The sequence below is a fragment of the Tripterygium wilfordii genome, chromosome 13 (genome assembly GCF_013401445.1).
Source record: "Tripterygium wilfordii isolate XIE 37 chromosome 13, ASM1340144v1, whole genome shotgun sequence".
NCBI lineage: Eukaryota > Viridiplantae > Streptophyta > Magnoliopsida > Celastrales > Celastraceae > Tripterygium > Tripterygium wilfordii.
Window position 1 is genome coordinate 5,077,024 of NC_052244.1, and position 144,179 is coordinate 5,221,202.

A 144,179-nucleotide genomic window follows, 5' to 3' on the forward strand; every position below is an offset into this window, starting at 1 on the left:
TTCTGCTATAAATCCATTCTTCAAAAATGATGCCACCTAGATTCGAATTTTACCAAACATTTCTGTAATTTTAGCATAATCTTTGTATTCTGACTCATCATTTATGTCTTCCCTTTCAAATATGTTTATAAGTCTTTTCGGCATCCAGTTTGCATATTCAATCACTTAAACCCAATTCGGATCAATGTTTTGCGGTAGAAATAATTCGCAGCTATTCAAGATTGCCCCAATGTGATTATTGTCATAATGATATGTGTATAGCTCTCTCATTGCAAGAATAACACATCCACAACTTCCACAATTTGAACAGCTTTGCATTATTGATACCTACATCAAAGAATTCCAATACTTGCATATCATTTGCTTTCTCCAAATAGAGGCAAATATCTTGTATCTTGCCATCATTCTTCTTATCGACAATTAACTTTTCATAACAACGAGCAATACACTGAAGTTTATTTAGAACTTTTGCATTCACCATTATAACTGGAGAACTATGTTCTTCTTTAATTTTTGACAGTCAGGGTATATTTTATTTTAGATCTTTGGGTATCATCCTCAATTATAGAAGCAATAACTAACTTCTTTTCTTCCTCCTCTATCAATGCATGTAAGTTCCGTTTCAAGTCTCAATTATGACTTCAAGATTCTGATTTTCTTATTCGAAGGCCACATTATGGAGTACCTAAACTCCGCCTTTTTCATTCTAGGAAACTGTTGGGTTTCTTTAGTGGCTAATGCCGTAGACATAAAGAATATCTAATGTCAAAGGCATTTGACATGTATCCATCTTGTGTAAGGAATATCTTGTTCATGGCACCATGCCCGCTCCATGTTGATATGTATCGTGCTGAAAATCACATCTATTATTTATGACGCCACGTCCGCTCCTTGTTGACATATATCTATAATATGTCCATTCTTTTCTTGGTTAGACTATGATTTTATGTAGTTCTAATAGTATTTTAATTATTTCACAATTTCAAATGTGATTCTTTTCTTGATGAGTGCTCGTTCTGTGCTTAGTATGGGCCTTTGTAAAAGTGTGAAGTTTGGAGTTGATACTAGGATGTGGTTTGATCCTTGGATCCCTTTTGAAGCTGGTTTTAAAACAGTAGTTAGCGTAGGGGTTTCTCAAATTTATGATAAGGCCATGGTGGATTCCTTAATGCTGTAAAATCCAAGACATTGGAATATCCTCTTTTGAACACCATCTTTGAGCCTACTATAGTGCATAATATTTTGCAAATTCATCTGCCCATTACAACTAGGGAAGATAACTTGATTTGGAATCTTAGTAGTTCTAGTGATTTTTCAGTGAAGCTTGCTTATCATACTCTGAATGTAGGGGCAGCTATTGATTCGTCATTTTCTCCCTTGTCTGCTACTTATTGGAATAAGATTTGGAAGTTGAATGTGCATGCTAGATTCCAGTTGCTTTTATGGAAGTATGTGTGAAATTTGTTGCCTACTAGAGATAGATTGTCAAGCTTTTGTAACTTTCTCAGGAGCAGCTTTTGTGCCCAGTTTGCTCTTTGGAGTCGAAAACTTTATTACATCTTTTGTTTGCCTGGTCAATCCCGATGAGGGTGTGGAGCTCCTCTAGGCGGCTTCTTGGTCTTGGGAAGAAATGGTGTCTCAGGTTGGGCCTCTTTGGTTCTTAATCTTAGCTTGTTGGGTATTCCAGTAGACGAGAGACATGAGTTCCAGCTGCTGGCTCTTATGACATTGGATCAAACTTGGAGATACCGCAATGAAATCCTGCATGGAGCTCAGCCTAAGCCTATTTCAGAGTTGTTATGTCATATTAGGCTTCTCCATGTGCACCACTGTCAAGCTTGGAAGCTGCCTGCTTACAACCTAGGTATTTCTACTTTGAGCTGGTTTCTTCCTCCGTTGAATTACGTGCATGTGCAATTTGATATAGCCATGAGGATTAATACTACTAGAACTTCGGCTTTAGCTCGCTCTTCATCAGGTGAAGTGTTGTTTCCTTCGGTTTTTAGTGGTCCGAAGGTGGATTCTGTGGTGGGAGAGGCTATGGCTCTTAGATTGTGTGATCTCAGTTTTTTGGAGTTCCTGTTTCGGGAGGTCCATTTTGAGGGTGATGCATTGATTGTGGTAAATGCGGTTGTTAAGCCCCAATTGGCCTCGAATTGGGTGATTGAAAATCTAGTTGATGATATCCGGTGGAGTTTGCGTGAGATTCCGAAATGGATTATCACCAAGGTTAGCAGGTGTCAAAACACTTGGGCGGATGGTTCGCCAAATGGGTTGTGGCTAGGAATCTCTTCGACAGTATTCCCAATCAGGTCCTTCCACTGTTGCAATTATAGTTAGATACCAAGCATGATTCTCTTGACCACTGTTTTGGTCTTCATTCTTCCGTTTCTTATATTTGTTTGTGCCGTAAAAAAAAATGAATAAGTTTCAAATGAATGGCGAAAACACAGGTACACTTCTTCATATAATGAAACTAGAATTCTAAACTTCCTAAATAATTTTTTTATGACCTAGTTCATGAGCTTCAAATTATGCAAAGTTTCTGATAAAAAAAAAATTATGAAAAATTTCAATACCCAGTCAACCGAAAAACAACGATAACGCGTGGCAAAGCACGTTGAACACCCTTCGCTCAAAACTCTGTTTAGCTGCTTTGTTTCTCGACAACGTAGGAGAAATTAGAGAAAAGTTACTTGCTTTGAACAATGGTGAGAAGATTGAGTCAGTTTAGTCAAAGGGTTTTCTTCGTGGAGTTGCGTTGGAGGTTCCATGCTAGATCAATTTGGGAAAACTCACTTCATACATACATGTGTACTTACAATTGTTGGATGGTTTTCTTCTGGAATAGTTGAGTTAGCCTAGTCCTAGTGCTCCCTTCGAGCCATATTGGGAGTTCCATGGTTCCATGGTAGATGGTTTTCACTAATTTTCTTACATTTGTGCATGGATAAGTTGTACAGGAATTAGATTAGGTCCTATATAGACTATAGTCTGTCCGGGACTCCAAGATTTTTGACTTAAAAAACGTTGAGCATTATTCGCGGTTCAGTTCTGTTAAGATTTTATCTATTTGTGTGTTCAAGAATCACGCTGTGCATTTTATCTGATGAAAATGATTGTTAGGGAAGTGGAGAATCAAGTAATTTTTGGGATCAAAAAATTAAATTTTTAACAAGCAAAGTGGTGGCCTGCTGCTTATACATTGCACTAGATGCAAGGTTTGATTCCCCCCTCTTGCTAAAAATTAACAATATAATCCCACAATTTATCAAAAAGAGCAAATTAAATTTTTGCTGCACCAAAAAATGCAAGAGCTCATAGTCTTAAGTAGTATGGTGATAGCTTCCTAACACAACCACTGTTATTGATGCACACCTACACAGACCATTTGAAGTAGAGAAATAATTGGCTGTAGTACTTGTTTAACGGCTTAAAATGGACACAATTTTTATGAATTGGCCTGATTCAACTCTCAGGGTCTCAGCAGATTCAATTACTAATTTGTTATACTTTTGTAAAATTTTGGAACCCTGGGAAATGGAACCAAGGGCTTGCCAAACTTGAAATATTTGGTTTGTATTAATCTATTATGTAGAAGATAATGATTCACCCAACATAACAACTTAAGCTTTTAGGATGAGTGGTGTATCATGTGCTAAATTGCTAATAACTTGGATGAGTGGTGTGTCCTGTGCTAATAACTTTGATTTTAGTGTTACTGTTGTTTGCAAGTGATGTTAGTATGATTGCTAGGTTCCAAACGAAAACAACTGAATGAAAAATAAATTTTATTGTTCTATCATATTTTATGATGTTACAAAATTTTAACGTGTTTGCTTAACTTGTCATTTTTTACCCAAATGTTATTTTTATTGCTCCAGCTATGGAGGACAGTGCTACTGACACCATTTAAGCTCATCACTGTGTTTTTGCATGAGGCAAGTCATGCAATAGCTTGTAAGCTGACATGTGGTCAGGTAAGAAGCTTTTCCGTCTATTCCTTGATGTCCCTTTTACTTTATACACTTCCTTGTTGTGAGAACTCATATATTTAAAATTTGGAGTTGTATGACACTAATTGCTTCATCATTCAATCTGGTGCATATTACGATCAATAGTTTGTTCATATATATTGTAGATACTGCCAGATTGCCATGAAAATGATGTATTTCAAAATTTAATGGGAACATTTAAGTTTCACCTTACATCTGTGCCTTCTCATGCTGAATATTTCTTAGAATTCTAGTGAGAGATGTTAAATCTTTTTGAGACTGCACTTTTAATCCTTGGGATATGACATGCTTGTACATTGCTAGACTGGTTTTTCAAAGATGCAGTCGAGTATAATGTTGCTTGCTATGTCGAATTTCCCTGTATGGAAATTACATTATATAGACACATGTAGTTATCAAAATAATCATTTTCTGGTATTTTTACTTCTCTGATAGCACTATCAAGCTTGAAACTTTGTAAAAACATCTCTTGTTTATTAGTATTTTATGCAATCATTTGCATCTCACATGTGATTTCCATGAATTTTGAGGGAAAGCACATCTCCAAATGGTAGGATGTAAAAAGGCCCATAACTTGTAAGCCACAGGTCATATCATGTTAGCAGGCCATTCTGGTGGGGTACAATACTTAATTCACCCTGTTTTCTGGGCTAAATCTCATTAAAGCTTATGGAACCACCACAGGCTAGTTGGTCTATTTTTATGGGTTATCCTCGCCCATTTGTTTTTCTATATATTTTGATATGCAGGTGGAGGGGATCCAGGTTCATGCCAATGAAGGTGGGGTGACACAAACACGTGGTGGCGTCTATTGGTTGATCTTGCCTGCGGGATGTAATACACCTTTCTCCTTGTAAATTCCATCTTCTTATTACAGTGCATTGTCAATGTTGACAGTGGATAAAGCATATATTGATATAAATATAGTGTGGCAGGGGCTAAGAACTACCGAAAATAGACATAAAAAAGGCATAGTTTACACCTTATTTTGTATATTGTATTGCTACCTAAGTGCATCCTCATCTCTATTTCCTGTCATTCTATCTTACCATGTAATCAGTTTGTAGACACGGTCCAGCATTTCTCTATGAATTTGTTGTCCAAGAGGATATTAGATATAGAAAGCCAATTCAATAAATGCCATTCTTACTTTTTTTGCTAGGCAATTTCATTATGCATGCAAGGAGGATTGAACCCATGACTTCACACTCTATGAATTTGTTGTCCAAGAAGATATTAGCTATAGAGAAGCCAATTCTTTAAAATGCCATTCTTTCTTTTTTGCTAGGCGATTTCATTATGCATGTAAGGGGGATTGAACCCATGACTTCACACTCTACCCCTTTTTTTATTATTTTTCAAATGTATAATTTTATTAAGAAAGGTGATGATAACAGGCTCCAAGGCCATTATTTAAATTCTTGAAAGCATGGTTGAATAAACCATAAAGAGTTGGTTAATTTTTGTGCAAGTTCAATTTGTGTCATTGACTCAGGATCTTTCATTTGATATGATCGTTTGTTATTGACATTTGTACGATTGCCTTTTGTATCACAGATCTTGGTTCATCATTCTGGGGATTAGCTTTGATACTTGCATCCACGGATCTCGTCGCTGCCAGAGTTGCTGCTGGATGTCTTGTTCTTGCTCTATTTATTGTTCTGTGTATTGCTAAAAATGTAAGATATTAATGAATAAAGATAACATTTATTGTTTATGTAATATAACCATCTTGAGATTTTCACAGTTAGTTGTTTTACTCCTATTTCTCTAGAACTGAGCTTCAATTCTAATTAACTTATTTCCTATATTGCCTTCAAACAGTGGACACTTCGAGGACTTTGTATTGGTGGGTCTTTTTCGTTCTTTCCATGACCTTTTTTATATTGCTGTAAAATCCAAGGCTTTTATTCTGAGTCTTTGTTCACCTTAAATCTCTCAGGATTCATTATATTTCTTGCTATAGTTTGGGTTCTGCAAGAAACCACTACAGTCCGAATTCTCCTATATGTCATTCTCTTCATTGGTATATGCTTTCCCTTTCCCCCCTTTTTGCTAAATGATTTGTGTCCCAAAACTATTTTAATTTACTTCTATTACATGGAAAAGAAAGTTTAACCATGTCTTCTTTGACAAAACTGCAGGTGTTATGAACAGTTTGTTCTCCGTTTATGGTACAGCACATTCTTTTTTGTACTCTTCCCTTTAAGTATAATCATTTTGCTTCTTTCATGATTGCAAATAGTAAATTTTACATGATTGAAATTTAATTGGTGCAGATATCTATGATGATTTGATATCTCGAAGAGTCAACTCTAGTGACGCTGAGAAGTTCGCTGAGATATGCCCTTGTTGTACTGGTGTTGGCTGGGGAGTAATTTGGTGAGCATTTTTAGCTGGGATGTGCCCGCATAATTACGTGTTAGGGTGTTATCTTTCTCACTTTCTGACAATAGTGTTCTTTTTAATGATTCTAACTTAAGTTCTGGTGCCACTTTCTCGTTGTTTTGAATTGTTTTTTCAGGGGAATGATATCGTTTTCATGTCTCTGTGGATCTGTGTACCTTGGACTTGTTATCTTATCTTGAGGTACAAACTTGCTTCTAACAAAGACTGAAATTTTATGTTTGTAGTTTCCCAATGCATTCTGATGTTTCTCATGACAGAAGTGGCCTTATTTATTTTCACTGAAAAATGTTCTTTGGTAGTCTCGCATTTGCATATGGGTAGAAACTAATAAACCTTTATATTTAGAATATTTATGAATGGATGAAATGTGGACTATTACTAAGGTTTGAAACCCATTGAATATCCAAAATGTGAACTGCTTAGTGCTTACAGAAACTGTCAAGCAGAGTGTTTTGTATGTTACTTAAAAGCACCATCGTTATAGTTTTGAGTCCTTAGAAACAAGATGTTCTGATCATTTCTCCATGGAAGATCTAAAGTCCCCTTATTTTCTGATTAAGTTTAGTTTGGTTAAAAAATATAGGTAATGGTTAGATGAAAAGGTCCCAAAGTGTCATAGGTCCTCGACATAATAGGAATATAAGTTATCTGTGTGGGCATTGGATGACAAGTCCTAGCCTGGGCTATGGTAGAACAACCAAATGTCTGGCACCCAAGCTTGGAGCAGCTTGATTCTTTGAACAGCCAATGCATGCTGTTCAGCCCAGAACTTTGTTTCTCGATAGGTAAGATGTTTTATTACTCTTCGTTTAAAAAAGGAGTCGGAGGAGCCAGATGAAGTTTTTTGATGAAATTATCCAATATCAAAGAAGGATAATTTTTTCGTTTTTCTTTTTTTCTTTTGTAGAGCCATATGGTGTTGCTAACTTTGACCCAAATGGTTGTTTTTTTGTATGATGTATTTCAACTTTAGGAATATTCCGGATAAGAAATCTGGGGAAGTTAATAACACAATCTAGTCAGTCTAATGTCAGTGAATTCAGTATTCACTCCAGACCTGAAAAATTCATGATTAGTTCATTCAAATTTATTAACTTCTTACTGGTTTGAAATGAGTTGAGTGCTTGGGGGTCCTCTATGGAGGACTTCTTCCATAAAGTATTGGAAGTTCTTTGTTTGGATCATCCCTAATTCCCTATAACTAGATTGTTTGGATTAGAGATTATTGATGATAGTTGAGTTTACTAGCAATTAAAAAGTTCAATGAGAAAGATGATTAGCATCTGGTATGTCGATGACACTTTCTAATTAAGATGTTAAGACATACAAATATTGAGGAAATGATGACGACGATTAGTGTCAGCTGTTGCTGGCTTTTGGCAATACTTTGTTTGCCCACCTCACACATACAGATGATCCTTTGAGCAGAAATGTGGTGGTTTCGCTGTAAGTAACATGATGGCAAAGCGTATGCAGATGCAATGTTCTGTCTGAAATTTGAAGATTACGTACTTGGGCAATTTCCTATGTGGATACTTTCTTTTTTTGTTCATTTAGATCATTGTTATTCATTTTAATCACCGTGATTAAATGTGTTGGTCTAAATATCTTTTGGCCTTGATGTTGGAGTGTGTATTAGAAGTTGCTTAAACTATCCCCTTTGTCCATATTTTCAGGTTCGGAGATGGTTGTTCATATTCTTGTTGATGCCAACAAAAGCAGCAGCAGTCTTCAGCTTCCACTGTGGGGAAGTATTGTGCCTTTGTTCGACTGATACTAGAAATTAGAATACAGTATCATTCACATCTTCATTCTTTTGACCCTTTTTGGTTGAATTTAAATTTGTCTATAGGATCTGCATGTATAGAAAAAGCTACCCGGCCCAATGTACTCTGATCTCAATTCAGACGTACGTCAATTCATATAAAATCTAGCTGATTTATTTGAATGAATGTTCCATTTGCTGATGTATTCGATTCTACTTTGAATTAAAAGCCGTAGTTCAGTCGTTTAATATCTCAGGCGCAGGGGTTACTGATCATAGCTTGTTATATGTCTCTATTCTGAGGGATTGCTTGTTTAATGAATGCCTTCGCTCTCAATGTCAAGCTGCCAGCAGCCAAGGAACTCTGTTGAACTGAATTATTACAATCAGTGGTTTCTACTTCCATTTAAGTCGATAAAATCTGCCACCCTTTTTATTTGTAACCACCATCAAGCTCACCCCCGATCTCGAAATCTGCTACCTTTTGCTCATGGAGAGTACGAAGCAAATAGGAAAAGATTTGCCCTGGAATCTCACTTGGTCTAGATCAAGCTTCCAGAGCAAAGGAAAATTCACTTCAATTCTAAGTTCTAGCGCACAATTAATTGATGGGGAGATTTTTTTATTTCATTCAACAATGCTTGGGAAGTTTTTACAACTTGCAGTTACCTATCGCATCCGCAATTCATTGAGATTGATTTGCTTCCATAACAATCACGCAAATGCTCAATCATTTATATTTTAACCTCATTGCTTCAGAGTTCAGTCCTACAAAATGCTGATCAAACGCTAATTGTATGTCACATATCTTGCTCAGGTCAAGGTCAGGTCGTTCTCTCGTTTTCAGCAAGCTTTCAGTAAGGCAAAGTTTAAGTTGTTGAGACTCTGACCAAATTTCATCCAAACATTTCAGCAACCGGCCTGCCTTCCCCAACAAATCTGCAGATACATTCAAAAGATAGAAATGACAGTTAATAAGCTTGTGTTTTTCATTGGTACATAAGAGGAGATGAAAATATTAAAATAATTTAAAATCCAGAAGGAATATAGTCAAGTAGGCAACATCCATTCCCAAGGCTGCAATTAAGCTACATAATCAGGCAATATTGTCAATGAAAGCATATAATCCACACTAACTCGGTTATTCAGAGGGCAATCATATTTCAATGATACCATTTATTATAGAGTGAACGTTTCATGATTACAGAAATGAGAAATCTATTTTTATGTGAATGTATGTTGAAACAACTGTTCACGGATGCTAATAAACATTGAAACAACGAATTACCAATTTGAAGCAGTCTCTGATCACTCGACTACCAATAGGGGCAAAGCAACTATATATCCAAATCATCATCTGGATCCTCATCTGAATCTGGCATTTCATCATCTGAATCACGAAAATATATTATCTCCCCCTCACCACTGTTCTTGCTTGTTTGTAATTTCCCATTGAAAGTGGGTGCCGCCTCCTTTTTGTCCTCTGTGAGAGATCTTCGACCATCATAAATTTGTATAGTTTGACCATTTCCTAAAGCAGCAATGGTAAATATAAGTCTGCAGCCTAAAACAGATACAAGAAGCAAGCAACCGCGCCCCCCCCCCCCCCTCCCGCCACCCCAAAAAGGAAAAGGTAAATTTATCCATTATATTCCACACCTTGGTGCTCAAAAGGAAGGACAACATTTGCCCTCTCCATCCGCTCTTTCTCAGACAGCTGTAAACTGAATTGCACCTGTTATAAATAAATCAATCAATCAATCAATCCCATGCAAGATAAGTAACAGTGACAAAATATCATATCTGGAAATTCTACTTTACTCATGCATGTAGGTATGCCAACTGTGTAAGGAATGGTAGATTCCAACCAAAATGGAGTTATACAACCAACCTTTGGCACAAGGCTATGATTAACTACTCCATCTCCAGACGAAACAGATGTAAAGCTGATCCCTTCTTGCTCAATATGGAATTCTTCACACTAATGAAAGGGTAAACATATTATCGGTTCACTTCATAATCAGTATCAAAGATCCACATAGACAATGGGATAGGGAAAGCAGAGAGGAAGGGAGATCACCAATACTCGAACACGTCCATTCCTACGCTTGAAACGGACATTTAACCTTCCTTTCCCAAAATTCTGTTCCAGCAAAGAGAAGTTTTCCAAGTTGCCTCTCTTCCAATTTGCTGATTGATTTAATGGCTCTATACTGGCCACCATAGAAGACATATATTCAAGAATGGATGTGGCCTTGTCTTCATGAATATCCGAATGAAACAACCAAAAGACACAGGATACTTGATCTGCACCAAAGAAACAAAGAATAAACTAGAGCATCTGCATGTCAGCTAGTTTTATTTTGAATGTAAAGAAAGTTGAAAAAACACAAAATCCATATATTTCAGAAAAAAAAAATGAAAAATGCATCATTTTGTATATTCATGGAAACAGTTTGACATAATCATGCACCATGTCACCACCAAGAATATAGTTGTAGTAAAAAGTTAGGGTTAAATAGAAAGGTTTAAAACATTGCCATGGGCTAGTGACCTCATAAGAATACAGTTAGGTGGTATAAATGTAGAATGAACAAACAGCCAGAACAAATAAATCATATACCATGGCTACGGAGGTTACTCAAAAGGCCTGCAACTGATGATGTAGATGAATGTCTTAACAATTCGTCTACCTGGTGAAATTGTCATGAATCAGTTATAATAAACAACGACAACTAAAATAAAGTAATAAAATCTCCATAGGCAGCTTGCCAGCACCACTCCAAAACTTTTCAACACAGTTAACTGACACTGCCAGAATATATGTTAAAACATCTAATGACTTGTCTCCAGTTTACGAAATATTTTTGACATAAGAAGTTTTATTATTAACTGACACTGCCAAAATATATGTTAAAACATCTAATGACTTGTCTCCAGTTTACGAAATATTTTTGACATGAGATGTTCTATTAATCTTACATGCAAACTTCTTGCTTCACAGCTATCGCAATGTAATACATGGTCCATTAAATATTTGCAAATTGCGATGAAGGGAAAAATGGAATTGCACTAGAATCAAATGATACACAAGCAAGGTTCGAATACAGAAAGAGGAACCCTTATCTGAGATTTGTAAAATTAAACGTAGAAATCACTAGGAAGAAGGTCTTGTACAATGCCAGGGAGAGAGGGGGGGGGGGGGGGACTCAGACCATTGATAGCAAACTTCATTTCCACATTCTAGAATAATATTTTCATTCCACTAAACATAGCCCTTTGAATGATGAATTAGATTTCAATTCCCTACAAAATATATCTTATGAATATCCATTAATTTGGTCTTCAGGATGTAAAGAGTATGACAAGCAATCTCGTCTAGTCCAAAATGAGACAATAAACTGTATCAGTGCTAACTTGTGATATGGCCGAATCTTGACTACAAGGTCATGTTAACAAAAACCGTATAAAGCCATTTATGCAAATAATACCATTCAATTTCATATGTGCAACCTACACATTGCCCATATGCAGGAAGTTTCCAAGATGGGAAAAAGATAAATATTATTCACAGAGACGAGTCTCACTGAAAATGATTAGAGGCATGCCAACACCAATAATGCGTTTAGTTTCTCGTGCTCAGTTAACACCCACGAAAATTATAGGCACAGTCATTGCGACCAGGTAGGAAATTTCCTTGCATGCACTAGCGAGGGAAAAGATAAGGTTCTTCTTATAGATGATTCACATCAGAGAACTCTCCACCCAAAAAGGCAACACTGCAACCATAATTACTTAGGCATATTCCCCACAAAAGAAAAATTGAAAGTAGTCAGATACCAAAGCAATATGTAGACACTGTACTCTTCAAGATACAAACACACCCAAACGAGCTTGTAAGAGCACTCACACGAACATCAATTCAATATTTTCTATTAAAAGAGAATATATTCAAAACGATCAACAGTTGCAATTGTAGGAAGCAGGATTACCGAGTCTATGGCAACAGAGAAACGCTGTTTTCCACATCCACTCAATCCTGCAGGTAAAGAAAAATTTTACATAACAATGTAAGAAGAACCCAACTAGTACATTTTTGACAGAACATGGTTATCTTCACTAATAATTATTGGTACATAAAACTGACCCACAGGTTTAAGGATAAAACGTTACCTGTCCCTTGTTCAATAATCAAAGGGTACAACTTATCCAAATCCCGCACATCCTTACAAAGGCAAGCCACTTCTGATGAAGCTTCCAGGGAGGTATCGCAAGTGTTTGTAGAATCCACTATCTGATCCTTCCAGCCCAGAGGATCAGTATAACAATCCAAAATTCGAATCCTGTAGCATTCATCCCCCACCAATCAAGAAATAAAGAAAATCACTGTCAAACTAATCAATCCCAAAGCTAATCAACAAAAAGTTTCCGTTCATTCTACAACCATGTGGTTTCTTTCACCCATTTTCTACCAAAGCATATGCACAAATACAGCAAAGAACATTCACCATTTCTGAGACGAAGCAGCATCGGAACCTCTTCTCTTCAACAGGTCCACATAAAACGACGGACTCCGAGAAAACGCAACAAGCACAACGCCTCTGTAAGCAAAATTCCAAGGAAAAAAAAAAGAAGATAAATTTAACATAAAATAACCGAAGTACCGAATATATTGAAAGTTTGCGCTCCAACCGAGTCGTGCTCCTATAACAGTGGATTACCGTGGCTGGGATTTTCCCGCCAAAATGTTGGAGGACAGTTGGGCGAGCACGTGAGTGAACACATCGAACCCAAACGGCGAAGAAATTGAGTCCTTAATCGTTAGAGCTGGCGCAAACTCGCCTTCTAGAGCGCCGTCTCGAAGAGCTCTGCAAATCGACTCCGCCATCGTAGATAAAGTTGGGATTTGGAGTGAGATACTAATAAAACCCAAAACCCTAATTAAAGAATGATTTGGGATTTGACCAGTTACTTTTTTTTTGTAATCACGACCAGAAAGGTGGAGAATCTCAACCTAAAAACGAAAATATTAAGGGTATGTTTGAAAATGTTTTTTTTTTTCAATAACTCATTTTAAATTTAGATTTTGAAAACAATGTTAAGAAATAATGATGAAAATAAAAATAATTTAGTAGAGAATTTTACACGAGGAAAGAACAAAAAGAAAAGAGGAAAGTAAAAAAGAATTTTAGAAAATATTAAATATTAATTTTAGTTTTTTGATTTTTGAAAACCAAAAATGGTTTTCAATAGAATAATTTTTAAAAATATTCATCCAAACGAATTTTCAATCTCATTTGAATTTTAAAAGCAAAAAACATTTTTGAAAATTGTAACCAAATAGACCCTAAATGTCCCAAATAATTTTATCCCAACAAAGCCCAAGTCTATGTGACGCTAGGTGGATTGATGAATCATCTTGCGAGCTTGGATTGGCATAGGTAAATGAAATCATTACTCCTGGTTTCCCGCTTCTCAAACGTACGACTCCTGTTTATTTCAAGTTTTCACTGTTTTCTTCTTTTTTGCTTTCCCTAACCTAATTTATCTCTCCAAGAAATGGCGACATGAGCAGCTACTCTGTAAAGTTATAGTTCTCTGGCATCGTAACATAGCTAAAGGGGAAAAGAAGCAGTTAGACAACATGGTTATCTTTGACATTGCTGGCGGGACATAATTGTGGACTATCTGGGTCTCGTCGTTGAGGTATGGGTTCGATGTTTATGGGTTAAGTTTATGGATTATTCAATCTACATGCACCATTACTATGTTTATGCATTTGTCCTTCTTGTTTTCATTCAGATTTTTAGTGTGGGATAATGTACAGAGAGTTTGTAGATGTTCTAAATCTATTACATTGTTTTAATGTATTGCATTGTTTATGATAACAATGTAGTCCATTAACAATACATGTTTATTAAATAGATAAAGTTTTTAATTTGTGTGTTGAACAATGTGATTGCAGGGCAAACACTTTGATTTGATAAATAAATGAAAAGGCATGATGAGGCATATCCAGTGTTGAAGGACTTGAAGATTGAGTGATCGAACATATTCATAGAAAATGCTATATCAAGTTCAGATGAGAGTGTTCAAGGTTTCGATGATTGAGATTTTTTTTAAGATGAGAATCAAATGTTTAAACACTATAAGAGATATGGGCAACGAAGGGAATTTCCCGTAAAACGAAGGACTGTTAATAAAGACAAGGATGTGTTGGCTAAATATTTGACCTTCAGTTGTGGTAGATCAAATAAATGCAATAACCGGACGAACAACTTCATAAACCGTCAGTCAAATTCAAAGAATGATTGTAAGGTCAAGCTCAGAACCCATTTATCTAAAGAGGGTAAGTGGGAAATTATAAATTTTATCGATGAGCATAATCATGTAATGAATCCATCCAAGGCAAGGTATTTAGTTGCAATTATGTGATTGACCTCATGTTAAAAGGCAGCTCGAGATAAATGATATAGCTGAGAGTAGAGCGAACAAAAGTCACAATGCTCAGGTGATTGGTGTTAGGGGCATGAGAAGTTATTGTTTTTGGAACAGGATACTAGAAATTTGCTTGCTAAAGCTAGACGAATGAGACTTAGCGAAGGAGATGCCAATGCAATTTAGACTTATTTCATGAAAATGCAATCACAGAATGATGGGTTCTTTTCATTAATTGATTGGGATGAGAAAGGTAGGCTGGAAAATGTGTTATGGGTTGATCCAAGCAATCGGGCAGCTTGTTGTGAATTTGGGGATGTAATTACGTTTGATACGACATATTTGACAAATAAATATGATATGACATTCGTCGCCTTTGTTGGTGTCAATCACCATCGTCAGTAAATCTTACTTGGGTGTGGGCTAATTTCCAATGAAGACACGAAAACTTTCATATGGCTATTTAAGACATGGTTCGCATGTATGCATAATGTTTGTCCAGTAGGGATAATTACTGATCAAGATCGGGCAATGAAGAATGCAATTGAAGTGGTCTTTCTTGAAGCTAGGCATATATTATGTTTGTGGCACATATTGAAGAAAGTGCTTGAGAAGCTTGGTTCGTACAGGAAATATGTGTAAATTACGTTGTGCATATCAGTCATTAGACCAAGTAAACTAAGTCAAAAGATTAATGCAATTCACAAAAAAAAAAAAAAAAAAAAAAAAAACCCTACCCAAACAACCAATGCAATCTCAAAAATATATATAAAAAAGCTCATATAGGTGTGCAATCTCTAAAAAAACCTATCCATACAAAACAATGCAAATCATACAAATGTGGGGCCAAGCTCAAATGGGTCTGCAAGGAGTAAAAGATCCTATCCAAAGGAAACAATGCAAATCACACAAATATATATAATATCTCATCTAGGTGGGCAATCTCTCACAAAATATAACCACAAAACAATGCAAATCACACATATGTGGGGCCAAGCTCAGATGGGTCTGTAATGAGTAAAAGATTATACCCAAGGAAATAATGCAAATCACACAAATGTTATGCGAAGCTCAGATAGGTATGCTGTAACGACTCATCCCACACACCCACCCCGCAGTAATGGGCTGTGCGTACAAGCCGGGCCCATGGGCCGCTACCCCCAACCCCTCACCCCCTCGCAAGGCAGGCAGGTTGTTGCTAGGTTTCGAACCCTCCACCTAGCCTTTAACATAGTGCCTTTGGCAACCTATGTCACCAACTAAGCCAGCAACAACCTGCCTGCCTTGCGAGGGGGTGAGGGGTTGGGGGTAGCGGCCCATGGGCCCGGCTTGTACGCACAACCCATTACTGCGGGGTGGGTGTGTGGGATGGGTCGTTACATATGCAATCTCACAAAAATATGGCTAAATAAATAATGTAATCTCACAAAGACATGCTTATGCAAATCAGTAATCAAACCATAGAAACAAAACCAACCATGCTTCGACAGAAAACAAAGTAATGTCCAAAGTAACACAACAATGCAAAAACAATACTAATGCGAAGACATAACCTTGAAAATTTCTTCTTGTTACGTTGATTTTCAGCTGAGACAACAGCTGCAATCAAATAAAATCAGCTCAATAATCCTCATCACCATTATCGTTGAGAAAGGACTACAAATATGCCAAGGTATTATCCAACGAGAACACATTACCTTGAAATTTGTTTCTTCGTTACGCTAATTTGCATATGAAACAACAACTACATGATCATTATCGATGCTCAAGAATTGTAGCGGCTGGAGCAAAATCTTCGCACAATACAATGAAAGAAGAGGAAATGAGTTTTGGGGTTACATTTTCAATACAAAAAGTAGGTGTGGGCTTTAAATGCTCTCTGATTATCGAGAAACTTTTTAAATTGAATTTTTCAAATTAGCCATGTTGGCATGCTGACTATGCATGTCATGTCGACTTAGGTCTATATTAATTTGGACATTTAGCAGCTCTGATCTAAAAGGTCTGATCCCAACCAATTTACTATTTTATAAAAAATCCTTACCTTCTATCATTTTCTAGAGGTCCAATTTGTCCCTAGGTATGTGTTTTGGTTAGAAAAATCACAATGGTTGTTTTCTATTGGGGACAACAAATATTGTTGAGAGAGGTATTTTCGCTAATGTGGGTAGGAATGAAAATGTAATGTCTTTTGCTTTTGTACAATGATGCAAATTTGTTGGGCTTACTTTTTACGTGTGGGTCCAAAAAAAAAGAGTAGCTGATGTTTGAAAAAAGAAAAAATTAGTATTTTAAAGATATGGGTCACAACAAATGTTAAAAGAGATAGAAAAGTTGGGTCAAAAAAGAGATGTAGGAACCAACTGCCATAAAGTAAGCCAACAAGTGCCCCATCCAATGTCCATGCCCATCAATTTTGACCCATTAATTTTGCTTCCCCCAAAATGACACCATTGTACATGATTTTCTTTCATAACCCGTTAGTTGGGTCAACAATGAGCATCCATTCCCTAACAAACATGCATTGTTGCAATTGCTCTTAGGGAAGGGTATTTGTACCCACTAATTTGTCATTTGCACCCGTTAAAGTGATCATCGAAATATGTGTAATTCTTGTCTCTATTTATTTTTGTAATTCTTTCTCCATTTGTACCACACACAACTAATTTGACTTTTGCACCCACTAAAATGGTCATTGAAATACGTGCAATCATGTCTTCATTTCTATCACAAATTTCAATGTTACAAACTCCCCAAAAAAAAGCTTGATGTCATTCTATCAATTATTTCGAAAGGGGTCTCATTAGAGCATCCATTGTAAGCTCTGTATGGAGCACTCCAAAATACACTTTCTTGATAAATTTGGTGCTAGTGTACCACAATGGGTACAAAATGATACTGGTAATGGACTGATTAATTTGATGACACTTCTTAAATGAAATACAATCTAAAAACAAAATAATACACATAAGTGGGACCCACAAACTCTACATCTCGCTATTTTCTCTTTGTTTTCTACCTTTCTCGTTCCTTTCTCTATTTCTGCCCTATCTTCTACATCTTCTTCGAACCAACGATCATCGATCTCAACCTCAAATTGCCCTATCTTCACTACTTATTATCGTAATAACTAGTGAGTTAACAATATTAAGAATAAGACTTAAGTTGTATGGTGTAAAAGACCAAGTTGATAGATGAGCTGAGGACATTTTGAGTAGAGTATGTTGATCTATTTGATGATATTAGAATATAAAGGTATTGGGCTAAGCCCACTTGAGTTAAATATGAGTCTATTAGGGTTTGTTCAAAATATAAGTAAAGAGCTATCACAATTATGAGAGTAAGCATTCCATTAATCATTCTAACATCTAACATGATATCAGAGTCTTAGCTTTCTTTATCGTGTGTCGCCATCATCACTGTTCATCAAGTGTTTATTGGATATGTCATTGTTCATCGAGTAGTCCTTGTTCATGCATTACTGTTCATCATCAATGTTTACGTCGCGCGTCGACGACTGAAACATAAGTTTCGTAGTAGTTTTTTCAACGCTTATTCTCAACGTTCTTTGGGCTATTTTCAAGTAGTTTTCTAGGCTTTTTCCAGCATTTTTAAAATTTAAATTACCGTGGGTGGTCTTACCTAATTGTGAATTACCTATTTGTTGATTACCTAATTGTGGCCTATGTGAGTGGTTTTATGATCGGAAGAGAGAGACAAATTGACATTGTGGACGGTCTCACCTATTTGTCAATTACTGTGCAATTTATGATAAGAGAGAGAAATTTTCAATTAGCTAATTGTGATCTTACGATAAGAGAGACAAATTGTCAATTGCTTAATTGTTAATTACCTATTTGTCAGACATTCTAAAATTTGTTATACATTGGATTGTCAACTGCCAAGGAAGGCCATATGACGTGAGAAGCAAAAACTCAAACCAACCTTTCACAGAGCCATATGAGGTGATTTTACAAGGTATGTTAATCTCAGGCATGTGGGTCACATGCCATTACATTGAAAAATCGTAAATAATTATTTGTTGTGAATCGCAGGCATATGGGTGACATGTCATTGCATTTGAAATTCATAGAAAATTATTTGTGTTGAGCTTGAAACTCAGGCATGTGGGTGATATGCCATTGCATTTAAAACTTATAAATAATTATCTGTGCTAAATTTTTGTATTATACTAGATATGAAGAAATATTTAACTAAGTGAAAAGCTCAATCATAATCATCATCTGACACAAAGAAGACTCCTTAAAAAGAAGCAACATATTGATACAATTGTTGTTAGGTTATCCGATGAAACTAATAACGACTATAGAGTTCGACTAACTGCCTCACTTGACTGTATTCAATTTCTTTTATGACAAGGGTTTTCATTTCGTGGGCAAGATGAGTCCGAGCACTCTAGCAATAAGGGTAATTTTTTTGAGCTTTTGGAGTGGCTTATAACCCAAAATCAAGATGTAAAGGCTGTTGCGTTAAAAAATGCTTTTGAGAATTTGAAACTTATTGCACCAAATATCCAAAAAGACCTTGTTAATGTTGTTGCAATTGAAACTTGAAATGTTATTATTAGAAAGGTTAGACTTAGTAATGGATTATTCTCTATTCTCATCGATGAAGCTCAAGATGCATCGGTGAAAGAGCAGATGGTCATTGCTTTAAGATATGTGGATAAAAGGGGACGTGTGGTTGAATCATTTTTGAGCATTAGTCATGTTACAAATACTACCGCTCCTTCACTCAAGCAAGCATTAGCTGAAACACTTTCTTCACATGGCCTTAGTATTTTTATTTTACACGGGCAAGGTTACGATAGAGCAAGTAATATGCTAGGTGTTGGGTCTAAATTAACCTTACTAGCAAGTGTACTAGTCGGCGACTACAGCACAATGATAAGCAAGGGTCGAATCCACAGGGACGGTGTTATATCTAATCCAAATGTATATTTGTATGTACGTATGGACAATGCAAACAAAAGTAAAGTTCAACTCAAGATTGTTTGGTTGGGTAATTAAACTAAGACAAGCAAATAGCAAAGTGTTTTTGGTATTTTCGGTATTTTCTTAGAATAAAGATGTAACTAATGCAAATGAGATGAATGAGATGAACACCAAGGCTTTGGAATCCCCCTTGGGAAATGACTTGCAATGACACAAATTCACACACATATTTGCTAATTCGGGCATAACGAATCCGTACCTAAGTCGGTTTTAGCGCACTTAAGCCAAATCTCCCTAAAATCGATTACTAGCCATCTTATTGGTCTAGGTCGGATATTCCTAAATACATTCTAGCCATCTTATTGGTCTAAACATGCATAGGAATTCATGGAGTTCTATGGAGATTAGAATTCATACAAATTGTCACCTAATTAAAGGGAGACACATTCATAATCAAGTGTTTCAAGAAGCATAATCTACTTGACATATTATTGTCTAAGCAAATTCTCCAAACAATTTCATCCAAAAACCTAAAGTGTTGGCCAAACACCACAAGCATGAAGAAATTGCAATCAAACATAGAAACACAAGATTTATACCCAAATCAACTCATATATATGTAAATCAAGTCATAAACAAAGTCATCAAACCCAAGGCTTCAACCTAGCCTTGGCAAAAAGGTTTAGTTACACATAATAAGAGAAAAACACAAAAGGAGAGATGAGAAAATCATGAATAAACACAATTAGTTGAGTAGATCCAAGTTGAGCTGAAGAATCTCTCCTCCTAGCTCCAAGAGTCGCCTTCCCCCTCTGATTTCGCTCTCCAGAAAATCAGTTCTAGGTCTAAAAAGTGTCCTGCGGCTCGGCAAGTTCGCGAATTAAAACATCCCAAAAACTGTCTTGTGCGCCTAGGCGCGTTGTATTCACGCCTAGGCGCACGCCTAGGCGTAATCCTAGGCGTGCACAACTTCAAATTCAAGCCCAACTCACTGGACTGGGCGTGCAGGAGTGATCCTGGGCGTGCACAAATATTGCGCCTAGGCGTGGAATGATTCCAAAATCTCCGTACGACGTCCGATTTGCACGATTTTAGTGTCTACGGAAAGCTTGAGATGTCTAGTTTCCAATGCCTTTTATTTCGCTTGATTCCGATAACGTGACAAAAAGGTATAAGTATTTGAACACATGAAGGTCGGTGGACATTTTCTTCAGTTCAGCCCTTTTTTCATCACTTTTCATCCAAACCGCAATCAACCTATCAAAATACAAATCAAAACATAAATACACTCATTATTTATTTAAAGAAAGCTTAAGAGGGGGAGATTCCTACCAAAAACAATAGGTATTATCATACCTATCAAACACCCCACACTTAAACCTTACTTGTCCTCAAGTAAAACTAGATTAAGTACATGTACCACTAACATCTTAACTCACTAACGCAGGAATCGCGGTTGCATTTAGCATATGCAACAAGCCTTTAAACCCCTAGGTGTCCCTAGTGGAGGAGTTGTGTCTCCTGAGGGCTTACAAGAACGACACCCACAAACGTTTCAGTCTCAAGATATCAAGCACCCCACACTTCATCCGCACGATATACTCATGGAAAATTTTCAGCCTACTCAATTAAATTTTTTTTTTTTTTTTTTAGATGGCATGCAGTGCTAAGAGGAAATGCATAAAAAAAAATGTGGCTTCCAAGAGTTTATACATGCTAAACATAGTCACATTCCAAGACTCCCAAGAACAACCAAACAATGATACCAAGGCACATTTATTTATATACATACTACTCTGTCTAAAGGTTTTCTCTCTTTTTTTATCTAGAACCGTGCAATGCTCACTCCATTAAACTTTCTAGTCAACCCATGAAGCGAGTTCTCAACCAATGACTCCCAACCAGCAGGTTTAGGGCATTAGGTGACAAAGCACCCCTCGGATCAATTTCTCGAGTTGACAAGGTTTCGAAGTTAAGCAGGCCTAGTATGTTCATCATGACTGCCTCACCTTTTTACGCGAAACTCAAGTTGGTTAGACAAGAGCCCCGGTTACTCAGCAAAAACACATGAGCGGAACATGATTTTCATCATTTTCAAGCTTCTTTTTTTTTTTTATTACTATTATTATTATTATTTTTTTAATTGTATACAAATAACTAGTGCCAATGATATTACTGAAATGATGTTCTAGCTCATCTAAGAGAAAATCCACATTCAACACATATATCCAACCAAGTCATACCCCACTACATTTCAATGCAAGTGAATCAATTTCGTAAATAATCAAGTAGGCATCAATGATTCCTCAAGCATATAAGGGGACAAGATGGGTTCGCAACTTAAATATGAAACATAAGGGAGTCCATCCACGTACAGATTAACAGAAAATAAGAGGGCATCATCCATAGTACTTGACCTTAATAACAGCAGCATAAAATAAGACTACCCAACCACCCCACTGTTAGAACAAGCTTTGTCCTCAAAGCATAAGATAGGAAGAATCGGGACAAAATAAAATGGAGGACAAGCGTAGAACAATACAACCTGCAGGGGAAACTACTGAGTGGGTCCACCAGAGGTCTTGTGGCGAACATAAGTGAGATTTTTGTCGCGCCGCATCTCCTGGAGCATGGATAGGACATCAGTAATCTGCTGACCCTGAGTCTGGAACTGCTGCTGGACATACTCAGCATGAGACTGGAAAGTTTGCTCAAGAAGAGTCAGCTGGTCGCTCATCTCCTTAATCCGAGTATCATGATCAGCAGCATCGGCATCACTCGGAGCGGTATCCTCCTCCTTGTCATCCTCGTCCTCCTCCGCAAATTGCTGAACACCCGGAGCATATCGAGCTCTCCCAGCAGGGGCAGAGCGAATACGAGCTATACTAATACGCCAGTTGCTCAAATCATACGCCTCCATGGGAAGAGAGACAGACTGCAGAGTCAGAGGTAGCACCTGGAGATATGTCAGCAAGCGAGTGATGATCCGCGGCAGAAAGAGCCTCTTCACCTTGACTTTGGTGTCCTCCACGCTCCTACGGATAGCCAAAAAGGACTGAATATAATAGTGGCCAAGATCAAACCAAGTACCAGTCCAGATACAATAAAGAATCTCTAATGCCTCCTCCCTCCTCTCACTCTGGTGCCCAGTTGGCCATAAGTTGCCATGCACTAGCCGGTCCACAAGATACATAACCTGCGGAAGAGCAGATTTCCGAACAAATTTTCCCCGCCGACCAGTAAAATGTTGGACCATCCACTCATGATCCTCCAGCTGGGCAGAAGGAATAGGTGGCTGGAAACCACTATCAGGAGGCTGGGAAGTAGGATTTCCAATACTGGCACTAACATCAGCAGCAGAAAAAGTAATCATCCCAGAAGGCAATATAGCTTGGTAGAGGCCAGTCCCTGTTGCTTCCACGGTGCGATAGAATGCACGCACCAGGTTTGGATAGACCGGAACATCAGCAGCAGAAACATCCGGGGTAGCAATGAAAGAACAAAAGTGGCGGAGCCGACCGAAAGGCTCACTTCTTACCCCAACCTTGTTCAACAGATCAGCAGATAAATATACCTCCGACACAAGAGTAGCAATGTCAAAGTAATCAGTGGCAGCTCCAGAAGTAGACCCCTCTGTTGCAGGAGGTGGCTGAGGTGTTGTGAACTGAGAAATGCGCTTCTTGCGCATGGATGCCACTATCTTTTGACGCGGCATAATTACTGCAAAAGCAATGTAAAACAATTAAGAATAGCAGGGATAATCATAAACGCAATACTGCACAGAAAGATGAAAAAGATGGTATGAGGTAAGGTGACGTCACGCCTAGGCGTGCGGGAACCACGCCTAGGCGAAGTCACGCCTAGGCGTGAGGGAACCACGCCTAGGCGTGGCCCCTTCTTCCCCAACACGCACGGGTTGCCAATAAAAATGGAATGATAAAGAAGAAAAGGATACACAAAAGGATATACTGCATTGGGTTGCCTCCCAAATAGCGCTAAGTTTAATGTCTTCAGCCAGACGTGGCGGTACTAAGATCTTCAAAGGGATGGAGGATCTTCCAAGCGTAACTTGTACTTTTCCATATCAAAAGAGGTCTCAAAATAGGGCTCGAGGCGGTGACCATTTACTTGTTGCTCAAAACTTGTGCGAGGGTCCTTGATAAATACAGAGCCATAAGGAAGAACTTTAATCACCTCATACGGACCACTCCACCTTGATCGAAGCTTTCCCGGAAAAAATCGAAGGCGAGCATTATACAGCAAGACTTTTTGACCTGGTTCAAATACCTTCCTTGAGATATGTTTATCATGAAAGAGTTTGGTCTTTTCCTTGTAGATTTTAGCATTCTCATAGGAGTCATTCCGCAGCTCATCAAGCTCATTAAGTTGGAGCTTCCTCATATTGCGAGCTTCCTGGAGATCAAAGTTCAAAACCTTGATTGCCCAGTATGCGCGATGTTGCAGCTCTACCGGTAAATGACAAGGCTTCCCAAAGACTAACCGGTAAGGAGACATGCCAATAGGAGTCTTAAAAGCGGTCCGATAAGCCCAAAGAGCATCATTAAGCTTAATACTCCAGTCCTTTCTACTAGAAGAAACCGTCTTCTCAAGAATATGTTTGATCTCCCGGTTCGATATCTCCACCTGGCCACTCGTTTGCGGGTGGTAAGGTGTAGAAACCTTGTGAGTTACCCCACATTTTTTCATCAACTTCTCAAAGTACTTGTTGCAAAAATGCGATCCACCGTCACTAATAATAGCTCTTGGAGTTCCAAACCTTGCAAAGATCATATTTTTCAAGAAATGCAAAACCACACCATGATCATTGGTTTTGCACGGTAGAGCTTCAACCCATTTACTCACATAATCAACCGCCACCAAAATATATAGATTTCCATGGGAATTAGGGAATGGACCCATGAAGTCAATCCCCCACACATCAAATAGCTCAATAGTCAATATGTTGTTCAATGGCATTTGATCTCTTGCTGAAATATTCCCGGTTCGTTGGCATCGATCACACGTCAAACAGAAAGAATGAGCATCTTTGAACAAAGAGGGCCAATAAAATCCACATTGAAGTACCTTGGCAGAAGTTTTCTTCCCCCCAAAATGCCCTCCACACACATGAGAGTGGCAAAAGTGAAGAACACTTTCTTGCTCATTAACCGGAATACATCGTCTGATAATCTGATCAGGACAACATCTGAATAAATAAGGATCATCCCAATAGTAATATTTGATGGAGGATAGAAACTTGTTTTTCTCATGTGTGGTCATGCCCGGAGGTAACTTCCGGCTTACCAGATAATTAACGATATCTGCATACCAAGGAACCTCCTCGACCTCAAATAAATGCTCATCTGGAAAGGTCTCATTGAAATCCATATCTCTTTCACCGTTTTCCTTGATAGCGAGCCGAGAGAGATGATCAGCAACTACATTCTCACACCCCTTTTTATCCCGAATCTCCAAATCAAACTCTTGGAGAAGCAGTACCCAACGAATGAGCCGTGGCTTGGAGTCTTTCTTTGACAATAAATACCGCAATGCTGCATGGTCAGAGTAGACAATCACTTTAGAGCATGCTAAATATTGACGAAACTTGTCCAAGGCAAAAACAATGGCCAACAACTCTTTCTCGGTGGTGGTATAATTAACTTGAGCATCATTGAGTGTTTGGCTTGAATAATATATAACATGAGACTTCTTGTCAACTCGTTGACAAAGCACTGCTCCAATGGCAAAGTCAGAAGCATCGCACATAATTTCAAATGGCAAAGAAAAATCCGGAGGCATCATAATTGGAGCGGTAGTAAGTTTCTCTTTCAACAAATCGAATGCCCTCATACAAGCTTCATCGAATAGAAAAACTGCATCTTTGGCCAAAAGGTTGCATAAAGGCCTAGCAATTTTAGAAAAATCTTGAATGAACCTCCTATAGAACCCTGCATGTCCCAGAAAAGAACGAATTCCTTTCACATTGATCGGAGGAGGAAGCTTCGATATAAGCTCAATCTTTGCCGGATCAACTTCAATCCCATTTTTGGAGATAATATGCCCCAACACATTTCCTCGTTGCACCATAAAGTGGCATTTTTCCCAATTTAGCACCAAATTGGTTTCTTCACATCTCCTCAACACAATAGACAGATTTTGAAGGCAATTGTCAAAACTTGACCCAAAGACAGAAAAATCATCCATAAATATCTCAATAAAACGCTCCACCATGTCAGAGAAGATGCTTATCATGCAATGCTGAAATGTTGCAGGAGCATTGCATAAGCCGAAAGGCATTCGACGGTAAGCAAATGTTCCAAATGGACAAGTGAAAGTAGTCTTGTCTTGATCTTCGGGAGCAATGGCAATTTGGTTATAACCAGAATAACCATCCAGGAAGCAATAATACTCATGCCCTGCCAGTCTCTCAAGCATCTGATCAACAAAAGGTAATGGGAAGTGATCTTTTCGGGTGGCTAAATTCAGTTTCCGATAATCAATACAAACTCGCCATCCCGTGACCTTTCGAGTAGGAATAAGCACATTGTTCTCATTGGCTTCGACAGTAATCCCAGATTTCTTCGGCACAAGATGGACTGGACTCACCCATTTGGAATCAGAAATAGGATAAATAACGCCAACATCCAAGAGCTTCAAAATCTCACTCCGGACAACTTCTTTCATGTTTGGATTTAATCTTCTTTGTCCCTCTCTAGTGGCTTTAGTTCCGTCCTCCATCAAAATGCGATGCATGCACACAGAGGGGCTAATGCCACGAATATCCGCAATGGTCCACCCAATTGCACTCTTGTATTCCCTGAGAACACGGAGCAATTTCTCTTCTTCCAAGAGAGAAAGATTAGAAGAAATAATAACAGGAAGAGTTTTAGAGTTACCTAAGAATGCATATCGCAAGTGTGCGGGCAAAGGCTTCAACTCTAGCTCTGGCGGACTCACTATAGATGGTATTAGCTTCTCAAGATTTGGAGAGTCCCTCAAATTTTCAAAGGTCGGACGCCACTTGTGTTGATAACTAGGAGAAGCCTCAAACATGTTTACAACTTCTTGAGTATCATTGTCCAGAGTCCTCTCAATATCTCCCACTAGAAAAGCTTCCAAAGCAATGGTTTTATCATTTCTATGCAGCTCCATGTCGACTCTTCTATCCACCACATCCACCCAAAAACAAGTCTTTGAATCATTAGAATGTCTCATGGCCTCAAAGAGCCGAAACTGAATAGTTTTATCAAAAACTGTCATAGTGAGAACTCCCATCTTGACATCAATGATGGTGTTGGTGGTTGCCATAAAACCGCGGCCTAGAATGATTGGTACATCTTTTCCCGGATTAGGTTCACCCTCCATATCAAGCATTAGAAAATCCACCGGAATAACAAACTCTCCCACCTTCACTAGAACATCTTCAACTAGCCCAAAAGGATGCACTAAAGAGCGATCCGCTAATTGGAGAGTGACTGATGTTGGTTTCAACTCACCGATCTTCAATGTAGTGTAAACAGAATAAGGCATGATATTCACACTCGCACCAAGATCCATCAAGGCTTTTTCAATTTCTTTCTCTCCAATAATACAAGGAATGGTAAAGCTACCCGGATCTTTTAATTTGGGTGGGAGCTTCTTTTGTAAAATAGCACTTGTCTCTTCGGAGAGAAATACTTCTTCATGATCACCAATCTTTCTTTTGTTAGTGCACAACTCCTTCAAAAATTTTGCATATGCGGGAATAGACTTAATTGCCTCAATAAGTGGAATATTAATCTCTACTTTCTTCAAAACTTCAAAAATGTCCCGATTATACTTGTTTTTCTTAGCCGGTGCAAGACGAGATGGAAAAGGCACTGTTGGAACAACCTCTTCTTCCGGCTTTTCCTTCTCAACATGAGGTGTGGTGGGAGCACTCGGTTCCACCACTGTAGGTTCATCATGACTCTCACCATCAAGCCCTTTATATTCAATCTTGTTATCCACCTTTTTCCCACTTCGCAAGACAGTAATAGCATTAGCATCTTCATGCTGTTTAGGATTTACCTCAGGTTGACTCGGAAGCTTTCCCGGTTGTCTTTCACTCAAAGCCTGAGCAAGTTGTCCTACTTGCATTTCAAGCTTTACGATGGACTGAGTATTACTGGAAACAGTTTGTTGCAACTGAGTCATTGAATTGCTCATCTCTGCTTGGGAATGCTGCATTGTGACTTGTGATTGAGCAAGTTGGGTGATAAGGTCCTCCATAGCAGACTTCTTTGCATCTTGAGAAGGTGGTCCTTGTCGTGGAGCTTGCCAAGGTCTGGGCCCTTGATTGAAATTCTGGGATGAAGCACAGGAGAAATTTGGGTGATTCTTCCATCCTGGGTTATATGTGTGAGAAAATGGATCATTCTGCTGCCTATGAAAAGGTTGAACTGCATTAACTTCAGCTTCAGGAAATGTCCCACTTCTAGAACATACATGAGTAGGATGATCGGTGCCTCCACAAATGCCACAAGGCTCCAAATTTCTGCTCAGCAAAGTTACTACCGCATCCAATTTCCTAGCCACAGACGCCATCTCTGAATTTGAAGCACTAGCCTCATAAACCATGTGTCTAGGAGCATCAAGATCACGATTATCCCATTGTGAGGAATTTGCTACCACAGTCTCAATAATTTCATTGGCTTCAGTCGGTTCCTTAGCCATAATATTTCCTCCAGCAGCTGCATCTAACCTATGGCGGCATTCATCAGCCAGATGTTGGTAAAAGTATGATATAATCTGTCATGGCAAGAATTGATGATGTGGGCAACCAATCAATAAAGTTTTATATCGCTCCCAAGCCTTAAAAAGTGGTTCTCCCTTGTTCTGCCTGAAATGGAAAATCTGATCCCGAAGCCTCTGTGTCCTTGACTGAGTATAGAACTTCTGAATAAACTTAGCAGAAAGTTGATCCCAAGAAGTGATAGAATTTGGTGGCAAAGTCTTGAACCAGATCTTAGCACTTTCCTTAAGAGAAAAAGGAAATAGCTTCAACCGTATGAACTCTTCAGATATGCCTTGAATTTTTTGAGTGCCACAAATCTCCAGAAAATTATCAATGTGATCACTAGCATCTTGATTTTCCGCTCCTGAGAATGATGGGAGCATGTTAATCACATGACATTTAAGCTCATAAGATAGATTTGGCGGAATGGTTGGTAATATGATGCAAGATTGTCTAGTAGAGAATTGTGGCATAGAGTAGTCCATGATGGTGACAGGAGCATTTGCATTGTTGGCATTATTGCCAACTTCCTCACGATTTTCAGCCATGCTCTCCTGTTCAGAATGTTCTCCCAAAATGTTGTCACTAGATGAACTAGAGCTGGATATAGGAGGAGAGATAGAACGAGTGGAAGATTTCTCCTCAAGAAAATCCTTGTCTCTCTTGTTCCTTCGTGCACGTTCCAAGTCTAGATCAACAGGAAGAATTTCTGTATCTTGAGAACGCCTTCCTTGCATGAACTACAAACAAGAAAGAAAAGTATAAGGATCACTAATTATCAAGTAAGAAAGAGCTAAACTAAGTATGTAAGTATCTATGTATATAAACAAGAATGGATCAAATATAAGCAACCGTCCCCGGCAACGGCGCCATAAACTTGTTGGGTCTAAATTAACCTTACTAGCAAGTGTACTAGTCGGCGACTACAGCACAATGATAAGCAAGGGTCAAATCCACAGGGACGGTGTTATATCTAATCCAAATGTATATTTGTATGTACGTATGGACAATGCAAACAAAAGTAAAGTTCAACTCAAGATTGTTTGGTTGGGTAATTAAACTAAGACAAGCAAATTGCAAAGTGTTTTTGGTATTTTCTTAGAATAAAGATGTAACTAATGCAAATGAGATGAATGAGATGAACACCAAGGCTTTGGAATCCCCCTTGGGAAATGACTTGCAATGACACAAATTCACACACATATTTGCTAATTCGGGCATAACGAATCCGTACCTAAATCGGTTTTAGCGCACTTAAGCCAAATCTCCCTAAAATCGATTACTAGCCATCTTATTGGTCTAGGTCGGATATTCCTAAATACATTCTAGCCATCTTATTGGTCTAAACATGCATAGGAATTCATGGAGTTCTATGGAGATTAGAATTCATACAAATTGTCACCTAATTAAAGGGAGACACATTCATAATCAAGTGTTTCAAGAAGCATAATCTACTTGACATATTATTGTCTAAGCAAATTCTCCAAACAATTTCATCCAAAAACCTAAAGTGTTGGCCAAACACCACAAGCATGAAGAAATTGCAATCAAACATAGAAACACAAGATTTATACCCAAATCAACTCATATATATGTAAATCAAGTCATAAACAAAGTCATCAAACCCAAGGCTTCAACCTAGCTTTGGCAAAAAGGTTTAGTTACACATAATAAGAGAAAAACACAAAAGGAGAGATGAGAAAATCATGAATAAACCCAATTAGTTGAGTAGATCCAAGTTGAGCTGAAGAATCTCTCCTCCTAGCTCCAAGAGTCGCCTTCCCCCTCTGATTTCGCTCTCCAGAAAATCAGTTCTAGGTCTAAAAAGTGTCCTGCGGCTCGGCAAGTTCGCGAATTAAAACATCCCAAAAACTGTCTTGTGCGCCTAGGCGCGTTGTATTCACGCCTAGGCGCACGCCTAGGCGCAATCCTAGGCGTGCACAACTTCAAATTCAAGCCCAACTCACTGGACTGGGCGTGCAGGAGTGATCCTGGGCGTGCACAAATATTGCGCCTAGGCGTGGAATGATTCCAAAATCTCCGTATGACGTCCGATTTGCACTATTTTAGCGTCTACGGAAAGCTTGAGATGTCTAGTTTCCAATGCCTTTTATTTCGCTTGATTCCGATAACGTGACAAAAAGTTATAAGTATTTGAACACACGAAGGTCGGTGGACATTTTCTTCAGTTCAGCCCTTTTTTCATCACTTTTCATCCAAACCGCAATCAACCTATCAAAATACAAATCAAAACATAAATACACTCATTATTTATTTAAAGGAAGCTTAAGAGGGGGAGATTCCTACCAAAAACAATAGGTATTATCATACCTATCACTAGGTCACTTCAATGGCCTAACAAGACACTTATTTTGAGAGAAAATGAAACTGTATAGTATGTTCATTGTTTTTCTCATAAGCTGGAGTTAGTTCTTGTGGCAGTAGCAAGGGAACACCTTCCAATTTCATCACTTTTGGACTCAATCTCTCTTATAGTAAATGTCATTGGGATATCATGCAAGTGTCGTGATATGCTTCGAGAAAGTCAAATAACAAGAATTATTGCTCTAAGTACTGATGAGATTTCTAGTAGGCGAGATCTTCACCAAGAAAGTACTATTGTCAGGGCTAATGACACATGTTGGGGTTCACATTATGATACTTTGTTGAGCTTGATAAGTTTGTTCTCATTTGTGGTGGATGTGCTTGACGCAATATTAGAGGACGGTGCTACATCAGATAAAACAGGCAAAGCCTTTAACTTATTAGAAGTTATACAATCTTTTGAGTTTGTGTTTAACTTGCATCTAATGAGAATTTTATTGAGAATTACAAATGATTTATCACAGACGTTACAGAGGAAAGACAAAGATATAGTCCATGCCATGACATTGGTTAGAATATCCAAAAAATGACTTCAATTAATGAGGAATGAAGGATGGACCTCTTTGATGGATGTAGTATCTTCTTATTATGGTAAAAATAACATTGAAGTTCCTAATATGGATGATGTGTACTTACCTCGAGGAAGATCTAGGCAGAGAGTTCATGAATATACAAATCTTCATCACTACCGAAATGACACATTCAACATGGTAATAGATATACAAATTCAAGAGCTAAATTCTCGATTTAATGAAGTTAACAATGAGTTACTTATGTGTTTTTCATGCCTAAATCCTTTTGAATCATTTGTCACTTTTGAGAAACAAAAGTTGATTCGTCTTGCCCAATTTTACCCAATGGACTTCTCTAATATAGAGTTTTTGGCACTTTCAAATCAACTTGATACTATTCTCTAGCATTGATTTCTCATAACTAAAAGGAATCAGTGATATTGCTCAATAAATGATTGATACTAGAAGACATAATGTATACACAATGGTTTATAAACTTACGAGGTTGGCATTGATTCTACCAGTCGCAACTACAACAATAGAGAGAGCATTTTCTCATTTTTCTACCATAAAGATTGTCAAGAATTGGCTTCGAAATCGAATGAGTGACAGAGGATTAAATAATAGTTTAGTTGTGTACATTGAGAAAAATATTTTTGATGCTATTCCAAATGAGGTCATCATGAAAAGATTTCAAAAACATCAAAAATCATCGAAGACATTTGTAAATTAACTTTCCATTATTACACATCGCTATTATATGAACTCATGATTTTTAGTGTTATTTTTCATACGTTCGCTGTATAATTAATAAAAAATTCAAAAAAAAATTCGGCCCTCTGGACCTCGCTAGGTTTTACCCAACCTCACATAAATTCCTGCGTCCGCCCCTATTGGGAAAGCTTCTCCAACTTCGACTATCAGTTTATCCTCAGTGAATCCCATATCGAAAAGATGTGAGAATCCCACTAAGTTTATAAGATCGAGCCTACCTCCTTACAATCAAATAGACCATTTCCCTTTGGCTCAAGTATCATTAGTGAAACGACCAAGGAAGAAACAAAGCTATGCGAGTCCAACGTATAACAGATGATTATGAGCATGCATGTTCCATTTACAACTCACTAAACTTCTACATATAAGATAGACCAACACCTCCTCAGAACTGGATGACGATGCCAAATATGGATCACTTGATTGCTTCAAAGTATAATGTTATATTACACCTTATTAGTTATGAAAAGTACTTAACATTTTCGCTCCTACGATCAATACCTCTACCACAACATGAACATGTAGTTATCATTATCGGGTTCGTAAATAATAATCAATTTGTTCAATTGGCCTTGACAGAGGGTTATCCGATGCATCCTATTGTGATTTAGTTGTTTAGATAAATGTATGATTTTACAACTGCATGGGTTACAACGTCTATGGAACAACTTGCAACATATGTTCAACATAGTCATTTTATGTTTCCTTCTGAAGTCATTGTCTTATAATTTACATAACATGTAATATTTTATTTTTATAATAAGTATGTATGTGAAAACCCAACCAAAAAAACTGCAAAAAATGGAAAAAATGTTCAAAGTGTCCGGACACTTAGGGAGCCGTCCTGACACTTCGAGCAATTTTTGAGCAGTTTTAACTCTGTCTCGATTTGTTCATAAAGTATCCGGACACTTTTTGAGCCGTCCGGACACTTGACGATAAATATCGTTTTAAAACACATTGGGACAGTTCTGGGTTTATTATTTTCACTGGATTTGACAGAGAGATAGCCGAGAGAGAGAGAATCAAAGAGAGAAGAAGGATTTTGGTGTGAATCAAGGAGAAAGGAGCTTGAATTGAAGCTTTTGGACTTCCTAAAGCTTGGATTGCAATATCTTCATAAGATTGGGGTAAGAATTTCATGGGTTTTGAAACTAGGGTTATGGGTTTGGGTTGATTTCGTGAAATTTGAGGTTGTGAGGGTAAAAGCTTGTTGATTAACCAAAGTTTATGCATATTGTTGTTAGATTTGAGCTTGGATTGAAGTGTGGAGATTGGAGGAGAGGTGGTTGAGCTAGGGTTTGAGGAATTGGGCATGGTGAGTAATTTACCTTGAAACTTTGAGATAAATGCAAGTAATTGGTTTGGAAAATAACAATTTTGGGACGGAGATTGAATTGTACATGTGTGTATGGTTTAGGTTGATTGAGCTTGGAAGAGTTGTGGTGTTTGGCCAAAATGAGGTAGGGATTTTCTTAACCCTTAATCTCAAAACACTATTGGCTACCCGAATTGTGTTAAATTCATTACTTTCCGCCTTTTTGTTCAAGGGGAAACAAACCCTGGTTTGTATGTTATTGTGAAATCAAATTTGCTATATTGTGTGTTTGATGTTAAATGCATTACCCATGGACACTCGATCATCTACCGAGTAGTCGATGCTCTTGATCACATGTTTAAGGAAATTGCGCGCAATAAATTTAGTTGCATAACATTCATGTGTGATGTTACATTTGTTGCATGGTGGAAGTGGGAAATTGGATTTTGGTACGTACGTCAACGTGTACTAGTGGTTCCGGTTATTTGGCTCTAGTGACACGGTTGATGGTACTTGTATGAACATGCACTAGTGGTTCTGGTTAATTGGCTCTAGTGGCATAGTATGGAGTATTTGTGAGAGCATGTGCTAGTGGTTCTGGTTAATTGGCTCTAGCGACATGGCTCAGTTAGATGTACGGATTGCATTTGTTTGACAACATGGCATATTGTTGCATTGTGTTATTTCTTTATAATATTTCAGCCTGTTTTCTTCTTTTAGACTCCTATTCGATATCCCTACTAAGCCTCCTACTCACCGTTTTATTTTTTCCCCCTCCTCAGGTGATATAGGTACTAGCGCTAGTGCTCCGACTACGGATCAGCGAGGAGGAGCGTGATGTGGATGGCCTGGACAAGTGTTGCTGTGATGGTTTGCTTTATTATTTTTGTGTAGTGTTTATGTTTTGGTGTTCGGTTAGTCTTTGGATTAATTGTATATTGGAATATATACGAGTACGTAGTGTGTGGGATGAATGATAATTTTGGATGGTTACGCTTGATGCCTTAGTATGTATGTGCGTATGATGACTTATGATTGGGATGATATGGCCTAAGGCCCGGGATGTTTAGTTTGGTGGTATGTAAATTGTTGGTTTAAATTGTTATATGTTGTGCAGGAGGCATTCTCCGATATACGGGGAGGTGCTGCCGGATTTTTGTTTAAAATTGTGTTGGTATAATGTTATTTGAGTCTTGATTTTTAGGTGGCGACACGTGAGTGCACACACGTGTTGCCAATAAGTCACGTTCCTGGAACGAGACGTGACAATGTACCTCCTTAATTTATTTATGATAATTTTCGTATCATAAAAATAAATTTCTTTTTCTCGTCTCGCGAAAGTGGAATATATACCCAACTTACGACATCTGTCCAGACAATCACTTTGGCCTATCCAGACAGATCCAACTTCTATTTGGAAAGAAATTTCATGGCAAGCGAGCGCCCCTGACCAACATTAATGATCAGTGCTCGTGTGTCTAAATCCAAACTTTTTTATGTCACAAACTCAAAAAAGTGAGACCACATTTTGAATTGAAAGAATAACATCAATTTTTTTTTGGGGTTTGTGACATTGAATTTGTGGTGGAAATAACGACAAGATTACACATATTTCAATGACCACTTTTAATGAGTACAAAAAAAATTAGTGGATTGTGATAAAAATGAAGACAAAGATTGCACCTATTTCAATGACAATTTTAGTGTGGAGCATAAGTCAAAGGGTGCTGCTATTTAAACTCTTATTTTTACTATTTATACTCCCATTGATTAGATAGTTCTCGGTATTGGAGCTTGGTTGGTGGTGGATTGTCTCATCTATGTGTGTATCAACTCGAAATAAAGTAAATGTAATCAATCATGGAGACAGACAAGACTGGAGAATGACAGACAGTGATTAAGAGAGAGATCAAGAGAGAGGGAATTATCACTTAAATCATTGTTTAATATATACATATACATACATATATATATATATATATATGCCCGTGATGGGAAAACGTGAGAAACTTATCACCTCTAAGAAAAGGTGATCCCTCCTAAACCCTTATTAAAACACATTTATCAAAAATAATTTTGTATGAATTCTAAATTAACATATATATCTAATTTTGTATGAAAAGGTTAGCAAAGTGTTGTCATATTACATCTCCTTAGTTCTGAACAGCGCTTGACATTTTTACCACTGCGATCAATGCCTCCCCCGTCGCATGAACATGTTACTATCACTATCGGGTTCGTTAATAGTAATCACTTTGTCCAAATTGCCTTAACAGAGGGTTACCCGATGCCTCCCATTATGATTCAATGGTTTACATATGGGTATGATTGTGCAGCTTCATGGGTTACACCGTATACGGAACAACTTGCATCATACATTCAATGGAGACGTTCTACATTTCCTTCTGAAATCATTGTATTATAATTTACATAATTGTAAGAGTATTGAGATGTTATTTGTTTGTATTTTAGTTGAATATTTGGTAAATATAATTAGCCTATAAGTGATAAAAAAAATTATTATACTGAAAAATACATTAATAATTATAAAAATTTCAACGGTGTATATGCTCTCAATTTTTAGTTAACATTCAAGACCCAAAAAAAGAGAAAAAGTGAATGAAAGAAGTTGCTTGTGTCATCTTTGTCATGATTCTCTACATTATCTTACATTTAGCTATGACCTATACATGATAGGGGTGAAAAAAGTAAAAAAGTGGGTGAATATAGTCCCGCCGTAAGTCAAATTAGTGGGTGCGAATACCCTCCCCTTGATTAGGCTGTAGCAATCCAAATGTTGCAACTTGCACATGTACTACAAGTTTTTAAAAAATAAAAATAAAAATATTAAATATCCTTATAATACCAAAAATACTCTCCACTTAGATGACAACATGTTGTAGGAATTACCGAACTAACACGTCAATCGAGGTGGCTCCTCGGCCATCGATCAAGGTAAAGTCGAGGATTACAATTGAGGAGAAGGCATCCAAAGGTCCATATAGGACATGGTAATCGAGTAGAGAACATCTCAACAAGACCAATATGCCCCCTCATCGTAATACTGAGTATCGCTCCTCAGTAACCTGTAGAGATCATACACCTCAAGGAAATAAAGAGTCTAAAAGGAGACCAACTACACTTGAAAAATGAATCAGGATAAGATTCCCTTTCTTGAAAATCTGCCTAAGATTAGGGAGAGGAGATCTATTCCTACTGATGACGTCAAAAATAGGCCCGACCCTACTAGATGAATCAGTTAGTCAGACCAAGTTCTTCCTTCCTGATCGGTTGCCTTCCTTTCTGCACAATAAGCAAACGTAAGCTTCGGTAGGGCCCCGAGGGTGTGCTCGGGCAGTACGGTACTAAACTTGGGAGTATGACTCACTATTCGGAGCTCTGCCTCTTGCTCAGTAAGTAAATTCGGGTGTAGGAGTTAGGATCTTTATCTGAGGGCAGAGGTTCCCCTTTTATATGAGTTTGAAGTGTTTGAGCTGTAGTGGAAGTCAGACTCTCTCTCATTGGCTTTCTAGAGGGTTTCTCGAAGGGTAAATTTCATCCGTATTACTCTCCCAAAGGGAGTTGGACTCTGTTGAGGGTTGGTGTCCTATTGGGACTCTTCATTGTATGACTTGGTATATTCCTACTTCGGTCATGTAGGGATATTACCAAGGCAATACTTCAGCGTGATAGAAGCAGGGTCGGATTCATTGACTTGAGTATATAATTTTTAGAGGAACCGAAGTGGGTACTTCGGTTATGGCCGAAGTGTACCTTTCGGCTCTTCCTTCATCCGGGCCCAGCTGGCACTTCAGTTGTCACGTGTCCTAGTTTTATTGGTGGGGTAATTTTGATATTATCACCTACCAAAATTAAAACTCCTCCTACTCAAAAAAAAGGGACCTCTCGCTACACGTAAACGATTGTGAACCTGCATTTTACTTGCTCAGAGAAAGAGAGAGCTTCTAGTCCGAGTTTGAGTACGTACTATGTTGGATATTGGTGGTAATGAGCCTACTTGTGAGATTGTTGCATATGGATGGTAATGGGTTTACTTTGGGCACAAATAAATATGGGACCCACACATTTTTTGGGATGGATATGAATTTGAATATGTATATCTCTAAGATCGATGAATGTAGTACATTTACATTGCAAAAGTCAATATATGACGAATGAAAAATTGATCTCAAAAGTGTCCACATGAAATAGACAAAGTTGGTGTTTGTGAAACTCAATCCTACATTGAAAAATTATGGACTCCAAGTGAGTGTATAATACATTTCATTGAGAGTTAAGAACTTGGGCATAAGGGCACCCAAGTTCTATTATGAGAAAGCCTTATATGGTTTGTGTTGGGCCTGTTGGCCAGCAATTTTCCTATTTATGAGTGTCAATTCCTTTCTGCAAACACATTTCATTCAAGTTGTTTTCTTCCTCCCATTGCTAGTGCTAAAGTTTGAGGGATAATTTCTTAATTTTTGGTTTGCTGTATCACTTTCAGTCTGTGCTGCTATTCGTGAGTGACTGAGGTCTGGGAAGCGAAATTGCACTACCTACAAGAACCGAGAGAAAGCAGGCAAATATATTAACAACTTGTTTTATTAGTCACAAAGATCATGTTCTTGGACCTTGGTACATAAAACAGGTTCTTTGCTAGATTCGGATCAACAGAAAAATGGTAGCTATGTGGTGGAAAAATGTTTAAAAGGTTCTCCGGCTATGAATTTCTGTCATTGATCCGCTGAAGAGCGGTTGTCATCATCAACAACTCGCCCGGGATCAATATGGGGACTACGTGATCCAAACAGCATTATAATTCACAAAGGCAAGTCCACGAAATTTAATGTTCTCGAAAGTATTATTCACTTTGAAACATTGTTAACACAAGAGAGAACTTTATTTTCAGGTTGCACAAGGTCCCTTACACAGAAAACTTGAAATGGAGCTGGAGCAACATCAGAATCATCTTCTGGATTCCAGATATGGAAGGAACGTTGTCCACTCTCTAGTCAGTAGTTTTTGTTCCTTCACGATCCAAAATCCAAATAGGTTTCAATTCTTCAAACCATTTAGCCAAGATAGGATAGCTTTTGCACCTTTCTCCCAGGAACAATCCAACATCATGTCATGGGCAACTCCTTCAACACATATTGGCGTAACACCATAAAACCTTCCTGTTTCGTCGAGTCCTTCAGCGTCCTGCCATTGTTTTATATCAATTCAATTGAGAAAATAAAAGTAAAATGATAAGTCAAGAAAAATGACAGGCATCAAGAGAAAAAATGGCAGAGGCAATCGTAGGTGAGCAAATAAAGAGTGGCATGGTGATATATCAATGACGACACATGCCAGCACTATAAAATATGTGCTGAGAAAGAAAAAAATTCAATCCGAGGTGGTGATAAGGTGAAAGAAAATTGTCTAACATGGTATCGACACAAGCGAAGTAGAGATGCAAATACTAGCTATGAAAAGGTGAGAGTCCCAAGTATCACATTTGGAAAAGAAATAATAAAGAAGTCGACAAACAAGGGGTAAAAGTAGTAGACGTTGAAGCATCACTAAGCGGTCGTGATAGAGTTGAGCGACAAAAGAGAGTTGATGTACAGGATCCTAAAGGGTTTTTTTGGTTGATGATTGGAAATAATAAGAGAATATCATCCATTAGTAGCATTCTTTCAGATCATAAATGGTAATGCACATTGGTGTCAGCAGCATGGGCAATAACCGAATAGTCAACTACAAAGTGTACGAATAGGCTGATCTCCTATTAGTTTAGCTTATCTTTCTTGTACGAGAAGCAAGTGTAGCATTCAGACCTATGCTTATGGAAGCTAGGTTTTTGGCGATAGAAAGAGGGCTAATCCCTTATCTAGCCCAACCATTTGATAAAGAATGAGGAAGAAATGAATGAGCATAGCATTACCACAATGAAGTCATTCTTTGCACCCAATACAAGAACTTCAATTGAAGATTTTGGCACTGACGGAACTGGAAGAGAAGAATTTAGCTTCCTCAGATCAAACAATGGCATCGTTGAACTTTCTTTCATTAACTCCTGATAACTGGAGAAAAAAAACACCAGCCTTTCATGTTTGACAATTCAATAATTAGTCATGAGAGAATTAAACATGGCAAAATAAAATTTTGATTGAAAAGAACAAAGAAGTTATATAATTAACAGCATCAGTAATCATTTAAATGCAGGATTTGCTAATGAAAGCTCATAAAAGGTTTCTCAAATGTCACCAAACGAGATCCGTGAATCAGAAAGGAAAAAGGTCACGTCATATCGTCCACTATGTCACTAAAAAATGTAGCTACACCAAATTGGGATTTGATTCTTTCATGGTAAAATATATGTCGTGAAACAAAAAACATTATTGTGGAAGTTCTGTGTAATGCTTTAGTTTATAGGCATCACTAACATTGTTTGCTGAAGGTCACACCAGAGCTGTACGAATTATTTGTAAATATTATACAATTGCCCACAAGTGTCGGGTAAAAGTGAGCCGAAACTTTGACCTTTTCAGTTGTCCCAAGAAAACACAAAGATTACGCTCTTTGGGACATAAAAGAAAGGCTAGTAGACAAACCGGAGAACCAGATCATCCTCCATTGTCGGAGAAAAGAATGTTTCCTTGCAAAGGGAAAGAGAAGTTTGAAATGCTTTGGCTGCCAAGCTGCGCGTCACCTGGTTAAAAGTTGAAACAATCGGTTGCTAGACATTAGAAGTCTGTATGAATATATTGGCTATAAGTCTTTAACACCATTAAGACGTTGACAAACTCTGATATCAGAACATGTAACCACAGCCATACTTTACATTTAAATTTGAAGTGCAAAGCTTCTGGTTCGAGTTTTCTTAATTGGATAAAAGAGGAAAATTGAAGAATGCAAATATTTAAAAAATGGAAAGCAATTACCTTAAAAGCAGCTACAGGTTTGGAAAATAGATACCGCCAAACTAACCCACTGATACAACAAAAAAGAAATTGTCAGGATAGGGTAATTAAGTTTGAGTGCTTGAAGAGCAAATACATCAGATTGATTTGAAAATCACCTATTACCCGATGGAGGTACAGAGCAGACAAGCACAGCACCAGTAAGATTGGGGAATAGTTTTCCCTTTTCTGGAATCACGCATATACAGTAGAACTAAGTCAGCACTCACTACACCAGTTACAACATAGGAATTGTGATTGATGGGGGAGATGAACTGAGATAGATTGCATAATACTCATATCTCAAAGTTCGGCTTGAGGATAACATTCTGCTGAAGGTTGCACTTCAAACATGACCATAGAAATGGCCACTGTGGCTTCTGAAGCGAATTTGAATACAAACAAATAGAGACTTACAATTATGCATACTAAAGCTACGGAATCTTTTTCGATGAGCTTAATTTTTTCCCCCTATGTCCATGTATTTAGCGAAAGGTTCAACATCTAAATCTGGCATTTCATACTAGGTAGACCATAAGACCCAAGGCACATGCCTCAGCTATTGTGAGGACTTTGCTTCTTATATTAAGATAATGGTGGGGTCAGGAGCTTCTTGTGCATCTCAAACATTAGTATGCATCAGCTATAAGTTGAATGTTACCTAACAATTGTTCACTTTTGATACTTGCAATGTAGTACTGAATTATAAGTCCTCCAAATGAGTGTCCAAGTAACACAGGAGGCAGCCCGAGATTTTTGTGGATGAAGTCAGCAATATCACCTGCATGTGTCTACTGCAGAATTTAGAGAATTGAAGATTAAGCAAGGTATTTTAATCTACATAATAGAAGGAAAGCATAAGTAACTGGCCAGTCAACATATTTATGTTACATAAGAGCTACATTACCTGGAGAGAACCGGCAACAGAACCAGCAGGGGCATCACTGTCACCCTAAACATATAAAATGGTATACCAAATAAGCACCAGATTAACAGTTTCTAATCAATACAGCTACTTTTCCAAGTAGACTGCATCTTAGAATAAACTACTACATTACAATCCGTGCATAACAAAAGGATTCCAGTAATTTCTACTCCAACGAGTTTCTTGCTTTTGTAGAAAACTAGAAATGCAACTGAAGGTGATATTTCTCAAATGCAGATGACTAGAAAAAGGTGCTCATGGCGCGTGCATAGTAAGTAGTTTTAAGTACTAAGCAGATTAGGAGCAATCACTCTATAAACTGGAATTGGACCATAAGATTATTATTTTTTAATCAGTAAAAGGGAAAATATTATAATAAATCAAATAAAGGGAGGTAGCCAGCCAGCCAGGGATACCAACCCAAACAAATATACCTAAAAGAAAATGTTAACAAAATTCACCCATCTTGCTTATCGACAATGATTTGGCCACCAAATCACAACTTGACAGTCCCAAAGCAACGAATCAAGAGACCACTCTTCCATTTAAAGCTCTCTAACAATGAATTATTAAGATAGCAAGACAACATCAATTAGGTTCCATAGCAAATTTGAGAAATATACGGGTAGAGTCAGGAAGCCGGTACAGCTTTGCAGTAACTATTCCCTCCCATAACGAATTCCAACTGCATGATAAACAAGAATTAAAACTAAGCTGCGACCAGTATATATAAAAAAGACATAGTCACATGCAATTCAACCTCAGTTTGGCCAAAAAGGGCAAAAAGGAGGTAATAGCTGTACGGTATTGGCAAATGTCAAACCAATTGAGCATTGATAAAGCTGCAAGCTGGCAACTATGCAACCAAATGGAAGACACTGTTTAAATAGCAACATGAGCAAATTCCCCTGAAAAAATTAACCATATGAACCCTAGGAAGAAATTTTGCGAGAGAACGATGTAATGAGACCTGACAAGCTATTAGAGGTCACACGCAAAGGACAAAAAGAAAGTTAATTCAAGGCAAACATAAATGCACCTACAAAGATAGAACATAATCACCTGACCCAACAAACTGACAGCATAGCAGTCATAGCCAAACCCAGAAAAGAAAGGCAGCCAATGCTCAGCCCAACACCAAGCAGCATGATAGCTTCCGTGAACAAAAACCAGAGGCGGGTTTTCACTATTTGTTTCATCGGGGTCCTTATTTCCAGAAGATTTCTGCTCAATGACCTCCATGTTCAGGCCAGAGGGCAGCTGGTGGGAAAGACGGTTCTGCCCCTGCTTCAGTGCATATTGGACCCGCATCTTCTGGGCATTGATGAGAACAGCTACTGGCTTTCTGTAAACTTTTTCAGATGAGAAGTTTGGATGAAGAAGAGAGAGAAGAGTAGCTGCCATAGCTTCGGATTTTCTGAAGCAGAAGCGAAACGAAGGCACAAAACTGGAATTTTTCCTTTAAAAAGTTAAAATGGGCCAAATTTCGAGCCCAATTATGATGGGTCGAGTCACCCAATTGAAAATATCAAAATACCGATAGGCCTGTTATTCGCTTGTCATATTCTTTTGGTTTTATACATAATTACATATATAATGAATCTAATTGGGTAGTTGTCATATTCGAACCCTCGTCATTAGGGTCATATATATAATCTTTACCATTGTAATTAGTGGTTCAGGTGTCTCACGTGTAATTGTTATGCTTTTATGGGGTGTTGTATTTGGCATTGCCATTTCTTTTATTTTTGAAATGATTTTTGTATCTAATTATTTTCCAAGGACTTGAATTTGTTTGAACAGAGAGTTATAGGGTGCTGTTTGGTCCCCAGCAAAATGTTGAATTGATAACATTGTACATGTTTTGAGTCATTTGCTTACATTTTTGCTTTCCATGCATCAATGGAGAAATCAAAAAAAGAAATTGATTCATGTTTAAGTCAATACTCTGGAGGGCCTATTTTCTGGTGTAATAGTTAAATCATGAGCTCTATGCACAAGTACATAGTTTACCAAATATTTATTATTGAAAGATGGAAGCTAAGAGATCTGGACACCATTATTTATTATGAATAAGTAACTATTATGAAGTCATCTTTCATGGATCAAACAGGGTCTTACTATGCCTTCAACTATAATATACATATCCTATATCTCCCAAAGGTTGGCAAAATATAACAATGAAGGAGTTAATCATGTCCAGGACTAAGCCTTGCAATATTGCTGTGAGAGCTCATCAAAAAAAAAAAAAGAAGGTATTGCTGTGAGATAGCCAATGCAATCAATAGTGTCAACATTTTTACAGTGAAAGGTGAATTTCAGGAACTACGGGGAAATGCATCAGTTATGGCTAGAGGTGTACACAAGGTTAGGTTATGGACTATCGGACCATATTGGACCCAACTTGGTATTTTTTAGGGGATGAGAGACCCGAATGATAACCCTAATTAGGGTTATCGGTTCCAGGTCACCCGATTATTGAGTCCCTATTTACACAATAACTCTTAACAGTACTAGGGACCTTGCCCAGTGGAAGGAGACTCCTCTTTTGGCCTAGCATCATTGGCATTAGCACTCCACTGTCCCCCTCTGAAGCAGAGACACTTGCATTGATAGCTAATGCATGTGTTCGACACTTGTTGGACACAACACGTGTCACCATGTCATGCAATTTCTTTTTTTAAATTTTTTTTAAAAATTATGTTGGACACGTAGTGCATGTGTGTACGACACTTCAAAACAAATGATCAACTTTAAAGTTGACAATTCTTAAGTCCTAACCCTATTGAAAATCAAAACAACCATTCCTAACCCTATTGAAAATCGAGAAAGAGAAGATCCTAACTTGTAAACACGGCAACAATATCAAACGAGTAAACGACAAACAAAAGTTTGGGTAATATATATTAGCCAAAAATATTGGCTATCTAGTGTTCTGTAAGTTTGGGTTTTAGATCTTTTGATTGTTTTGATGTTATAGACAATAGACTTATAATATTTTGATTTGTAATTGGATATTTATAAGTATTAAATATAAATATATTTGTTAAATATTTATTTGTCGTGTCTTTAGAATTTTGAGAATTACCGTGTCAGCGTATCCGTGTATGTCGTGTCCGACACCCTTGTCCGTGCTTCATAGCTCTCCACTTATGGCTATTGATCATAGCCCTTCTGAGGCATTTTTTCTGGACCCCTGAAATATGGAAGAAGATGGCAACAAGAGTATCTAGAAAAGGTTTTGATCGATCTGTAGAGTTAAGGTATCTCAAAATAATCTTTTCAAACACATGCATATATGCTGAGCAGTTGTCATTTGCTAACAAAAGGATGATCAATAACACTCCAAATATTTTATACAAAGAAGCGAAAACAAGCAGGCATAATGCATTGATGACACCAATAGCTCAAATTATGATAATCCATTTGAAATTTTGAATACATTTCCATTCAAATCAGTGCTACTTATGAATTCACTGTCAATTTTTTTGAATAAGACGCTATCACATGCCATGCTTAGTATTTCCAACACCCTTTGTGAGTGCCTTAGTGAGAACATGGGTAAGGATTCCAATAGGACAGGAAAGAAGGCAAAGAGAGATTGAATGCCGCGTCTCAATTTCATTTTCCAGTCCGTCATGAAAGACTTGCCTGGATATAGTAGAAACAAAACAATATACAAATCAAAACTAACAGAAAAAAGTACAAATTGAAGGAGAAAGAGAGAGAGAGAGAGAGAGATGTAAAAGAAGGCAATGGAGGGAGAAGACCTTGCAGCAAAGAGATCTACAGCCAATAAGTGAATCCACGCAGAAGCTAATGTCATCTGGCTCGAGAACATCTTTGCAATACCAGGCAGCTTCAATTCACAAGGTGATAGAACACCAGTTATTACAAAGATGTATAAAATAAAGATGGCACATGGCAGCAATTGAGGGGTGCACTTGTTTTAATCTCATTGGTTGCCTTTTCTGTTTTGTGTTGTCTTTGTTGTTATAGAGAGGTGGGGGCAGCAGAGCAGACATTCTGGACTTTTGTGGTTTTCTCTAGAGAGAGATCGGGAAGTTCCTAGTTCCCTCGAAGCAACTAGGGTTTATCCTCTTAGTTGTTCTTGTTTAGCTATTTCCTCTAGTTTGGATTTGTATCTAACTATTGTAACAGATAGTGTGTTGAAGGGAATACAACCAGTAGGCTTTTTATTATCCATGTTCATTATGCTATTTGGGTGATTTTGTGCTTGTTCTTTCATAGTTCTATCATTGGTTTTGGAGCATTCGTTCCTGGCTATGGTCAAATCTAGAATGGGAGGGAGAGCCAACGAGTTAGAAAAGGAGGTGGGAGATCTGAGGAATACTACGGGAGACCTTAAATCTGACATGGATACTCTGAAAACTTACATGACTGAGCAGAGGGATTTATTGAAGCTTCGGGCAACAAAAGACAAAGGCAAGGCGCCAGTTGATGGGAGTCTTCCCACTCACCTGATGAGATCGCTCAAGCCGACGACATCGCTTTGTTTGATGGTGACCCAAATCGACGCAGGCTAGAGCTTCCGTTGTTCAATAGCGAGGACCCTTCGGGGTGGCTTTTTAGAGCTGAAAGTTATTTTTCAGTTAATAGAATGTTGGATAATGAAAGGGTTGCAGCTGCTGTGGTGTGTCTTGAGGGCAAAGCCTTAGGGTGGTTTCAATGGATTGAGGTGCGCTTTCCAGTCTGCACTTGGCCGACGTTCTATTCTGCAGTGCTATGGCGTTTCCAAAATTTGCAGGTGGGTAGCGATCACGAGTTTTTGGTGGCTCAGAAGTAGATTACTACGGTAGCTGAGTTTTGGGAACGATTTGAGCAGATCTCTACTACTTTGCACTATATCAGCGAAGAGATGCTGGCTGGAATTTTCATGAATGGACTCAAGGAGGAGATCCAGGCCGAAGTGAAACTAAGCCCACCTCTTACATTCTCAGGCCTCATGGATTTGGCCCAACGAGTTGAAGAAAGAAATGAAGCCCTGGTGCGAGCCCATAAATTTCTTTCCTCCCCCCACCATGTCTCGGCCCAGCTCACTTTCTGGTTCTCATGTTTTGGCTGTTCCCAATAGCTTAGGCCGCCCTCCCGATTTGGTTCGTTCCCAATCTGATTCTAAGATGCCTTGGCGTGACACCAAATCTTCACCTTCACTCACAACTAGCTCTAAACATACTAATTTCTGTCAATTATCAGATTCAGAAGCTCAACATTGACGGGAGAAAGGACTCTGTTTCCGTTGTGATGAAAAGTTCCACCCGGGTCATGTTTGCAAGAACAAGGTTCTCCAAATGCTCATTGTGGCAGATGACACCACGAGCAGTGACGAGGTTGAGGGTGTTGCTTTAATTGAGCCAGAACAGGGTCAACTTGAAGAGGCAACTGAGAGTAATGTGGAGCTTTCAATGAATTCTATTATTGGGGTGTCTTCCAACAACAGTACCTTGAAGGTCTGCGGGTTGCTTGAGGGTAGGGAGGTTATTGTTTTAATTGACAGCGGTGCGTCACACAATTTTATTTTCACGGATGTTGTTCAATTATTGGGGATGGAGATGGATACTCGGCCAAAGTTTAAGGTGCAGGTTGGTAATGGGGTCTCTGTGCAGGGGGTTGGAGTTTGTTCTGGGGTGGTTTTGCAGATACAAGGGATTCAGTTACGGGAATCATTCCATGTGTTGGATCTGGGGAGTGCTGATTTAGTTTTGGAGGTGGCATGGTTACAGAAATTGGGAGAGATCGCTGCCAATTTTCAGACCTTGACGATGAGATTTAATTTAGATGAGCGGGTGGTTACTTGGAAGGGAGATCCTACCTTGTCGAAGACTGTCATCTCTTTGAAATCTATGTTAAAGTTGTTAAAGAGTGAAGATGTGGGGTTTTTGATTGAGTTCGGGGCTTGTTACCTCCACTCGCAATATGTTGATAGTCATCCAGTGACAACTTCATCATTAACTCTGTCTCCTGCGTTACAAGAGCTCTTAGCCGAGTATACTTTTGTGTTTACCCCACGGGCTGGTCTTCTCATTACGAGGCCACAAGATCATGCCATCCGCCTTCATGAAGGAGCTAATCCCCCACACTTATGGCCTTATAGATACCCGTACTATCAGAAGATTGAAATCGAAAATATTGTCAAGGAGATGTTGGCAGAAGAGATAATTAAGCCCAGTATCAATCCCTATTCTAGCCCTGTGCTATTGGTGAAGAAGAAGGACGAGGGATGGTGAATGTGTGTCGATTATAGGGCATTGAACAAGCTTACCATACCTGAAAAATTTCCCATCCCGGTCATTGACAAGCTTTCGGATGAGCTTAATGGGGCTGTTGTTTTTTTCAAATTGGATCTGAAATCCGGCTATCATCAAATTCATGTCCGGGGTGAAGATATTGAAAAAACAACCTTCCGCACCCATGAAGGGCACTATGAGTTCTTGGTCATGCCTTTTGGCTTGACCAATGCCCCTTCCACCTTCCAGTCATTGATGAATGAGATATTTAAGCCCTTCTAATGCAAATTTATACTGGTATTTTTTGATGATATCTTGGTCTTTAGCAAGGATTTGCCTACTCATATTCAGCACCTTTGAAGCACTTTCTCAGAATGCCTTGGTTTTGAATTAGAAAAAATGTGCTTTTGCACAACACCGAGTGGAGTATTTGGGGCACTTAATTTCTACGAACGGGGTAGAAGCTGAGCCTTCAAAACTCCATAGCATGATCTCTTGGCCGATACCTACCACTCTTAAGCCTCTGGGGTTTTTTGGGGCTGATTGGCTATTATCGTCGTTTAGTTCATAATTATGGGCATTTGGCAGCTCCTTTGACAGCTTTATTGAAGAAGAATTCTTTTCACTGGTCTGAGTCCACGTAATCAACTTTCGAAGCTCTTAAGAAAGCAATGGTAAGTGTTTATGTCCTAGCATTGCCTGATTTTTCTAAACCTTTCGTAGTGGAGACTGATGCTTTAGGTACAGGTGTGGGAGCGGTTCTTGTACAGGAGGGCCATCCTATAGCTTTCTTTAGTCAAGTTTTGTCTCCCCGCGCACGAGCAAAATTAGTCTATGAGCGCGAGTTGATGGCCATTGTTTTTGCAACTCTTAAGTGGCGATATTACCTTTTGGGCCGACGATTCATAGTTCGCACGGATAAAAAAAGCCTAAAATTCTTGCTGGACCAGCAGTTGGTGCATGAAGGGCAGCAGAAATGGATCACTAAATTGATTGGTTTTGATTTTGAGATACAGTATCACCCAGGTTTAGGTAACAAAGTGGCAGATGCACTTGCACGTCGTGATGAAGCCTCTGAATGCAATCCCAAGGAAGTTATGGCTGACGATTCTCATTCCCCTACCTTGGCAGCCCTGTCTGTGACATCTTGCTCTATCTTTCATGACCTGCACGAAGAAGTGTGACAGGATCCCAAGCTGCAAGATATTATAAAATACCTCACTTTGGATCCTGGTAGCAAATTCCCCTACTCATGGAAAGGAGGTTGTCTACTGTGTCATGGGAGGTTGGTAGTTCCTAAGAATTCCCCTCGCATCCCAGCAGTACTACATGAATTCCATGCTACACCTATGGGAGGTCATTCGGGTTCCTTGCGTACATTGAAACGAGTCTCGCATATTTTTTACTGGTTTGGTATGAGTGGTGATGTTCGGCAGTTTGTGGAGCAGTGCGAAGTCTGTCAAAGGCATAAGTACTCAACTCTTCGACCCCAAGGGTTACTTCAACCTCTCCCTATTCCAAAGACTTCCTGGGAGGACTTATCAACAGATTTTGTTGGGGGATTGCCAAGGGTGCAAGGCATTGATACGGTCTTAGTAGTGGGAGATCGTTTCACCAAATACGCCCATTTTTTACTGTTGGGCCATCCATATTTTGTCAAGGAGGCTATTTATGAAAGAGGTGGTTCGTTTACATGGATTTCCTCACACTATTGTATCCGATAGAGATTGTGTTTTTGTGAGTCATTTTTGGACTGAGTTATTCAAACTATCGGGTACTAGTCTCAAAATGAGTATCGCTTATCATCCGGAGACCGATGGGCAAACGGAGGTTTCAATCGAAGTATGGAGGAATACTTGCGCTGTTTTCCCAGCAGTCATCCTCGACAGTGGCCTAAATGGGTGCCTCGGGCAGAGTTTTGGTACAATACAACCTTCCACCGTGCCGCGAGAATGACCCCTTTTCAGGCGCTTTATGGCCATCCTCCTCCCACTCTGGTTAAGGCTGCTCATGAACCTTCTGCAGTAGAGGAAGTAAATGTGCTGTTGCATGACCATGATGCGATGTTTGAACAACTTCACACCAACCTCAGCCATGCTCAAAATAGAATGAAGCAGTACGCTGATGGAAAGCGCTGAGCTGTTACCTTCCAAGTTGGTGAACGAGTTTTCTTAAATTTACAGCCTTATAAATGTCGTTCTCTGGCTCAACATTCCTATCAAAAGCTATGTCCTCAATTTTATGGGCCTTTTACTATTTTGGAGAAGTTGGGTGAGGTGGCTTATTGTCTTGAATTACCTACACATTCAGCTGTGCATCCAGTTTTTCATGTCTCCCAATTACGTCGTGTTTTATCTCCTGGAGTAACAAGTCAACCCCTACCTTCTGCGCTTATTGCTAAGTTGGAGTTACCCTTGGTTCCAGAAGATGTGAAGTAGATTCGTAAGCTCCTTAATGGCCAGTTTGAGGTTCTTATCCAGTGGCAAGGTATGCCAGATTGTGATAGCTCTTGGGAGTCTTGTGATGTTATCTAGTCTCAATTTCCAGCATTCAACCTTGTGGACAAGGTTGCCAATTTGGGGGGAGTATTGATCGAACACCAGTTATTACAAAGATGTATAAAAGAAAGATGGCACGTGGCAGCAATGAGGGGTGCACTTGTTTTAATCTCATTGGTTGCTTTTTCTGTTTTCTGTTGCGTTTGTTGCTATAGGGAGGTGGGGGTAGCAGAGCATGCATTTTGGACTTTTGTGGTTTTCTTTGGAGAGAGATCGGGAGGTTCCTAGTTCCCTCGAAGCAACTAGGGTTTATCCTCTTAGTTGTTCTTGTTTAGCTATTTCCTCTAGTTTGGATTTGTATCAGACTATTGTAACAGATAGTGTGTTGAAGGGAATACAACCAGTAGGCTTTTTATTATCTGTGTTCATTATGCTATTTGGGTGATTTTGTGCTTGTTCTTTCATAGTTCTATCACAAGGTATAGACGAAAGTAAGAAGGTTTTTTCAATTATTTTCTATAAACAAATTGTGGGTAGAGTTGGACATTATACATACCTCTGGCAGCAAGTATTTGCTTGCGAAAATCCACCGTATAGTATCAGGCGTCCAAGAGAGGTATAGAAGATATCCATACATAAGTCCAAGCACAACATACGGTATGGTGCTTTCCATAAACTTTCTGGTCTGTGAATGAAAGATCCAAACAAGTGTAAACATCACTTGATAATATTTTGAAATAATTCAAGATTAAAGACAACAAAAGTATATATAAAAAAAAATAAATAATATGAACAACTCTTGTGCACAAAGCTCCTACAATAGGCAAGGTCGGGGACAAACAAGATATTCGCAGCCTTCTCTCCGCATAATATACGAAGAGGCCATTTCTGAGTTTTGAACTTATGAGTTCGCCTGTAAAAGACAACAAAAGTATGGAGCCCTTTATTTCTTCTTTTTTTTTAATGCATCTGTAATTCTTTAAAAAAAGAGCAAATTATCACTTGATTTTTGTGAGTAAGGTTATAAACAAAATGATTCAAAAAGAATGATCCAAGGACACCAGCTAGAAAATTTAATTTAGCTATACGCATAGTTCAGAAGAAAACACAAATCTATAATGACATGTCCCATTAAGGTTTGTGATTCCAAAGAACCCCAGAGAACTTACAAATTCAGCTTTAGGAGCCACAACCATGAGAGTGTAGAATGGGAGAACAGCAGTTGTTCCAATGGTAAAAGCACTGCTAGCAAGTTGAGAGCTTGAAAACCCTACAGATAATAACCGATATTTGTAGTAGTAGGTCAAACAACATATGGAAGGAGCCTGGAACATTGAATTCATTACATTGAAAAGAAGAAAACTACGCAATATTTAAAACTGCATCACTACTACACTGACATGTCATGAGACATTGCCAACTTCAAACCACTTTTCTCCAATCCCCTATATAACAATTTGAAAAGGATCTAATAACTTCAAGCCACTTGATCATCGAACAAAACTTGCTACTGCAGTAGTAAGAAACCAGAGCTCCTAATTTATGGGGTTATAATGAACAGAAATTTGAGAAGCTAGCAAATGCTGAAATGCATGAAGAGCAAATCATCAAAACAATAACATGCCACTATTGTTTTTCCTTGTACATGGGCACTTAACACAACGCAAATCGATTCCTAAGACTAGAACAAAGCATACGAGTAATCACTAATCACTTGGAAGAGTATATTGTGGCAAGTCATGGCACAGTTAGAACATCAGAGATCATTGTCACTTGTGTAATGGGATCTGCAACTAAGGTAGCCCCAACTTCTTGTTTTATCAAAGCTTTATGAGCATGGCAAGAGAAAGGCAACCTACTTTTCTGGATGAAATCATTTTATTCTAAATTGAGATCTGGAATTACTCATCATTTTATTCCAAATTGAGATCTGGAATTAGTAACTTCTGCGATGATGATAAATTTCAGCATTGAATGCCTCAAATTTGATACAAATTTTGTTTTCTGGCTTATGTGGATTACTGAGACGGATAAGTAAGATAACGTTTTTAAGTGGTGATTTCAAAGATGAACATCTAACTCTATATTGCAGGAAGATAAAAATGACTCAGGGAACTTTGCAAATAAGGTCAATGATAATAAGCAATGTAAGTGACAGGACAAGTTACATGAAGCAATGATTCCAGTGCCCATTCCATGGCGAACAAAGCTTTTAACTCTCGGCTTAATGAGCAGTTTAGATCCTCTGATAAAACTCCAGTCACTGCATGCCTCAGTTCCCACTCTTGCAACTCGACAGCCAAAAAGTTCTTTGGTTATGCCTTTGAAATACAAGCTTTGATTCACTCCAACAATGTGGCAATGACTTATAGCTTGCCTCTTGTGGTCAATCTACAAAAGAAGAAGCCTAGAACATAAGGAAATCCTTCAAGCATAGAAAAGAAACTAAAATGCTAACAACCCAAGCATTTGGAAAGGGGCATACCTCAAGGGGCAATCGAGGACTACCGAAGCAAGAAGCGAAGGCCATTGTTGTTGCAAAACCACAAAAACCAGAACTAATAAATGGGTCTTCAGTCAGTTAATCCAATTAGGAAACTCATATAATGCAAACCAAAGCCAAAAAAAATGCTTAGCTAGGCATTTCCCACTTTTGTAGAAAGAGTACAGACAGATGGCAATCAAAGCTCAATAAGGAAAGAACACAATGAAATAGGTGGCCAACTGGCCACTGCCTCATTGAGCACTGAAAGAGTCAGTTTCCTAACATTGTCTGTCGAGAGAGAACTCTCCAAGTTAAAGAAAAGAAATTTATCTGGACAAGGTCCATGTCCACTTGCTTGCCACCTTTTGTTGCTTTCTGAGCATTCTAACAGGAAAAAAGGTCTGAACTTTGTCTTGGTAGCCATACACATGTTCTTACACATGAGAGTTGATATAGATGATATGACCATCTTGGCATGATTTTCTTAATTTTTCTTTTATTTGCTTTTGTTTTTCTGGTTTGAATGAAAACCATAAACTAAGTCGGGGAACTACTTGACTAATTCATTTGAGGTCTTGTGCCATCAACAAAATGAGTAAATAAAACAAATGAACAAATAAAAAAAATGAGCATCCAATGTATCTTATCACTTCAGTAACAATTGATATCCTCAGGCATTACAGAAAACAAAACCAGACTAGAACACCTTATATTAACGAAAACTGTTTTTATACTTAAAAGCAGAATTATAGACAATTTTAACTGTTTTTTGAATAAGTCTTTGGTCATGAATTCACTTTCAAATACTTGAGATAGGTTGACTGACCTTTGACAATGGAGAAGTGTTCATCAACATAATTGACGAGGCTACCAAAGCTCGGAATATTGCAACGAAGGCCTTCTGAGAGGCCAAACTCCAGATAATCCCTTGTGAAAACTGCATATCCAGATGATCCCAACTTCTTTTCAATTCTTGCAAAACTCAATGCCATTAATCTAGTTCCCATCACCAAATGGGTCAACCGTAAATCCCATGAGAGCTATACATGCCTTCAAATGTAAATGTGCAAGTTTCAGCATATCCATGACAGTAACAGACAACTGCTTTCGAACGAGCAGCCTCAGGAATCCAGCTCTTGGAGAATATTTCTAGACCTCTAGAGTTCACCTCATTTCTGTCACAATAAAATCCAAAACAGGAGAAACTTTGTTTAAAAGTACATGTGTGCTTATAAACAAGGATTTATGCATCATTGAAACTTCTTATAAAACCCACTAAAAGGTTGAGTGACACAATTTGCCTGGGTTTTCCAAAAAAAAAAAAAAAGTGCAAACATACTGCCTCCTGGAGCTACAAGTTTTTCCCTACAACCATTGCTTCAATTACAAGGAAACAAATTTTCTCTTGAAGGGAGTAAATGATTAACTGGTGGTTTTCCAGATCATGAAACATGTCCGAAAGAAAGTATCTGACAATTGCACTTGATTAGCAAAGATTAAAAGTCCTATATTGTGGAGATTGAAGTTTATTTACCTCCTCTATCTTCAGCCTTGTCATCCTCTGTCAATCATTTCCGTTGTAAAAGCCAAATACATAGAAGATCACTGCTAAAAGATCAAGTTATTAGCAAGAAAAATTTTAATTTTTGTTATTGATTGTTGCGGGAATGGAAAGGGAGAAGGATGAACACGTCAGTTTCTGGTTTTTGAGTTTTGACTGGTTTGCAAGCTCCAAAGAAGGACCGAGAAGACGAAGATGAATGCGCTTGTCCAAGGGAGGGGGCCTGCAATCCCCCTGTCTGCAATTTTTGGAATTTTTAAAATCTCAACCATTGATACATGAGGGTTACACGTGTTACCATCCCCAATATTATCTCCTTCTTTATTTTATCTTTTTAAAAAGTTTAGCTTTAAGTTTATCAAAAATAAAATAAAATAAAATTTAACTCCAAATATCAGATCATTCTAGAAGCTCATTGTCGGATTGCTTTCTTAAGAGAGCGAGACAGACTACTTCCCATGCGATAAGGTTCAATACAGACATATGGAAGAAGAGAAATTGGGAAGGGCATTTTCCTCAAAGGCAGTAGCAAGCCGTATTCAAGTTGGAGGCAGAGGACAAAAGCTCAAGAAAAATGAGGAATGAAAATGGGTACAGACGAGCTCACTCGAGTATTGGAAGGAATAGATGAGTACGAAAATGGAAAGGAGAAATGAACATGGGTACGAAAATTGGAAGAAAGAAAGAGGCTAGCAAGAAAAGCAAGAAAGAGGCAAGCTAGAAGGTTTCGTGGAGATTGAATATGTTGGGCAGTGAAGGTGAAGGGGAGAGAGTATGTGGGACAGTTTCTCAGCCATCAGATTAAATGAATGGCTTAGATTTTAAAATTTTTAATACATTGCAGCTAAGGGGATTCCAGGCCCTCCATCCCAGTTCAAGGAGGATATTGTCACAAGGCGGTCATATAACGTTACAATTGTAGGATATACGTGTCCTAGTGTAGCCCACTTAGATTAGGACACATTCACACATCTGCTTTGAGTTGCAAGATCAAATATCGTCATTTAGCATCGCATGGTTAGACTAATGTGGAATGGGAGAGCTTCAATTTATGGCTCCAATTTTGACTCTAATTGTCCTCTAAAAATCATGAATTTCTTTTTTTTTTCAAATGACATTTAAATTTACGACGTAGAAGTTAAAGTTTAGGCTTTAAGTTTAGGAGTTATGGTTTAGAACTTAATTTTTAGTGTTTAGCATTAGACTTTAGGATTTGGAGTTTATAATTTAAAATTTAGAATTTTTTTCCCCAAAATCTACTATACTCTAACATTATGAACACCAAAATACTTAATCACACATTTTAATTCATAATTTAGCATAATTTTAAGGAGAATTGGAATCCCCCAATCCCGAATGACGTAAGAGAATCGGATTAGAAAAGTATTACCGTATTATGTATTTTGGACCCAATTGTACAACTTTTTGTCGTATTATCACTTAATATTTCTGCCTGATTATTTTGCATGGTAAATTCTCACTTTTATAGTTTCAAATAAATAAAAGATGAATTTACATAGCAGGACAAAATGGAAGAGGTTTGTTCCAATAAGAATAAGTCAAACAAAAATTTAGAAATAAGGACAAATGTTACAAATTTATCAAAATGTCCTTGCATTATCAAGAATATTTCATCTTAAGCTTCATTCTCTTCTTCCTTGCACCACCGTAGAGAGTCAGGGACGTAGTTAGGATTTACAATGAGAGGGGGCACTACAAGGGTTTGGGGCAGCGCCTCTGAATTTTTTTTGAGTTATATATATGTCATTTGTTAATATCCAGTCTAGTAAATATTACTTGGTATGCAATATTAGATTCATTTTAATTGAATTACATATTACTAAAAATTGACGGATAACAAGTAAAATAAAAAGAATTTACAATCATGAGTTTATAATTAGCTTTGATTTCCCTACTAAATCCATGGTCAATAACTTTCATTTTATGATGCGTAATAGATGAATAAAATGTTACAAAGAGTTGAAATTCAATGAAAAAAAAATACTATTAGATTTAGTATTTTAGATAAATAAATTGAATAAGAAACAATCTTTGTTAGCGATTGAATTGATCAAGGAACAGTGAGAGAACTACCAAAATGAAGTTGTATGACAACCCAACTAAAACCCAATAATCATCGATCGTCAATGATCACTTAAGTCATCGAAAAAGTTTGGTGAAATCGCGAACCAATATTTGGAAAAAAAGTTCGATCCGGTCAACACCAAAGACCATTAACACCACCAATCAACTCCCTACACCAAGACATATCACCTTTGGACTTGGTTGTGGTAACATGCGTGAACCTTTTTCTGAATTTGTTAATAGTATATTTGTTTTAGATTTGCTGATATTATGTTTTGGATATGTTGATATTGGCTTCGTTTGGTGGATAATTTTGTCAGGTAGCATATATTCTAGCTTATATATTGATAGCAGATAAGTTAAATACTAATTAATAAGGGTAACATATATGCTATCTAAAATGTTGGTAGTGTTTGATTCAACTTTTTTTGGTAACATATATGGTTTGTAATTCCTGTGACAAATTACTTATAGGGATAATATGCATTTTAGTTGTAACATATGCAAAAAAAATAGTCAAATAAATAACAAAATATTTATAAAATAAACATAAATACTTAAATAACTATACATATTTTACCTATTTCTCAATTTTTTTAAATAATAAACATAATTAAGAGCATCAAGAGACAATCCACTTCAATGAAACTATGAAAAGAAATAGAATTCCTCTACCTCAAAAATCCATCTCCACATATGCCTTTAGCTTGTAATTCCATAACACCACATCTCTTTCCAACATCCCATTGAACAAAAGCCAAGCCTCCTTAATTCAAAAATCGATGGCGTGCTATAGACCTACATTTTGAATACATAATGATGATATTATTTGTCAAAAATCGATCTGGGTTTTTGTTGGATCTTATGATTTGTGCATGGATGCATTTTCTAAGAGACGGGTTGGAGGTGGAGATGGTCGTTCACAGAAGAGAAAACCAGTGGGAGGAGGGAGTTGAAGATGATGAAGGATAACACGACATATGCAAAGTGATCTGTCATGAATGAGATAACCAGTTAGAGAACAAAACAAATGAGGGGTACTAGGGGCATTTTAGTATAAACTAATGATATTTTAGGAATGATCTTGGAAATTGTTCATCTAACCATCATTTCCATTTAACCATAATATTGTCCAATTATTGTCTAAAAGTTGGTGCCAGGATATGGTTATTGGGTGCCAAGATATGTACAATTTTCATGTACATTGAATTGCATTAGATGATCAATTCAAATAAATTAGAGTCTACCCACAAAGAATAGGGGTTTTATGGTCAAGGATTAGTTGAGTTAAGTCCACAATATATGTGGGTGGTTGAGCTAGTATATTTGGTCAAATATGAGTCCCAAAAATTAGTCCATATCACTAATTTTGTAGCCCATTTTATTGCAAGGCTCTACTATAAATAGAGAGCTTGGTTGTAGAGTTGAAACACATCTAAAACATTATTCTCCTCTTCTTCATTTGTTCACAATTCTAAAAGAACATTCATTTCTTGGTTCGAAAGAGCTGTGTGGTATTGAAGTGTCACTTACCTGCAGTAAAAGAGCATTGTATATTGGGAGGTGCTTGCCTGAAAACTATGGACACTAAATGGCTGTGGCAAATTCACTTTAAGAAGATTCACATTCGCGTTACTCGCTCTCTTCTTCACGTGTTCGGTAACATTATATAGTTTGGTTTGTTAATTTCACAATCAGTTGTTGCTTAATATTGTTAGTATGATTGATTTAGGTGCATATGTTATACTGATTTCATTATGAGAGTTGATAACTAGTTTGTGACTGCTGTAATTATACTCGGGTTATTGTATTATCTCTATACTTGTTTCTTGATATATATGTTCAGCTATCATTTGTGATTGGTGCATTGATTTCAACAGAACATATTGGTTCATATATCTGATATACATTCGATACATGTTCCCATATGTGTAATACTTAGTCAAATTTCTATATCTATTGTTTTGTCATTATTCTACCTAATTTACTCACTTTATATGATCAAAATTTTTAACACTATACTATGTCAAGGACAAAGATTTGGGGGGGGGGGGGGGCAGTGCACTATCAAATGCAATGATTGTTTCTACCTTCATCTCTGAAAAGGATGGCAGAAAATCAAATGTTTTTTGGCCTTCGTCTTTGTTGAAGTGAAGCTTTTCTGTGTGATTAAACATTTTTTTTAAGTTATTGCACTTAACCCTTATTGTTTCTAGGCTTAAAATCGTTTGATTTGGGACTTTTTTTTAGTTTTCTGAGAGTGTTTATTGCATGAAATAGGTTAGATATGTAATCGACTTTTCTGTTTTGATTATTTGTTTGACTCCAGGTTTTGAATGGGTTTGATTATTTTTGGTATGTTAGACTAATTTTATTATGCTGACTTTTTGGTTGTGTCAAACTCATGATTGAAGCATACGTTTGTGTGTTGCAAAGAGGGTAAAAGAAGGAAAAACAAGATGATGATGACATGATCCGTCACCATTTGTCTACGAAAACTGATTGCAAAGTAAGGTTGAAAGTGGTTTTAGATAAACAGAGAGCGGAATATATAGTGAATGAGTTTGTAAAGTAATATAGCCATGAGTTACAACCTTCGACAATCATTCACATGCTTAGATCACATAGAGACTTTACTACGGCGCATACATTAGCAATTGAATTGACTTCTGATTCAAAGATTTTCAAGTGGTTTTTTGATACTTTTGTAAATGCACATGGTGGTAAGGAGTCTTGTTCAATCTTTATGGATGAAGATGCTACTATGGCAAATGCCTTATTGACTGACACCAAAGTGTGTGTACTTACCCCTGTAGGGTATCGGCAAGTAATAAACCGGTGAGTTTGGTATTGATCCACGAGGAAGCAATGTAAATTTGTTGGTGAATGATACGCAAATGACAAGTTAATACTACTAAACGCAATGAATATCAAAATAAAGACAAGTAATAAAAATGGTCAAATGACTCGGTAGTATGAGCGATTTTGTAATCAAAATAAGCATAAATTAGATTTAAAACAATTAATTAAAAACCTAGTCCCTAATCCGTCCCGATGGCTACTCGGTTCTCATACTCAAGATATCATGGCAAACACACACAACCATACACAATGCATTGTGTGATACTATCAATCATGCATATGCAAAGAGAATTGGGATATAAGACTTCTATTCATATATGGAGGTCATTAGGTTTCTTAGTCTACAATGAACGTAGAGAGATAAACACTTAATATTATGGATTAATGTTCTCCCTTGGGGCTCGACTTAGCCAACACCCTAGTTTCATACTCAAAGACAAATTAACCATAACTCTCCCATATACATTCCTAAATTGACCCAAAACTCCATCATCAATACACATAATTAATAGCTATGCAATGAAATACTCAATTAATTAAGAAAATCATGCATTGGGGTTTAACACTTCTAATTCAAGCATATCAAATTAAATTCCTAGACTAAACAATCTAAGAATAAAATCAATGTCATTCTATTGCATCAAATCATACAACTATCACGAAATTAAAAGAGAGGAATCGAAGCTACGACCCTTTGAATATGCCTTGAGTAATCGAAACCTTGCACCCACCGTTCGGGACTAGAAAGAGAACTTAGCCTGTCATTATAATGAGAATAAACATTAATTTTATAGATAAAAAACCAATGTTTACAACTAAAATCACAAGAACTAAGCAAAACCCTAGAGAGAGAAAGACAAGGAGGCACAATCTTGTAGATTGGAATGAATGAGGTAGAAACCCAAATCTTAGGGTTTTCTCCTCTTTTTATAATGGAAAATACCTAATTACCCTTACAATATCAATCCCCATTGGTTACAATTAAGGAGTACCTGAAAAACCCTTCAAAAATCTATGTTGCAGCTATTGGTTCTCGACGAGATGTTCAGACGACTTCTGAAGGTGTCTGAACACCTGAACTTCATCAAGTCTTCGTCATAGGCTCTATTTCATTTTTCAAAGGATGTGTCCGGACACCTAAGTATGAGGGTGTCCTGACACCCGACACCTCATAGTAAAAATGCCCAAAAAGTGCTCCAACTTGCTCGAATTAGGTCTAATTCCTAAAAAATCAAGGGGAAACATTTGTAAGTGTAAAACTAAGCTAAAATGCAATTAAATACATTAGCTAAGTGCTAGAACATCCTAATTAAAGGACATTGGAACCTCAAAATAGAGGGCCAATCACTTATAGAATGAGTGGCCAAAAGTATATCATGGATGGTGCTCTTGGCACATTAGACAAAATGCATTGAAACAAGTTGGTTGTTACATAAGGAATAAGTCTCCTTTTATGACGGATTTTAATAAGTGCATATACGAATATGAAGATAAGGAGGAATTTGAGAATAAATGTAAGAAAATGCTTGAAGACAACAACTTAATGGAGAATAGTTGGTTGGCACCCATATACGGGAAGAAGGGAAAATGGGCTAAGGCCTACATGAAAAATTCGTTTACATTGGGCATCCGAAGCACACAAATGTCTGAAAGTGTAAACAGTTATTTGAAAGACTATTTGAAAAGCACTTTGAGTGTTGGTGATTTTTTAAAATATTTTGATAGGGTGGTGGAGCAAAAGCAAAATAAGGAGTTAAAGGCCGGGTTTAAATTGAGAGAAAATGCATCTTTGCTAGGAGTTAGAGGCCGAGTTTAAATTGAGAGTGTTTAGCCGACTTAATGTAAAATAAATTCCAGAGAAATACATTTACAGTAGACTTACGAGAGTGGTGAAGAGTCGGATTGTATTAGATGAAGGGAAGCGAAATGAAGAAGAAGATGGTAAAGATTGAACTCGAAGAGTTCAATCACAACTCCTACGGTTAACATATCAAGATTCAATGAACAAAGATTCAAATATTATCATGGAATCAATGATAAATGAGTCAAGTAAGGAACTTGAAGATTTCACAATGTGTAAGGAAGTCGAGATTGGCAAATATCTTCAACATAAGGTTAACAATCGAATGGAAAATATGAAAGGATTGAAGAAGAAGGAAGGTTAAAAGTGGAAAAACAAACATATCACTGAATGCATAAAGATAGTGTACTTACGAGAAAAATCATAACCACCACAAGATCCACACTCCAAACACTTTACCTATAGGCTAGAACAATCAAACTCATCCCTAACTTTCCTACGGATGTGGTATCCTTGCTCCTCATTTCTTCTCTTGAATACTCTCGTTTTGTTCTTGTTTGACAGGTAGAAATGATGACTAGCATAGTATATTTGATAAGGATACTTGATATCTCTTGGCTTGATCTAGGCCTTTGGTATTTGGGCAACTTGGATATCAAAGTATACATTTTATTAATATAAACGAATATTCTATATAATTGTTTTTTAAAAAATAAGGGGTTTGAGCCGGTCCCCATGTGGCTCCGTCGCTTCTGAGGCGCAAAGGCTGAAGGCGCTGGAGGGAGAGATTAGTCACTTACAAGGTTTAGTGGACATGTTTTTTATTGAGTCCTTAAAGTGGCAGGCTATATACACAGACGTGCTTGAGAGGGCGAATGATGTTGATACTCTGTACCACATTACTCTTAATGGCCATATGAAACATGTCGCAAAGCGCGACACCTATTCGTTAAAATGAGAAGAAAGCTGATGTTACTCTCCCCCTTTTTTGCTCAATCAAGGGCGGATTTGGACTACACTAGGCTGTAGTCCTCCAAATGTTTCGTAAGTATGTATATATACACAAACACATATACACACACATATCCACATACAAATACATACATGCATGTGTGCATACATAGATACTTATACATATAGATATAGATACTTATACAATTATCCATAAATAAATAAAAATACAATTATATACAGTTCATATCTAAATATACACTTGACCACCTAAATAAAAACACACTTCGTTCCTACACTCCTTCCCTGGTGCAAGTGTGTAACCGCGTTGCTTCGTAAGTTCGTCTCTAGATTCTCAACTAACGGCAAGCCTAAATGCCTTATCCTCTAATCTCAGTAACATATGTTGTCAATTAAATAGATGTAATGTAAATAGCCTAAAATTGTTTTTCACCCCGTCAACTACTAGTAGTCCCCCAACATGAATTCCTTGACTCCGCCCTTGCTAAATTTACCCTATGAGCTCTTGCGTTTTATAAAATTATTAGAATAAGTCTCATAATTTTAAGAGTTGTTCAATGAAGTTCTATTTCATTATTGTTCAAATGGAGCTCGTGACCATATTTAAAACATAATATTCAATTCAACCACCAATCATTAAAGTCTAAAAAAAACAAAAGAAAAAAAAAAGATTATCACCTATACATGTCCTTATAAAATTTGGGTTTCGAGTGAGATATACCAAAATGATCCCATCAATCATACATAAACACGTGACATTCCCAAACTAGCTAAACAAAGCTAAAGGAGTATCTCGTCGCCGACCAAGGTGCCTTCTCAGTTACCAACCAAGGTACATCATCATTACTCAATCGAGAGAGGTTCCCTTTACCTGACTGAAGTGGATCCAATCCATCCGTCGGAGGTAGGTTACACCTATTTGACTGAGTTGAGCACATTTTTAATGAATTAATATCCCATTAGGATACCAACTCTCAGTAGAGTCCAACTCCCCTAAATGGATGGATCTACCCTCCGAGAAATCCTTAGGAGAACCGATGGGAGAGTTCGACTCCTACTACAACTCAAATACCTCATCTTATATAAAAAGGGACCTCCACCATCATGTAAACATTCTAACTCTTGCACTAAAAAATACTTACTGAGCAAGATGTAAAGATCCAAGCAATGAGCCTTCCTCCCTAGTTATTCAGCACTAACTTGAGCATCAAGGAGGTTCCCCTAGAACATCCTCGGGGCCCTACCGTACCTTACCTTTGTTCCTTATGTAGGAATGAAGGAAATACTCACCAGTAAGGAAGGAATTCAACTACTCTAGCTTGATCTGACCTGGTTGATTCGTCTGATATGACAGTCCTATTTACGACATCATCATAGAGAAACAATTGGGTGAACTAAATTTTTTGTGAAATCTTATTCATTGTAATGCTTGAAAATCCAAAACACTCGTGTTCAGACAACTTAGAGGGACTATCAAGGTTAGTGAAGATGAATTAAAATTGCAACAAAAGGGTTCAACTGAATCAATCACAACAAACTACAGTTTATCAACAATTCTCAACCTTTCCATTCAGCATCCGCAAACCCAGAGTCCGGAAAGAAGATCATTGTCTCAAAAATGATAAAAACAGAGACAGAAACAAAAATACAAAAGCAAAGAGGGGGTTTTTGTTATACATATTGTTTAGACAACCCCAAAGAGAGTCTAAATTTAAATTTAACTTATTTAGAGACCAGGAGGCTTGTAGGCAATGAAACTGATGCACTGCACTTGACGCTTGTTGTCGAAGCCGATGATCCGAATGAAGCCATTCGGGTGAGCAGTCTTGGCCTCCTGGAGCTCCTTGAGCACCTGAGCAGAGTCTGTGCATCCATACATGGGGAGCTTCCACATGGTCCAGTACCTCCCATCATAGTAACCTGGTGAACGGTTGTTCTCACGGTACACAAATCCGTGCTAAACCCGCAAAACAAACCAAGCCAAACCAAGAAACAGACATTTTATCAAACATTTGGTATACTAAATACTCTGTTTTCACAAATTTAATTAAAGATTTTGAAAATTGACCTCCAACTCGAATTCCAGGCAAGGAATCCATCCACTACGAATAAGGTAGTCGATTTCCTTTGCCAATTGTGCTTCTGTGAGTTGTGGAAGGTACGAGAGAGTCTCAAATTTCTTCAAGCCAACTGTTGGCCATACCTACACTCAAACCAATCACAAGATTCAAAACCCAAAATTTATTACCTGAATTCTCACAATTTTATGTTAATTACAGACACAAAAATTGTTTACGTACAAACCTTCATGCACTGGACTCTTCCACCATTGCTGGCTAGGGAAGAGAAGTCATTGTTGGGCTTTCTGGTGACAGGGAAAGCAGCAGAGGACTTGAGGCCAGTGAAGGGTGCAACCATGTTGGCTTGAGCAGGGGTGGTGCGGTTAAGGGTGGCCACAGTGGCCGAGGACATTATAGAGGAAGCCATGACTGCTGCTGCTTCTTTGATTCTACCTCCTCCGACTTTTTTGTTTCAAATGATTAAGAGTGTAGCCTATATATAATGATAATACAATATAGATGATAAGGGATCGTGTGGTTGTAGATTGTTTAGCCTCATTTTGATGGATTTTCAACCGTTGGATGGAACACCACATTATGGCCACAAGAAAGGAGATTGTTTACCTTATCATTAGGAACCACAGTGACAGTGCCACGTGGCAGGTATCTTATCTCATCGAAGGTGAAGGACGTGAATGAGTGATGGTGGTTTGCTTGTTTCTGATCAGTCTTTTCAGTACACTCTCTCTTCTACATATTGTCATCTGTTTGTGTGTTGAATGCTATTGTTTTGGAGATTTATGACCACATCTTGTTTTGAGATTTTATTGTCAAATTCTTGGTGGAGGTTGGTTTTCTCTTTGGGACCATTTATTTGCCAATAATTATTCGATACTTGTCAACAAATTCAAAATCAAATTGGGTAATACAAGCACTACAATTCATAGAAAAACCACCTCATTTTTGCTTTATGCATGGGCACTGAGACATTTTAACAAGCGGTCATAACCAACAAGTTACACCACAACCCCATCGAGTATCAATAACCCCAACGACCTCCACTGCAGAGAATAAGACACTGACATGTGGGTTGGGCCTTAGGCCTGAAGGAGTTGTTATGGGCTTCATTAAGAAGAGTGCTTGGCTGGCCCATGAACTCCTAGTTTTCTCATCCTCTTCCATGCCTTTTGGGTTGGCCCCATTTAAGCATTACACTTTGTGTCAGAGTCCATTTTTGAATTTGATATCAGGCTCCCTTTTTGGATCCATCAGAAATACTTGGGCCGTAAGGTATCCATAAACTATTTAGAATTTGAAATACAGCAAGGTTCATCAATAATGCTACCTACATTTTTTTTTTGTTGTTTTGGGGTTTATTTTAACGAAAAAATTGCCGCTCAATTGTTTCACATTAAACGGTGAGATCCATATGTAAGTTTGTTATTTTGATTAATTAGGGTTTAGACTTTTATTTGGGCCTAGACATGCATGAAAGATCAGTAACTTTCTGTTTGTAAGTCATTGGATGACATGTGGCAGCATGTGATTTACCTTTGGAAGCTCTCATCCAATCTCTAGGAGACACATGGTGAAGGCAGAGAGATTTTTGCACTAACTATTTATTCATTTTGTAGGGAATTTAATTTTATGCAAGTTGAAATCCAGGAAACTGTTGCTGAAAATCAGGGTTGTCTGAAGGAGCTTTGTCCAACATAGCTAAAATGCAGAGATTCATTGTCAATGCCGGTTCTTCTATTTTGAAGTGACTGTTATCAAGTGAGAGATATTTTAGCTGGCTAAGCTCAGAAGTTCAGAAAATTAAGGAGTTTAAAGCTCACACATTCCTAAACTATTTCACACATTCACAGTCGTTGCACGACAACTAGAGACCAGAACTGATTTCTTCATGCACTTTGAAAGTCAATGCCACCTTCCCACGTTTAGCAACCAGAAGTAGTCAAGAATGACAATCGTTAGCCTATTTTCATCAACAACAAGTATGAAACCTACATTCCAATGGAGTCGAACAAGCTACATGTTCTCAGTGCTCTAATAGCCTCCATAAAGGAAGACAACGATCTAGATCCTTCACCATGATCCATACAATTTGAAGATGTGGCGGTTACAAGGGAGTTTGGTCTAGTAATCCAAGCAACAAGAAAGCATGTAATTTTCCATGATTTACCATGACAAGACGTGTCAAGATCATGCCCAGGGAATAGGAGATGATGACCACCATGAAGACCAAGAATACTATAAAGAGAACAAGAAGCAAGACTTGCAGACAACTCGCCTCAAACAAAGACTCCACATCTCTAAATTTTATTTTTTTCATTAGCATGGCTCTGGTCAACGAGTTTTTAGCCTAATTATTTCCTTTTTCAAGCCTTCGTGGCTATTATGTTGATTTAGCTTATAAAGCATGCTTTTTCATACGTTACAAGATGCATTTCCAATGAAAACCATAATGTCTTCCAGCGATGTGTTATTTTCATTCTGTCTAATAGAAGAACTCTCAATCCGGTGTTTATCTTTTGTCTCCTGTTTTTCTCCTTTGACATTAGATAAATTTTAAGTTCTAAACAAGAAAGACACCCTCGAACTAGCACTTTTTGTGTTCTCAAATTGTACACAACTCGTTTGATGACAGGTCAGATTAGTGCGCAAATCCCATATCAGAAATCATTTAGATTGACAGCAAGTCCTAGCATGCTCATAACACACTTAATCATATCACAAATTCAAAGACTCTTGCTCCCAAGTGTCATAATAGGAAGATCCCCTATCCAGTTCAAAAGACGACCAACATATTTTTAGCACACTCGGTGGGATTTTAGTGTCAAGTACTTTGACAAAGAGAACAGGAGAAACAGTGATATGTGAACCAGTAGCTCGAGAGCAATCTCCACCCCTTTCACTTAGGGAGTCACATAATGTTCTTCAACCCACTCATTTTGACGAAGGCGAAAGAGAAAGAAATGCAAGTCCCATTCTTGTCAAACTTTTAAGCTGAGAAATATTTCCGACAAATGATAGTTTGATGTAGACTATGGAGCAAATAGCTAAGAATATGCAACAAGCATGTCAGCAAACTCTTCTGTAGAATCACGAAGCTCCTAGCTATCTGGATAAGGAAGCCAATTCCAAATCCAGGCAGAAGAACATCATTCCAGACAGTCTTATAAACTATCTGGACAGTTGTCGTAATTTTCAGATCCAAAAATACAAGTCCTGAAGAGTTTTTGGGAATGTCATGTTGTAACCAATAGAGTTCCTTTTCGTAAGGGTAGTTAGGTCTTTTAGCTATTAAGAGAGATTGTAAAATCCTAATAAAAGGGTTGTGTTCATTTATTCTCATTCATTCACAGTTTTCCTTATTTTTTAGCATAATTTTATCTAGAGAGCTTTTTTATGTTCCTCTCATTGAGTGATGTGTAAACACTGATTTTGATCAATAAAATTGATGTTTATCACACTGATGATTTGTAGCTAATTTATTTTATCCAGCGGCGGAGCCACACTGTATTCAGGGTGGGCTTGAGCCCACCTTAAACTTTTCAAAAAAAATTATTATACATATTTTTGGAAAAAAATGATTTACTATATAAATGAAGGTCCAAAATGCTGAAATTAAGGGTAAAGCCCACCCTAAATTTGTTGAAAATACTCATTTTTTAATAACTATATAATATCAATATGTATAGTTAATGTAGAAATTATAATTATGGATTGATACATACTCGCACAAGAGACAAATATTGATTGATACACACTCATATATACATGATGATAGATGATATACACTCAATAAAAAATCATGTAGCACAACTTAAATGAATTTTTTAAAAATTATCTAGAACATTTTGTGTTTTAAATTGTGTTGTGTAATTTTATGACTATATATACATTTACTTAATTTAATGACTATATATATATTTACCTAATTTATTGTTTATATAGATATTTGCTTACTCTCGGACACTTCTAAGTAAATAGCCCTAAAAAAAATTTTGGCGGCGCTGCCCTCAAACCCCCTCCAATCTTTGTCTCTCCTCCTTTAAATTCTTAACTCTATTCACTAACCAAGCCCACCCTCAATATAATCCCTAGATCTGCCACTGCTTTTATCTACTTCCTAATCTTTAAGGATAGATGCCAAGTTGGATTTTTCAAGTTATATTTTGTGGATCCAAATCTTTGATTACTTTTGTGTGATTGATTTGAGAGTTTCACCTAAGTAATTTAATATGAGCATGCTAATGTTATGATTAAGGAATTAGGAGTGTGAAACTAGTTTGATAACAAACCCAAGCCTATTTGAAACATTGATTTATGATTCGGTGTATATATATTCTAAGTTTTCATTGTTAATCTTGCTATTTGATGTCTTGACATACTTTATAGAAGTCTTAAAAACTCAAACTCTTATTTTGATTCCATGATACTTGATTGTATGAGTGAAAATTAGAATTTCCTTGGTGAGTACGTAATGTTATGATAAATTGGTTTTTGAGTATGGAATTTGGGTGTTTGCTAAGCCGAATATGTTAACTGAAAATTAGGTGGGCTACCCTTAAGCTTTCATCGTAAATTAATGGACTCGATGTCTTGTCATGTTTGTATAGAGTTTGAAATCCACAATTTCAATTGAAGTTGTATGTTTGCATGTGTACATGAGAACTAAAAATCTATTGAGAAGGATTATGGACTAGGTTGTTTTAATTCACATATTTCTTAAAATTCTTGAGTTTGATACCATTTTACATAGTTACCGAGTCATCAGTTAATTTTACTTTTCTACACAATATTTGTTGTTCTTTGTGATTTGTATTACTTCTAGCATTTGCATTGCATCCACTTCAAATACCCAAATACTACTTTCTTATGTTCGATACCGGATTTACGGATTTATTATTTGACGACCACCCTGCACTTTTTTCCACTACACCCTTTTTCACACTTTCCTTATGAGCTAAAGTTTTGTCTACTACCCACCCACTCCGTAAAGTAGTGATGGATTATGCTTGTTCATGCCCATTCAACCCCTACTTGAAGTCTCACATTGGTTTACTTGTTTTGAAGGATTGGGAAAAGGTTGAGATGAAAAATTTTCTTCTTTCATAGAAGTTAGTGGAATTTGTCTTGTAGTTGATCCAACCGCTCGATCTCCTAGAATTACAATGATGCTCATCCTGCTCAATCGCTCGATCTCTTCTAAGGGTTGATTGTGGGGCTTGGCTTGGTCCCTAGTTCTCCAATGATGCTGCTCTCGATCAGCTCATGAAGGTGATCTATCGGCTCTCTCTCAAGCCTGCATTCTTGTCTTTTTCACCGCAAGTTGATCTTAATTCTTCAAATTCACATATTTGCAAGAATTTAGACAGTATCATTGTCCAATTGCATCAAAGGAGACAAAAACTAAGGAAAAAAAGTGTATAAAAACATGTAAAATCTCCATCGATTAAGCAGCATCCATATGTATACACCAAATTGTGGTTTTCTATTTTTGTACTGAAAAGTACAAAATGTGTTGGCTGTGTAATGTGTTGAGGTCATTTGAAGGGTATTGTTCTCATGTGAAGGTTATTTTAGTATTTTGTTCTTTAAGTTGTGTTCAAGTTAAGCCCTCTAGGGTTTGTGGCCGCAGTTGTAATATTGAAGTAATGAAAATGTAGTATACTCTCTACTACTTTTTTGATGTTCTGTATTCTGTTTTCATTGCTGGTGTATTTCATTAGAGTAAAGCTATTTTGTTATCAAAATGTTTTCAATGTGCGAGAGCATATCACTCCACCTTCCGCACATGCAAATCCTCAAAAGGATAATGTTAGTTCCCAAAATCCCATCACTACCTAGAAGTGTCTCCCAATTTAGAATTCCTTTCCTCTCAAGGTCAATTTATAGGAGGAAGTGGCAATAGCACTACTAGGAAACTTTCAGGAGAAATTGTGGTGGAGCCTTTTAACCCCCCATTTGAGGGGCCTCTAGTTTCGTTGTTGGCCTTATCAAACCCATCTTCAAGCCCATACTACTATCAAAACTCGTCTTTATACAAATTGGGTATGCTATTGCAAGTACTATACATAATATTCATTACATCACCACAGGAAACAACACCACCACCACCACCAATTTGAGGGTGAGTGCCTTCCAATTTATCGTGTGAATCAAAATTTGCTTATCCTTCTTTTATTTGCTGTTTCTGGTGCACTATGTTCCCACTGATGAATGGGTTTTTCCTACTCTTACAATGCGAAAGTACTGTTACTTGAAAGGCTTAGACCATCATGTCAAGGATGGAACAACATTATCGCTTCACACCTTAAAATACATTCAGTGGAATTACCAAAGTTTTGGCTGGTAAAAGCCTCTCCCAAAAGCAGTTGGTTATTTTTACAAGGATGCAGAAAATGCATGCTGAGTGAACTACTTTCACTACATCATTATGTCAATTGGTGAAGTTTGTTGTCAAATTATATGGTTTATGAGGTCCCCGTGCACTATGACAACTATACTAAAACAGTACGTTTCTCTATCTTTCTCACTCTCTCTCTCTCTCTATATATATATATACATATAATGACAACTAGGCATTTTTGTTGCTGCTGATTGTACGTTGGTTTTACTAAGGGGACTTGTAGAAAATATATTGTTTTTTTTCGAAATAATAGGTTTAACAAAGTTTTACGCTGATGGCTGATCTACTATAAGTCTGTAACCTTGCTCCTCTATCTGGGTTTGAGACTGACCACACGCACATGTAGAGTTTTGATGCATGTCTTACACAGAGGCGGATTTGTAATACATTCACTGGGGGGTTGGGCCCAAGTAAAATTGTTTCTACGGTGGTGATAGGTATACATAGATTTGGTATCCATAAGGATACATAATGACATGGCATGCTGATTGGGCTTGCTTTTGAGATGCTGACTATGTATTTTTGAATTTCAAAATTGTATAGATTTAATAATAATTTAAGCTGGTTTTACTCCTCCCAATACGAAACCCTCTAAACCTCGATAAACATTATAGGAGAAGTTTCTAAAATCCTCCCAAATTTCTCTTAGCTTCTCTGCCTGTTGCCACCTCCGACGACTGCTTTCCGACTCCGGCGATCAACAAATCTGCTACAACCGTCATCAGATTATAGTGTATTTAGTATTTCCGACGAAGAAGGAACGATTTGTGGCCTGGTTTTGTTGAGGTTGTCTTAAGATCGACAAACAATCCACACACAAGGTAAAGTTATGAACTTTGAGAGTTTAATTTGTGTTTCCACAATGGATTTGGTGTTTTTATGTTGTTTTTTTAGGTATTCAAGTAATGGAATAAATTCTGGAGTTTTGATGTTGTTTTTTTACTTGGTTATGGTCATATATTTAAATACGCTGCTCCATAAAAAAAAAAAAAATTACGCTGCCAGGTGAACGACATTGTCATGAGTTTTTTCCCTGGGTATGAACAATGATAGAAATACACTACCAATGAAATAATGCATTTGGCTTGATTGTTTTAGTTTATTTGGTTGATGGGTTTAAATTTGTTCATTTGATAAAATTTTTAGGTATGAAAAATGCTAGAACTACATTGTCATCTTGCCCTAATGTATTTGTATTCAGTAATTGAAATTGCTTGGTTGCTCAAATTTGTTAGGTATAAACAATGATATAACTACACCACCAATTTTAAATGTATGAACAATGATAGAACCACACTTCCATCTTGCGTAATGTATTTGTATTTAGTAATTTAGTTTGCATGCTTGGTCTTTTATAGGTAGTGAGTAGTGACAATGCTATAACTACACTTCCATATTGCCTAATGTATTTGTAGTGAGTCATTAAGTTAGCTGGGTTGGCAAATTTTGCCTAATGGGCAATGCAAAATGTTTTTGGCTTGACTGGCTGAGTTACTTTGTTGATGGGTTTATGTTATTATTATGAGCAAATGTGTAATACACTACCAATTTGTATAATGTATTTAGGATTAGTTTGTCATCTTTTTTTTGGTTTAATAGTTTGGTTAGAAAAGTGATATAAATACAATTGCAGAATGCATACTGGCAGAATTGGTGAATTTGGCTTGTGATGACTAATTAGATGATTTAGTAGTGTATTTTGTTTCATGGTTGGTTTGGAAAATATAAATAACTACACTGCGACCATGCATAATGTAGTTGAGATTAGTATGTCCTCTTGTTTTTTTTTTATTTCATTGTTTTGTTAGAAAAGTGAAATAAATGTACTTGTAGAATGCATACTGACATAATTGGTGAATTTGGCTTGTGATGACTAATTATATGGTTTGGAAAAGCAAAGTTAACTACACTGCGACTGTGCGTAATATCTTTGGGATTAGTATGTCCTCTGGTTTTTTCTCTCTCATTATTTGGTTATAAAAATGATATTTTTGGGATTAGTAGGTCCTGTTATATTTTTTTGTTTATATGTTTGGTTATAAAAGTGATATAAATACACTGATTTGTTCTTTTGTAATATTTCAAAACAAGGTAGATTGCGGCTTAATATGCATGTACGTAATTGATTACATATTCAACAAAGTGAGCATAAAGAAGAAGCTGACCAATATAAATATCTACCAACTGAGGGCGAAATACATTCATAACTTTATGAATGAATGGTGGATATTCATGGGATGCGTACCACTACAATAAAGTCGAAATGATGAACAAGGCATATCTCTAGTTATGTAATGGTGAAGGGAAGTCATGTATTTGATGTCAATTTATCCATGTAAGCAGTATGTATTTTTGTTTGATTGTCAGATTCTTAAAAGGCAAGTGAGCCTTATTACTTAGTTGGTATGAAATGTTCAGGACTTATCAAGTATATATGCAATTAACATGTCCCTGGAATGTTTTTTAGATGAATTTAATGATGAACATCTCACATGAATGTACATAACTATTAATAGTAAAAAACACATCAAGTTAGTCAAATGTCATGAACATCTGGGAACCAAATACACTGGTATTTGGTAATGCATTAACATCTGGGAACCAAATACACTGGTATTTCGTAATACAATAACATCTGGGGACCAAATACACTGTCAAAAACATAATGTATTAAATCACTGCCATGATAACAGTAAGACTTGATAGAAAATGGGTATACCCATTGATAAAGTCTCACAATGAAAGACATAACAACCAAAAATTATGCCAACAAAAAGATAAAACACAATGAACCACATCTTAAAATAACATTCCTACTATTGGGGCAATCAATCCATCAGTCTTAGCACCATTCTCCACACAATCATTAACACCATCAATTTGATACAAATTTATCCGACTATCAACTTCATCAAGTGAAACCATCTCTTTACGGCACAACAATATTGAAACAGTCATTTGTTAGATGAACACATAAATTCCTAATAAAAGGTAATAAGTCATATAATAGCACCTACGAAAGGAAAATGACTTTGTTTTTATTACACTATCATACTATAATGTAATACACTTATATTACGTAATGCATTACTATTTGGTACACAAATACACTGGCACCAGCATAATGTATTAAGGCACTGCCATTATAACTACTAAATAATGCATAGTGTAATAAGGCACTGGCACAATAACAATATATGTGAAGTTTGCGCAACCCACACATTCGTCAAGAACAATAACAAAAAATAAAAAATAAAAACTGATATCAAAACTCCACCATACCGATGTGAGAAGTTCAACAGAGAGTCAGAGACAAAAACTCCACCAACAACAAGCGAACAACCCAGATCTATGTAATAAACACAAGTGGTTCGCTGGTACGAGGTAGATCTATTACCGATTTCGACAAAAACTCCACCAGCAACAAGCAAACAATCTAGATTTACATAATACACACAAGTGGTTTGAAGGAACGAAGTAGATGTGCCACTGAGTAACAAAATCACGGACCTCATACGAAGTATAGATCATCCATTGCTTTGATTCTGTGAAGAGAGAGAATGAAAAAGAGTAAGAGCAGGTTTAGAAAACCCTAAGAGAGAGAAGCGGGAATGTAGGTGAGAGAAATGTAAAAGAAGTCTTGACTTTTAGGGTGTTGTGAGACAAAATCTACGTGGCATGCCTAGTTGGCATGCCACATAGATTATGTATCTCATGTACCTTAGATATTATGGATGTATGTCATTTTCCTTGTTTCTATATTGGGCTTTAGGTACGTTGTTTCTATTGTTTCGGGCTTGCACATATCGCTCCTCCTCTTTCGATTTCTCTCCTCCTTAGTAGGGATGGCAACGGGTCGGGTACCCTTTCATTTATAAAATACCAAAACCGTTTCCATTTAATATACTCTATACCAAAACCGTTCCAAAACCATTTAAAAAACCATTTAAATTTCCAAAACCGGAACAGTTCCATAACTTTTTATCATCGGGTACCCATTTACCATTTAACTTTTAATTTTTTTAATTTTTTATTTGAAGATTATATTAATATAAATTAATATTGAGTATGATTTATATTAATTATGATTTTATAATTCAAATTAGTCTAATTTATAGTTTTATTAGTATGCTTGTATAAATATATACGTTTTAATATGCTTTATCATGTTATAATTTAATATCCTAGTAGTATATCTTTATAGATGATTTATAATATTATTACTATAATGAATATTTTTATTAAACGGTTCGGGTACCCTAAACCCGACACCAAAAACCAAACCCGACCCTAAAACAAGACGGGTTTGAAAACAAAAACCAAAACCGTTTCCAAAACCTATAGGATCGATTTTTGGGTTTTAAATGGATCGGGTACCCTGTGGATAGTGCTCGAATCGATTTTTTTTGTCATCCCTACTCCTTAGTGGTAATTAGGAGCTTGTTGGCTATTGTGACTTGCAAATGAAAACTGTGACAACACCTCTTTCAATTTATCTCCTCCTCTTTAGATTTCTCTTCTTTGATTGAAATCAATTATCAGTACAACATCATTTTCTGCCTTCGCCGTGGTCCTATGGATGTGATAGTGATTATACTCATGTCATATAAATAATCCTAAAAAAATTTCCCGCTACATAATTGTAGTCCCTATGATTTTGGATCATGAATCCGCCATTACATTATTTCTAACGCCACTTGTTTTTGACGCAAAATTACATCCTTTTTGAAAACGGGTAAGTATAATAAATGCTTAGGAGATTATGGTTGTCCTAAACCTTTCCGCTATTGATGACATTTTTTGCAATCTTTATTGCATGGATACTAAAACATATATGTCCTTTTTGAAAAGTAACCTTAATGGTGGAGATAGGTTTTACGCACCGGCTGATCAATCCTAGTCGTCGGATTGTATTGCTGGAACATATCCAAAGTTTATGCAATCTTGATTCGGAAGCACTACATGTCCATAATTTTGGTGTCCATAAGTATCCATAATCTAGGTGGCATGAGGAGAAGTGTGGGGACCATTTAATACAACATGGTCCCCCACACTTCTCCTCATGCCACCTAGATTATGGACACTTATGGACATCAAAATTATGGACATATATCATTTTGGATCTTGATTATGGAGAAAGTTGTTATTCTAAATTCTAACTTCTAATCCTTTATTGTTAAGTCGTTTAGCTTTCGGTTTGGTTCTAACGAGTATTTTGAGAATTACTTTACTATTTTTCTGTTTGGAATCGACGAATTTTGTATTTTACTTAAAATAGTGAAAGAAATTTATCTTAAAGTGACGAAAAGAAAAAGGTATAGTACTAGAATTCTTTGGGAATCGTCGGCAATTATTATTATTATATGATGCTAGTTACATGATCATCCGAAAGCAATGAGATTAAGATTTGATTCCACTTATTTATGATTTTAAATGTGAGTCATAAAATCTTTCTAGTCAACAAATATCCTTACAACATTTAATGAGACATTAATCCCATAAAAGAAGGTTTTGACCTACTTGTAAATTATTTTCTACGACTTGAATTAGGAAGAAATTTGAGTTCTCTCGCGCGCGTTAATAATGAAAAAAGTAAATAAATGAAGGCGAAAATTCTTATTTCTCCAAAATAAATAAAAATGCATGCAACTCTCCATAGCCAAGTGCATGTGGTAATGATTGGTGAAGGACATTTTGTTAATTGTAGTGATCGACATGTCTAGTGATCTACCATATATATTTTCTAGGAAACACCAGGAAATTTTATAATATACATATACATATATATATATATATATAATTCTCCCATAAGAAAGTTTATATAAATATCTATACTTTTAAGCTACTAGATCTGACCAAGTAATTGAAATTAAAGTTGGGATTAGAATTTGGAGTTAAAGGGTTTACGTTTTTAGACTTACCGAAAAAGGTTTATGTTTTTAGAGTTTAAGGTTTCAAATTTGGGGTTTTGGGGTTTAGGGTTTAGGTTTAGATAACAAAGAAGTTTGGTTGGGATATGGTGAAACTGACTATGGTAACTCCTTGCAAATGCGGCATGTCGCAAGTTCAACTCCCACGCCCAACAATTTTGACATGATTTCCCACACGGGCTTCCCTTAAATTTTCTATTGTCATCATAAAGCGGACCGGCTTGGTGCCCCAAGTTTTGAGTTCACTCAACTGTTCTATGGGCGTGTTGAGTTAAGAAATTTTTCGGTTACCCAAAAACTTTAGGTTTTAGATGTTAAAGTTTAGGATTGTTTAATAAATTATAATCTCAGATATTTTGGGGATTATGGGTTGAAATGGAGATATTTATATAAACCCTAACAATAACATTCTTATTGAAAAAGGAATATATATATATAATACTGAAATTCATGCAACTTCGTTTATATAAAGTGGAAGAAGTTGGAAGTGAGTCGTTGGTTGAATGACAATCACATTATATGTAAGGGATCATCCATCTCCCTTAATTCTAGTTTAAAAAAAAAAAAATAGAAGAAGTTGCATGCATGCATGGGTATCGGTAAAAGTAGTCTCTACAAGTTGCAAATACAACTAATTTTTGGTGTAACAGAACCCGAATCCATGAACGAACAGTCCTGATTCAACCGTTGCTGACGTAAAGCAGTCAACATCACACAGAGTCAAAGGCATCTTCCTTTCGTTGTCTTTAAGACAAATTGACTCCCCGAATACAACCCCTCGGCTCTACCTCTAGTTTTTTTTTTTTTTTTCCTTTCCTGGCAACTACCTCTAGTTTATTTACGATATAACATAACCTCATAATTTATATAACAAAAGGAAAAATTCCTTGTAATACTACACTTCAACATTCTTATTTTTGTTAATATTCGTAATAGTTTATGGCGGACCTAACGTGGAAAATTTCAGTAAAAGATGGTTTTGTTTTTCAAACATGAAATTAGTGATTGCATTTAGCTAGTTGAATCTTATCGGAGCTTGTCTTGTCATGCAATGTAACAAGAGATTTCTTCAATTGCACGAATTGGAATTGTGAGTTCACATCCTGAAATTTATGAACCACGTGATGATTCACTTGAGCTTTCATCTGTGTACAATTTCTTTTATTTATTATTTCTTTGAACTGTATGAGAATCAATTGTATTCCCTGCATTGTACATATTCATATAATTTATTATGTATAATTTATATCTGCAACATAAATTTAGCGCAGATAAATTATATACTCTACAAATAAATAATTTTTATACACTGCAGATAAAGTATATATTATGCAAATAAATTATATGTTCTGAAGATAAATTATATACACTATAGATAAATTATATGTTCTATAAATAATAATTTTTATTCACTGCAAATATATTATATTCAGTGTAAATAAATTATATTCAATTCATATAAATTATATACACTGCAGGTAAATTATATGCAGCGCACATAAATTATATACAGTGCAAATAAATTATCCTGAACCACAGATAAATTCATCTACACTAAATTTTTATGCAAAATTTTTTGATCTCATAATATATCGATGAGTGATCTTGTTTGAAAAAGCTTTTCACGTTGATTGAGAATAAATAATTTTTTTCCAAATTTCGTCATGTATTTTGAGAGAAATCATTTTGAAATTTCATTTAACAAAAGAAAAAAAAAGGAAAATGTGAGAGATATGCCTATGCATTAAGCGTAATTTTTTTTTTTAGTGAAAAAGGGTATATATGTAATTTTATAATCTCTATCCTTACTGATAATTTTTGTTCAGATGTCTTTATTCGAATAAATTTTACCCATAGTGTCGGTCATTCGTTATTTGAGCACGATCATCTCCAATTAAGAGAAGCACCTGAAATCCCAAAACTGCCTTTTGACTTTGGCAATAACACCACCTACCCAACCCGTCCCTGATTGACCTTTCTCTCCTTAAATCAGAATATATAACTATTTACATATGAAGTTGTTTAAATATTTATTTAGTATATTTATTTCCCTTTTATTCCCTTTATAAAGAAGAGTTTCCCTTCGTCATCACTGACCCAAAAAAAAAAAAACTTGTCTTGTCTTTCTTCCTGCCTTCTCTTCTCGCTCTCTCTTTCAATTCCTTGGTGGGTTCAATCACCATCATCATCAACAATACACCATGGGTATGGTGGTGTTGTTTGCAACAATAACAATAATCCTGTTTCTGTCAATATTCTTGAAAGTTGCATATGATATCTTCTCATGTTACTGGTATATACCAAGACGCATCAAGAGAATAATGGATAGGCAAGGAGTGTATGGCCCCAAACCTCGGCCTTTGATCGGCAACATATTAGACATGGCCTCTCTTGTCTCCAAATCAACCTCCAAAGACATGGACCACATTCACCATGACATTGTCGGCCGGCTCTTGCCACATTATGTTGCCTGGTCTAAACAATATGGTATCTCAAACACCCACAAAATCAAATCATTCATTTTTTTTTTAATTTTTTTTTACTTAGTCCCAATCTGCGATCTATGAGGATTTCATTTCATTACCTTTTTTGGGCAGGGAAGAGATTTATATATTGGAATGGGATGGAGCCAAGGATGTGTTTAGCAGAGACTGGATTGATCATGGAGTTATTGACAAAGTATAGTACTAAAGTTGGGAAATCATGGCTTCAACAACAAGGATCAAAGCATTTTATCGGTCGAGGATTGTTAATGGCTAATGGGAATGACTGGTACCATCAACGGCGTATTGTTGCTCCGGCATTCATGGGTGACAGACTCAAGGTTAATTAATTTTTTTCAATATATCAGAAGGAAAAAAAGATCAGATTTTGATATGATTTTGCAATCAATTCCAACAAAATAAAACAAACCCAGTTCACAATTTTTGATTTCTGAAAATGGGGTTTTGATGTTTTTTTGTAATTTCTAATAGAAAAATGCTGGACACATGGTGGAATGCACTAACCAGATGCTCCAATCGCTACAAAATGCAGTGGAATCAGGGGAAACAGAGTTTGAAATTGGAGAGTACATGACCAGACTCACTGCTGATATAATCTCCCGAACCGAATTCGGGACTGGTTGCGAGAAAGGAAAGCAAATTTTTCGTTTATTAACAGGACTCCAACGTCTCTGTGCTCAAGCAAGCAGACACTTGTGCTTTCCTGGAAGTCGGTGAGTAGTCCTACATATATGTGTGTTATGTATGATTTTTTGAAATCCTGTTTTAATTACAATCTGGTTTTTGATTTTTTTTTGGAATAGATTTGTTCCTAATAAATATAACAGAGAAATAAAGTCATTGAAGATGGAAGTTGAGAGACTTTTAATGGAGATAATACAGAGCAGGAAAGATTGTGTAGAGATTGGTAGGAGCAGTTCTTATGGGAACGATTTGCTTGGGATGTTACTCAATGAGATGCAGAAAAAGAGAGGAAATAATGGGTTTAGCTTAAACTTGCAATTGATAATGGATGAATGCAAGACTTTCTTCTTTGCTGGACATGAAACAACTGCTCTCTTGCTCACATGGACTGTCATGCTTCTTGCAAGCAATCCTTCATGGCAGGACAAGGTTAGAGCAGAGGTTATGCAGGTCTGCAATGGTGGAACTCCCTCTCTTGATCATCTCTCCAAGCTAACCTTGGTAAGTAATATAATTTTCAAATTTAGTATATAATGTATATGTGTATGTTCTGAGCCAAAAAGTAATTTCTTGTCATCACTTACGTACATACCAGATCCAATTTCTAGAAGTAAATTTAAATGTGAAACTGAAATACATTCATAATATATATATATATATATATATATATATATCTACTGTAGTGGTCAAAGGCTTGAAGTGGTAGTGATATTTTTTAAAGGTCAACTAGAAAATATCAATTAGGAGTACTGGACTCTAGTTGGAGCCAAGAGTTTTGAGGTTTAAACTACTTCATGGACGTCCACTTCAGTATATATAATGCTATATTAGTCTTTTAGTATTTACATATGTCTATATATATATATATATATGTATATATATTGCAAAAGGTTTGCTTCATAAATCTAATTAAGTAAGTATAACTAAGACAAAAGACGGCATCTCTACTCCAAAAAAAAGAAGACAAAAGACAGCGAATAATGATTAAAATAGTGAGGGTGGCTACTTGGTTATCATTGATTATATGATCACATAATAAAGTGTGGTCAAATGACCATGCCTTTACCAATTAGGGCCATAAATAAACTCCTCCCTTCACTTGACTCAAGAATTTTAATGTGCCTATGCAAGTATTTCGTATACCCTACTCATTTTTACTCAGAAACATTCATACATTCTTTTGTTCCAAACTAAAATGCATTGTATACAACAGTTGTTGTCAAGATTATAATCCCACAGACAATATTGTCTGTGTATTTGGATTGAGGATTTCAACGGTTGGTAGGGACATTTGCCAATTGCGAACGCCCCTAATATCCATAGTGTCTATTCGAGATTTGTAATGGATGAATGTGATATTGACATGAAGTTGTTATTGACCTCCTCTTTTCTTTTCTTTTTTTCTCGCAGTTAAACATGGTAATTAATGAATCCCTAAGGTTATATCCACCGGCGACCTTGCTTCCTAGAATGGCCTTTGAAGACATCAAATTGGGTGACCTATACATTCCAAAAGGACTATCAATATGGATTCCAGTTTTGGCAATTCATCACAGTGAAGAATTATGGGGTAAAGATTCAAATGAGTTCAATCCTAATAGATTTGCATCCAAGAGTTCCGGCCCCGGCCGGCATTTCATCCCCTTCGCCGCCGGCCAGAGGAATTGCATCGGGCAATCCTTTGCCATTATGGAGGCTAAGATCATATTAGCCATGTTAATCTCACGGTTTAGCTTCACCATTTCAGAGAGCTATCGACATGCTCCGGTTGTAGTCCTCACAATAAAGCCTAAATATGGAGTTCAAGTATGCTTGAAGCCTTTAAATCTTTGAGAAAACAAAACAAACAAAAGGTTTTGATGAAAATTTGATTTTGTTAATTATATAGTTGATGATGAGAGAGTTTGGGTAATAATGGTGATTTTTTTTTATTTCTTTTCTCTTGTATACATAATATTAAAGTTTGAGGGTTATTTTTTTATGATGAGGAATTATGTGTCTTTGGTACATGTAAACTCTGATAAGTCGCAAAGTGTTGATGTAAAGACTTGAACTTGAATTCTCCGACGAAATGAATTCATTCCATCCAACTCTGACCAACCCCCTCCATAATTTAGATAAGCCATAGATGTTCATGGGGCATGTACAGAAGGTTTGTTTCTTTGTTTGATGCTCCATAAACAAAATAAATATGATTTAACAATTGTTTATACCAATCTGATTCTTACAACCTTTCTTCAATTCTATTGATTTTAAATGCAAAGTGCTTGTAGCTTTGAAGAATAACAAGTAGCCAAGTTGTATATCCAACTATATATATATATATATATATAGTGTCCTTTTTGTAAAGTCCATTTTGCATTATGTGAGCTAGTACCCCATCATCTTGTTACACCAGTCGTGTTATTCTGCTTCTCCCACTACTTAATTATTTATCACATTTATTTATTTATTATCTTTTTCTCTTCCACTCTGTAGTGCAGTACTGTTATACTATTTTAAATGTGTGCCATGCCTAAAATGAGAAATGTATTATATATGTCAAGTACTGTTATTCGTAAAAAAAAATGTTAGATACTGTTGAATGTTGTGGTCCTCGTCATCATCCGAGCCTAAAATGTTGTCATGTTATTTAAAAAAATGTTGCCACGTTGATGTTGATGCATTAGTTCGAATCATTAATATCTCTCTCTTTTTCTTCTTCTGTTTTCTTAAAAATTTTCGGTTCATTTTTTTATTTTATATCTGTATTTTTGGGCGAATATGGAGATATCGTAGAACGTTTAGATGTGTTGCAATTATTATGGACCAAAAAAAGAAGAAAAAATTTGAAATCACAGTTTTTGTGTGATTTGAAGAGGATTGAGTCATTTTTTGTGTTAAAAACAGTGAGACTCTCATCTCTTGTAGAAAATGAAAAATCCTATGAAATTGATATATTATGAGTGAAAATCAGAAATCCTTTTAGAAAGTTACAGAAAATTGTGATAATCACTTCAAAAACAGAAAAATTGAATTAGGCAAGATATTCAATAGAGTAGACAAAAATAGTGAAGTTCCACTGTTTTCATGACAATGAAATTTCAAATTTCTCTGTTTTCATAACAATGAAAATATCAATTTTTACTTTTTTTAAACAGTGCAAATATCTAATAAAACATTTACATTTTAAAAGTTTTGAGAAATTTCATTGTTTTCAAAACAATGACATTTATCCTAAAACAATGACATTTCAATGTTTTTAAAAATTAAAAATTTTTGCAATTTTCAAAAACAGTGAAATTTCGTTACTTTCAAAATTTAGAGAAATTTTATTGTTTTCAAAATAGTGAGATTTGACCTAAAATAGTGAAATTTCATTATTTTTTAGTTTAGAGAAATGGTGAGATTACGATTAAAACAATGGACTTTCACTGTTTTTAAAAGTTTAGGAAAATTTCACTATCAAAATTTCATTGTTTTCAAAACAGTGAAATTTGGCTTAAAAGTGGAATTTCACTAATTTAAAAATAGTAAATATGCAAAAAAAAAAAAGTGAGATTTGCTCTAAACAGTGGAATTAAATTAAAAATAGTGAAATTTGAACTAAGAAAAGGAATAGTCACGAGCTTGGAATTACGTAAAATTTATCAGGATAACACGATTCAGCTTGGTTGTCAAGACTAGCTATTGTATAGCTAGCTAGCCCATGTTGTTTTGACCAAAATTCATTGTTTAGGATTTTACATTAGCGTATATTTTTGAACATTTTCCTAATTTTTGACCAGATTTTTTCAGATTCTGAAAAAATATCTAAAGTGAGTCTTATTAGAAAGAGTTTTACGCGCTTATTCAGAATATATAATTTTTTAATCTGACATGTATTTCGAGTGGTAAAATATTTTGAAGTTTGTTTAAAGAAAAAACAAACCGATGAAGTCAGCATGACATCGTAGAATAAAACACGTTGTATAATATACATGTAAGGATAAAATTGTCTTTTAATTTTTATTTTAAGTAAGTTTCTACTTAATAAAATTTTAATGTTGAACCTAAGAACTTATTGATATAATACTTTTATTGAAATACTTATTCATCTATAAAACCTGCATGAGTAATTTATGGATAATTAAACATAAAATATAAAAAGCATTAATTTTGTTATTTTTTTATACGTCATATTGTTTTTAGTTATTATTATTAGTATGAGAAGAAACAAGAAATCTGAAAACTTGTTTTTTGTCCAAGTCTTAAAAAGCTATTCCAAGTGCATGCATTTTATAATTTGAACTCGTAACCTTAACCTATATTCTCGGCTACAACAATATTGTGAATGTATTAATTTGAGGTTGTGTCTTAATTATTGTGTTTGACACTAGAGGTTTTGCCGACCTAGATGATTTAATTACTTTGTATCATTACCTATCTATTAATGGAAGGAAGAATATATGGGATCCGAAATTCAAATCTACAAAGGTAATACAAGAGAAAATTTGGTAAGATTGAAATGAAAAATGGCGATTATTCCACAAAAGCAGCAACTAGTTTGAATATTCAACCATTTATAATCAAAGAAAAAAAACAGAGAGAAGTAAAACACATGATTGCTTAATTGAAAAGTTTTGAAAACCCTTTAGCATGGATTTCTCATTGCCTGTGAGAACCGACACAAATTAGTTTAGGAGGCGGTGCGGATAGATGTTGTGGTCGTGTCGGTAAGGGTGTTGTCGACAAGTGCCGTAAGAGAATTGTTTAAGCCTGATTGGTCAATACCTTTTGCTTTTTTATCGACAAGGCTTTAGTCCAATGGTCACTTTGTAATCCCTTGACCAGTTTTAAACTCGGGATGACCATCCTGTGCAAACAGTGGGTCACTGATGTGAAATATTCGCAAGCGTACAAATCGCACAAGTAATAAAGAGTGAATAGAGTATCGTTCTCACGAAGATATATTGGCAATTTCAAATCAATATCAATCCAAGTAATTATCACACTAAAAGGGAAAGGCGAATTGTTGGTTGTATTTTATCTAATACTAAACAAGTAATTAAGAAAATCACTAATTAAATGACAATTTGATTAAACAACCAAGCTACAAACAAAGAAGTGAGTTTTCAAGAGAGTTAAACACTAGGGTTCCTAATATCACCGCCTCTTATCCAATTGAATTCCACTAATCCATTAATTCCCAATTCTCCATTTAATTGTTGACAATCGATTTCCCAACCTATTCAATGTTCTATTCCTAGATACACCGAAAGTATTTTCAATATAATCCTTGTTATTCCTAACATTCGGATTCATATATCAAAAACCCATTAAGAGCAGTGAAAATCTTTTAACGATTGCAGAAGTCATAAACTTATATTCCTATGGTTCATGCAACCTATGTTCTCTATGGGTTCTTGCAACCCTAAGCATATCCTTCCGGTCTCAACCTAGGCATAAAACATTCAAATGATGATCAAGCATTTGAAAGCAATAAACACATCCACAGAGAATCAACAATAAAAATAGAGATTCAAGAATAATAAACCAATTTCATTCAATCTTCAAAGAGGGGTTCCATTAGGACCCCTAGTTGGAGAATTAGTTCCTCATAACCAAAGGATACAAATCAAAATCCAAAATAGCAGTCATTAAATACAAGAACAAGGAAGAAATAAAGAGAAACCCCTGGATCCCCTTGCTCAAGCTCCAATGGCTGCTGTAGAAAAGTCTCCAAAACCCTTGATTTTTCTTCCAAAGTGAAGTTCCCCTAAAACCCTAAAAAAACTACCCTTTTATACTCCCAAAAACCTAGAGTCGTTTTTCTAACAAGTCTGTGTCGTTTTGAACTGGACCCACATGATTTGAGGGTAATTTCGGGCATTTAGAGATCTTAAAAATCGTGAACTGGGACTGGCCGATCGATCGGGCATGGACACCGATCAATCGGAACTTGCTCACTGTCTTTCCAGCTTCAAAGTTGTCCGATCGATCGGATTTCTGCTTTGACTCCAAATTTGGTCCTTTTCTATCCATAAGTGCCCCGACACCTGAAATGAGCAAATAACAACTCTTTAGGCCGGATTAATTCCAAAATGACTCTAAACAATGCAAGATTTCATGTAAAAGGATGTACAATTATATGTATATAATTGGCACATCAAACACCCCCACACTTAATCTTTGCTCGAAGACAAAAGAGAATCATCAACAAAACTGCAGCTCAGTATCATCTCTTATAAAATGCCAAGTAGCCTTAGGATCATATATCAAACTCAAACAAAAAACACAGCACATTACAAAACTCTTATCTTCAACTTCAAGCCTCACACATATTCAGAATTCCCACATGCAATAAATCAATGAAAGCTTAAGAAACAAATTAAATGATCTCATGAATGGACGTCACTTAACCAAGCAATTGACCTACATCCTTATTCACAAACTTATGTTCAAATCCAAAGTATTCTCAAAATCAAGTGGGACTTTTTAAGCTTGTAATGTGGGGTGAAGGTTAGATGAGAAGAGCAAAAGGTACAAAATTTCGAATAAGTGGAGAAGCATTATGTATAGAAATATCATTCAAACTTTCCCACTACTTCATCATCTTTTAATTCCTCCATCATTCCCTTTACTTCACAATCAAATTTACAATGTAAGACCAAATGCAAATGCACTTTTATTTCATTCTCATCAAAAAAAATTTTCTTTTTTTTTCAAGAACAATTGCATGCTCTTTTTTACACTATTTCCAATTTTCCACCTATCAACACCCCAAATTTCTTCCAAAAGAGAACAACAACATGCATCCACACTCCCTCAATGTCCAATAAATTCAGCATATACCATCCCAACTTCTCATTTAAGATAAACAACTCTTTCTCCACAATAATAAAAAGAAGGAACATGGTTATGAACAAAAGGCTAGTGTTTGGCTTCAAATAAGGGTACAACAGATAACATGTATAAGATAGGGTGAGAAAGGTATTTATCGATCCAAAAATGGCCTTACTCTCATCTTTCAAGAACACTATTGAATTTCCCACAATAAAGTGATTAGGATGTAATGTCATGTGATGAATACATAGCAAGCAACCAAAATGAAGGATAATGAGATCAAACAAATATTATCGTGAGCAGAACAAAAATTAAGTTGATTTTCATCACTCATTAAGAAACAAATGGCTCAAAAACTCACATTGGTTCAAGTCTCCACAATTTGCTAAGTAATGGATGTGCAACTACTGAAAGGTTTTCAATTTGATCCTTTGGCCACAAATGTAATTTGAAAAGCAACACCAAATTCTAAGCCACAATTCATCAATTCATCTCAAATGCAATGAATATATCAATAGTAAGCATCATAGAAAGGGGAAGCAACACTAAAATTTTAAAAGAAAATCTACACTACAATAAAATTCAAGAGTTCCAAAGGAAAGAAAAATAAAAGAGAAACATAATGAAATGAAAAGTTTCCTTCCCACCCCCACACTAGATGTCTGTCCTCAGTGTTTCAAACTGTAAGTACGAAGTAAGGAAGAGAGGAACAAAACAACCTGGGTGATCTCAATGAGAACGTCGCCCAGATGGAAGAGGAGCAAGGGTGGGCCCAAAAGGAGCAGGTGCAGGAGCAGCAGGTGCTGATGTAGACTGCATGGATAACTGGTGCAAAAGATCTATCATCTTGGATTGTTGAGCACGAATAGCTGCCAACTGGTCACGAGTCTCCATCTGAAACAGCTCAATGGCATCCAACCGCTCCTCAATAGGGCGAGCATAAGGGGGATCAGCAGAACTGGACGGAGCACTGGGATCCTTCGGCTTAAGAAGATGACCCGTAAGCAAATTCCAGTCGGCTTGGGAAAGCTCAGAAATAAGAGGATTAGTATCACCTGTCTCTGATAGCTGGTGGCCCAAATGGCGGAGTAGACGAGTGATCAACCGTGGAAAGAATAACCGCAACTTCTTCCCTTCGCGTACCTCCGTCGCGCACTGCAGCATGGCTCATACAAAATAAGCTCCCACATCAAACCAGCACTCCTGGTGAAAGTAGTAAAGTAACTCCAAGGTTGGGCCGCGCCTCTCAGATTTATGGTCATATGGCCATAAATTCTTCTTCACCATGCTGTCAATAACCCATAGACGAGAGGGAATAGAGCCTCGCGTTGCAGCATGCCTATTCTTCTGACGGATCGTCGGATCTGGTACCAAGGTATGGAACATAGTAGTATGGTCAACCTCTACTGGAGGGCCTACTAGAAGATCCTCAGAGTAAGCAGCTGGATAGCCAAGAGCGGCATAAATATCTGCAGTAGTAAATGTATATGAAACTGCTCCCCGATTGACTTTTGGCACTCTCACCGTATAGCGGGCAGGACCGTCCTCGCCCTTAACTGTATCAGTCTCGGGCAAAGTACGATACTAAGCATGAATTAAGGCTGAGTAGCCATCAAGCATGAAATATTGGTAGTTCCACAGAAAATTGAGTCGGGCACGACGTAAGTATGCCTTGGCCCAAGCATTCAGCGGCCGGCTCATAATGTCACAATCGACCCTCCAATCACTCTCAATGCGGGCTGAAGCAAAGTTTAGGGCGCGGAGGAGCCACAATTTTATTTTTAGCGCCACACACTCTCTTGGGTGAAAGTGGTGGTGTAGTAGAGCCGGATGCCTCAGCTGCCTTACATCGTTCTATTCTGCAAAAAATGAAGACAACTGAGAACATAGCACAAAAAAAAATGTAGAGAAAACAAGGATAACAAGGTTCGACACATTTGACATTTTCAAATCAACCACCAACACTCTACAATCAAGTCCCCACAAGCACCCATTCCCACAATATATTCAGTACATAACACATCCCTACACCTAACGCTACGCAACTTTGCGCAAAAGTCAAAAATTGGCATACTTGGCACCAAAGTCACACAATGCACAACTCAACATGATCAATATATATAAAATAAAAGGATGAATGTGAGCATAGAAAGAACGGTGCGCAAAATTTCAAATTCGAACCAAGAAAGTCAGGTGAGGCATTTTATCAAAGATGTTGTGCACTATAGTGATAAGTTGATAGTGGGCACATGGAAACAGTGATATAACAGCTCAAGTGGACAATAAAAAACAATCACACAAGGCAGTAGAGCGCAATAGAATTATAACGTGATAGTTTAAAATGCTCAAGCTTGGTTTCAACGTTTTATCGAGCACTTGGTGTGCGCACTTGACAAAGCCCAAGGAGAAACGCAAAACTGCCATGGTCCCCTCTGTATTGTGGAGAAAATGAACTCTAGGGACTCCAAATAGAAATCCACACCCTTGTATGTAAGAATTTATCAACCCACACCATCCACATTCCAAACATTGCAACCAAGGCAGCAACAATCTCAAAATTGAAAACCCAAGAGGAGGAAAAACATCATACCTGGGGTGTATGCTAGCCAAAATGAGGAAATTGAGTGGGTGCAAATGGAATTGAAAAAAGAATGGAGGAAAATGGGTGAGAGACTTCCGGATTAGCGTGAGAGAAGAGAGAAAAAGGAAAGAGAACAAGTGAAGGAAACTGGGGCGGCGGGCTGGGTCTTTTAAAACCTTGGCCTGCGTATCTGATCCATCGGAATTTATTCCCGATCGATTGATAGTTGCCCTCGGGTCATTTTATGTTCACCTGGTCCGATCGATCGGTTTTGGCCTCTGTGCAATTTTCCCACAACTGAATCCCTACACCAAAACACTTCACAACCAACCCAGACAGTTTTCAGAACAATCAAAACATATCTGTACATGAAAATAAAGCAATTTTTTTTGAAAAAGGTAGGGAACGAAGTTACCCCGGTTGGGTTGCCTCCCAACAAGCGCCTAGTTTATAGTCGATGGCCCGACTCTTGTTGCTCTTTGTTGTGGCTCTTGGAGAGGAAGAGTGACCTTCCTTCCAGAAAATTCAGCTTCATAGTAGGGCTTCAATCTCTGTCCATTCACTTTGAAAGAAGTCCCCATTTCTCCATGCTTGATTTCAACGGCTCCGTGAGGGAACACCACGGTAACAAGAACAGGACTCGACCATCTTGATTTGAGCTTGCCCGGAAAGAGACGGAGTCTTGAATTGAATAACAACACTTGTTGCCCCACCTTGAACTCCTTCCGAACAATATGACTATCATGCCATTTCTTGGTCCATTCCTTATAAATTTTTGCATTCTAGTAAGCATCAAGGCGGATTTCATCTATCTCATTCAATTGCAAAACACGTTGCTCTTCCGCACTAGCCATGTCAAAATTTAGAAATTTAATAGCCCAAAAGGCTTTGTGCTCCAATTCAACCGGGAGGTGACAAGCTTTCCCAAATACCAAGTGGAAAGGGACATGCCAATAGGAGTTTTAAAAGCTGTACGGTAGGCCCACAAGGCATCATCTAACTTCAAAGACCAATCCTTCCTTGACGCATTCACCGTTTTTTCAAGAATTTTCTTCAACTCTCTATTAGAAATCTCCACTTGACCACTTGTTTAAGGATGATAAGGAGTTGCCACCTTGTGATTAATGCCATACTTGACAAGCAAAGAATTGAATTGCTGGTTGCAAAAATGGGTACCCCCATCACTAATAATTGCCCTCGGGGTACCAAATCTTGTAAAAATGTTCTTCTTCAAAAACTTCAAAACCCTTTTTGAATCATTGGTGGGTAACGCCATGGCCTCCACCTATTTGGAAACGTAGTCCACCGCCACAAGGATGTAATGATTTCCCAAAGAGTTAGGGAATGGCCCCATAAAATCTATTCCCCACACATCAAAAAGTTCCACCTCAAGGATGTTGGTTAAGGGCATTTGATTCCTATTTGAAATGTTCCTCTTGCGTTGACATTCATCACATGCAAGAAAAAATCAATGGGCATCCTTAAACAAAGTAGGCCAATAGAAGCCGGATTGCAAGACTTTAGCGGCGGTCTTGTGACCCCCAAAATGACCACCATATGGAAATGAGTGGCAATGTCTCAAGATAAACCATCTCTTCCTCCGAGACACACCTACGAATAACTTGGTCCGCACATTGCTTCCACAAGAAAGGTTCTTCCCAATAATAGAAACACAAGATGAAGGAATATGTTTCTTTGATGGTGAGATAAGTCCTGAGGAAGAATCTCCTTGGCCAAAAAGTTCACATAATCAGCATACCAAGGAGTTGGAGAGGAATGGATAGCAAATAATTGTTCATCCAGGAATGTTTCTTTGATAGGGATAGTGGCTTCTTCCCGGCCTTCCAATATTCTAGACAAATGATCCACCATTGCATTCTTGGATCCCTTTTTGTCCCGAATTTCGAAGTCAAATTCTTGTAAAAGAAGAACCCATCGAATCAACCTTGGCTTGGCTTCCTTTTTCGTCAATAAATAACGCAAAGCTGCATGATCGGTGTAAACAATGACTTTGGAACCAATCAAGTATGATCGAAATTTGTCAAGGGCAAAGACAACCGCCAAGAGTTCTTTCTCCGTTGTTGTATAGTTAAGTTGAGCATCAGTGAGAGTGCGGCTAGCATAGTAGATTACATGCAGAATTTTGTTCTTCCTTTGACCAAGAACCGCTCCCATAGCATAATCACTAGCATCACACATGAGCTCAAATGGAATGTTCCAATCGGAGAAGTGATAATAAGGGCTGTAGTAAGTCTCTCCTTGAGAGTAGTATAAGCTTCCAAGCATTCCTTGGTGAAATGGAACTTGACATCTTTCAACAATAGTTCACACAAGGGCTTTGTGATTTTTGAAAAATCCTTGATGAAGCGCCTATAGAAACCCGCATGCCCCAAGAAACTTCTCACTTCTCTAATCAAAGTTGGTGGAGGGAGTTTCTCAATAGTCTCAATTTTAGCTCTATCCACTTCAATGCCCTTTTGTGAATTCGGTGTCCCAAGACTATCCCTTCTTGCACCATGAAATGGCATTTCTCCCAATTAAGTACTAGATTGGTTTCTTCACATCTTTGAAGCACCATGGATAAATTTTTCAAACAAGAATCAAATGATGAACCAAAAATAGAAAAGTCATCCATAAATACCTCAATTGTGTGCTCCACCATATCACTGAAAATACTCATCATACACCGTTGAAAAGTGGCCGGTGCATTGCATAATCCGAAGGGCATCCTTTTATAAGCAAAAGTGCCAAAAGGACAAGTGAAGATAGTCTTTTCTTCATCTTCCGGAGCAATGGGGATTTGATTGTACCCCGAATAACCATCCAAGAAGCAATAATAAGAGTGCCCCGCAAGCCTCTCTAGCATTTGATCAATAATGGGCAAAGGAAAGTGATCCTTCCTTGTGGCATTGTTGAGCTTCCTATAGTCAATGCAAACTCTCTAACCGGTAGTAGTCCGGGTGGGAATCAATTCATTCTTCTCATTTTTCACCACCGTGATTCCACCCTTTTTGGGGACAACTTGCATCGTACTTACCCGAGAACTATCCGAAATGGGGTAAATAATTCCCGCATCAAGAAGTTTTAAATTTCAACTTTCATCACATCTTTCATATTGGGATTCAGTTGGAGTTGATGTTCCATCGAAGACTTGTAGTCCTCCTCCATTAAGATACGATGCATGCACATAGTGGGGCTAATTCCCCGAATGTCCGCTATTATCCACCCCGAAGCCATTTTATGCTCTCTCAACACTCTTAAAAGCTTATCCTCTTCCTCCGAATTCAAATTTGAGGAAATAATAACCGGTAGAGTATTAGAATTTTCCAAGTAAGCATATCGAAGGTGGGAAGGGAGAGGTTTCAATGTAAGTGTATGAGCTTTCACAATACTTGGTTGTGGTCTAGAAGGCAAGACACCAAGAGGTTCGAATTTCTGGAATCTTCTGGGTTTAGACTCTTTCATAGATTCTAAGCAATGTATGAACTCCACCACATCATCATCACTACACTCTAGAGCATCCTTATTCACCAAACAAGTCTCAAGAGGGTCTTGGCAAGAAGTTATGGCATAGGTGTGAGTCAAGACATGATCTCCACAGTATCTATGCGAAAATAAGATTCTCCATTCTCCGGGTATTTGGTGGTTTCAAACACTTTGAATGTGACTTGTTCATCCGCAATTCTCAACACCAAAGTCCCTTTTTTCATATCAATGAGAGTTTTCCCAGTACGCAAGAAAGGTCTCCCCAAAATAATTGGAGTATTAGAATCCTCCTTCATATCAAGAATAACGAAATCCACTGGAAAAACCATTTTATCCACCTTGACAAGGACATCCTCAATGATACCACGGGGATATTTAATCGATTAATCCGCCATGACAAGAGACATTGTAGTGGGGCTGATTTCGTGCAAACCAATGAGCTTGGCTATTGATAGTGGTATTAAATTAACACTCGTTCCCAAATCACATAGCGCCCTTTCAATCAACGTGCTACCAATGGTGCAAGGAATGGTGAAACTTCCCGGATCTTTCTTTTTAATTGGAAGTTTTTGTTGCACTATCGCACTACACTCCTCCGTCAATTGGACACTCATAGTCTTTCATTCTCCGCTTCTTAGAAAGAATTTCCTTCATAAGCTTTGCATAGCTAGGCATTTGCTCCAAAGCTTCTGCAAAAGGTATGTTTATCTGCAACTTCTTGAACACCGCAAGAAATTTTGAGAATTGAGACTCCTTCTTGGTGTTTTACAACCTTTGTGGAAAAGGAATCGGAGGTACATATGCCTTAACTGGAGGTGCTGGCAGTGAACTATCAGGCCAATCCAACTCAACTGCATACCGAGGTTGCACATTTCTACTCTTATGTAACTTTTCAGAGTTTTCAGCTTCATCTGCACTGGTCCGATCGATCGGAACTTGGGCCAATCGATCGGATTTTTGCTCTGTCTCCATTTTAGTTTCAGCTGGGATGGGGGTCCTATCGATCGGGGATGATGTCCGATCGATCGGATCTAGGCACTGTGACTTCTCAGCTGTATTTTCCTACAATTCTGCATTTTTCAGTTTTTCCGCTTTTTCGGCATCTAGATCTACAACAGTTTTCACTAGATTCCCATTCCGAAGAGTAATAGCATAACAATGATCTTTCCCTTTCGGATTTACCTTCGTTTGGCTAGGAAGTCCCCCTTTTTCTCTAGATGATAATGCATTAGCTAGTTGCCCCACTTGTATCTCGAGATTTCTAATGGAAGCCCCTTGATTCTGAATCAATGATGCTTGAGTTTGTAATGCGGAATCGGTCTTGCTAATGAAGTTGTTTATGTTATTAGCTAATGCCTCCATACTTCCGGCCATCTTGGCAAACATTTCATCAATGTCCCTCTTCTTCTCTTGGGGTTGAATTTGTTGAGGAGGAGGATTTTATACATTCTGATTGTTGCTTCAAGAAAAGTTGGGATGATTCCCGAACCCCGAATTGTAGAAATTTGAATAGGTCATTTCTTGGCCAATTGTAGTGCCCATCTCCAATAGCATTTGCTTGCTCACTTTGAGAAGATGATGCATTAATAATCAAGCATTCTCCGGTTTGATGGCTAGCACCACAATAATCACAAGACACTATAGGCACTCCTTGAATCGCATGTACTCCATGAGGAGAAGTCATCGTTACAGCATCAATCTTTTTAGCCATAGCGGCCAAGGCGGTCATCACGTCGGCATCTCTTGGATTGCCTTGCCTTTGTGGTAGCCTTTCCGTTGACCAAGAAGTATTTGTCTTGGCAACCTTCTCAAGCAAAGTTCGGGCCTCCTCTTGAGATTTAGTCATAAAAGAACCACTTGCAGCTGCATCTAACATTTGCCTCGTTGACATACTCAATATGGAATAAAAGGCTTGATAAACAATCCATTCCGCAAGTCCATGATTAGGACAAATCCTCAAGATAGCTTTGAACCTCTCCCAAGCTTCATGGCAAGATTCAAGATCAAATTGGGAAAAAGTCATGATATCATTCCGGATTTGAACCGCTTTGGACGGAGGGAAAAATTTAGATAGAAATTGCTTCAAAAGTTCATCCCATGTAGTGATGGAGTTGGGAGGGAGTGACATTAACCATGCTTTAACTTTATCCCTCAAAGAGAATGGAAATAACCTCAAGAGAATTGCATCACGTGAAGCACCACGAATATCAAATGTAGCGCAAATGTGCAAGAATGAAGCAATGTGCACATTTGGCTCTTCATGAGGAAAACCATGGAACACAACGGAGTTGGAAATCATGGTAATAATAGCCGGCTTGATCTCAAAATGAGTAGAGTTGATAGGTGGATACCGGATACTAGAAGGAGTGGTATCCCAAGCAGGTCGAGCGCATTCCTCCAATGAACAAGGGTCAATTTGCCTTGGTGGCCCATCTACCTCATTAGCTCCATTTCCCCCATTTGCATTATTAGCTCCACCTCCACCATTAGCATTTCTCTCATTCAAACCATTAACCCCAATGGGCCCCGCACCATTCCTTCTATCCAAATTGTCTCCCATGCCTTCAACCGGGTTATTAGTTTGCTCCCATCTAAGCATACGAAAAGTCCTCTCAATCTCCGGATCCAAACCAATCAAATCTGCACTAAGAGTACGCCTTCCTAAGCTCATACAAGAGAGAGAATTCTTGCAGAAAATTAAAACCAAACTAGCACAAAAATAACCTAAATTGACAAAAAAATAAAATTGCCTCAATCCCCGGCAACGGCGCCAAAAACTTGATATGAAATATTCGCAAGCGTACAAATTGCACAAGTAATAAAGAGTGAATAGAGTATCGTTCCCACGAAGATATATTGGCAATTTCAAATCAATATCAATCCAAGTAATTATCACACTAAAATGGAAAGGCGAATTGTTGGTTATATTTTATCTAATGCTAAACAAGTAATTAAGAAATCACTAATTAAATGACAATTTGATTAAACAACCAAGCTACAAACAAAGAAGTGAGTTTTCAAGAGAGTTAAACACTAGGGTTCCTAATATCACCGCCTCTTATCCAATTGAATTCCACTAATCCATTAATTCCCAATTCTCCATTTAATTGTTGACAATCGATTTCCCAACCTATGCAATGTTCTATTCCTAGATACACCGAAAGTATTTTCAATATAATCCCTGCTATTCCTAACATTTGGATTCATATATCAAAAACCCATTAAGAGTAGTGGAAATCTTTTAACGATTGCATAAGTCATAAACCTATATTCCTATGGTACATGTAACCTATGTTCTCTATGAATTCTTGCAACCCTAAGCATATCCTTCCGGTCTCAACCTAGGCATAAAATCATCCAAATGGTGATCAAGCATTTGAAAGCAATAAGCACATCCACAGAGAATCAACAATAAAAAGAGAGATTCAAGAACAATAAACCAATTTCATTCAATCTTCAAAAAGGGGTTCCATTAGGACCCCTAGTTAGAGAATTAGTTCCTCATAACCAAGGGATACAAATCAAAATCCAAAATAGCAGTCATTAAATACAAGAACAAGGAAGAAATAAAGATAAACCCCTGGATCCCCTTGCTCAAGCTCCAATGGTTGCTGTAGAAAAGTCTCCAAAACCCTTGATTTTTCTTCCAAAGTGAAGTCCCCCTAAAACCCTAAAAAAAACTACCCTTTTATACTCCCAAAAACCTTAGAGACGTTTTTCTAACAAGTCTGTGTCGTTTTGAACTGGACCCACATGATTTGAGGGTAATTTTGAGCATTTAGAGATCTTAAAAATTGTGAACTGGGACTGGCCGATCGATCGGACATGAACACCAATCGATCAGAACTTGCTCACTGTCTTTCCAGCTTCAAAATTGTCCGATCGATCGGACTATAGGCCGATCGATCGGATTTCTGCTCTGACTCCAAATTTGGTCCTTTTCTATCCATAAGTGCATCGATACCTGAAATGAGCAAATAACAACTCTTTAGGCCGAATTAATTCCAAAACGACTCTAAACAATGCAAGATTTCATGTAAAATGATGTACAATTATATGTATATAATTGGCACATCAGTCACCAATTTCATCCTGAGACGAAGCTCAATGTGCAAGTAAAATTGAGTCGAGGCACAGAATATGGCTCTTAACCCCTCAGAGAAAGCAGATCTGTTTCATCTGCCCTTGACCTACGGAACATAAAAAACCTCCAGAAATTATGTCTCACCAACTCAAACGCCCGACCTGAAAAATCTCTCACCTTTAAGCCCAACGATATAACAACTAGGCTAATATTAGGCTGTTCTGATTGGTCAATATCTCCACAGTTAGGTTGTGAAAAGGGACTAATATAGTTGGGTTATAAAACAATGCATGGAATGTGGGTTTGAGACGTATACATCTTACATATGGTTCATGAGGGTGGTATGAGATACTGAGATCAAGTTTGAAACGTCTTCGTCACCGAACAAGAAAAAGAAAAATGTGGCACACGTGGGGGAAATTTTTTTCCTTGTTGATAAGTTGTGGAAAAAATGGAAACCTGTATCTCTTGTAAGTAAATAAAGAGTATACCACCACTAGGTTAACTCTAATAAATTCACAATAATCGAGCTAGATTAGGTCATCAAACCCATCTTAGACTATCCAACCAACTTTAATTAATTAGGACGCACATTTGATTATACTCTTGATAAATATGAGAATATCAAAAAGTTAATTTGTATGGATGAATTCAGAATCTAAAGATTTCTAAAGTTATTATTTTTCTTTGGTAAGTATCTTTTGAAAATCAGAAATGACATGTAGCCCATCAGTTTGGTAATCCATGGGAAGCCAACAGGTTTATTTCATTGATTTAATCAATGAAATAGTTTTATTCCACTCTTTTATCCTATAATTAGTTGTCCAAAATTTATTATTTTAATATAGTTTATATTGTTTTTTAAAGTATAATCGAGAATACATTGTTTTAGTTCTGAATCCATTGTTTTTGAAATTTCAGTGAAAAGAACAATGGAATTAAGATCCATCCAATAAACCTCATCGATATTGGATCTGGTTAGAAGGAGTATTATGCGCTGATTCCGAATATTTAGTTTTTTTAAAATGAAAATGACATGTAGCCCATCAGTTTGGTAATCTATGGGAGCCCAACAGGTTTATTCTATTGATTTAATCAATAGAATAATTTTCTTTCCACTCTTTTATCTCATAATTCATTGTCCAAAATTTATTGTTTTAATATAAATTCTATTGTTTTTTTAAGTACAATCTAGAATTCATTATTTTAGTTCTGAATTCATTTGTTTTTGAAATTCTATTGAAAAAAACAATGGAATTAAGATTTATTATATGATAAAACTCATCGACAATGGATTTTGTTAGAAATAGTTTTATGTGTTGATTCTGAATAAGTAATTTTTTTAAAATCTAACATGTATTTTGAGAGTTAAAATGTTTTAAAATTTCGTTTAAGAGACTTTGGTTCCTATGGGCTACCACTATATGGGTTATCTAGCACTACTATTTTTAAAAATCTAATATGTATTTTGAGAGTTAAAACGTTTTAAAATTTCATTTGAGAGACTTGAGCTTCCATGGGCTACCTAACAATACTGTTTAAAACTAGTGTAAATTAGTTAATGATTAGAAGGAAATCATCAAGTATTTTCTTTTTCTGTGTCACAATTTTGTGTCCAATTCTCACCTAAAAATTATGTTAAATTGCGATTTTTTTTGAAACTAAAATATTAGAGTTTAAAAATTAAGAATTATTGTTTAGGCTTTATAGTTAAGAGTTGGTTTGAGTCCCCAATACACACTTACCAAGATAAGTGGGGCCTCAATGGAGCGTTTACTTAACAAAATGGAAAGAAAATAAAAGAAAATATGAAGCACTGACTTTTAATAAATAATTTATTACAAATAATAGCATTATTCTTATAAATTACTTAATGGAGATCCGAGCATTTAGTTCATCCCCACCACTTCCAAATAAAATAATGAAAACTATAATTAATTAATAATATTTAAAATTTTATTGTTAAATAATGTGGATAAAGACAATGTATTTTTCTGATAATACGTGACTTTGATTATCATGTGAATATATATTTGTGTGCCCTTTTATTAATTAATTAATTAATCATAGATTTTAAGTGCTGAACATTATTACACACTTTAAGTTATAACTCGTGCAATTTTTTTTATCAAAAAAAAAGTTATAACTCGTGCAACCAATCCATTGATATTAAAATAATTTGGGAAATCTTCCTACCTCACACCATTTTTTATAAGACACAATTGCCAACTTTATATGTGTGTGTCTGAATTTATGATGAGTTGGGGTTACTTTTATTTAATTAGCAATTTAATAACATATCCCTAGATTTATTAGTCCTTCTTCAATGATGATTATCATGATTTTAATCAACAAATTATCATTCAAGTGGTCAATGGTGGCCAAGAAATTAAAGGCCAACCTAGGAATTTAGGAATATAGTAAACATCGTCGAAAGGAAAATTTAGGTATTAAAATCTTTATATAGGCATTAACTTAAACCCAATTAAATAATGAATTAAAAACATGTATTGAAATCATTAATTATTGGATGCTAACAATGATGATCATGATGATGATGATAATAATAATAATAATAATAATAATAATAATATACTTTTAATAAAAGTATAATTTTTACATTTCAAAAAAATATAATTATTTAGGTCAAATTAGCCTACTAGCTCTAGGAGGTTGTAAAAGTAGATTTACTGTCGATTTCTACTCAATAAATTACAATCTTCCTCTTTCAATAAAAAAAAATTATTTAGGTCAAGGAAAGTTTAGCTTTGAAAAATTAAATATTTATATTATATTATATATAGAAACAGTTTAAAGTATATATATTTTTGTTAGTCTAAAGAATCACTAAATTTTACTTTTAAATATTTCTTCCGTCTACAAAAGTTCACTACCAAAAAATTTACGAATTAATACATGCATGTACATATACAGTTCTAGAACACATGGAAAACAAGAAAGAGACAAAAAAAAATTAAAAATAAAGTGGAACAAATGTGCCTGAATCAAGAAATAAAAATCTACAGCACTGAATTCCCAAAACATTGGCCGCGTTGGCATGGTACTAAGGTGCTCTTCCATCATGATTCGATCTTTTTCAGAGGCATGAACTCACATATAGTTTTTTCATGATTTTATCTATTATGCGTAGTTTGTTGGTTAATACGTAAACCCGATGAATTTTTTCAGTGCGCACCCAAAGACAGTTGGTGTAGGTCCATCGTACAAAAAAAAACCCAAAATGTTAAATGTTTTATATCTAGTTTGACCGATTTAGGAGAAGATCCTAATTCCTACCAATATTTGCGCCAACCAATATCTAGATTACACGAATCTGTCTCAAGATTTTGTTTTAAGAAAATCTAGATTGTCTTTTGAAGCATTAGTTTATATATTTGTAATCAGGCCTATAAATATAGATTTTAGAGGAGGAAATGCAAACATAAGCATGACGTCTAATTAGTTTGCCAAATTAATAATATTATGTTAATTAATTTGTGTTAATGTCACCATTTAGTTTATCGTAAAATAATAATGGCTGTGAATGTACTGGTCTGGACTACTCGTATGGTAATTAGGGCTGTCCAGAAAAATTGTTTCAAATCGTACAGACCGATTAGTTGGTTATTGTCAAATATAGATTAGTGAGGACTAACTGAAAAAATTAAAGAAACCGACCAAACCTTAAATAATCAATTGAAAATTCAATGAAATTTTTGTCAAAAATCGAAAAAAAATCCGATCATGGACAGCCCTAATGGTAATGCTCTAACACAAGCTATTAACTAATGCTCAACTTAGGTTCGATTAATTTTAATAAATAAGTTGAGCTTGCCCCTAATTTTTGAGCTTGTTTGATAAACAAAATGAGCAAAGCTTGTTTGATTAGTCTTTATACAATTTGTAACTGACAAATATAAATTATAACATCAATCCTTTCATAATCCTTTTGGAATCCAGTTAATATTAGGTTTACTTAATCCCACAACATAATTTCGTTATTACATTGAAAATCTTCCTAGAATTAAAACAAGGAAAAAGGAGAGAAAATCACAATTTTTTTTTATTAAAATGCAAGATTGATGTTAAATAGGAATCCTTTCTTTGATTAGACAAAGATGACAAAGAAACCAGGGTTTGGAATAGTTGCAAAAACTTTATTCCAAAATGAGTCCGTACAAGCATTTTTCTCTTCAAGACTGGACCCAGCATTTGAAAGAAGGCCCAGGCCCATTGAAGATTTATTCCTTCCACTGTCACTAAACACGACAATAATGATGAGTACCCAGATGCGAAGGAAGATCTAAATGGTTTCCCATGCAGGAAATGAGGAGTATTGGATGTCATTAGTCAACTTTGATGGCTGCCAACCTTCAACCTTGATGGCTGCCAACCTTCAACCTTGATGGCTGCCAACTTTGAATGTGTTCATTAGTCATTAATTGTGTTCACATATCATTAGTCAGTAACATAGCTAGAAGTGCGGAGATGCATATGATCTTATTACTATATATACTAGGGTTGTAATTCCATAAATGTTAAGAATACAAAAACACTTATTCTTCCATATCTTCCTTTTCTTCATGGTATCAGAGGAGGTCTTTTTTATTCTTCGTTTTGTTTTCTAAATGGCCGAAATCACTCCAATCATGTCCGACTCAGGCAGTCCCTCGGCCTCTCTACCTTCAAATACTTTTGATGTTCATACAAACCAACGATTATGTTCGGTTTTGTTGAATGAGTTCAATTATCTTCCTTGGTCAAGATCTGTGCAGTTAGCTCTTGGTGGAAGATCAAAGCTTGAGTTTATTGACAAAAGTACTGTTGTTCCTGATGTCAATTCTTCTCAATATAAATCTTGGATTGCCCAAGATAAGATGGTGCAGACATGGCTACTTAATTATATGGAATTACATGTTGCTGAAATTTTCAGTTATTATGAATCTTCTGCAGATTTATGGGATGCTGTTAAAGAGATGTATGGAAATCAAAATAACGCGGCACGAGTTTTTCAACTCAAAAGAGACATTGCATGTCTTCAACAGGAAGGTAAACCATTTATTCAATTTCTTGGTAGCATGAAAAGTATGTGGAATGAGTTGTCTGTTTATCGTCCACATACTACTGATTCTGCTGTCTTGCTAAAACGGGCTGAAGAGGATAAAATATTTCAGCTTTTGGCTAATCTTGCTCCTGATTACGAAGATCTCCGTAGTCATATACTTATGAATTCTGAGCTTCCTTCTCTAGGGAGTGTTTGTGCTACTATTCAACGGGAAGAAGTCCGAAGAAAGGTCATGAATTGTAACCTCAAAACTGAGGTATCTGAAGCCCGAGCATATATGTTCAATCATAAACGATCTGAAGAAAGAAGTTACAAGGGAAAGAGACCTGAGTTGAAGTGCAATCATTGTCATAATCTTGGTCATACAGTGGACCGATGTTGGGTACTTCATCCTGAATTGAAGCCTAAGTTTCCGAGAGAGAATATGCCTCAGAAACGGACTCAACCTTCGGGATATAAGGCTAATCATGTTACAACCATGGCTGGAGATGGATTGTCAAGGTTCTCCTCAAGTCCAATAACTCTTATTAATGAGTTTGCTTCTTATCTTCAAGCAAAGCAAGGTGAATCTGATAACAATGGGAAGTCAGCTGCCTTACTTGGTCAATTTGCTGGATTTCTATCTGAAGATAAAAATGGTGCAACTGATGACACATCAGGTATTTTGAAAGCTTTCTCAACAGCGCTGAATTTAAGTAATGTGCATGATTTTTGGGTCATAGATTCAGGTGCCACTGTGATCGATACTTTTTATAGCAAGAAATACTTGCAACTCAATACCGACGGGTTTATCCCAATCGCAAGTGTACGTGCCAACTGACAGTATAATAGTGAATGGGGTCGAATCCACAAGGACTGTATTAATTACCAACTATAACTACTAACAATAGTGTAAATTAAATTCAGATGCTTCTAATATTAACTAGCAATAAAATTTAGATAAATATCAATGGATGAAAGACTAGGTTGGGTTTGGCTTGCCAACTACCTCCACCTATGCACACAGATTAATATGCAATCACACAATTTAAAAGTTTAACAATGTCAATTGAAAGGCCTTGGTCCAGCTGCAGTCAATTAGATTTCCCTAAACAACGATCCTGACTTTGGTCCAGTTGCAAGATCTTTTCTTATCAAAGGAGTCTTGGTTGGTCTATCCTAAGAGTTTCCTAAGACAAGCATAAGCATTAGGAAATCGACAGTTGCACAATCTAGGATAATGGTCTATTACCCAATCAATTATGTCCTATGTTCCCAAAACTTGGATCTTACGCAAGTTCTTGTTACTTCGTCAAACACCGGGTCATGGTCAGCCGAATATGTTTAACTAACAATTCCTAAAATTATGATGTTGATCAGGCATGCATAAAAATAGGAAATAAGCAATCAATCCAGAGAACAAAGAATTAACTTAGTCTAATTGTCAATCAAATCTGTGCACAAGGTTTATGATAGAAGAATCACCAAACCCTAGCTAGAAAAGAGTTTAGCTACACATGCTCATAATTAAAACCATATAAATACTCATAGACAATGTTCAAATCAATGGAAGAGTAGAAATTTGCTGAAGAATTGATGTGCCCAGCTTTGATGTTGCTTCTCCTCCTTCCTGCCGACACCCACTTCTGCAATCTTTGGTCTTCGGTTGCGCAAAGTAAAGTCCTCCTTTTGTCTCAGCTTAACACTCTTTATATAGTGCTTAGCAAGCCCTAAACTGGCCCAATTGTCCTTGCCACGTCAGCAACTTAATTAACACAAGTCTGGTTCCCAAGTTCTGCGGCCGCGACAAGTTGCAAAACAGGTTACAAATTCTGTCCAGTAATGAATTTATTCTCCAGCAGTACCTGTGCATAAAAACACCAATATGAGCAGTATTTTGCACTAATCAACATAGAAAAATAATACTTTTAAGCCCATAAAACTAGGTGCATTTTACACCTAACAAAATCCCCCAAACTTCACTCTTGCTTGTCCTCAAGCAAGCAATCAATCAAAAGAAAGTTTAAATCCTTTAAACATCAGTTGAAAAACTTCAATCAAGAATTGGCACTACAAGTACTCTCTCATTATTGCAATGCAATATTGACATCCAGTAGAAGATTGCACACAGCCCTAACTCTGCTCACAACCACTTTAGTTTACACAATTATTCTCACACACCCTCACCAAGGTACACACATAATATATAGAAGAAAATTTTCACTCAAGTGTTTAAAGGTGGTGTTTACTCTCTTATGAATTCATAGCCTGCAGCCATATGCTCACATGTCCACCAATCTTACTTCACACTAAAATCCTCATTCAATGAATCCGAAGGACTTTATTTCAAAAGCACGAAACTTGGCTAAGGAAGGCTCAAAAATGCACAAAATAAATATAAATTGGGCTCAAACTAAAGTCATCATAATCCAATCACAATTAAGTTCAATGCACAAAGGATAAACTGCAGGGAATAGCATAAGATATATAAAGGTCTGGTTTAACAACAATATGTGATGATCATGCCATATATCACAGTCTCAAAAATAGGCATCCATCATAAAACTAATCCTAACTCCATCTAACCATCCCAAGATAATATAGTACCAAAAGAAAACTCCCCTACTCCAAAATAACAAGTCAGATTTTCGGCAAACTAGCTAGAACATTAGCATACAACCACATAACTTCAGGGTAGGCTTCCATCACGAATCAAGTCAAACATCTCCCTCTGTTGAGCCTCAAACCTCTGCATTGCCTCCTTCATCTCATGCATATGTGTTCCAATACTCATTTGAAGTGACTCAACTGTTGATTCAAGATGCTCCAACCGGGTTATAACCTGCCCCTGCAAACTCCCAACTTGCTCAACCTCGACACCCAAATCAGTCACTCTCTCCTCAACAGCTTCCAACCTTTTGTCCAAATTACCACAACCTGCACCAACAGTTCCTTCTTCAGTATTATGCACCCGAGACTCCTCAGCTGTCCCAGAAGGTTTCTGCTGCTGCCTAACAAGCTGCACTTCACTTCTATCAAACCAAAACCTGTTAAGAGGTGCTTTCCTTTTCTCCTGAACATCACCCAGCTCCTTTTCCACACTTTCAGCAAGACACAAAGTAGTGATCAGCACTCCAAATGGCAGCACCTGACCAGGTTTATTGTCCTCTTTCACTTTAACAATGTGATCATATATAGTACTTGCCATGCAAAAATCCAAATCACAAATAATGGCATACATCAAATAGCAAGACTTTGCATTGACAGTGGAGAGATGAGTCACAGGTATCACATTCCTGGTCACTATCTGAGCTAACAGTCTATAAGGCTGCATCAAATCTACATATAAAATCATATTTTTGTTCGGCTCATCACTACTATTCCCAGTCAGAGTTTCAACCACAATTCTCCAATCAGGCCACACAATATCAACATTCGAAATTCCAAAATCCCTAAATTTAAAGCTAGGTTTCTTCAATGGTTCGGGTAAGCTCAAAACAGATGAAACCCTTCTTGGGTTGAAAAAGAACTACTTACCTCGAACATATGCCATACAGTGGTTATCATTAACTATCAAATTGGCATAAAACTCATAAACCAGTTGCCGAATAGCCACACCTGGAACACTGGTGATGCCGAGCCATCCCCTCTCTTTCAATTTGTAATACCAGTTAACCCGTTGGAAGTGCTCCACCACAACATGGCGTTCCACATGCAAAGCCCGCTTCGACCACACTTCCTCACACTCGATCTGCACTGTCGGGGATATGAATCGGTCAAAACCCTCTTCTTCCTCCACAGGGACATCCGCACTCTCAACCACCTTTCCCTTCTTCTTGCTTGCTAACTCCTTCTTCCTCTTTGCACTTCTTGTAGCCATTAGTGAGCTCGGTATTGTTGCCAAATGCAAGAGAATTAACCCAAGCCCTTTTTTTTTTTTAGAAAGGTAATCTCCCCTGTCTTTAGGTGCGAGAGGTAAAAGAGAAAATTAGGGGTTGCGGCGGCTGTAGGCCATGGGCACCAACCCTACTCCGTATATATATATATATATATATATATATTTTTTTTTTTTTTTTACGGACATGGGTCACTGCTTAATTGTATACACTTCAGGCCACACTTAGGCTGCACAAAGGCTACAAAGTCCCCAACACTCTACTTATACACTTCTCTCCACTGTTCAGATTTATCTCCATTCAACACCACACTTAAACTCCTCATAACTTTCCAAACACCTCGACCATAGCCTCATGATGGATACTATTTTATGACTTATGACACAGGCATAACACATCACATAGATGGGAAGGTTTATCGCAAGAGCAGAAAAATTCAATAAAAGGATTGGAAGCAACAGCCGGGTTCAAGGTAGGCCAAAAATTAACAAAGAATGCCTTCATCACTTTCAAAGAACAAAAACATAGTATTTACTTCAGATGGTCTAATGCAAGTTCTAGCTATACACAGTCATGAAATTCATAGCACACAAAATTTCTGTAGGCTCCTCACAAGCTAAGTGGTGTTGCAAATAATGTGTAAGCTAAGCAGACATTCATTGCAAAAGGTTATGCAAATAATCACACCATCAGTCTCAAAAGCATTGCCTAACAATTAAGCACAAGTATGCCAATTCTCTTCTCAAAACACTTTAAAAATTTTTTCAGAAATTTTGGGCAAAAGCAAATTCCCTCTCCCCCAAACTTGAAATTGACATTGTCCTCAATTTTTAAGAAGAAAGAACAAAAGAAAATTTGCAAGGACGACGAAAACAAATAACAAAAATAATGGAAAGAAAAGAAGAGAGACTTAGCTGATTGCAGTTGTGTAAATTGTGCTCCTCTTCCACATGGGTTACCTCCCATGAAGTGCTAAATTTATTGTCTTCAACCGGACATAGCCTTATACTCGGTCAGAGATCAGTCGATTGGAGATATACCACTTCATCCACAGTAACTTGTACATTCTCCCAATAAGGCTTCACGCGATGGCCATTAACCTTAAATGTGTGATCAGAATCTTGATGTTTTAACTCTAATGCACCATGAGGGAACACAGCTTGTATCACATATGGCCCATGCCACTTTGATTTGAGTTTCCCCGGAAAAAGTTTCAAGCGAGAGTTATACACCAGCACCTTCTGTCCTACAGAAAAAGTCTTTCGTACAAGCTTCTTGTCACGGTACTGCTTGGCACGCTCCTTGTATAACTTAGCATTGTCATAAGCTTCATACCGTAATCCTTCAAGCTTGTTTAGTTGCAAGCGACGCCTATCTCCAGCTGCCTTCATGTCAAAATTTAGCTTTTTAATAGCCCAATAAGCTCGATGCTCTAATTCAACTGGCAAGTGACACTCTTTCCCATAAACCAACCGGAATGGAGACATCCCAATGGGTGTTTTGTATGCAGTCCTGTAGGCCCACAAAGCATCAGTCAAACGAAGAGACCAATCTTTTCTATTTGGATTCACCATCTTCTCAAGAATGGCCTTGATTTCTCTATTGCTTATCTCCACTTGCCCACTCGTCTGAGGATGATATGGGGTTCCCACACGGTGAGTGATCCCATATTTCTTCATTAAGGCCGAACATGCATAATTATTGAAGTGACTTCCACCATCACTAATGATAGCTCGTGGCATTCCAAAACGAGAGAAAATATTGTCCTGCAAAAACTTCACAACCACTCGATGATCATTAGTTCTTGAAGGGACTGCCTCGACCCATTTGGACACATAATCAACACCAACTAAAATATATTCAAAGCCAAAAGAGTTAGGAAAAGGACCCATGAAGTCAATTCCCCATACATCAAAAAGTTCAATGACTTGAATATTTGTTAAAGGCATTTGATCTCTGGCAGCTATGTTACCGGTCCTTTGGCATCTGTCACAAGTCTTACAAAAAATCCAAGCATCTTTAAAAATAGTAGGCCAATAAAAACCAGCTTGAAATACCTTAATTGCAGTCTTTTTAGGACCAAAGTGGCCTCCACATGCATAAGCATGACAATGAGTCAAGATCTCTTGTTGTTCACATTGTGCTACACATCTACGAATAATTTGATCCGGGCATATCTTGAAAAGGTAAGGATCATCCCATATGTAATCTCTAGCCCGTGAAATTATCCGCTTCCTTTCCTGATAAGACAAATCAGTAGGAAAAGAATTAGTAACAAGATAATTCACAATGTCGGCATACCATGGCAGTGTGTTTATGGACAGGAGTTGTTCATCCGGGAAAGAGTCACCCAAAGGAAGTTCTTCATGTTCATTGTCAGGTAGCAGCCGAGAAAGATGATCAGCCACTACATTTTCGCTTCCCTTTTTATCTTTAATCTCCAAGTCGAACTCCTGCAAAAGTAGAACCCAACGTATTAGCCTTGGCTTTGCATCTTTTTTTGTCATTAAATACCTCAACGCAGCATGGTCTGTATACACAATAACTCGCGAGCCAATGAGGTAAGATCTAAATTTTTCCAATGCAAAAATCACTGCCAATAATTCTTTTTCCGTTGTTGAATAATTCAGCTGATCATCATTCATGGTGCGAGAGGCATAATAAATGGCATAGGGTGTCTTATTTTTCCGCTGCCCCAGAACAGCCCCCAAGGAGTAATCGCTTGCATCGCACATTAACTCAAATGGCAACTCCCAATCAGGTACTTGCATAATAGGAGCTGAGGTGAGTGCTTCCTTTAATTTGTCAAAAGCTGTTCTACACTCATTTGTCCATACAAAATCAGCATCCTTTGTCAGCAATACACACAAAGGTTGGGAAATCTTGGAAAAGTCTTTAATAAATCTCCGGTAGAATCCCGCATGACCAAGAAAACTCCGCACACCTTTTACTGTTGTAGGATGGGGCAGCTTTGAAATGACTTCGATTTTCGCCTTGTCCACTTCAATGCCACGGCTGGAAATCAAATGACCCAACACAATTCCTTCTTGCACCATGAAGTGACATTTTTCCCAATTCAAAACGAGGTTGGTTTCTTCACACCTCTCTAAAACTAGCCTCAAATGCTCAAGACATTCATCAAAATCAGTTCCAAATACACTAAAATCATCCATGAAAACTTCAATAAACTTTTCTACCATGTCAGAGAAAATACTCATCATACATCTTTGGAATGTAGCTAGTGCGTTGCACAACCCAAACGGCATCCTTCGGTATGCAAAAGTGCCATATGGACATGTGAACGTAGTCTTCTCTTGGTCCTCAGGTGCTATGGCAATCTGATTGTATCCACTATAGCCGTCAAGAAAGCAATAATGACTATGCCCAGCTAGTCTCTCCAACATCTGATCAATGAATGGTAGCGGAAAGTGGTCTTTTCGAGTTTCATTGTTCAACTTCCTATAATCAATACACACTCTCCATCCCGTGGTCATTCGTGTAGGTATCAATTCATTATTTTCATTCTTCACTACAGTAATGCCACTTTTCTTCGGTACTACATGAATTGGACTGACCCACTTACTGTCTGAAATCGGATAAATTATACCCACATCAAGTAGCTTTAGAACTTCAGCTTTGACAACCTCCTTCATATGTGGGTTCAACCTCCTTTGTGCCTCTCGGGTAGGCTTTGCATTATTTTCCAGAAAAATCTGATGCATACATCTTGACGGGCTGATCCCTTTTATGTCCGCAATGGTCCAACCAAGAGCTGTTTTGTGCTGTCTCAAAATTCGGATCAACTTTGCCTCCTCCCCCAAACTCAGATTTGCAGCCACTATCATGGGTAAAGTGTTATGTTCACCCAAGTAGATGTATTTCAAGTGACTTGGCAGCTGCTTCAGCTCCAACTTGGGTGCTTTAACTGTGGAAGGAACAAGAGATGCATTAGTAGGCGTCAGTTGCTCAAATGGAGGAGTATTCTTACCACCATAAGGCCGGTCCAACTAGAATGCTTGGATGGCCTCCTCTATACAGTCATCCTCCAACTCTCCTTCCAAACTTGTCTTCTCGTTCAAACCATATGCCACCACTGCTTCGATTGGATCCACTCTAGTAACCTGAAAAACCTCACTCACAAGATCATGTGTAGTGTCAACATTAAAACAATCACTATGATCATCATGAGATTTAAGAGCATCAAACACACGAAATTCCAATTCTTTGTCATTTACTTGCATAGTTACTGTCCCCTTTCTCACATTAATATTCATGTCAGCGGTAACCATAAAAGGTCGTCCAAGTATGATAGGCAAAGATGCTGATCTAGGACTATCCTCCATATCCAACACAACAAAATCAGCAGGCAAGATCAAGTCATTTACAATCACCAGAACATCCTCTAAAATTCCCTTGGGTCTTTTGACACTACGGTCAGCTAGTTGCAGTGTTATAGAAGTCTCTTGAAGCTCTCCTAACCCAAGTTTTTCATAAACAGCGTAAGGTAACAAATTAATGCTAGCCCCTAAGTCTAACAATGCCTTTTCAAAAAATTGATTTCCTACTTTACATGGTATGGTAAAACTACCAGGATCTTTAAGCTTTGGTGGGAGTTTATTTAACAACACAGCACTGACCTCTTCTTTCAAAGCAATTTTTTCATGAGCAGCAAATTTTCTCTTTTGAGTACAACATTCTTTAAGAAATTTAGCATAAGATGGAATTTGTTTAATAGCATCAAGCAATGGAATATTAATTTCAACCTTACGCAAATTCTCAAAAATATCAACAGCCTTAGAATCAATGTTCTTTTTGGCAAACCTTTGCGGGAAAGGTGGAGGATCTCTTTCCCATTCCTGTGTCTCCACTGGTGCAGTTTTGCGGCCCGTTTGTACCCTGTCTGTAGCTTTACTGCAGTTTGTAGACTCTGTTTGCAGCTGCTCTGTCTTGTTGATTTGCTTGCCACTTCTGAGAGTTGTGATAGCTTTCAATTGTTCTGGTTGCCCAGCTGGGTTATTCAAGGGCTGCGAAGGTAATTCTCCCTTCTTTCTTTCACTCATCTCCTTAGCCATTTGTCCCACTTGAGTCTCCAATTTTTGGATGGCTTGAGTTGTTTGCTGCATGAATTGCATCATTGTGGTCTCCAAGTCACTCCTCTTTGCTGGTTGCTGTGCAGGAGCTGCTGTTTCAGCCACATTCTGTTCATTCCTCCATGAGAAATTTGGGTGATTACGCCATGGATAAGCTTGATTCCTCATGCTGAAATTTCCTTGCCCCAAGTAATTGGCTTGTTCTTGGTCCGTCATAGAAGTCAATGGACAGGCTTCAGTCACATGATCATGATTTGAACAAATAGCGCACATAGTAACTGGCTTTGTTGGCACCGAAGCTTTCACATTCATTCCCTTCATGGCTTCAACAATCATGTCAATTTTTCGATTGATATTTCCCATCTCAGCTTGTACCATAGTGTCGGTACTGACTTCGTACATGCCTTGCTTCCTTGTTGAGCTTCTACCTCGTGTAGAAAATTGTTGAGAGTCTTCGCTCAATTCTTTGAATAGCTCCATCGCTTCCTCACTACTCTTCCTCATTAACACTCCATTACAAGCTGAATCGACCTTCATCCTATTAATCTCATTCAACCCTTCATAGAAGTGCAGCACAACATCATCTTTATGCAGATTATGAGTTAGGCAACGAGTTAAACGGCTCTTGAAATCTTTCCAAGCCTCATAGAATAAATCACCTTCTTTTTGCTGAAAATTCTGAATTTCTCGCACCAGCTGCTTAGTTCTATGGGCTGGGAAAAATTCCCTTAAAAACTTAGTTGCCATCTGCTCCCACGTGCCAATAGTACCTGCTTCAATAGAGTCGTACCACATCTTGGCTCCTCCTCTAAGAGTGAATGGAAAGAGTACCAATTTCAGATTATCAGTAGATATCCCTGTCATGTGTTGAGTACGACAAAGATCAGTAAAATCCTTCAGATGTTGGTGTGGATCTTCATCAAACCGCCCCTCATAATGTGGTACAGAGTTCAGCAATTGAGGTGACAGGCTGACATTAGCAGCTCCCGTAGGTTGATATGTAATACATGATGGCTGGGCAATGTTCTGCGGGATGTATCTGTTCATCATGGGTATCCTTGCATTACCCGCTGCATTCCCAGCACCACCAGTAATTTGAATCTCACGATTGTGTGGGTTTTCAGCCATGTTTCTTTGTCTCAAAGCTCTAGTTGTTCTCTCAATTTCTGGGTCAAATTCTTCTAATGGTTGATGTTGAGAACGAGTATTGACCATGCAATGTAAGCAACAATTCTGGACCTGCACAAGAAAATATTTATTATTATTATTATTATTATTTTTTTTTTTTTGAAAGTAAGTTTCAGTAGGATAAATCAACTAAATAAATAACTACACACTATTGCCGTAAGAAACAACTGATAATAAACTTAACAGTTCCCCGGCAACGGCGCCAAAAACTTGATCGATACTTTTTATTGCAAGAAATACTTGCAACTCAATACCGACGGGTTTATCCCAATCGCAAGTGTACGTGCCAACTGACAGTATAATAGTGAATGGGGTCGAATCCACAAGGACTGTATTAATTACCAACTATAACTACTAACAATAGTGTAAATTAAATTCAGATACTTCTAATATTAACTAGCAATAAAATTTAGATAAATATCAATGGATGAAAGACTAGCTTGGGTTTGGCTTGCCAACTACCTCCACCTATGCACACAGATTAATATGCAATCACACAATTTAAAAGTTTAACAATGTCAATTGAAAGGCCTTGGTCCAGCTGCAGTCAATTAGATTTCCCTAAACAACGATCCTGACTTTGGTCCAGTTGCAAGATCTTTTCTTATCAAAGGAGTCTTGGTTGGTCTATCCTAAGAGTTTCCTAAGACAAGCATAAGCACTAGGAAATCGACAGTTGCACAATCTAGGATAATGGTCTATTACCCAATCAATTATGTCCTATGTTCCCAAAACTTGGATCTTACGCAAGTTCTTGTTACTTCGTCAAACACCGGGTCATGGTCAGCCGAATATGTTTAACTAACAATTCCTAAAATTATGATGTTGATCAGGCATGCATAAAAATAGGAAATAAGCAATCAATCCAGAGAACAAAGAATTAAACTTAGTCTGATTGTCAATCAAATCTGTGCACAAGGTTTATGGTAGAAGAATCACCAAACCCTAGCTAGAAAAGAGTTTAGCTACACATGCTCATAATTAAAACCATATAAATACTCATAGACAATGTTCAAATCAATGGAAGAGTAGAAATTTGCTGAAGAATTGATGTGCCCAGCTTTGATGTTGCTTCTCCTCCTTCCTGCCGACACCCACTTCTGCAATCTTTGGTCTTCGGCTGCGCAAAGTAAAGTCCTCCTTTTGTCTCAACTTAACACTCTTTATATAGTGCTTAGCAAGCCCTAAACTGGCCCAATTGTCCTTGCCACGTCAGCAACTTAATTAACACAAGTCTGGTTCCCACGTTCTGCGGCCGCGACAAGTTGCAAAACAGGTTACAAATTCTGTCCAGTAATGAATTTATTCTCCAGCAGTACCTGTGCATAAAAACACCAATATGAGCAGTATTTTGCACTAATCAACATAGAAAAATAATACTTTTAAGCCCATAAAACTAGGTGCATTTTACACCTAACACACTGATCACATCACAAATAATCCTACAAATCTGTTTGAGTTTAAGTTCTTATCTCCACCTTCCCAAATATGTGTTGCTAATGGTAATACTGTATCTGTTGTTGGACAGGGAAAGGTAAACTTACTTTCTAAGCACATTGCATCACCAGCTTTGTGTGTTCCTTCTTTTCCTTTTCAACTTCTTTCGGTTGGCAAACTCGTAACTCAACTAAATTGTTGTGCTATTTTCTCTCCTCACAATGTTGTATTCCAGGATTTGGTCACCAAGAAGACGATTGGTGAGGGATTTTTCTTTCAAGGCTTATATTATCTTCTCAAAGATTTTCACAAGGGATTTCATGTAAATGCCTGTTTAGCTTCCAAGCACAAATTATGGCATCAACGTCTAGCACATCCCTCTGAGTCAATTTTGGCAAAGATTTTTCCAAATATTAATAAAAATTCAGTTGATTGTGACATTTGTCACTTGTCAAAATCTACACGATTATCATTTCCTTCTTCTAATTCTCGTTCAAATAAATTATTTGAATTGGTACATTCGGATGTCTGGGGTCCTGTTCTTGAGTCCTTTGATGGTTACAAATATTTTGTCACCTTTGTTGATGACTTTTCTAGATTCACCTGGTTGTATCTCTTGAGATCAAAAAGTGAGGTTGCTAGTGTTTTCCAAGATTTTCATAGTTTGATCAACACTCAATTCTCTTCTAAAATTAAGATTCTTCGATCAGATAATGGCACAGAATATATGTCTCATATCATGACACAATACTTGAGCATGCATGGCATCATTCATCAAACTAGCTGTGTTGGTACTCCACAACAAAATGGTATTGCTGAAAGAAAAAATCGCGACTTGCTTGAGAAAACAAGATCTCTAATGTTTCAAATGAATGTTCCCAAACAATTTTGGTCCCAAGGTGTACTCACCGCTTCTTATCTCATAAATCGCTTGCCTAGTAGAATTTTGAATTTCACTTCTCCATCTGAGTTGTTGACAGGAAAGCAGCCCAATTTATCTCATCTTAAAATCTTTGGGTGTACTTGTTATGTGCATATTCAAGCAATTCACCGTGACAAGTTAGATCCAAGGGCAGCCAAGTGTGTTTTCTTGGGATATTCATCTACAAAGAAGGGATACAAGTGTTATGATCCCATCTCTAAAAAGCTCATTGTAACAAGGGATGTTAGGTTCGACGAAAACACTCCATATTATTCTCAGTCTCGTGGCAGTTCAAGTCAGGGGGAGTCAACTTTAATTCCACTACCAACTCTGGATATGTCTCATGATTGGTTATCTATTGTTCCACGGGTGGATTTTGTTGATCCACATGCAACATCTGACAGTGAACAAATATCCACTCCAACACCAGTCGTAGTAACTCCCACTGAGTCGGTTCTAGAGACTAATGTGGAAACTGATATGCAAAATTCTGATCTGTTTATTCGACGTAATCCTACTCGTGACCGACGACCACCATCAAAGCTTCAGGACTATGTGTCATACTCGGTAAGACACCCAGTCCCTAATGTTCTTGGCTATCATAAACTGTCCTCTTCTCATGCAGCCTATCTTAGCAACATCCTTGACAAAACTGAACCTCAAAGCTTTTCTGAAGCTAATCAAAAAGAGGTTTGGCAAAAGGCTATGCAAGAGGAGCTTCAGGCTCTAGCTGATAATCATACTTGGAGTGTTGTTCAACTTCCAAAGGATAAGAAAGCTGTCGGCAGTCGTTGGGTATACAAAACCAAATTCAAATCTGATGGTTCTATTGAAAGGCATAAGGCAAGATTGGTTGCACAAGGCTTTACTCAAACTTATGGAGTCGACTACACGGAGACTTTTACGCCGGTGGCAAAAATGACAACTGTTCGTACTTTGCTATCGATTGCTATAAATCATGGCTAGTCTTTATCTCAAATGGACGTGAAAAACGCATTCTTACATGGAAATCTCCTCGAGGAAGTTTATATGAAACTACCGCCGAGTCACCCTCAAAGCAGTAATCCACAATTGGTTTGTAAGCTTCATAAATCCATCTATGGATTGAAACAGTCACCCCGTGCCTGGTATGCCAAGTTGAGTATGGTACTTGAGGAACTTGAGTTCAAAAGGAGTAACGCTGATCACTCTTTGTTTATTCTCATCAAGAATGGGGTACGATTAGTAGTTTTAATTTATGTCGATGACCTTATTATTACTGGTGATAATATTGCAGCCATCTCCAATATTAAAAAAGTTCTTCATCAAAAGTTTGCCATTAAAGATCTTGGGGTCCTTAAATATTTTTGGGAATCGAAATGGCTACATCTCACAGAGGTCTTGTTTTGAATCAAAGAAAGTATGTGTTAGATTTGTTGTGTGAAGTTGACATGCTCGATTGCAAGCCTGCAAATACACCGTTGGACAGTAAACTAAACTTGGCTGTAGATGGTGAATCTCTTCGGTCGCCTCAAATTTATCAAAGGTTGGTAGGTAAGCTTATTTACCTCACCATTACTCGACCCGATATTAGTCATGCAGTCAGTATTGTGAGTCAATTTATGCACTCTCCAACCATTGTTCATATGGGAATTGTTAAACGAATTCTTAGATATTTGAAGGGGTCTATTGGTCGTGGTTTACTTATGAAGAACAATGGTCATACACAAATAATCGGCTACACCGACGTTGATTGGGCCGGCAACTCTCTTGATCGTAAATCCACTACTGGCTATTGTATATTTGTTGGTGGCAATCTTGTTTCGTGGAAGAGTAAAAAACAGCTCGTGGTTGCTCGTTCTAGCGCTGAAGCCGAATATCGTGCAATGGCTTCCACTGCTTCTGAACTTATCTGGCTAAAGGCATTGTTGGTCGATCTTGGTTTTCTTCATCCTCAACCAATGACTCTCTGCTGCGATAATCAAGCCGCCATGCATATTGCCTCCAATCCAGTATTTCATGAGAGAACCAAACATATTGAAGTCGATTGTCATTACGTCCGCGAAAAAGTTCAGTCTCAGTTAATTTCTACCAAATACACTCGAAGTCAAGACCAACTTGCGGACATGTTCACTAAGGCTCTTTCTTCAGCTCAATTTCATTGGTTACTTTCCAAGCTTGGATCAATCAATATCCTTGCTCCAGCTTGAGGGGGAGTATTAGATGCCATTAGTCAACTTTGATGGCTGCCAACCTTCAACCTTGATGGCTGCCAACTTTGAATGTGTTCATTAGTCATTAATTGTGTTCACATATCATTAGTCAGTAACATAGCTAGAAGTGCGGAGATGCATATGATCTTGTTACTATATATACTAGGGTTGTAATTCCATAAATGTTAAGAATACAAAAACACTTATTCTTCCATATCTTCCTTTTCTTCAAGGAGACTTCAGCGCTTCATGCAGTCATGCTTTCATGGGATTCCTGAACACAACTCACAGCAACTCGACTGCTGAACACTAAGTTACAGAAAGATAATTCAATTCATTAAATGTGAGAATGGTCCAAAACATTTAACGATTTGGAGTTGTCCAAGAAAGTTCATTTTGATTGAATCCATGGTTCTACATTTGACAAAATGTGGAGAACATTGTAAATGCATTTATAGAATACGGTTTTTATTATGGCAATGATGTTAGAACAATAACTATAATATTCTACTATTAATGCGGAAAAATAAATTTAAAGACCAAAACTGTGTATCATTATTTGTCATATCGATGGAAGAAGAATATGCTCCAGGAATAATTTTAACACACTTTTTTCTTTCTCTCTCTCTTTAGAGCATCCACAATGGGGGTTGTTTCAAGCACTTGAAATTGTCATTGCTTGATAAATGCAATGCTAAATGCTCACAGTAGATACAATTTGACACTTGAAAACATATAAAAACTAGGTGCCATGCCAGCGCTTCACGCAGCATGTAATTTTACTTTTTAATTATATTGCACCATAAATATAGTGTTCGTTTTCAATCTCCGTCTATAAATTTGAACAAATTTAGGTTCGTGGATGGAAGCGGCATGTAATTTTACTTTTTAATTATATTGCAGCATAAATGTAGTGTTCGTTTTCAATTTCCGTCTATAAATTTAAATAAATATAGGTTTGTGGATAGAAGCGACATGTAATTTTACTTTTTAATTATATTACAACATAAATGTAGTGTTCGTTTTCAGGAATATCATCAAAATTCAATCAAAATGGCTATATGAATTCACATTCGATAACTGAGTGGCCTCAGTTGATTTCAGGTGCACATCAGTGCTTCGCGCAGTCTGTGTTAAAATTTTTACTATTGAAGCGGTCCGCGTTAAAACTTTACTATCTCGTATAAATCTACATAAGGACCATATAAGTACTTTTTTAAACAATTAACATGCTATAAAAGGGTAAATAGTAAAAAGGGTTATAAGTATTTTATTAACACCAAGTGACAAATAATGCCAAAGCTCAAGCGATCACATAAAAAGCTTATTTCGGATCCCGGAATTGGTTAACCAAATTTTCAGTAAGGCAAATGTTAAATTTAATATTGATGAAAGTTTAGTTTACACTACTTCAACAGAGTTGGGATTTGGGATTGGGATGAACTATTAGATGTTATCATAATCAAATTTGACAGAGTAAAAGAATAATTTGGAGACTTACAAAGGTCTTAAAAGCCTTATGATAAGCAGTTAAAACATACATAGAGCACCAAGGTCTACAATGGATATATTAGATACGTTGAGGTAAAAAATGGTTGATATCAATTTTTTAATATAAAAAGAAGGGGGAAAATGTCTTCATCATTGTCCCAATTCAATTTATGTACAAAAACTTTTTCTCTCCTTCTGGACCTTCAAATCAAGTTGATAAAACTATGATTTAGAACTCCATTTTCATATTGGATACTTGGTTTGAACCTGCAACATCACAAATCATTCTCATTATAAACAACTCAATTGACCATAAAATGTATTCTTAATCAAGACTATTGAATTCTTAGCCAATACCATGGAAGCTTTGTGATAGCAATGTAGGTTCCTAGTTAGGGTAATGGCCAAAAACCATTTGCACAATTGTTTGCCGATCATCCTCATTGAATGTTGGAGACCGAAGATAATAAAAACAAAGAGTTTGGTTTATACATATATGGTACGATTGAAAACAAAATTATATGACTTATTGTGAAGCATTGTTGATTAAAGTTGATGATTACCTGAGCTCCGCTATCAATAAATCCATCACGTGATGTCAATTGCATGTTTAGATTTCTGCATAATGCAGAATCAAAAGGGGACAATGTCCCATTAGATATGTTGTTATACAGGGCTGTTGTTACATTTTATCGAGTCTGGTGGCCAAAAAAGGCTGACCGGAGGAATATAATGGGAAAATAGGGTTTGACAAACAAGTGTTTGATTTGAATATCTGAAATCACAAACAAAAAAGTACATATTGATACCAATATTAAGAGAATTAGATTTGCAAATGAGATGATGACTTTTAGCAGGAGAAATAGTAAGAACATTTTCCAAAGATGTATAAAGATTTGCATCCTTCGACAATATGCTATCCATATTAACATCCAAAACACATGTCTTTACAAAAAAGAACATAGTAATGGTAGATAATACTCACGGCGAGGAAACATGCCATGTGTCTTTGGGACTATCTTGGTTATACTCGTTCTGCAATGGCACCATTCCCAAACTCCAAACGTGTTGTTTAAGGGGTAATCCAGAAACAACCCGACCCTGCAAAATGGTACCAACCAACAAAAGAATCCCCCCATCAGTAGTTAATTAGGTGTAGAATAATTAGCTCAAGAAAACAAAATTCATTGAGAAAGATTGGGGACAAAGTGAACGACCCAACCGTCTAATATAGTCCAAATCAAGAAACCCAAACAATCAGGAACTATCAACTGAAGTTCTAAAAACAATAATTCTTACCAAAAATTAGATGCATGAACTGAGTAATTGACATACCGAGAAAGATGCACGCACAAAGTCACAAATGCATGAACCGATTTTGAAAACAAAGAAGGTTAAGAGAAGAAGAGGTGTGGATGAAAAAGAAGGTAAAGCGTGGAGATGAAACGTAATAGGCCACTTGAAGTGAATTCAATTATTCAATAACGTAATAATTTGATCTTATTTAATTTCCTTTAAAACAATAATAAATACACGTTATTTGTGTAAGTGTATAAATTGTAATTTATTTGATTTTAATATAATTTTTACAATATTTCCATTTGGCAATTATAGAGTCAATTTAGGAGGTGATGTGGCACAACCAAAAGCATTTGTTTATTCAATAATCATATTATGTATGTGATACGATTTTACCCATACTTCATATTTGGAGTAGTTCTAATTTGATGAACAGTAATATTTGTGGGGCAACACAACCAATCGATTTAAGCCACGTTTCTCTCCATCATCCCTCCCTCCTTTCTCTCTCTTCTATTCCATACTGTTCCAGACCGGAGGATTAGTGGGACGTCGTTGGCGTTGCAAAGTTGAAAGATCAAGGCATCGCTGTCCAACGCTGTCATGCCTCGATTTGGGTGGGGTCATGAGATAGAAAACACACATACAAAATTCGACGAACGTGGTGCAACGTTGTAGTACAATAAGTGTCAACCTGCACATAAATAAACAATTGTCCTAAAGAGGACTCAAACGACACTAAGCCTCCAGAAAATATGGTTTCATACTATCAAATAATTAAAAACCTCAATGGTCAATCTCAAAAGAAAGTAGCAAAACATCCAACAAAATCAAACCTCGGTGGTCAATATCGCGACAGAGCCAAAATAGCTCAAGTCAATGGTGATTGAAAAATATGCCAAATTTCAATAGTTTAACAAGTCTAAATCCTAATAAAGAAGAAATATAAATCTAATAGACGCGGACTACACTGCACTGTCATGCCTCCGACAGTCAATCTTGAACATCCTCTTGACCTGAGGGGGAAAGAAGGAAAAGAAAAGAAAGGGATGAGCGGAAGACCCAGTAGGAAAATAAAATTAGAACAATAAACAACGAGAAATAGAACTACAATACCAGAAGGAACCGTACTAGATTCGGGCCCCTATAAAGATTCACAACGCTCAAAGTGCCATAGAAAATAAACATGGCACATAAAAATAAGAATATGGATAAACAATTGCAAGGTACAATAACCAATATGCATCGTGATATGAATGCCATTTATAAATATTTATACATTTAAATATCGTATATATTTAAAACAATAAGTGGAACAATTGAGGCACACCGAAAGCCGAAGCACTCATTGACCAAGTGTATACAAGTACATGTAAGGTCACAATCACACACAAGGGATGATCCAGTTAAGGAAAGTGTACTCCAAAACAATAAGGATATCTGGACATCGAAACCGGTAGTGGGTTGTACACCCCACACAGAACAATGTGATACAAGAACAACACAACCAACAATTGTCCACAAAACTTGGCTCAATATATGCCACATTTATAATACAATTCAAAACATTTACAATGCAACAAATGATATAGTTTCTATATCATTACAATAACTTACTTTAACAACAAATTGTATCACAAACAATTTACCATAAATTAGTGACTTTGAATGAAATCACAAATTCCTCTTTAATGCATCAAAAGAATTTAATACAATTAAAATCCTTTATGCAATATCTTTGTTTCAAAAAATCATTGCAAAATATGATAAGTGCAAGATGGTCTAGAGCCACAATAACGGACTAGGCCACAAGAACATATCCATGGAGGAAGACAAAGAATAATAGAGGCCAACAATTATCCATGGACAACAATCAAACAATTGTAGGAACAAGGAAATTTAAGAATTTAGGAGGGTCCTACAATGATTCAAACAAGGCATAAAAGAAATTATCAAAGAGGATAAAAGTTTTCTCTATAATGATTAAATACAAGCCATACAAAGAATTATCAAAGAGTATGGTAGTTTCCCTGCAATGATTAAATACAAGTCATACTATCAAAGAGGGTGGTAGTTTCCCTACCTCTTGTAAACACAAACTTCACCAGCTAAAGCAATAAGCGTCAAGTACTATCCAATGAGCCAACCTATTGAAAAATAACATATTATGACTTAATTTATCAAGCCTAACACCAATTTAACAAAACCCCCAATTTGGGTCAAAAAACCTAAAATTCTAAGCCAATAATTTCCAACTAAACTTATATATATTGGGATAATGATACTTACCCAAGTGTAGAAACTTTTGAAGAATTGACAAAATAATAGATTTATGGTGTCAAACCCCACTTTGTTGCAAACCCACGCAAGCCCAAGGAAATAGGTTTAATCCCTTGAGTTACGAAGCAAAAGAAGACAAGTAGTTTAGTTGGAATTGAGGGTGGCTGGTGACAGGAGGTTGGATGAAAGTGGCTTGCCAGAGGTGGCTGGTCAGTGTGGAAGGCTACTGATGTGAAGCAGAAGGAGAAAAACGGTGAAGAAAACAAAAGAGGAAGAAAGAATAAAAGCAAAACCTGTTTCACGTAATTTGACCTATTGTTTTCTTTTCTTTTTATTATTTTTAATAACATAAATCTGCTTTGTCAAAGGACCATTCTGTTCTTAAGTTCCCAGAATTTACAGTTATGCCATCAGTAAAATTTGCAGCTTTATTACTATATTTAATTAAATATTATTTTATGATCTAAATTCATAAACTATATGCTCAATGAATGGTACTATTAAGGACACTTGCCCGTTTTAGCGGACCCATAAAATACGGCGCATTACAAACGCATAGTTGGAAGGTGTTCGTCAGTGAGTTTCAGACTGAAAACGGGGTGCATTGGACGCCGAGGCCTACCACTAGGCACCCCCTGTGATAAAAGCATTTGTAACGATAGAGTACAGTCACTTTGATAGGAGTCATGAAGAAGATGATAGTATATTCAGTAGAATATGATAGTATATTCAACAGAAGATGACCATTTTACCTTTTTCTCTTCTGCCACTACGCCACTGGTGGTGAAATAAGGGATAACTCCTACTATGAAGAAGGGAAGAGAGAGAATATTCAGGGAAGGAGTGTCGGCTCAAGAGTCACCACTGTGGGTGTATTGGTCTCTAGCACTTAAAAAACTCTTAGATGCACAAAGATTGAGGTGTATGGAGTGTCGGCTCAAGAGTGCCCACTATGCATGCTCTTGGCACCCAAATTTTAATGATGGAAAAAGTGTATATGCTTAAACAATAACACTTTGTTATAGAGGAGACAATATAGTTAAGATAAGAGATAACCATGTGGTTCCTTGATTTTCTATTAGTGATTATTATCCCATATTTAAATTTAAATTAATTGAAAATTTAATTTATCATATTAAAGTTCAAGCAAAACTAAAATACAAAAGAGATAAAATGTTAGTGGATCACAAATAAATAAATGTAATTAAATAAAAACTACGTTTACATTCTCTCACCTAGTCCACTAAACTGATTATGCCTTTTTTTAACTCGAACTTTTGTCAAAAATACTTAGACACGTGATCACAAATTTGTAATTTGAAAATATAACTAATAAACCAATTAAAATGATACTATAACATTGTAATTAGTTTAGGTTAACAATATGAGTCATAGCAGCTATACAACTTACATGTCACACTCCCTTCTATGTACTACAATATTGACAACCATCACTAACACAATCTTTTATGACGAAATAACCTCTGTAGTTTGACTTGTTAACCAATGCATATATAATATGTATATATGCATAATTTAGTAACAGAAAAGAAATAAACATATATAATTGTGCATAAGTGTCAACTTCAAAACCACTTTAAATCTAAGAAAAGAACCATCATAAATTGTCTAAAAGACACGTCCTAATAAACATGCTCCTTGTAAGCCTTGGGAGGCAACCCCTTAGTCAATGGGTCAATAATCATTAAAGTGACATTGATATTTTCAATTGATACTTGTTGTTTATGGACTCTTTCTCTTTCTCTAACAATCAAGTATTTCAATTTTATATGCTTTGTACCATCAGAGTACTTTTCATTATTAGAGAAAAAAATTATTGTCGTATTGTCAAAAAATATATTCAGTGGTAAGGCAATTGAGTCAACACCATTACGTATCAAGATAAAATTTCACAGTCATAGAGCATGACTCATAGTCTCAAAAGATGCTATGAACTCAATTTCCATTGTAGATGAAGCAATGATTGATTGTTTAACACTCTTTCGAGAAATTTCTCCACTGGCTAGCATAAATACAAAATCTAATGTAGTTTCCTACTATCTATGTAGCCACTAGCAAGATCCGCATCTGAGTAACAACCACTTCAAGTTGCTCTGACCTCCTATACATGAGCATATAATCTTTTGTCCCTTGTAGGTACCTCATAACTTTCTTTCCTGTCCTTCGATGGTCCATTCCTAGAGTACCCTGGTATCTACCTAGCATTCGCTCTGCAAAACAATATCCAGCCTCGTACAAGTCTGTGCATATATTGGGCTCCCAACAATAGATGCATAAGAAAATTTCTTCATATATTCTCATTCCAAATCATTTTTCTTGCACTTATTTTCATTTAATTTGTCACCTTTGATAATAGGAACATCATTACCTGAACAAAATTGTATGTTATATCTTTCAAAGAGTCAATCAATATAATATTTCTTAGACAATCCCAGCTATCCTCAAGACTTACTTTTCATAATTCATACTCCCTTAAATTATTCTCATGATTTGGACAATAAATCGACACCCTTAAACTTATCTGGATAACCAATGAAATATTTAGGTATCATTCTCGAGTCTAATTTCTTTTCATGTGGGTTGTAAACGCTAGCTTTCCTTGGGCTACCCCAAATATGTAAGTGTCTTAATGTAGATTACGTATCAGTCTATAACTCAAAAGGAATTGATGGAACTACCTTACTAGGAACTCTGTTTAAGATATACATTGGTCTTTAATGCTTCTCCCCACAAAGTATCTGGTACCTTAGAGTAAGTCATCATATTCCTAACCATGTCCATGAGTGTATAATTACATCTTTCAACACCACCATTTTTCTTTATTGTTTTTGGCATTGTATACTGAGCGCGAATGCCATGTTTGTCTAAGAATTTTACAAATTGTCCAGGATTTTGTCCCAACTCATCATATTTACCATAATACTAACCACCTCTATATGATCTAATAAATTTGACATTTCTATCTAATTGTCACTCGACCTCAGTTATGTACACCATATGGTTTTGAAGGTAGAAGAGTTGCTTGGAAGTTTGATGACATATGAATTAGAGATGTTGAATGAAGTATAAGAAGTTGAGGCTCTTAGGAAGAAACCCTTAACTTTGACAGTGGGTGGTGAGAGTTCTTCTAGTGAGAATAGTTCTAGTGAGGATGAGAATAAATGTGCCATTGATGGCTAGGCAATTCAAGAAATTCATGAGATTTAAGAAAAAAAAAAGATTTTCAAAATAGGAATGCTTTCAATGGAAACAAATAAGAGAAAGAGAAGAGTTCACGTTTTAAGTGTGGGAAAGTATGTCAATTTATGACCAAGTGTCCCAAGCTCCAAAAAAAAGATGTACAAGGAGCATAAAGGGAAAAAGAAGAAGAAGAAGGAGAAGAGAGCTTTCAAGGCCAATTGGGATGTTCATCATCTGCATCTTCTTTAAGTGAGAGTGAAGAGGAATTGAAGGCAAACTTTTGTTTCATGGCCAATGAAGGTAAAGAAGAGTGCTCATCCACTTCGGATGAGATGGTAATTTATCTAAACCATTTTCTTGATGAATTGTCTTGTGTTAATGATGAATTATGTGAAGCATATGAATCTTTGATGCATAAACATAAGTATTCTAAGAAAGATGTATTTAGATTTTTTAAGGTAAAGAAAGCTTATGTGATGAAAATATTCAATATTGATGCATATGCTTTTGTGGCTACTAACCCTAAAGGATCAAATATTTGGATACCTAAGATGCCTTGGATATGCTTGTCTAGGTGGGCTTAAAGCCTGAAATTCTAAATCTTAACCATGCAAATGGTATTTGGATAGTGGATGTAGTCGACACATAGGTAATGATTTGTGACTTTTGAAGATAGTCAAAGGTATGATCCTAGGCTTGGGGTTCATAGGTAATGATTCCTTTACTCTAAATGAAGTGAGATTTGTTGAAAATTTATCTTTTTAATTTGTTGAATGTTTGTCACTTAGCTGTAAAGGCTTTGTTTTCAAAAATCATAAGTGTTGCCTTATTGATTCTTGTGGGAATGTTGTGATGCCAGGTGGTAGGAGTAATGACATGTATGTCATGTATTTTGATGTTATGAAGAATTCCAGTTTATCTTGTATGCTTGCTACACAAGATGATGTGTTGCATTGGCATAGAAGAGTAGGACACATTGGCATAGCTACATTAAAGAAATTGTGTGTGAATGACCTTGTTAGGGGCTGCCCAAAGTGAACTTTAATGATGCTCATGTTTGTGATGCATGTGTTAGGGGAAACAAGTTAGGGAGTCTTTTAAACCTAAGCTTGACATTAGTGCTCCTAGGACACCCCAACAAAATAGGGTTATAGAAAGGAAGAATAGGACTTTATAAGAACTAGGTAGAACCATGATCCTAAAATATAATCTTCCTGAATACATTTGGGCCGAAGCAACTAAAAATGCATGCTATTTTTTCTAATAGATTACGTATTAGAAAGATTTTATAGAAAATACATTATGAACTTTTGCATGGTAAGAAACCTAAAGTAGGCTACTTTAGAATTTTTTGGTTCAAAATATTTTATCTTGAATACAAAAGATAACCGGGATAAGTTTGATGCAAAGAGTGATGTTGGTGTATTTCTTGGTTATTCTTTTTCGTTTAGTATAGAGTTTTTAAATTCTAAAACTAAGGTTGTTGAGGAAAGTGTGCATGTAAAATTCAATGATATGACTACACTTGATCTAATTGTGCATGTAGAAGATGACATTTCAGGTTTGGAGCTTCCAAAAGAGAAAAAATCTCATGGTACCCATGGGTTACATATGCTAGAAATGAAAGAGAATGATGGTTCATTGGTGGAGAATTTGGAGGAGATGCAAATCTCAAATGAAGAAGAATCACCAAGTGGAGAATATGGTGAACCTATGGGAGTTGATGCACAAATCCAAAAACATGATGATGCATAACTGCGTACATCCTCAAGACAAAAAATTTGGCTACAAAGGAAGCACCCAAAGGAACTCATCATTGGAAAATTAAATAAAAGAGTGCAAACTAGATCAAAAAGAGGCTCGACAGTCAATCCTTAATACCATTGGACTATTGCCTGTTTTAGAAACATTAAACTTTTCATATAGATGTGAAAAGTGATTTCTTGAATAGTGAGATTAATGAATAAGCTTATGATAAACAACCACCTGGATTTGAAAGTAAGAAGTATCATAATCATGTATACAAACAAGATAAGACTTTATATGGTTTGAACCAAGCTCCTAGAGCTTGATAAAAAAGTTATCTAGGTTCTTACTTGATAATGGATTTTCTTGTGGTAGTATTTATAATACATTGTCTGTGAAGTGCAAAAGTGATGACATGCTTATTATACAAATTTATGTTGATGATAAACTCCATATGGCATTCATAGAAGTCAAACTAAATATACGTATGATTTGCTCAAAAGGTTTGGTATGGAACTTCTTCAGGGAACTTACACATCTATAGGAGTGGTATCCAAATTAGAAGCCAACCTAGATGGCAATAAGATTGATCAAAATGTATATAGGTTAATGATTGGTAATTTATTATACTTGACCATATCTAGGACTGATAATATGTTTAGTATTTGCATGTGTGCTAGATATCAATTTAATCCCAAGCAAACACATCTTATGGCCGTTAAGAAGATTCTAAGGTACTTAATGGACACATCTTCTCTAGAGTGGTGGTATGATAGAAAATCTTCTTTTGACTTGCATGCTTTTGTAGATATCGATTATGGGTGTTGTAGGATTGATAGGAAAAGTACTAGTGTAGGAAAGATGCTCATCTCTTGATTTTTTTAATACTCTTCATAGACTCCTCTTGATTTAGGCATTTCAGGAGTAAATCATCTTATGGAATCTTCTTGTATAGTCCTCCATCCATCAGTACGTAGTTGACAACTCTCTTTCTGGTCTTTTGATCCACCTTCAAATTTGGATACATCAAGAACTGGATCATAGGATGTCTCCAATATGATTCTGATATCTCTACATGGAAGGCATCCAGAACAGTAGGAGCCCTTCTTTTGACAAAAGGTAGCAGTCTCCTTTGCACTGTGTAGGTGCCTCCCAAATGGTTGATCACCAATTAGGAATCTCCAATAACTTCAATGGTCCGTACGCTTACCTTTCTGACAATCTCCTAGTCAATAATGATTGCCTCATACTCTGCTTGGTTGTTAATGCTTTCAAAATCAAACTAAAAAGGTAGAATAGTCTTACAATCTTTAGGAGAAATTATAATGATACCGCATCTTGAAATGAAGTTTGTTTTGGAAGCATTAAACAAGAGTGTCCATAGAATATAAGACATGGAGAGTACTATTAACTCTGGACACTTTGTTTCTTCAATGTCTAGATAATGATGATAGGTGAAAAATTATGCAAGGGCTTGTACTTTCACCGCCTTCTAAGGTATATACTAGAAGAAAAACTCCATCAAAGCGATGAACTATTTAGCAATTTTGTCTCTGATAATCGATCTGGACAGGAGATACTTGATAACATTAGTTTTTCGTAAGAGTAAAACTGTAACTGACAGCATATAGTGTCTTAGCTTGGTAGTTACAAAGAAAAGACTTAAGCAAAGTTTCTCAATATAGGAGTATCTCTGTTCTATAGGAGATAAAAAGTCTGCTGAGGTAGTGATCGTCCGTTCTTTGCCCTTCTTGTTGTCTTGAGCTAAGAGGCAACCAATGGACCCTTCTTCACGGGCACAAGAGGAGTAAGGATATGAGGTCGTGCTAGGTACTCTTTGATCTTCTGGAAAGCCTGTTGAAGTTTTTTTTTCCTAGACAAATCCTTCTTCCTGCTTTAGTTTCAGGAGTTCAAAGAATACCTAGACTTTTCCAGCATGATTGAAGATGAATCTTTTGAGAAAATTGATCTACCCCATGAATCTTTGGACCTCCTTCTGGTTGCTAAGATGTTGTGCTTCAAGAATGTCTCTGACTTTGTTCTTTTCAATCTCAATGCCCCTTTAATGAATCAGAAAACCTAAGAAATTTCCTGTCAATACTCTAAAGGCACATTTAAAGGGATTCATCTTCAAGCCATTATTCCTCATTTTGGCCAACACTCGCCCAAGGTCTACAAGGTGCTCTCTATAGGAAGAATATTTGACTACAAGATCATCAACGTAAATATTCATGAAATGACCCAGCATATCATGGAAAATGGAATTCATGACGCTTTGATATGTAGCTCTAGCATTCTTCTGGTTGAACGACATTATCACCACTTAAAAGCTCTAAGGGCACCTGGACATCGAAATGTAGTTTTTGGATGTATCTTCTACTACTATGAAGATTTGATTATAACATGAATGTCGATCCATGAAAGATAGGACCTGATGTAGGGCTGCTCGGTCCACTAACAGATCTAAATAGGCATTGGGTACTCTTCTTTTGGCATAACAAGATTCACGTTTCGAAAGTCTATGCAGACTTTAATCTTCCCATTCTTGTTCACTACAAGGACAATGTTAGATAGTCATTCCACGTAAGTTGCAATTTTAATGAACCCAATTTTTTGAAGCCTCTCCAGCTCATTTTTTACCACCAATGCATCTTCATTTGACATCCTCTTAAGAGCCTACTTGTGTCGCTTGTAGCCTTCTTTGATTGGTAATCGATGCTCCACCAACTCCCTGGAAAGGCCTGACATCTCTTTGTATTCTCACGTAAAGCATTCTCAGAATTCTTCAAGGAGTTGAATAATTTCCTTTTTAGTGTCTGTGGGCAGGAGTTGCTGATGAACAACGGTCTAAAAGATTCTTTGGTGTCAAGATTAATTTTGTCCCAAGGATCTTGAACTGCTTTAAGTTATTCTATCTGGACAACACAATCGTCTGGATGATCTTCTTCAAAGACCAATTCTACCGCGTTGATAGGGGATTTTATGTTGAACAAACTCTCCCAACCATTTTTCTACTAAATAGGATGTCATTTTCTGCATAATGACCTTCAAGGCTTAGGCGTCCTCAGCTTTTGTCGGTGGTCTTGATATCATTGATTTCTTATATAATAGGATAATAGGCCTACAAATTTTGGATATCAAAGATTCAAAAACTTGAGTGTAGATAGATTTTACCCATTCCAAAGAAGAATCCTTGCTGAAGGTAACAGATTTGGGTCTGTCATGTTTGTCCATGTCTGTCACTCTGAGATTGTTGATGTCTTCATTATAAAGCATAGCTTCTACACAATTTGCTGATGTCGGAGTGGTCAAGTTGCCAATAGTGAGGTTCACAATCAGACTACCCTGAGCTGTAGATATAGCTTCTACAAAGTCTGATTTAGTAAGTTTGATTGAGGCATCAGATTGACTGTGATCCATTATCCACCAAAAGTTTGTTTACCAGCATTCCATCAACATGGCCTAAAAGATTATTGGCTGTAGGTGCTGAATCATGCTAAGTGTTGGGTTTTCAAACATAGCATAGAATGCTTCCTTATCTTCAGAATTTATCGTAGTTTCTTCTTAAATGGACACCGCTGGTTGGTTTCGCTGAAATGCTTCAAAAGTAACTCTCTAGGATTCACTTTTGGTTGGCTTCTGACTTTATTTCCTAATTAGTTCTTCTAGGACAGTAGCAATTGTTGACTAATCCATAATGGATACTCTTGCTATTGGAATTGCTTCAATATTTCCAATGTCTCTAGGCAGAACAAAAGTCATATTGTAAGAGAGATCTTCAGAATATCTCTAGTTTGCATAACAACTTTGATTCTTGACCTCTGAGCCCTTTTCCTTTTACAAAGTAGATTGGCACTTCAGGAATGTTATCTTCTTTGAGTCAAGAGTGTATGTCTTCTAAGTTTTCTACTGGTGTGGATTCCTCTATTAAACATGTACTTCATCTATTTGATATTGGGTTGTTTGCCTAAAAAGAGAATGAAAACTGACCCCTCCCAAGGCTAAGGATAGAAAGTCAACAACAACGAACTGTGCACCTTCTTCAATGGGTCTATCCTTCGAATGTTGGACCTTCACCCAAACATTGACAAGAAGAATAAGAGGTTTTACCATCGTGGGTTTGGTCCGTGGAGAATGATGATGGATTGGCCTTTCAATGAATCTCCTAGCTTTGTCGATCCCTTTTATGCTCTACTCAAAAAGGTTAGAATGAATCTTCCTTCTTCTGCTTCTGATTGAATGTTTTATGTCCACATTCTGAATAAAACCTTGGCCTTCTAGATGGTCCTAATGGTTGTTGCCTCTAAAAAGTATATTGATTGTGCTAGATTTCCCTACGAGTTAGTGAATGGACAAGAGGACTCTGGTGTCTGCTTGGAGGTCTGGCCTTCTGAACGTCTTCCACAATCACCTTCTAACTCGGAGTTGATCTAGGCATTTGGTCTAGGTTGACTGAAACCATTTGCATTCCCAATTCTGGAGGGAATATATTAATGTCAACTGCCATTGCTGGTTTAGGAATAATGAAGTCTTCTTTGTCTATCTTGGCATGGATTTTATTTCTGAAAGCAACATAATCGTTGATAAAATGACTCCAAGAATTGTGGTACTTAGAGTAAGTCTTTCTGGATTTCTTCTAAAATAGGAATTCTATGCTCAGGAGGTAACTTGATCATCTTATTCGCCATGAGGCAATCAAAGATTTAATTGTCTTGACACATACGCTACCACCTTGCCATTTTGCATGAGTACGCACTCCAGGTCTTTCTTCGAAGCATTACTGTACATATCGTAATCGCCCAACTCATTTGGTACAGTCAATATAGGTACGCTGATGAGTCTTTCCTTCAACTTGTTGAAACTTCATTCGCAGTCTTCTGTCCTCTCATATTTCATCCCTTTACGGAGAAGTTTGGTCATAGAGGACACATTATTGAAAAGTCCTCCATAAATCGATGATAATACCCGACTAACCCAAGTAAACTTCGAAGTTTTGTGGGATTCTAGGGTACCTACCAATTTTTCACCGCTCGAATCTTCCTACTATCTATATGAACGCCTTGTGCTGATACCACGTGTCACTAGCCAGAACTCACATGTACTCAACTTAACATACAGTCTTCGATCCCATAAAATCTCCAGTACAATATGAAGGTGTTTCGTATGCTCCTTCGGAGTCTTTGAATACACCAAGATATCATTGATAAATTTATTTAGGAATGGCTTAAATACCCTATTCATCAAATTCATAAATGTTACTAGTGCGTTGTTCAATCCAAATGGCATCACCAGAAACTCATAATGTTCATACCTAGTACGAAATGCACTCTTCTCTACGTCTTGTTCCTGGATCCTCAATTGGTGATAACCTGATCATAATTCAATCTTAGAAAACACCGTGGCTCCTCTTAATTGATCAAAGAGGTGATCAATTATGAGTAATGAGTATTTGTTCTTAATTGCTACTATCTACCGATAATTTTTTAAGCATAATCTTATCGATCCATCTTTCTTTTTAACAAACAGCATAGGGGCTCCCCACGGAGATACGTTAGGGCGTATAAATTACTCATCTAATAGTTATTGTAGCTGTGTCTTTAATTCTCTCAATTCCATAGATGCCATACAATATGGGGGCATTGATATCGACTTAGTTCCTTGCATTAAGTCTATTGCAAAATCTATTTCGCGTATACCGGGTAATCTAGGTAACTCTTCAGGAAATAAATCCAGGTACTCTAATACCATTGGTATATTCTCTAATTGGATTCCTCAATCTTATCATTTATTACATAGGCTAAATAAGCCTGACACCCTCCTTTGACCATTCTATCAACTACGGGTGCCCGGGACCTGCTGTAATAAAATTACAGCAGGTCCCGCTGTAATGCATTTTATAGGTAGTAAATTTTTTTTTTATTTTTAAAAATCATAAATATGTAGTATTTTTCATAACGAATCCAACGGTATATTTTTTGTTTGGAACAAAAATCAAATTCATCGTGATCAAAACATTGAATATTTTGAGTTTATATCCGACGATCTAGAATTGTCGTGTCTTTTTCATGTTGAATTTGATTTTTGTTTCTAACAAAAAATATATCGTTGTGTTCGTTATGATGAACACTACATATTTATGATTTTTAAAAATAAAAATAAAAATTTTTAATGTCAAAAAAGTATATTACAGTGGGGCCTGCTGTAATAAAGGCTTCCATCAACTACACATGCAGAAATGACACTTTGGTAAAATTCTTCTTTCACCAACAAACGTTATCCATCCTCTCTCGATTACTATTTAACCAATCTATTCCCATAATTATCTCAAATTTAAAATTTTGGGCAAGTATAAGATCAACCTTAAATATAGACTCTCATATCCATAATTCGTAGTTCTTGTACTGTAACACCCGAGGGAAAAAAAATATCAAGTACGTTGTTGAAATCTTCTACATGTACAAGTAATTAAAATGTTTAAATAACTTGGAATTAGTGTAAGTCAATATCATGTTAAGCATACATTAACTAGTACAAGAATATTATCATAATAATGACTACTAGTATCAAAAAATTATCGCATGGAAAGTCCATTATTTTTAAGGGATAAATTAGTTTATGAGGACCAAAAAAATAGTCATGAGGGTGACTATTATGTGAGGTAAGTAGAACGATTAGTGGCAAAAGAGGCGACAAGTAGGTGCAATGGTTTTGGCATGTGAATGAATTTGGTAAAAGCGTGTACAGTTAGGAAGAGTTAAGGGGGGCATCTGGTAATCAAAAACAAACAAAGGAAAAATATCTCCACCCATATGGAAGAGAAATTGCCATGTATCCCTATGAAATTAGAGATAATCATGGATATCTAGCAAACACTTGTCAAGCAATAGATGAGATGATACCAGTTAAGTCCCTATAAATAGTGAAAAACGAAAGAGATGGTTAAGTAGAAAGTAAGGGAATTGACGTACAAATGTACAATCGTGAGATAAAAACAAGAGGTGGTAAGTCACTTTTGATAAAGACCCAAGAGTAAGGCTGGTGCTTAGACGGTCCAAAGGTAATGTGAAAATTCTTTTTGGTGGTATATACGTAGAAATATATATGGGTGTATATGTATATAATTCCTACGTTTTATGTACATGTTGGAAATTAAAGTAAAGAAATTGAATAGGAACGGAAGACGTTGGTACAAGTCTCATATACGATAAGAGGAAAGGGAAGGAACCCGCACGAGGTTAGGAATATCGACAAAGGTGAGGGTTGTCGTTGCTACAACATCTAAAATATTTTTAAATAAAAATACTAGTAGATGTGTTCATCGGTACTGTTACAACATGTTATTTTTATGACTCGTGTTTACATTTTTAGAACTGAATGTATTAGTTGGTGATTTAATGTTCTTGATAAAATTTAACGTGTGCATGTTCGATGAATTTAACCAAAAGTTTGCATGAAAGTTAGCATGTTAGCTTTAAAAGAATATTATATATATACACACGTGTGTGTTTCGGCTCTATTTGATATTCGGTAAGCCTGCACGTGCAGCGTGCATAAAGGTGTTTATATATATATATATATATATATATATATATATATATATATGATATGTGAGAATACATATTCTTTTCCCAAGATTGTTAGTCAACATAATATGAAATCAATGCCGAAAATAAGACAAACAAGAACAGCACAAATTTAACGAGGAAACCCTGACTGGGAAAAAAACCTCCGGTCTATGAGCGACCATCCTGTCAAAGCAATCCACTATGTGAAGAAAAACTTACAATCTATCGTTACCTACGACTCGATCATACAACTTGACTCAGCGTATGCTTTAACCCCAAATCAACACACCAATGGTGATTTGCAATTGCTCTTGGCACCTCCAAAAGACTTTGTACTCAAAAACGATCCAGGTAACTTCTGAGGTAGCCTGCGTAGGTTACTTCGAAACAGTGCAGTCTTGCTCTTCTTCTTCCTCTTATGGATTAGTCAAAGAAATCAACAGAGCAGCACTCAAACACAAAACTCACACTCTCACATAATTAATACAGACATGAATCACTCATCAGAACATCTAGGAGAGTGGAAAAACAAAACAAACAAAAACAGACTCGAAGCACAAATTATCTCTCTCAAGGTTTTTCTCTCTCAAAGCTTCGATTCCCTTCATTCCATGTTGATGTGCTTTATATAGACACCATGAACCACTTCTAATAATCTCAGATGTTGATCAGGTGTTTATCTTGAAGATAATTGCTGCACATGATTAAGATAAAAACCAACACATATATATCCAATTAATAGACATTAGTTCTTATCCAACAACTAACAAACAAGAAGTCCATATCAAACTCAACTAATCCACAAAAAGTCCTTATCAAACTTCAATACTTTACTTCTATCACATCTCCTGTATTAGATAATATCCATATCAACTTTATCTGAATAAAAACGTGTGCCAGATCAATACAGAGATAGAGTAGAGTTCAAGCAAAACACAAACTGCATATTAAGATCTAGTAACCTCAGAAGCTTACCAGAAGCTTATTTTAACTGAACAGTTTTAACTTATCATACAAGTGTTATATCAATGTAGGATTCTTAATCCCAACAATCTCCCCCTTGACACTTGTGTGATCAAAACACCAGTAATCAAAACACCTGTATAAACATACAAAGTACCAAACCAAAAACACTTGAATGAAACTTCCCCTTAACATATGAACTCCCCCTTAATGGAACAACCTGCAGTCTATAATCAACCAAGCAAACTGCAGTAACCAAACACCAAACCTGTAGACATACATTATGCAACCTGCAGTAAACAATCAACCCAGCAACCTGCAGACACATATATGCAAGAAACCACATGCCAGACCAGATAACAATATTCCAAACAAAAACAATCAACCACCAACAAAGTACCGATCAATCATAACCCTACCATCAATATATCAATCAAAGAACCAAATTCCATGTTTCAAGCAAAATAACCCAAAATATCCCTCTATTTTGGTTACACAAGGGTCAACGTCTCCCCCTATGTTGAAAAGCATGAAGAATATCAGCACATTCAGCAACTTCCCTTTGTAAAGATTTCAACTTGTGACGCGTGTCAACATGGTGAATCCCTTCACACTCAATTCCAAAATCCACTCGCTCCATGACATAGTCCAGATTAGAAGCAAGAACATGTTTGGATTCTGAAAGTTCAGTAAGCCTGGAGGAAAATTTTCTTTCAGTGCTGAGAGCACGGGACTCGAAGTGGGCATCAAAGAAGGCTTCAGCATCAATGGTGGAAAATCTTTCCATGGGTGGTTCTCGTGGCTTCTTTGACTTCTTCGGCTTCTTCAGAGGTCTCTTCGATTTTGCTGATGAAGAAGGCTCTGGAATCTCCCGTTTTCTTTTGGCCATGGAGCTCGACAGAAAATAGGGTTTTACTAACAGAACGGGAGAGAGATAGAGATGAAATAGGAGTGGGAGAGAGAAACCAAACCGGTAACTTGCTATTTGAGAGAGAGTAGGAAACTGAAAGATGTATCTCTTCAATGAAACCCATTCCCACGCAACTCCTCGTTGTAGGAAACCGTGAAAGATGTATCTATTCAATGAAACTCACCCATTCCCACGCAACTTGCCTTTTTGAAAAACGTACCTCTTTAACTGTGACGCGTGTCAACATGGTGAATCCCTTCACACTCAATTCCAAAATCCACTCGCTCCATGACATAGTCCAGATTAGAAGCAAGAACATGTTTGGATTCTGAAAGTTCAGTAAGCCTGGAGGAAACAGTAGCATTACAACTTCCATAGCAGATTCGACCTTGGAGGTAACCTGAGCATGGAAATTCTCAAATAGAGAGTTCAGCTTGGTAACCTGATCTGTGAGTGAGGTAACCTGTGTTGTGAGGGAAGTAACCTGCATTGTCAGAGTCAAAATCTCTGTAGAAACCTTTGCAGATTCTTGAGTAACTGATGTAGGTACTGAAGCAGCAGGAGAGTCAAATACTCTAGATATTTAAGATTGACTTCTCAAAATGGTCTTTGTAGTGATTGGAGGCCTAAGTGGCAGAAAATTTGGTGGTAAAGACACACCCTCAGACTCAAAAATCTTGGTCAAAATGACCCCATAAGGCAGTTTATAGGATCGGTTCCTATTTGACTTCACAAACATGATTTGATTGAAAATCAGGGTAGGCAAACAGATGGTCTTTCCAGTGAGAATGGCATGAAGCAAGTGACAATATCTCTCGGTTAACTCACCATGATATTCAGTAGGCAACAATGTAGAACAGACAAACATATTCAGAAGCCTATGATTGGGTCTAAGAAACCTATAAAGTAACTTATCATGAACAATCTCAAAACCTCCTTCGCATAGATATTGATGAATGTCATTCACAGGTGGGTCAGTAGGAGGATCAAAAACATCAAACTCGGCATCAGGGACAAGAGGAATGTTCAAAATTTCAGAAATTTGGGTTTTCAAAAAATTTAATGTAACACCCCGAACAAAACCAGAAATTACCCCTAGTTCCTCATCATCAAGTTCTTTATCTGACAGATTTGCATAAAACTCCCTAACTAACAGAGGACTTGCCATACCTGTTAAGTCAGCAATGGGGAACCATGAACGAGATTCGAAGACATGAAACAGATCAGGGTCATCTAACTCAGAGAAAAGAAATTTTCTTTCAGTGCTGAGAGCACGGGACTCGAAGTGGGCATCAAAGAAGGCTTCAGCATCAATGGTGGAAAATCTTTCCATGGGTGGTTCTCGTGGCTTCTTTGACTTCTTCGGCTTCTTCAAAGGTCTCTTCGATTTTGCTGATGAAGAAGGCTCTGGAATCTCCTGTTTTCTTTTGGCCATGGAGCTCGACAGAAAATAGGGTTTTACTAACGGAACGGGAGAGAGATAGAGATGAAATAGGAGTGGGAGAGAGAAACCAAACCGGTAACTTGCTATTTGAGAGAGAGTAGGAAACTGAAAGATGTATCTCTTCAATGAAACCCATTCCCACGCAACTCCTCGTTGTAGGAAACCGTGAAAGATGTATCTATTCAATGAAACTCACCCATTCCCACACAACTTGCCTTTTTGAACAACGTACCTCTTTAACTGACTTGTCAGTTTGGACACAATTCCAGAAATGTCCTTGGGTCAGAATTGTGTAGACATTTGAGGTTACACCGCAGCTTACTTCTCAGTTGGCCAATCAACTTGAAAATTTTTCTCATCTAGACCACAACTAGGCTATCCCAGAGAATTAAAGACACATAAAAAGTATTCAAATAAAATAGATAATCAAGAGAAATTGGTTTCAAGAATGGAAATTTTAGATTTTGATACTCAATCAAATGAAATAAACAATGATTAGAAAGACTCACCATAAGATATGTTCATGAAATGGACTTACTATTCCCTCAACATTTCCTTGAAATCTGATGCATGTTATTCGTTCTTATGCATCTGTGTGTGAATCTCAACAATACTGGTTAGATCAAGATATACATAATATTAGAGATAGACTTTTCAGAGGTTGTCAAATCTAGATCCGTTGGTACTTTTATGTACATACAAGCAACTTACAAGATTACCCACTTTATTTCAAGTGGTGAAACCTTGGATTATATGGCGGCTTTCATAGTCACACTTAGGTAGCTCTTTTTATTTCAAAAGATACATACCTTTTTTTTTGTACCTTTGACGTTGCCCTTTCCATTTTTGTTGCTTGCATCAAGTTTCCCATGGAACTGTTCAATAGACCAATCAAATCAATTCTCACACGTTAAGTTAATCAGACTTCACCAGAAGAGATTTATGAAATACAATATATGACTAATAACATGATCTTTTCAATTCCATGGACGGATTAGCCATTTAACAATAAACATATGCGGAGGTAACATCAAACAATCAATGCTATAATCATCAATTCAAAATTAAATCACATATCCCACATACTTGTTACCTCAAGCTTACTTGGAAAATCTATTATATTTTGATCACCCCTAGTGCTTTTCTTAGGAACAAAAACCTTTGCGTGTCTAGAGGTTTTGCAAAAATGTCGGCCAATTGATTTTCAGTAGCTATGTACTCAAGCTTCACACAATTGCTTTCAACAAGGTCTCGAATGAAATGATGGCGAATGTCAATATGCTTAGTCCTAGAATGTTGAACAGGATTTTTAGAAATGTTAGTAGCACTCATATTATCACAAAATATGGTCATACTTTCCTGTTCCAAACCGTAGTCAACGAGCATTTGTTTCATCCAAAGTAATTGAGTACAACAACTTTCAACAGCTATGTATTCTGCTTCAGCTGTGGAGAGGGAGATGGCATTCTGCTTTTTGCTATGCCAAGCTACCAAGTTTGTACCTAAGTAGAAACATCCACCTGAAGTGCTCTTTCTATCATCGCTGCAACCTGCCCAGTCAGCATCCGAGTAACCTGCCAATGACGCATTCGTATCCTTTGAATAGAAAATTCCGAAGTCTAGTCTACCATTGATGTACTTTAAGATCCTTTTCACTGCCGAAAGGTGAGATTCCTTAGGATCGGCTTAGTACCTAGCACACACACAAACACTAAATGCAATGTTAGGCCTACTTACAGTCAAGTAAAGTAAGCTTCCTATGGTACTCCTATACAAAGTCTGATCCACAGACTTTCCAATTGTATCCTTGCTTAGCTTAATGCTTGGGCTCATAGGAGTTGGAGCTAGTTTGCTCAAGGCAACATTGAATTTCTTCGCCAAGTTGCTTGCATACTTGGTTTGAGAAACGAATATCCCTTCTCGGGATTGCTTCACCTGAAAACCTAGAAAATAGGTTAATTCACCCATCATACTCATCTCAAATTCAGATTTCATTAACTCACCAAACTCTTGTGACAAAGAAATAGAAGTGGATCCAAACACAATATCATCTACGTATATTTGAGCAATCAAAATATGTTTGTGATCTTTCTTAACAAAGAGTGTCTTGTCAGCTGTTCCTCTTGAAAATCCTGTACTCAAGAGAAAATTTGTGAGTCTTTCATACCAAGCCCTAGGGGCTTGTTTCAAACCGTACAAGGCACGATTAAGCTTATACACATGTGATGAACGAATTGGATCCTCAAAACCTTGAGTTTGCTTAACATATACTTCTTCGTTTAATAATCCATTCAAGAATGTACTTTTCACGTCCATCTGAAACAACTTAAATCAAAGTAAGCTTGCTATAGACAAAAGAATGCGAATGAATTCTAAACGAGCAATAGGTGCAAATGTTTCATCAAAGTCAACCCCTGTGCAACTAATATGGCTTTATCCTAGTAATCAACCCATGTTCATCAGTTTTATTCTTGAAAATCCATTTTGTCCCAATGATATTGAAATTTTCAGGTTTAGGAACTAAAGTCCAAACATCATTGCGTGCAAATTGATTTAGCTCTTCAAGCATTGCATCCACCCATGACTCATCATTTAAGGCATCCTTAACATTTTTGGGCGCATATTGAGACACATAGCAACAGTAACTTACCTCATTTTGAAGTTGCCTTCTTGTCTTCATGGGGGCGGTTATTTCTCCAAGAATGAGATCTTGTGGATGGTTCTTCTTCACTCTTTTAGAAGGCTCAAGAACGTCTGGGGTAAACTGTTTCACTGCTTGTGTTGATGTAGGCTTTTCCAAGGTTACTTCAGTGGTTACAGCAGGTTCTGCTTGTGGAGAGGTAACCTGCTGTGAAGTTACATCAGTACCTTTAGGATCATTTTCAGCACTTGTACTTAGCTCATCATTTGACGGCTGAAATACATTTTCCTGTCCAACATCACTTTCAAACATATCATCATGTATAATAACATTTGCAGATTCCATCATCGTTTTGGTTTTGGTATTGAAAACACGATAAGCTCGACTATTTAAGGAATATCCCATGAAAATACCTTCATCACTTCTAGTGTCAAACTTACCAATGCTTTCCCTATCTCGAAGGACAAAACACTTACTTCCAAATACTTTGAAGTGTTTCACCGTGGGCTTCTTTCCTACCCAGAGTTCATAACACGTGAGTTTTGTTCCAGATGTCGTATGAACTCGATTTGAGATATAACATGAAGTGTTTACTCCTTCAGCCCAAAACCTTTGTGCAACATTCTTTGCTTGTATCATAGTTCTTGCCATTTCTTGAAGCACCCGATTCTTCCTCTCCATAACACCATTCTGTTGAGGAGTCTTTGGGCCAGAGAACTCGTGTTTGACTCCAAAACATCTGCAAAAAGCATCAAATTTAGCGTTTTCAATCTCTGTTCCATGATCCGTCATAATTTTAGTCAAATTAAAACCATAATCTTTCTTTTCATTTTCCAATAATAGATACAAATCATAGAAGGATTCAAATGTTTCAGTTTTGTCACGCAAAAACCTTACCCAAGAGTATCTTGAAAAGTCATCTACCACAACATGAATATACTTCTTACCTCTGAGACTTTCAACTTGGGTAGGTCCCATAAGATCCATGTGAAGTATTTTAAAAGGTCTTGAAGAGTTTACACTACTTACCTTCTTGTGTGGTACCTTGGTTTGCTTACCTTGTTGGCATGGACTACACATACCTTTTGTTGAGCCAATCTTTGGCATTCCTCGTACTACCTTCTTATTTGACAATTTCTTCAAGTCTTGATAGTTGAGGTGCCCAAGTCTTTTATGCCACAACCTGTCTATGGTAGAAACAATAGAAGAATTGCATGAAAAATCAGCTTCAGTTGGGATAGTATAGCAGTTGTCCGAAGATCTCTTAGCCTTTAAGATGCACGTATGTTTGTCATTGTAGATCCTGCAAAATCGCTTTGTGAACAAGGCAAAGTATTTTGAATCACACAAATGACTAATACTGATTAAGTTGGCTTTGAGACCTTCAACATACAGAACATTTTTTAAGATGCATTCATCAGAAGCTCTTATCATGCCCTTGCCTTTTATTTTAGCTTGACTACCATCACCAAAAGTTACCTTTCCACCATTGAAAGACTCAAAAGATGTGAAAAATGATTTGTTACCGCTCATGTGTCTTGAACAGCCACTGTCCAGGTACCAGGAATTGGTTTTGAATGCAACTAACACTGTCTGGACAAACATGCACCTTGATTCTAAATTCTTGACCCATTGTTTATTAGCTTGAGGTGCTTGTGTAGGCTGTTTTGCTTCAGGTAGCTTTCTGGGTAACCTTTCAGATAGCCTGTACTGAGTTACATCTTCTGCTAGTGGTTGAAACCAATTAAAGAAATTTTCCTTTTGCATTTTCACAACATTAGTCCTTTTAGACATATATGACATAGGTATCCCATACAATTTATGATAGTGTGGACGAATATGTCCCTTAACTCCACAATAATGACAAATGGGAATGAACCTACCTTGGTCATACCTTTGTGAAACTTGTCTCCTATAAAAAGATTGAGGATGGAATGGTTGAGTTGTGCGGCCAAATTGATAAGAATTTTCATACCTTAACGGAGGAGGTGCTCTTCCAGTTTTAGCATTCATCACGCTTGGTCTATTGCACTTTTGATTTTCCTGCTCCAAGGTCCTAGAGGTAGAAGGAACAAACTTCACAAATTTTTGGGTCTTGTTTTGTGCACCCATTTGTGAACTTTCACCTATTTCGTATCCAAGTCCAAACGTCTCCTTACTTGTCCTTTGCATATCAAGTATGTTCTGCAAATGATTAGAACCAGATTCAAATTTATTAACATTAGAACAAACCTTTTTCGGCATGCTTTTTCTTTTTGCTTCAGCCTCTGTAAAATAGGCTATATCAGAGGTTACATCAGGTTTCTTCAAAGCCTCCAGCTCAGCTATTTCTTCTTTCAACTCTATGATTTCCTTTTTGGCTTCAGTTAGTTCTTGCACTAGAAGTTCATTCTCTTTAATAGCTGTGTGTCTTTCCTTTTTAGCCTTGATACCTTCCTCAACCATGTCTTCATAGGCACTCCGAAGCTCACATATATCAACAACCGAATTATCTTCTTCTGAGCTTGTTTCGAATCTTTGGTCGCCTAAGGTTACTGGAAAGGCTACTGGAGTATCCTTTTCATCCTTTGATTCAGCGTCAGATTCTTCTTCTGTATCATCACTCCAAGTGGTCTAATAAGCCTTTGGCTTCTTTTTTCGATTTGCACACTCTTGAGCAAAATGTCCAAATCCTTTACACTCAAAGCATTAAGAGGACTTTGGATCTTTACTTTTCTTTTCAGCTTTGGACGATGATGATTCCTCCTTCTTGAAATCCTTGGAGTTCCTGTTCTTCATGAATTTCTTAGCAGTATCATTAGAATCATTAGTAGAGAGATAAGCAACACCTTTTGATTTTTTAGGTTTTAGAAAACTTGCCTCAAAAGTTTGTAGTGAGCCAACTAGTTCTTCTCCCTTTATTTTATTAATGTCTTTGCTTTCTTCAATTGTTGCCACCTTCATTCTGAATCTTTCAGGTAGAGATCTGAGAATCTTCCTTACCACTTTGCTTGATTCAATAGGTTCTCCTAGAATAAATGATGTATTGACAATATCACTCAACTTTGCATAGAAGTCATCAAATAGATCCCAAGCTTCTTTTGCCTTCTCACAATGTGAGATCCTACAAAACTCAGAAATATTCAAACCAGAAAATAAAGCATTTATGGCCTTACTGTTCCAACCTGCATTTTCAAGGTCAGACTTAGTCCAATTCTCAGAAGGTTTAAGAATTTTGTTACCATTGTCATCAATGGACTCAAGTACACTGTACTCTGTCACAACTGACATCCAAACTCGTTCATCAATGGACTTCAAATATGCCCTCATGCGGGCTTTCCAATAAGAGTAGTTTGATCCATCAAATTGTGGTACCTGATTTGTTGATCTAGATTTCATCGTTGACTCCTGCTCCGATACCAAATGAGAATACAATATTCTTTTCCCAAAATTGTTAGTTAACGTAATATGAAATCAATGCGGAAAATAAGACAAATAAGAACACCACAAATTTAACGAGGAAACCCTGACTAGGAAAAAACCTCGGGTCTATGAGCGACCATCCTGTCAAAGCAATCCACTATGTGAAGAAAAGCTTACAATCTATCGTTACCTACGACTTGATCATACAACTTGACTCAACGTATGCTTTAACCCCAAATCAACACACCAATGATGATTTGCAATTGCTCTTGGCACCTCCAAGAGACTTTGTACTCAAAAATGATCCAGGTAACTTCTGAGGTAGCCTGCGTAGGTTACTTCGAAACAATGCAGTCTTGCTCTTCTTCCTCCTCTCAGGGATCAGTCAAAGAAATCAACAGAGCAACACTCAAACACGAAACTCACACTCTCACATAATTAATACAAACATGAATCACTCATCAGAACATCTAGGAGAGTGGAAAAACAAAACAAACAAAAACAGACACTGTGCTTTATACAAAAACAAAAACATCACACTCTCAAGGTTTTTCTCTCTCAAAGTTTCGATTCCCTTCATTCCATGTTGATGTGCTTTATATAGACTCCACGAACCATTTCTGATAATCTCAGATGTTGATCAGGTGTTTATCTTGAAGATAATTGCTGCACATGATTAAGATAAAAACCAACACATATATATCCAATTAATAGACATCAGTTCTTATCAAACAACTAACAAACAAGAAATCCATATCAAACTCAACTAATCCACAAAGAGTCCTTATCAAACTTCAATACTTTGCTTCAATCACATCTCCTGTATTAGATAATATCCATATCAATTTTATCTGAATAAAAACGTGTGTCAGATCAATACAGAGATAGAGTAAAGTTGAAGCAAAACACAAACTGCAGATCCAGATCTGGTAACCTCAGAAGCTTATTTTAACTGAACAGTTTTAACTTATCATACAAGTGTCATATCAATGTAGGATTCTTAATCCCAACAATATGTATGTTTATATACTTCATGGGTTGCATCCTGTTAACTACCAGTTAATGAATAAAGAAAAATTTTAAACTCCTTGTGTTGTATTTCCTGAATACTTGGAATTAATGGGTACTTTTGCATGCTTGTGCACATGGCCACTTCAACCCTGGCCCGGTTGTGGGTTTTGCAAACTAGTCTCAACATGTGACTAG

The 144,179-nt window shown here is 36.9% G+C and overlaps 6 protein-coding genes, 1 non-coding gene and 1 pseudogene across 8 annotated transcripts; 3 read left to right on the plus strand and 5 right to left on the minus strand.

Annotated features, from left to right (window-relative positions):
• The first annotated feature begins 3,848 nt into the window (after positions 1 to 3,848).
• LOC120012286 lies at positions 3,849 to 8,446 on the plus strand. Its single transcript, XM_038863634.1, has 9 exons — positions 3,849 to 3,980; positions 4,766 to 4,850; positions 5,574 to 5,695; positions 5,841 to 5,865; positions 5,959 to 6,042; positions 6,161 to 6,190; positions 6,296 to 6,398; positions 6,541 to 6,605; positions 8,102 to 8,446. Exons 1-8 carry the CDS (start codon positions 3,864 to 3,866, stop codon positions 6,602 to 6,604), a joined length of 630 nt encoding a protein of 209 aa, XP_038719562.1. The 5' UTR covers positions 3,849 to 3,863; the 3' UTR covers position 6,605; positions 8,102 to 8,446.
• A 356-nt stretch (positions 8,447 to 8,802) lies between these two features.
• On the minus strand, positions 8,803 to 13,193 carry LOC120012026 (elongator complex protein 5). 2 transcript variants are annotated; one of them, XR_005471193.1, is made up of 11 exons: positions 12,912 to 13,193; positions 12,699 to 12,791; positions 12,364 to 12,533; positions 12,183 to 12,229; positions 10,814 to 10,883; positions 10,271 to 10,497; positions 10,082 to 10,171; positions 9,850 to 9,925; positions 9,479 to 9,721; positions 9,096 to 9,129; positions 8,808 to 8,927 (listed from the first exon to the last, which is right to left on the minus strand). XR_005471193.1 is itself a non-coding variant. In XM_038863259.1 (10 exons), exons 1-9 carry the CDS (start codon positions 13,076 to 13,078, stop codon positions 9,528 to 9,530), a joined length of 1,134 nt encoding a protein of 377 aa, XP_038719187.1. In that variant the 5' UTR covers positions 13,079 to 13,193; the 3' UTR covers positions 8,803 to 9,129; positions 9,479 to 9,527. The 2 variants fall into 2 exon arrangements, 1 of the variants encoding a protein (XP_038719187.1); XM_038863259.1 differs by having other exon boundaries at positions 8,803 to 9,129.
• Positions 13,194 to 23,621: 10,428 nt separating this feature from the next.
• LOC120012471 lies at positions 23,622 to 107,709 on the minus strand (annotated as a pseudogene).
• On the minus strand, positions 38,161 to 42,628 carry LOC120012817. The gene is made up of 8 exons (XM_038864350.1): positions 42,262 to 42,628; positions 41,182 to 41,226; positions 40,936 to 41,065; positions 40,394 to 40,463; positions 40,257 to 40,305; positions 39,927 to 40,024; positions 39,257 to 39,395; positions 38,161 to 38,529 (listed from the first exon to the last, which is right to left on the minus strand). The coding sequence occupies exons 1-8, from the start codon at positions 42,601 to 42,603 to the stop codon at positions 38,383 to 38,385; spliced, it is 1,020 nt and encodes a 339-aa protein (XP_038720278.1). The 5' UTR covers positions 42,604 to 42,628; the 3' UTR covers positions 38,161 to 38,382.
• Positions 44,552 to 54,230, minus strand: LOC120012818 (protein ABA DEFICIENT 4, chloroplastic-like). The gene is made up of 8 exons (XM_038864351.1): positions 53,965 to 54,230; positions 53,257 to 53,605; positions 52,431 to 52,503; positions 52,114 to 52,336; positions 51,115 to 51,215; positions 50,502 to 50,630; positions 44,970 to 45,058; positions 44,552 to 44,850 (listed from the first exon to the last, which is right to left on the minus strand). Exons 3-8 carry the CDS (start codon positions 52,473 to 52,475, stop codon positions 44,703 to 44,705), a joined length of 735 nt encoding a protein of 244 aa, XP_038720279.1. The 5' UTR covers positions 52,476 to 52,503; positions 53,257 to 53,605; positions 53,965 to 54,230; the 3' UTR covers positions 44,552 to 44,702.
• LOC120012819 (ribulose bisphosphate carboxylase small chain 1, chloroplastic-like) lies at positions 63,191 to 64,250 on the minus strand. Its single transcript, XM_038864352.1, has 3 exons — positions 64,016 to 64,250; positions 63,780 to 63,914; positions 63,191 to 63,668 (listed from the first exon to the last, which is right to left on the minus strand). Exons 1-3 carry the CDS (start codon positions 64,196 to 64,198, stop codon positions 63,438 to 63,440), a joined length of 549 nt encoding a protein of 182 aa, XP_038720280.1. The 5' UTR covers positions 64,199 to 64,250; the 3' UTR covers positions 63,191 to 63,437.
• Positions 78,227 to 81,392, plus strand: LOC120012815 (cytokinin hydroxylase-like). The gene is made up of 5 exons (XM_038864347.1): positions 78,227 to 78,606; positions 78,717 to 78,943; positions 79,095 to 79,336; positions 79,427 to 79,808; positions 80,718 to 81,392. The coding sequence occupies exons 1-5, from the start codon at positions 78,321 to 78,323 to the stop codon at positions 81,138 to 81,140; spliced, it is 1,560 nt and encodes a 519-aa protein (XP_038720275.1). The 5' UTR covers positions 78,227 to 78,320; the 3' UTR covers positions 81,141 to 81,392.
• Positions 94,113 to 94,217, plus strand: LOC120013987. Its single transcript, XR_005471522.1, has one exon. It is a non-coding gene; the product is annotated as a small nucleolar RNA R71 (small nucleolar RNA).
• Positions 107,710 to 144,179: the final 36,470 nt, after the last annotated feature.

Bases quoted from the DNA above. Each gene is read 5' to 3' on its own strand.
- LOC120012286 (XM_038863634.1), top strand. From the start codon at position 3,864: ATGTTATTTTTATTGCTCCAGCTATGGAGGACAGTGCTACTGACACCA. The intron at 3,981-4,765 runs GTAAGAAGCTTT...TTTGATATGCAG, and splicing joins GTAAGCTGACATGTGGTCAG to GTGGAGGGGATCCAGGTTCA. The intron at 4,851-5,573 runs GTAATACACCTT...TTTGTATCACAG, and splicing joins GTTGATCTTGCCTGCGGGAT to ATCTTGGTTCATCATTCTGG.
- LOC120012026 (XM_038863259.1), bottom strand. From the start codon at position 13,078: ATGGCGGAGTCGATTTGCAGAGCTCTTCGAGACGGCGCTCTAGAAGGC. The intron at 12,792-12,911 runs GTAATCCACTGT...TTTTGCTTACAG, and splicing joins GCGGGAAAATCCCAGCCACG to AGGCGTTGTGCTTGTTGCGT. The intron at 10,498-10,813 runs GTATATGATTTA...TCTTTGGTGCAG, and splicing joins GAGTAACCTCCGTAGCCATG to ATCAAGTATCCTGTGTCTTT.
- LOC120012817 (XM_038864350.1), bottom strand. From the start codon at position 42,603: ATGGCAGCTACTCTTCTCTCTCTTCTTCATCCAAACTTCTCATCTGAA. The intron at 41,066-41,181 runs GTAATGTAGCTC...ATTCTGCAGTAG, and splicing joins CTGTTGCCGGTTCTCTCCAG to ACACATGCAGGTGATATTGC. The intron at 40,306-40,393 runs GTGATTTTCAAA...TTGTTGTATCAG, and splicing joins GTACCTCCATCGGGTAATAG to TGGGTTAGTTTGGCGGTATC.
- LOC120012818 (XM_038864351.1), bottom strand. From the start codon at position 52,475: ATGGCCTTCGCTTCTTGCTTCGGTAGTCCTCGATTGCCCCTTGAG. The intron at 45,059-50,501 runs GTATGTATAATG...TGTGAATTGAAG, and splicing joins GCAAATACTTGCTGCCAGAG to CTGCCTGGTATTGCAAAGAT. The intron at 44,851-44,969 runs GTCTTCTCCCTC...TACTATATCCAG, and splicing joins GTAGATCTCTTTGCTGCAAG to GCAAGTCTTTCATGACGGAC.
- LOC120012819 (XM_038864352.1), bottom strand. From the start codon at position 64,198: ATGGCTTCCTCTATAATGTCCTCGGCCACTGTGGCCACCCTTAACCGC. The intron at 63,915-64,015 runs GTTTGTACGTAA...GTTTGAGTGTAG, and splicing joins GAAGAGTCCAGTGCATGAAG to GTATGGCCAACAGTTGGCTT. The intron at 63,669-63,779 runs GTCAATTTTCAA...TTGCGGGTTTAG, and splicing joins GCCTGGAATTCGAGTTGGAG to CACGGATTTGTGTACCGTGA.
- LOC120012815 (XM_038864347.1), top strand. From the start codon at position 78,321: ATGGGTATGGTGGTGTTGTTTGCAACAATAACAATAATCCTGTTTCTG. The intron at 78,607-78,716 runs GTATCTCAAACA...TTTTTTGGGCAG, and splicing joins TGCCTGGTCTAAACAATATG to GGAAGAGATTTATATATTGG. The intron at 79,809-80,717 runs GTAAGTAATATA...TTTTTCTCGCAG, and splicing joins ATCTCTCCAAGCTAACCTTG to TTAAACATGGTAATTAATGA.